Here is a 127,988-nt window from a genome sequence, read left to right on the forward strand (position 1 = left end):
AGGATTAGCTGAAGGCACTAGAGGAAATCCTCAAGATTGCTACTTAAATTTTTGATAACTCTCTGAACCTAAGGCACAGTAAGGGTTCGAAACGTCAGGATTTGTTGTTGTTGAAAGTTGTTTCAATTCATTAGACGCGATATAATCCACTTTCTTAGTTTTAAATTGTCCTTTCAGTGTTAACAGACAAACAGACAAGGTTGTCGTCACTATAGAGTTCACCAACTTAACGATGAGATCCAGAGACACATTCCTAAGATATCACAGGAGGGCCAGAGAACCTATCATCACCTACGGCTACTCCGTCATAGAATACCGTAAGTAATTTTTTACATGATTTTATCAAAGAATACGTAGTTTCTTCTATAAGGACGCAAAGTTGTGATAATATTCATATCTAAGCAAGGGAAAGATTCTAAAATTCGGATTTGGAAAAGTGGTTAAGGATAAGTGGAAAAGGGTGAAACAAACTTTGGTATCAAGTGAAACACACAGTTTTTCACTACACCAACGTGAAATATTTTCAACTGATTGCCTTAACATCTTCGCTGCGGCAATGAGGGCTATCGCGTTTAATTTCGCCGCTAGGGGCGCTAGTGTATTTGTATTTACTGTATACATGTACAGTACAGTAATGCATCAAGATACATGGTGTTAAATATAATTTCTTAAGAATAGTACATGCTACCCTGTGAGGGCATTACAATGTCTTACTTCTATACTTATACCTGTGTTATATTCTGTCCATCTTATGTTAATAATACTAATATTTAATATTTAATGATATTACTTGTACAATTTAATTACATACATTTAAATTTATTCTCATTTAGCACATCTAAAAGTATTTATCAAGTATATATAGTGTGAACGGAGTTCTTTCAAAATGTCAAATGTATAGTATTTATGGGGGTTACAAGCTTTTTTATCGCGTATTTTCACTCCTTATTCATAATTGTGGGAAATATTTTTTCTATTTTTGATTATTTATGGTAAACATAAGATATCGTTTAATAAATTTTAGTGGTTTTATAAACGTGCCAACTAAAATATATGCATAATTTCACAGGTTAAAAAAACGGCAAATATAGACGTTAAAATACTTTGCAGTTTATTAAACCTCTTCAAAAAAAATGTTTAATAAGCATAGCAGATTGTTGTTCTGGGCCACCATCTACGGTAGCGCCAACTGGTGAGCAAGAAAACGGGGGCTCTCATTAGTGTAACACGTAATTATATATTATTTGCATGAGGTCTTTCGATATCATCCGGCAGTGAACGTGTTAAGCAACTTACATACACATTGATGCGTATAGAGTACGTCTACGCTAACTCTGCATCGAATTTGATAGAACAAAGCTAAGGAACAAAATGTAGAAAAGTTAGTCAGTCGTTATATTTGACGTTTTTGATAATATTTCTACACTGTCTTAACAAATGCCATGCAGAATTAGCGTAGTCTGACTCTACAGGCAATTCGTGTGCATAAAAGTTACTCAAACGATTTTCGTAATGACCTTTTAACTTGTATGTAACATACATTTAATTTTTTTAGCGTCCCTTCTCCTGACTGTGACAATACCCCAAGTGAACGATCTTCTGTTTAAAAAGTCCGATAACTTCGCCTACGCTAACGCAATACCTAATGTCGACATGGACCCTAGATTGGGAGAGAGCTCAGGTAAGACCATCTCATAAAAAGAAGAATAATAAAAAACAAGTAAATTAAAGCTTGTGGTTGTTTTATGCGATGAACGCAGCGGTAAGCGCATTGTCATGTTCCCTACATTCCGTGATCGCATGCTCCCAACTATCGTCCAAAAGTAACTTGAATATCTTCGTTCAGGCATGAAATAGTAGATTGTGTCACAAGGGAGCCACATGGCATATTTACGGCGAGAGCGTATATTGAATCCTGGACGAATCGAGTACCCGGCTAAGTCTCACGAACTTCCCCTTCCCTGACATGTACCTACTTTTCTTCAAAATGTGATTGAAAAATTTTAGTTTTAATAATAGGATATATATGCCAATTTAACGTAGACCATCACTACTATCATGTCACACTTAAATGAGTTTTTAATATAGTTTTCATATATAAAAACTGTTGGGGGACTATTGCCTAGTGTGGAGCACATTATGCGTATTTTATAGTAATATTTTGAGTACCTTACTTTTTTAATTCGATTTTTAACACATTTGGGTAGTAGGGTTGAGCCTCTGCCTCCCGAACTAGGTCAAAGCCTGTGACTCGGGAGTCAGTGAATCCTCCTAGGTGTGACTTTGAACTAATTTATTATATGGTTTCAGATCCAGTGGTTCCAAACACTTTTGCCTTCATGAGGGCAAATTTAGCGACTTTTGCTACAGAAGCTCTTCTCACACAGTCTCAGTTCATTTCGACGGTGTTCATACAAAAAGTCATCTGCGATTTTGGCATAAAGATTGCATTGGCTTGACATTGTTTCATACAGTTTCAACAAGTTAATTGTGACGTGTATATAGCTTTTAAAACTTAAATATTTGTTTTAATTGTTACCTCGCTTATTAGTAGTTATTTAGACCGGAGTGAAGTTAGCAGCCTAAAGCTATCTGCCTAAAGTAACCGGACCAAATTAAGAAGTCAAAGACCGGAGTGAAGTTAGCAGCCTAAAGCTATCTGCCTAAAGTAACCGGACCAAATTAAGAAGTCAAGTTAGGATTTCAAGGTCAAATACGTATCATGATAGGAACATTATGAATTTCTGATGTCCTACCTACATATAGGAGCGATAACTTCACAAAATGACAGCCTTTCGAATATCCACAAAATTCAATATGAATCCGTCTAGATTAACTTAATGTTAGGTGTCACTAAAACCATCTTGATGCTAGTTTTAAACAAGGTAAGTTTCATTAGGATTGAAAGAAAATTACTAGGACAAAGTGATTGAAAACGCCTATCTTCCTAAATAAAAATGTTAATTTTCTGAAATTTTCACATGAGGCCGTCTAGATTACACTTTGTGTTAGGTATCATTAGAACCGTCTTGATGCTGCTTTTAAACAAGGTAAGTTTCATTAGGATTGAAAGAAAATTACTAGGCCAAAGTGACTGAAAATACCTATCTGCCTAAATAAAAATGTTAGTTTTCTGGAATTTGAAAGAGAAGCCGTCTAGATTACACTTTCTATTAGCACTTAGGTATCATTAGAACCGTCTTGATGCCAGTTTTTAACAAGATAAGTTTCATTAGAATTAAAAAAAAAACATGACTGGGCCGAGTGACTGAAAATAACGACATCGCTAAATTTTTAATATATATAAATTTTCTACCATTTTCACATTTTCATTTCAATTTTCATAGATTAGACTTGTGTTAGATATCATTCGAATGGTATTGAGGCGGATTTTTAACTGGATAAGTTTCATTAGGATTAAAAGAACGTGACTAGGCCAAAGTGACTGAAAACACCTATCTGCATAAATAAAAATGCAAATTTTCTGGAATTTACACGAGAAGCCGTCTAGATTACACTTTGTGTTATATATATTTTTTAATTTTTCTAGCCAGACTTTTATTTAGCAAACTACCCTATCTACATCATTATCTAAAGTACCTAATGTCGTGTATATGACCCATTAACATTTATTATGAAATACGAATTCCGCAAAAGTTACGGTTTCGTGAAAAGACATTGTTTGTCGCTTAAGTTTGAACGAAGAGAACTTACCGAAAATGGAGTCACGACAAACACGGTCATAATTTGGTCATAATCATAATGTTTGTCATATTGAAACTTAAATCAACATTGCAAATTGATGACTTTAAAATGTACATACTATAATAGAATATTTAACCTGGGCCCCTATTTAACCTTAAATCAGTGAGGAACGGTGTCCTGAATATTAATATGTATATACCATATCGTTGCTTATGCGGTAAGACTTCAGAGGCGTTACAAATGCAGTATTAAGTTCAATTGATCACAATGCTCTCAATGTTATCAATCGCCACAACGACATAATTAATAGTTTTTTTTTTCACATAACTGAGTTATGGTGACAGTGTCATGTCCTTACATTTATAACCTTAAAACAATAATATGTAAACCCCTAGTTAGTAATACTTTAGTGGCATATAGTCATTTAACGCATAAAAACCATCCAACAAATTACACATTATCATTCAACGAAGTACAATATTGAAATTAACTTGATAAACATAACATAACTAATTTTAATAGTTGGATCAACGTTTTATATTCTTATTTGCATAGATAATATTTGTTATTTCACGTATAATTAATTTAATATTGAAATTAAAAATAATTTAATACTAATTTGAAATACAATATTTAAATACTAATTACTAATTACACAATTAAAAAAAATTCAGGTCTTTACTACTAACCTAACCTAAATAACACCCTATACTAGAAATTCACCCCACGACCCCCCCGACGCAAAAGTACCCATGACACTCGCCGCGTTGCCACGTTGAACGGCTATGGATAATCTTTGCATCAGGAAGGTCCCTGAGCGAGGATCCAACCCTCTCTCTCGCATGCGTCTCCCCACTTCCTCGAAAAAGGCCATGGCCTCGGCACACCAGCACCCGGCGGTTTCTACAGCAAGCGGGACAAATAAATAGTTCGCAAGGACCTCATATTTCTCCCGCTTGCGAACCGCAGCCAACTCGGCCGCTGCCCCTGCCATCCTCACCGTACGGCCAATATGCGACGCCGCGAAAGTGCTGACACACGTTGCGTCCCACACTAAACATTTCCCCTTCTCCCAAGGAACCAACGTCAACCCATCAGGTCTCTTCCCATCAGAGCGACTGAGGCCCGGAGGTTCCAGCACGCACGGGACGTTTGCAGAAACTAGCGCTCTCCGCACGATATCATTAAGCGCGTGGTGCCGCGGAAACCTCCCTGCACACCGACCACAACTCAACGCGTGATGACCGCTGCTCTCCACCCTAGTACCGCAGATACAAGCGTGGGGTTCACACACTGCACAGCCCAGGCGAAGAGCAACTGCAATCCGCGTCGAGTCGTTGTCAAGCAGTGTACCCAAGTGCGGAGAGGGAAGCGCGTGAAGCCACGCTCCCGACTCCGGCTTCGACACTGCGAGCATCCTCGCCCTGTCTACACCCACCGCACACCCCACTAAGTTACCGAGCACCCGTTTAACCCCCACGTCATCCCACAGACGCTGACGATCCGGTCTCTCCGGCGCCGTTGCCTCAGGGTTGAGAGCCCGCCAAGCCTCCAAAGCTTCCGCGGCGAAAGGTATGGATACCTTGTCACCATCTGGAGATAAAATTTGAGTGACAAGGTCCACGACTCCCGCCGCCGACGCCAGAAATGCCGGCAAGCTAACGTCCCGTACGCGCCTCACGCCTAGCCCACCCGATCGAATGGGAAGGGAGGCCAGATCCCATTGATCCGCATTAAGGGAGACGTTCAACATTGACTCTACCGAATCCTTTAAAACGCTATCGAACGAGTCAATAAGCCTGGGGCATAGCCAGGCTGGCACAGTGCGCAAAAAGTAGGTGACTCTGGGAACGGCGAAACAGGACCTCAACAGAACCAGTGACACATGCGCAGAAATCTTCTTTAACTTATCCCCCGCGCTCAAAAGAAGCTGTCTTCTCACCTCGAAGGCCTCGGGGATAGCCTCCGAAAAAATGGGAGACCCCAAAAGATTAAAAGTCCGGGGTGACAACTCCTTGAGTCCAGGGAGCAAGTCGCTAAATAAACTGAAGGTAAGCTGAGACTCGACGCCACAGGGAAAAAACTCACATTTGCTAGAGTTTACCTCCAGCCCCAGGTCTCGAAATCGCGGAAGAAGGGCAAGCAAATCTTGTTGAACTTCCAGAGGCTTACCCCCGATAGTACCGTCATCCAAGTACCAGATGTTGAGTGGGGATTTCAGCCCGGAGACGGCTTTATGTATCGCGAGACTAAAAATCAGAGGGCCAAGAGGGTCCCCCTGCTGTGCCCCAACCTGCGAAAGAAGGAGGGATCCGTCATAAAAAAGATTAGAAGGAGAGGAATACACCTGGAAAAGAAAAGGGTAGAGAGATGGCACCTTCTCCCTTACTTCCGCCAACAAAACGTCGCGCTCGACGGAATTAAAGGCATTCTTAATGTCCAGCTTGACAACAATGCACCCCTCATTCCCTGGATCCGTAGTAAACGCCCTTGTTGCGTGGATAGCAGCCTCACAACCTAGCCTCGTACCAAATCCCAGCTGACAAGGACGAAGATAAGCGGCCATTTCTTCCCTGACTGACCTACACCCAATCTTAGCCGTTAGGCGACGAAACGTGCTACCTATTGCAATCGGCCTCAAACCGCCGTCTCTCTTCGAAAGCGCACACAAGGAGGCTCCATACACATAAGGGCAAACCGTAGCATTTAACCGACCAGCCAGCAAAAAACTGCACAGCTTTGCCAAGCTTTCCAGCAAGCGCAACCCGTTATCGCCCGCTGACACCGAGGTAAGCTCCTTTAAATGAGCCGGGCGGATACCGTCTAAGCCGGCAGCAGAACAACTGTTGAACGAGCTGAGAGCGAGGGCCACATCCTCCGGCTTAACCGTCAAAGGCGCGAATGAACCATCCGGGTCCTGTGGAAATATCAACGGCCGAGACGGGGCCGGATGCTTCAACCGCAAGGCGTTAAGAGTCTCTGGGGTCGAAGGAGCCACCCCATCATCAGACATCAACACTCGAACTGCGCCTTTGAGGTCACCCTCAAACACTTTAGACTCAATGGTCTTAACGACCGAGAAAGATCTAAAGGCTCTAGGCTCCGCATCATTGACCACAGCGCCATCAAAAGCCCCTGCCGAGTCAATATTGCGCTTGACCTTGGTGGTAAGGTTGCCCGAGGCCGCCGCCTCAGGCGCCCTTAAAGCGGAATATGCGAACGATAATAGGGCAAACCATTCGTTAGTTCCATTCACACTAATGCAAGAATCTATAAGATCGCATAACTTCCCCGCTGCCAGACTCCGAGCTCCCTTGGGGACATGACGCAAAACCCGGACTGATTGTTTTAGGGTAGCCAGGTCACTAAACCCTCCGGTTCTGGAGATGTCCGTCCGACTTGTCTCCGTTACCGACCGCGCCGGTTCTGAGGAACTTGTACGGGGTGAACCTTTGTGTTTATGCCCTATGTGCACTTTAAGCCCGTGCGGAGTGAAAGTTCTCGTTGAATTCGGGCAGTGGGGACACAAACATAACGGAGACGGATCACTCATAGCTGGTAATAAAAAATAAATACATTAACAAAAATTAACATAAAGAAAATTGTACTAATTTAACTATATATAAAATATATAATTATATAACCAAGTACCTACAAAGCATCGAAATTTCCACACGCAAAAACGTAAAAAATTAAAAAAAAAAAAAACACAAATATTTAACAATTTAAAAGTAAATATGTAAGTGTGTATTTAGTAGTATGTCAAAAAAGTGCAATTCGATATCAATAAATTAGAAAAAAAAAAATACAATAATGTCATTCATATTAAAAAAAAAACACACACACACACAATAAATTACCCTAATAATTGCACAACAAAAGAAAACATATCAAGGTGAATAATATGAAAATTCTAGCACAATTCCATTATGTCAAAAGTAACAAAAAAAAACATTCATACAAAAGAAAACCCGTTACAAGTAATTCATTAAATTAATATACACTATATATCAACATAAAAAAAAACCTACCAAAAAAAAAAAAGAACTAAAGAAGCAGTTGGCACAGCTCTCAAACGCCATCTATGATGCAATGTACAAAATTGCACGCTGGCGCATTGTACGTTGTGTCGTAGTTCCCGCTTACAACTCCAAGCCTTTCAACTATCGAGCCATAAGCTAGTTACACTGTGACTAAACAATATGTATTTAAATAAACACAAAAAGTCGAAGCTGTCGGGGATCGAACTCCGGACGCTGGTGATGCATGGCGCCAAAAGTGTAACTTAACCCTCTAGGCCAATTCACAGTTACATCATGTGTCGAAATTTATCAACATATACACTGCTGCAATCGTATAAAAAAACCCGTTAGCTCAAAGAATTGCCCAGAGCAAAGTTTGAATCCACCCTCTTGCAAAAATAATAAAACACCAGCAATCACAGGAATCAAATATTGAAGCTGCTTGTTTTTTTTTTTTTTTTTTGTTCATATTTCAGACACTTTGCACTGCACTATTACACCTCCTCGACTACTGGTTTCAATCGCCGTCTTTGTTGATCCAAACTCTAATCACTTTTAAAACGTTTTGCCACTACCGCTGTCAGAATTGTGCTCCACAGATCTTGATGCGACTTTATCCACTTATTTGCTCACCCTTTCTTGGAGATAATAATAACAGGTCTACACTTTGAACCGTTTTATCGACTTAGAAAGCCTATAGCTATGTAAGCAAAAGTTTACATTTTTAATCGTAAAAGTATCGCGGAGCCGATACGCAAGCGCAGACGGCAGCGCGTTGTTCCTTTGTGTTGTTGTTGTTGTTTTCTTTGTGTTAGGTATCATTAGAACCGTCTTGACAGTCGTTTTAAACAAGTTAAGTTTTTTACATTAAACATATTGTTATTGGTAAAGAGGTTTGTGCCAACAACACCCACAGCCGACAGAACAAGAAAATTGGAGGAAAAAACGTAAACGGGCATACTTTGAGGGAAGATTTAAAAAAAATTGTCCAGCAATAGAGTTAACTGTTTGTATTATGGGCGCGGATCGTTGACAACAGGTTTAACTAACTGGGTTCAGTGTGATACATGCAATATGTGGGTACATCAACAATGTGCCAAAGAAGTGGATAGATGTGTATCACCGGAATTACGTACCAAATACTTCGTTTGTTCACACTGCACTCGTAATGACCTCTCCGAGTATGTTGACAACGTGACCGAATCATTAGCCATGCCCAGGCTTAAAATACTTAAATGGGATCCATCGTGGAACACTCTCATTCTAAAAGTCGCTATCGTTTGTTTTTTAAAAGTTTACCTTGGAGCTAAATTAAAAGATATGTTTTTCTTAAGGATTGTACTATATGACTCGGCGAATTAGTCCCTTAGGCAAATATTTCCGTTTAAAGATTTTATTTCTCAAAAGAATAACAATTATTCACTTACATTAGAAAAAACACAACAATCAATTACAAAATTAAATTAGTGAGCAAAAATAGTAAATACATAAATAATGGTGCCGCGCTAGTAAGTAGAAGAAATACAATCTATAATAAAAGTGGTGTGTGTCAGGTAGAACAAAAACATGCAAAACAAGTTCAAGAAGTGTGGTTGCTATTGCTAGGAGCGTACCGCGCTGTGCGATGCAAGCGCACGTACGTAACTACGTACTCGCAGTAGATAAGACGAACAGAATTGCGCGGATGTAAAGAGCGTGGAATATTTCTCTTGTTTATTGCTACTACCTATATTTGATGTTTTGATTATTTGGTTTAATTTTGTTGTTGGATTTAACTAAGCTGGTGAGCACGGACGCTTAGTTATTAATTATTTTAGTTCTATTTGTAGTCATTTTGAAATTAATCTTGGTTTAAGTAATAATATATTCGTACGTACGAAACTTTTTTGGATTATTTTCTGTCATTGGTCAAATTATTTCTGGGTAGTTTTACTGGTTTAAGTATTAACTTGTTAATTTGTTTGGGCTTCATTTCATTTACTGCGTTGTGTAGATGAATTGATATTTAAATTCAATTATAATTGAGTAGTTCGTATTGATTTAGGTTAAGTTACAGTCGAATAGGTGCATATAAATTTGTCACGATTATTTAACTTTTATTTAGAAGTTGGTTGTTTTTAAAGCCCAGGGACTTTTCGAAATTACATTGTTGTATTTAGAGTGTTATCTATAGATTGCTTACTATTTTCATAAGATTAGTTTGGGTTAAGTTAGACTAGGTCATAATAATTATTAGGTCGTTGGGTTTCATTTTATTAACTAAGTAATGTTCGTTGATTTGTACTTTAAGGTTAAATTGTAATTGTATATTTTATATTTGTTTAGGTTGCGTTTTAATAGAGAAGGAACTTAAAAAAAATGAAGGTTTTCGTAACATACTTGATAATATATTCGTTGTGTTGATTTTATGTATTTTGTCGTAGTGTTTTTTAGATCAGACATTTTTGAAATCCCGTTGTTGCATTTAAGATGTTGGGTTGGATAGCTTAATAAGATTAATACTTAAGATTATTAGGTAGTTGGGTGCATTTCCTTAACTGCGTAATATATTTTGATTTGTAATTAAAGTTTAATTTGTTATTATCTAGTTTATAGTGGTTTAGTTTACGTTATGTCAGATTAGGTACATACTAATAATTTAGTTTTTATATATCTAGGGTTTATACCCTAATGGTAGCTATTATATTAACTGTCTCGATTATAAGCTTTTTTATAGTTTTTTGGAATTCATAGAATCGTTGAAATTACGTTGGGTGTTAAAGATATAGATCGCTGTATTATTATTAGAATTACCTACATTTAGTTTATCTTTCTGGTTGGGTTTAATCTCTCCACGTTAGGTTAGATTAGGTGCTCTTTTTTAGATACCTATACATAGAATAGGTATAGTTACCAACTAACCGTTAAGTATAAATTAATGGTTAGATAATTGTTAACATTTGATTAGGTAGGCTATACCAAATTATTGAGCAATTTTTTAGTTTGTTTACTTTGTTAAATTCTAAGGCGGAAAATGAAGCTTCGTGGAAAAATATTGATAAGAAATTTCAAACACCACTTGTTCACCTCGGAACGAGGCAGCTGAAAAATATAAACTGTTGTGTAATTACTTTAAGATTACAAATAACTTTAAACATCGATCAAGTTATACAATTTACGGAAAAAGCTGATCCTACTCCATCTTGACTCATCCAACGTAGTCTTGGTCGAACAGAGTCCCGATGATAACCCAATGGAAAATTTAGAAAGGTGTTATACGCGTACGTCTTCCCCGGTATACAGCCCCTGTAAGGAATTACTGGCGGAAGAAGTTCTGATGCACAGTCCGGCCCATGAGAACAATTTTTGAGTAGTCCCGAACTAAAAAAATCGCCGGGTGGTCAAAATAATGATGAGGTGCGAGACCATGCGTCATACGATTGGTAGTGCTACGAGATCGGATTCTCTAGAAGCAGGCGGGATATACGATATGTCACTTAACAGTTTTAACAACGTGGTGTTTCACTGCCTATAGAAAAATTACCGTGAAGTATTGTAAACATGGACATATCGGCCTCAAGTGCAAATAGCTCTAATGCGCAATTCTTTCCGATCGGTACAAAAAATGTGACAACTTGGAAAAACCCAAAATATGTATAATAAAAGAAGGCGCGGCAACAATAAGCAAAGATTTATGGGGAGAATTTTTTCCAAATGGCAAGCTGGTAACTACTGCTTATCCTTGCGTATTAAGGAAAATAATAGAAGGTAAAATTAATAATACTTACTTGCCAAATAATATTTAAGTATGTAAAATATTAAAAAAATACAAATATATATGGTAAAAGCGCATTGCAACCACAAAAAATGTAAAAAATAAAATCTACATCGATTATGGAAGTATTTTAACTGTTTTTAGTGAAAGCATAAACTTTTATCACGCAGGAAATTTAACTATGCACGTGAGAGGTGTACAGAGAACATTGGTAAAAAAAATGCTTAAAAAACCTCTCAGCTACAAGAAAACCGAAATTATAAAATTAAATAAAAAAGTACTCGACGAAACACATAACCTTCAAAGTGTTAAATCAGACTTCACTTTACGAAAAATAAGATCGGAGGCCATGGCCAAGAACGATAGGCACAGTAATGATATTTAAGATTTGATCCACTATCAGGAGAACCATTTTAATTTCGTAAAAGATGTTTCGTTATCTTTAAATATCAAAATATATAGTTCGGATCAAATACAGACTCTTAAACAAAAAGATCCAACGATATTGTATTTTGACGCCACAGGGAGCATTGCTAGAGAAGTAAAAGGTGACAAGAAGGCAACGAAGAGAATGTTACTGTATTTCGGTATTGCACAAATAAAAGCAACGCAGAGGTTATTTCCCATTTTCCACATGATATCATCTGTCCACGACATTCACACTATTTCTAAAATGTTGCATGATTTCAAAATATTGTGCATCACTGAAAACTGCTGGCCTGAGTTTACTGGTGTCGTGACAGACTTTAGCTTCGTTCTTATTTATGCCACTTGCCTGTCGTTACAGCGAGCTCTAATTGATTATTTAAATTATTGCTACCTACATTGGACCGATAGGGGTGAAAAATATTTTGAAATTATACCGCTATATTTATGCGTTGCGCGTCTTATTAAATGTATGTGTTCTGACGTAGATCGTACAATAAAAACTAATAACTGTCTCGTTAAAGAAATATTTGCCAAAATTTTTCTTATAACTGACTATGAAAAGATTTGAAGGTACATTCAAAGTATGTTTACATTACTTAATAATAAGTACGTTAACAGAGCAGTATTGAATGCAAAAATTAATCTTGCAAATTATTCAACTAAAGATAAAAATGACTTAGAGGAACTGCTAAAAGCTGACGAAAATCCTGTTAAAATTTGAATCCCTGTTGGTGCAACTAGCAATTATGACAAAAAAATATTTTACGCCTATTTTAAGAATATTTTAGAAAATATTGATAATAATTTAGAAGATGGCGACCAATCAGAAAATGATTTCTTTTGTGTGGAGTTAACCGAAATAATTTAAAAAAATCATATCCCATACCTCCCACTGTGGATTCATTTGTTGAAAATGATATAGTTAGTGATGCTTCAGTGGAGAACTACTTCGGCCAGCTGAAGCAGCACACTCTTAGGGCGCACGAAGCTCAAGTGTACGCAACTGATCCGGATTTTGCGCTCCGAGGTACTTCATAAAGAACATATTGTTATTGGTAATAAGAGAGGTTTGTGCCAACAACACCCACAGCAACACGACATCAACAGAACAAGAAAATTGGAGGAAAAAACGTAATCGGGCATTCAGCCACTTTGAGGGGAGATTAAAAAAAAATGTGTCCAGCAATACACGTACCCGCACCAGACAGCGAAGTAATAGTTAATTGTTTGTATTGTGGGCGCGAATCGTGGACAACAGGCTTGACTAACTGGGTTTAGTGTGATACATGCAATGTGTGGGTACATGAACAATGTGCCAAAGAAGTGGATGGATGTGTATCACACTGCACTTGTAATGACCTCTCCGAGTATGTTGACAACGTGACCGAATCATTAGCCATGCCCAGGCTTAAAATACTTAAAAGGGATCCATCGTGGAACACTCTCATTTTAAAAGTCGCTATCGTTTGTTTTTTAAAAGTTTGCTTTGGAGCTAAATTAAAAGAAATGTTTTCTTAAGGATTGCACTATATGACTCGGCGAATTAGTTCCTTTGGCAAATATTTCTCTTGTTTGATGCTTCTATATTTGATATTTTGATTATTTGGTTTAATTTTGTTGTTGGATTTAACTAAGCTGGTGAGCACGAACGCTTAGTTATTAATTATTTTAGTTCTATTTGTAGTCATTTTGAAATTAATCTTGGTTTAAGTAATAATATATTCGTACCTAACTTTTTTGAATTATTTTCCGTCATTACGTAGTAACTTACTTTATTTTGATTAGAGGTTAAAATTATTTCTGGGTAGTTTTACTGGTTTAGGTATTAACTTGTTAATTTGTTTGGGCTTCATTTCATTTACTGCGTTGTGTAGATTCATTTATATTTAAATAGGACCTCAGTAATAGGGTCCCGTTTGACTCTCTGGGTACGGACTTGTTACAGCTCAGCGTTTGTGTATACTTTTTTATACGAAGGCTTTTAAAATGCACCGCTACATATCCGCCAACAAAGTAACATCCGAGCTAACGAACCACGAAAAACACTTTTAATCCCTCACAAAATATATTCAAACCATGATTAACCTCACATTTTATTCACCCGCAATGTATTCATAGAATTCAGAAGTCAGGGGGAATATTGACTATCCATTTACAAAAACGCGTATTTCTCGGTAATACGTTTTGCAAATATCGTCCTCGGAGCTAATGAAAAAAAGTTCCTTTTTCCGTGAAATTTTTATGAGATACGAGTTTGGAAAGTTAAACGATGAAATTTTCAACAAATTCACGCGCATTTTCCGCCCTTTTGACGGGAAGGCTAACACACAGCTAATCTTCTGATATTGATACGCTCCTAGTATTTTTTTTTGTATGGAAATCTTTCGCTGTTTTTATTGAACACTTTTTAAATGTGAGTTTTATTGCACCATAAAAGTACAAACAAATGTTGTTTTGGTGACACATTGAAGTTACTTATTCTTTTTATCTAGTTTTCATCTGGTAAAAAAGAAGTACTTTGGTACTTTATAGTGATAAAATAAGATCAGTAAAATGGATCTTTACTCATATGACATGGACACAGATCTAGAATGATGCTTATACGCTTAAATTCTCCTTTGCACTTTGTCAACTTCAATCCCTTTTGCACACTTCATTTATCTGCACAGGCGTCGTTTAAATAATGTCATTCATCAGTTGTGACGTCGCTTAAAATGTTTGGTCAAGCCCGTCTAAGCATTTGCCCGACTTGGGCTTAAGAGCAAGTTATGGTTATTAAATTTGACGCGACGTGGTTCAGGATCCCGCGGGTCATTGCGTAGTAAACAGTTTGTAAACAATACCTCAAGTTCCGTACTTAACGTACGTACTTAATATCTTTTTGATACTTGACATCTTGCACAGCGAAAAAAAGTCATATTGAAAAGGTAAAAGATTGAGAACGATCACAGTAATTGAAACTACGCTACTTTTTTATACCATGACGGTGGCAAACAAGCGTGCGGATCCGCCGATGTTAGGCAGACACCGCAGCCTATGGGCGCTTGTAAATCTAATGCTTATGGGCTTACAAGTATTCATCCTTGGAAGCACTGGAAACCTTAGGTACTCACAACCAGAAACAGAGCACTACATACCTACTTAGTAAGAATGTAAACAGTACTATTATGGCTGTAGTTTTCTGAAAAGTGGAGGATTTGCCTAGTCGAGCTGCTGTAGAGTCGTGCAAGATGACATTGTTTTTTTCGTTGGACCTAGTTTAAGAACGTACTTATAGCATTCCTAAGAAGAAAACTATAGCATTACTACAACCATTTTCTCTGACGGTATAGAAAAAATGTTCCTGATGGTTAGTCAAAACTTGTTGCGCCAAAAAACAATCGTTAATAATACCTCTGCAGAAATGCAATGTTACGAGTAAACAAAACTAACTGCAAGAAAGGAATGAAACATCTACTATTACTCTTACTGCGAATTTGAACTTGTACTTATTAGGTAGAAATAAGATTCATTTTCAGTTATAAAGAAGTGTAAACAAACTTTTGAATTCAGTGTACTGTGGCCCCAGAATGCACTTCAGCACGCTCAATTGAAATGTGCTGCCAACTCTTGCCCTAGAGACCGGGTCATTTGAGGAGTTGCGCGCAGATTTTTATGCAGATTTTTTTTGGCGTTGAAATAAACATAATGTAGGTTTTTATACGTCAAACCTGCTCATGTTAGAACATAAATAATGAATGTACATGAACTAAACTTATAACTACTTTCATTTAAATTTGAATAAATGTCAAGTTATCGCAGAAAAACTATTAAAATCATAAAAACTTTAGAAATGCCGTGATGTACCGCTAGTCAGTTGACAGGGTGTGCACTGTGCAAGTTGAATGTAAGAACTTCGTACTTTGTCCGAATTTTATTGCTACGATATCACAAAGTAATACCAATCATGATACATTATCAATCATGTTCGATCATGTTCGATCACGTTCGATCACGTTAGAGTTAGACCAATGATTTTCACATAAGCCAGTAAGTTTATATTTTCATTCTTAAACAACTAAAAACTGATTTACCCAATTTAGCAGAAATATTTTCTGCTAAAATTGTAATGCGAAACCGTGTCCAGTATCGTAAGAGGGAGGAAGTTTTTGCCAACAGTATGACATAAATAACTATTATATATAAATGTGGAGTAACCAAATACTACTTACGATGATCAAACTCTCAAAGAGACTGAGAAAAACCTATATTTCTCCGCTGGAGTAGATTATAATACTGACAACGTCTTGCGAAGCTCCTTTATCTCACAGCTCCAACTTTTATTTGATCACTCTAAAACCCATTCGTTAATCAGTCTTGAGTCTATCCTCACCAAAGCAGGCATCGAAACCATCTAACCCTGTCCTATTCCATCTCTTCATTCAAAACCATAGAAAGAAAGGGAGAGTGTGCTTTTGAAATCGACTATAGAATTCCAGCGTTCACAGCTGCGAACGGGTCCCAGTAAATCATTTATAAAGACGTCGCCTGGAGAATTTTTCTTGTCTTAAGTAAATAAAAAACCAATCAGGGGCAAATCCAATTTTCATCTCGTCGACTGAATCAACCGGGAATCTGGATTCATTTTTTATCTTTTTAATTTTCACACTATTCCGTGCCGGCTGTAGATTGGGGATGTTCTGACAAGGACGGGAATTTAATATAGTAGTTTAAGAAAGATTTTTGTGCTTATTATGAGTTTATTGGCTGGAATTATTTAAATGACAACGTGTGTAGAATTTTACAGTTGACATTGTCTTTGAAGTAAAACATATAAAATGTAAATGTATGACACGTAGTGTTGAAATAATGTTAAAAACTCGTAGTATTTACTGATGATAGAACACAGTCACTGCTCGCTCCTGGACTTTCGCTGCAAAGCGGAAAAACGCGTATGTATCTAATGGTTACAATCGTAACTCGCGCTAGCAATGAATGCATGAAGTAAATTTAAATTGAAGTATCTATTAATTAATGGTGCGGTTCGACAATTTTTGGCCTAGCCTTAGACAGCCAATCAACGCTAGGATTCACGTTGAAAATATGAGTATGAAAATTTATTATAGCAGTCATACATTTTTGCGTTGACGTTCAATGTGCAATAACAAAGAACTGTTTTTCAAAGATGTTACTGTCTGACATAAAATGTACGAAATTGACTACTCATTTGACTTCGTTATGGGAAACAATATATAATAGGTCGGTTAAATTCAGACTGAAAATAGATACAATAGCGGACGATTCGCTCCAACGAGCCCGAGCCCGCTTCAGTCATTCGATATCGGGCGAATTATAATCTGTCAAAAGCATTCCATTTGTGTGAATTCGTTACTAATAATATTTTATACAATCGTAATATAATGGAGAGCTTTTCAGTCGAGTATCGTGTTAAAGCCACGAAGCTTGCTGAGTGGCCTTAGTGGGTACGAGATTGAAAAACTGAATTATATCACTATTCAAATTCAAAATCGTTTTAATTTAGGTAAAACCCATAATTACATATGTTACAAACCACAACAATAAAAATGAACATAGAGTACAAATTAAATTAAATACAAAATAATAAGAATAATAAACAATAATGAAGAAGATATAGTAATAATAAATTTAATAATCGAAATCATACAAAACTTTTTCTACAATTCAACAAAAATACTTTTAACTATAGTAGAATCATATAGGTATACAAACCAAACGTAAGATACGCGGGCAGCTGCGATACCTTCTTGCTTGTATGCGGCCCGCCCGGTTCGATCGGCTGGTCAACGACACCTTCTCGTAACTCATAAGGCCCTGGTACTTGCTCCTTGCAAAATTCAATTTTCCGACAGTTTTTTTTTCGATTTTGGCCCCAGTAGCTTATGGAGACTAACAAGCAACGCTAAGCGGTCTTCATAGCCCAAGGGTGTCACATGCGCGTTTCTGATTTATGAAGCAATTGTTTCTACTATACAACCTAAAATAAATAATTATGAAATATGCTATATATGAAATGACAACACCATTCATTTATATTAATAACGTACAGTAAGCTGCAGAGTGAAGTGACCCCCCCCCCCCCTTAATCGAAATTTGTTTGCAGGGGATCACTTAACTCTGCAACTTGCTATACATCCAAAGTATCCTCTAGTACTTAGATAGGTAGGTAGTTACCTTTTTACGGGCGAAGATCAAAGAATTGAAGAGATATTAAACAGCAGTATTAATACTACGAATATTCGTATTCTAAGTTGCGTTACGGAATTATTTCTTGGGGAAACAGCGTTAGTACAAAATACTATAAATATGTCTATTTTTTTATGAACCATCAGCGAGCCAATCTTACATTCCGGAGCTGAAAATGGCTTTGCAAAGGAATCCATTAGAGTTATTTATGTTGGGGGCTAAATATTTATCGATGCGGGTGGAGGCGCGACGTCCGGCGGAAATCGAACCGGACTTCATCAGCTTGCCTGGCTTTTTATGCCGACGTGGTAAAGAAGTACATTTTTCGAATTCAGATTTCAGGTTGCTAACTGCCTACTTTAGTGTACACGGAGACCCTGGTTACCTGTTTCTATATACTTCTACCTACTTGTAGACCAGAAGAATATGTTTTGTTGTTTCCTTTGCTTCCATGCACGCTACATGGGGCTATGTGCTTTAGCCATATTATAAAGATGTCTGCTGGATGAATTTAATCCTATAATTTTTCGTAGTTGGTGTCTAGATATCTTCAGTAATATTTTGGTGACCATGTGCGCTATTTTGATATCGTTGTTTAGAAGAAAGAATCTTTTACTTTTGTTTTCTTGAAAACGGCTAGGAGACGATGATGATGATGAGTATAGCCTAAGGGAAGTTCTTAGGTGTTTGAATCCCCTACTTTGGAATAGGCTTGTGAGAAAACAATTAGTACCTATATTAAATATTAACGGTTTCAGATAAAGTCGGTTGAAATGATAAAGGGTGGCCAATGCACTTATATTAAATTTCTATGAATATTTGACGTCAATAAATGACACTGCCTCACTTTATAGTTCTCCCTGTTCAAGTCGCGGCAAAGTTGGTTTAAGCAGACTCTAAAAAACATCTTCGAATTGCTAAATTTAATTCTACATATAACATCTAAATTAAACAAAAAAAAAATTAAATATGGTGTCCATTGCACAAATACCCACATCCTGAAATAAATCTAAATAAATGATTCCACAGCATTCTGGAGCGGTATTTCGATTTTAAAATCTGTTACGAATTTGATTTAGATATGATACGGTCACTCGCACTTATGGTGTACGCGAGTTGCACTACTAGTAGTATCAAAGGATCATAACCATATTAAATCTAATTGTAAAATCTGAATATCCCTCCTAGCATGACGATATCGGTTGCATTTCCATAATATCCGTTGTGTGCTGGGCCGGAAATGAAACGTATCCAGGGGTATTCAGAAACGGAAATTCAACGCAAATTCAATATGATATCAGTGCTTCGCGCTTGCACATAGGCTGTAGAAGAAATCAATAAGTTTTTGATATCATTTTGATAAGTCGATATTGAAAATATGACTTAAGAGGACTTGATAGTAATTAAGGCACGTATTTGTATCCTTTTATTCATAATATTATAGAAAAATAAGATAAGACTTCGCAATCTTACAAACCTCTGTTAAATAAATAAGCGCCAATCGCCATAAGGTACCTTTACCCGTGAAACGTCACATATTATGTTTAGGTACTTCAGTCCCTAACCTGTTTTTATCGTTCTTCAGAACGACGAAATGACGGAGTTCCGTGGCAAAAAGAAACATGAAAAACATACAACCGAATTGAGCAAGAGAGAACCTCCTTTTGGAATTATGAAGTCGGTTAAATAGGAATCATAATAATTAGGTAGGTATTAATTCAGGATTAAATAAATCCAATGACAGTTGACATCATTGCGATTTTGGTCGTTTATTTTTATTCTTGACAACCAATCTTGTACAGTCTAGACCTGCCGCAACAGCCAGGGCATGATACTAGTTTTATTTTACAGTGAGATAGTCTTTCACTTGCATTGTGTTAAATAGTGACACTTATCACGTAAAGCCAGCCAAAAAACGCCTGCGTTTATCTTTAATCAACATTTAATCAAAACCGGCCAGAGGAACACGCGAAGTCCATCTAATACAGTATGCCCAAAGCTCGGAATTTATAGCGAACATGCAGGCTATTTTTAACCAATCCCTCTGCCTTGTTAGCCTGTGAAATATGCGCGGGAGAAAATGGAAAGCGAGGAAGGAGATATAAATTTACGAGAATCCGTTTGTTTTCACTTTAAACTAAGAGACAAAGTCACTAGGAAAATATTCTGTGGTTTGGGAGGATTTTTAAGGTAGAACATCCAAGTTAATCATAAAAAAATAAAATCCTCATTTCATTATTTATAGGCATACACTTATCACATTATTAAACGATCTGACACACACAAAAGACTATTCTCAGAACCCGCTTCGTACGATTCCAGACGCAAAGGTTCACTGTTTAATTTAGGATTATTATTTTTTAGTTTTTTTTTATTTGGTCCAGCCACACCTTTATCTATGTAAATATATGTATTTATATTTTCACTACCTATATATTCAGACATCCGTTTTTTTTTTATTGTTAATATTTTAAGTTTGGTAGTTTACTAGGTTGGCAAATCAGGTTTTAGGTTACTTTCCGTTCGTGGTAGGTACCCCACATGGTATGTTTAAAGAAAAAAAAAACTTTGTACTACCCACTTTATGACGTCACAGTTTTGCTACCCCCACCATTTTCGCGCTTGTCATCTCATAGTTATATTTGTATTTTTCCATGTTATTTATCCATATCCGAAATGACATGAGCGAAAAAAGATATCTAGAAGACTTCTAAACAAAATACCGACTCACTATTATTCATAATTATCCTTGTGTAGATAGTTTGTTTAGTTTCAAATAAAACGATATAATGAACTCTCTACCGACTTTCTACTAATAGTTTTTGATAGGATCGGGAAAATGGCAAAAGGCTAACTTCGTAGGCTCGCCGGATGTGGGGCAATAACCGAGTTACCTTGCACTTGGGTGTTATTCCAGAGAATATACTAACCACACGACGCTCGCCTGAAGAACCCCCAGTACAGTATATTAAAGCTTAACTTCCAACTTCACGTTAAAATATAAAACCATTGACATAAATGTACATTTAAAAACGTTCGGATAATTGAGGGTTCGGATAAACGAAGTCAGCGTTCGGATGATTGAGGTTCGGATAATCGAGGCTCTACTGTATTAAGCAAAGCTAAGTTTCTGGCTTTAGGTCACCTCTTGAATCTAAATATCACTAAATTCTGCCTAGCCTGCTTTGCTAGTGACGAACCACCGCCACCGTCCAATAAGGGACGGGCCGGCACTTAACAAGTTTGCAACATGTCCTCGTTAATGTATTTCCTAGCTAATGCTATTGTCCATCGAATATTGTTGCACAAAGTACTTGAGTCGGTAGTATAACAATTTCTCGGGCGGCTCGTGACTGCTCCGAGCGTAATTGACAGACTCGAAAGGGAAAAGGGCAAGTTATGAGCTTAGCACGGGACGACACGATTCCCTTCCGCTGTTGGCGCCGTCTAACATAGATTTTAAAGATATTTTTAATGTAGTATGTATATTTTATTGTATCCAAAACGAGGGATCCAAATCAGACCTGGGTAAAACCATTACCTTATCTTATTACTATTTTTTTTCGGACTAACGTATTACACACAGATGACCTAAACTAATAAACAGGCCAATTCTAGTTTTAGTTACATATTCTGTTTCCAATATGATACTGATCTGTCAGTGCCAATACTGACATTTTTAGTTGAAGAAATGTCACTTTTGATACAGACAGATCAGTATCATTTCGGTAAACAGATTTAATGAGTAAGATTAGAATTGGCCTGAAAAACTGTCATAAAGATTTCTTGAGAGAGGAGAGACGTTTTTTCGGGGAGAGGTCTTAAAAGGAAGAAAAGGAAAAAACCCTTTAGAAAACTCATTCGTTCTTGTGCTTGTCATTATTGTATCGTGTTCCTTGCTAATTCAGGCAGTTACAATTTCATTAGATTCTCGGAGTAACCTGTCGTTAGTGACATAAAAAATCTTGCGATCATGCCGTCATATCACGTAATTTGCGTCACGTAATACTTTTTTACTATAAAACCTAAATAAGTATCTCAGTAGATAAAATATAGTACATATGACATAAACGCGCGACTATTTTTCGCCCATTTAGTCTTTTCTATGGGAGCGCGGTGGCAAGTGATTGGTTTTTTTTTATAGTGGACTACAGCGTATCGAAATGCATATTATACTTTTCATGTATGTGCTCCCAATACATGAAAAGTACTCAATTATAGTTGGTATACGAAATCTTAATACAACCATTACAGTCGACGTGTAGAAAAAATATATTAAGAATTTACCAATGTGCAGAAAAAATAAAAAAAACTATTAAAATCTGCAAAATGCCAAGTTTCTACCGTAAATTGTAACTAGAGTTTTTTAAACTAAATGAAACATTTCTTTAATGAGCGCCTTCAAAGGGTGGGCTGTCGGTTTTGCTCTCTTTGATTATTTTATGATAGAAACAAAGGCTAAGGAACAAACCTTCGATTGAGTAAAGATTAAATAATACTAGATAGGTCAGTATTGTTTCAGTTCACCAATGCTGGTCTGAATAAAGAGCTAAACGTGGTTCTTCAAACGACGTACCGAGGCATTGTGCAGGTAAGTGACCCCTATTAAATACTTGTTTGGCGCTTAATTGTCTAATGCCAGCTCAGTTATATGAGAACTCACGACCTTTGCTTTTTAGTTTTTTAATATATTTTGTAAAATATACTCCGGGTAGTTTTCTTCTCCTTCTATATCCTATCTTATGCGACGCTAAACGTCACACCCCGCTCAAATTTATACTGTCGTAAGTCTACTGAACTCACTTTAAGTTAGTCCAGATCCGGGCCACTTCGTGTTCCAGAGAAATCACGTGATCACTGATCACCCGTCATAGAAAACGAAGGGTTGGACGCCTCGCCCGGACCCGGGAAGTTATTGTAACGAGAGTCATCCTTTGACTGACAGAATTTTAGTCACTCACCTACTCAGCGTGGTCACGTGATGTTTTCTTTAGTCACTCGATAGCCGCGCGCCACGTACTTACTTGCTATCGTAACCGGTACTCTTGCACTGTTACGAGTATTGACCGAGAAAGAGAACCTTGAAAATGGAGACCGAGGCTATTCGAAACATGTCGCGCGGGTTCAACTCACGCGTTTTTAGTCAAACGCGTGAGTTGAACCTCCTATTTTATTATATAGATTGTTTCCACGCGACTATGCGCAAGCGTTGTACATCCCTGGTGCGCCGGATCCGCGCCAGTACCAACAGCATTCTGAGAATGATATCTGAACGGGTAGATTGTGTATATCTCAACCGCTGTTGTAGTTTGCACCTGAACCGGGATGTGAAATATCTACACTGACATCCTGACAACTGTATAGAATAGCGAAATTGTATGAAGTGACATTTTATCAAATTTGACATCTGTATTAATTAATACCTATATTGAATGAAACATTTTAAAATTAATTTTATTTGCATTTATTTTTATTTGATCGAATTTTGTTTTTATTGTATTTAGTTTGATTTAGTTTCACTTCTTTTCAATTTCAATTAATTTATTTATTCTTATTCATCATTAATTTATTGACATTTCCGTTATTGTGTATAGTTACTAACCATATATTTTAAGATATAAAATTTTTACTAACAATAATTGATCTCAATTGGTCTCTCAATAAATGAAATTGATTATGGTTCAACTCACGTTGTTGGCAAAAAAATAATTTTTGGTACGAGCTTTTGTTGCTGACTGTACTTTTCTTACCACGGACAACGTACTCATAGAGACAATTCTAAAAACCCCAAACACAATTAGGTTGCGTTGTTTCACCACATAGTTCCTATGGCCACATCCTGTCTCCATCATCCGATCAGCTCAATGGTACCATAATATTACGTTGTCACCCGACTATCATTTGTATGCTAATTTCCAGCTTAATCAGAAATCGGGGAGTGGGTCAAATTAGCTTCCAAGATTAGTATGTATGTCGTTATTTTGTTAGTATCAACAAAATAACGACATACATACTAACAGGGCAAGTTAAACAAAAGCTTGTAATTACTTAGCTTAATCTTTCGTACTATATTATATTATAAATGCATAAGCAACTTTATTACCTCTTCGTGCTTAAACCACAGACTGAAAATAGTTTGAGTCCCTAGGAGGACATAGGATAGTTTTTTTGATGGGAGTCATAATTCTAGTACAAAGTCGCAGGCATAAGCAAGATGTAAATGATTGTAACCCTAGTTCCTAATAATAACCTGACCTAGCCCTGGCGCGATAACGGTCCCGCAAAGGCCTGGTTTACAAAGTGCATGACTAGGGGATGATCGCCAGCGCTCCCCCTTCACACTTCCCTATAGTTTATGATTTATTAAAATTAAAGAATCAATAGTTGTCAACAAAAACCTGACCCAAGTTTTTCGGAACTTATATACGAAATATAGATCATTTCATTCACGAAGACGCGTGCCTTTAGTCGTATTGTGGTATTATTAAAGGTAAGATTTGACTAATCTGCGCGTCATAGTGGATGACACGTACTATACCCGGACTCAGAAATTTGACATATGCCCGGTTCACATCCAGTGGCATTCCAGTCCAGTGATCGAATCCAGCGTTGGAATGCTACTGGAATAATGTGAACCGGTACTGGAATATAATCGTCCCAGTAAGCACTCCAGTCCAGTGACTGGAATGATGGTGTACTTTTGATTCCAGCTCGCTCAATCCAGCTCCACTGAAATAAAGTAGACCATCAATCTAGTACTGGATTAAACGTTAAATAGTGAAAACGTCTCGTTTTTTGGTAACTGTCTCCATAAATTCATTGGATGATAAAAATTACTGCATTTAATGTAAACGATTCGATCCAGTTCAGTGCTGGATTCGATCACTGAACTGGAATACTACTGGAATAGACGCGAACGGCGCATAACATCAATATCTCAATCCATCTCAATCGAAATGAGGCTCATGCTCGTTGTCACAATTAAAGTCCATGCAGCAGAATTGAACCTTCAAGTCTAAGGAGAGACTTTGCCTCGTTATGTGTTGTTACGTATGTTTTACTGCTTGTACAATGGGCTGTCCTCTGAAGACTTATTTGACATGATGCCCACGGCTGCTTTCTAACACCGCACCACCCGCCGTCGGCAGGGTGTTCATCCTCACACCCTAGAACCTAAATGATCGCGCACTGTGCTGTTTAAGAGGAACGTCCTCCCGCGGACGTTTTGGCTATGGAATGAGCTACCTACCGAGGTTTTCCCGAGGGTCTACAGCATGAGGCTCTTCAAAAAAAGAGTGTACAGATTTTTAAAGGACCGGCAACGTGTATGTAACACCTCTGTGCATGTGACTGCTCGCCATCAAGCGGGCCGTATGCTTGTTTGACACCGTCATTGGTATTAAAAAAGCAGATAAACTGGTTAACTTTTTGCTCTGTTTTACCGATAGTCTTCTGTCCCTGCCTATTCTTTGTCCCGCTAAACGCGAAGCAATTACACGAGCAACTCTAAACCCGTACTTGAGACCTTTTTCTCGAACCCGACACGGGTCCATTACTAATTGGTGCCTTTGGGGATGTTTATCTAAAAGTGATTTCGTTCGGTTTGTTTTTAAGGTAGAAAGGATTATTTTGTTGTTATTTAAGTGAACAAATGTCTGTGTGTTAAAAACCCTTAGTAAGTAAATACTCGTATGTAAATAAAGGATTATTATGTAAGTATTAACATATAACTTAAAGTATTATGAAATTATTTAAATTTTACTTAACGGTAGGTATATAAATAAATATAGTATACTCTTCTCCATGACGTAATATTACTTGCTTCCATATATAATGCGGTGGTAGCCTAGCTGTAAGAGCGTGCAACTTTCAATCCGGAAGTCGCGGGTTCAAACCCCGGCTCGTACCAATGAGCTTTTCGAAACATATGTACGAAATATCATTTGATATATACGAGTAGCTTTTCGGTGAAGGAAAACATCGTGAGGAAACCGGACTAATCCCAATATGGTTTAGTTTATCCTTTGGGTTGGAAGGTTTCGCGCTTTCGTAAAAACTAGTGCCTACGCTAATTCTAAGAGTTAGTTGCCAGATGGATTCCGTGCAAGCTCCCATGAGCCATGGCAAAAATAGAGCCAGAGACAACGCCAGGAAGATGATAAAATAAGATAACTATTAAATAAAAAAAAACCCTCCGCTATAAGCCAACAAAATCCATTTTATGCCAAAAATGCCTTACATAATTTTGAAAAAGAGCAGATTTTCTTCAAACTGCTGCATCGATTTCTACGAAACTTGGCAAATAACTACCACAAGATAACTCGCTTTTACGTAAAGAAACAGCAGCGAAATCGGTCCATCCGTTAGAAACCCACTGCCACAGACAGACAGACAAACATTGGCGTCACATACATTACACCCCTGTCTTTGCGTCGGGGGTTAAAAACCACAGTTTCGGTATGATCAAAGTCTTTTACGTATTTTTCGTGCACCAAGAGTTTCAATAGTGCAAAATTCGCGATTCAGTAATCGTGTGTGTGTGTATACGTTCGAAACTCATATAGTATAAACAATGATCTGTGAGCTTCGAATGTTTCCATTTATCTCATATACGCACCCGACTGTCGAAATTGGCTCAATTAGCTTGAGCGTGAACATTTTTAAGCCGGTTGCCGGCGAAGCGCGAGTGAGGCCTGTCGGCGCCACGGATTGGGTTTAAAACGGGTTTAGGTTGCGCTTGATTGGTCGAGGTAATTTAGTAAAAAGTAAAAAAAAATGCAAACGCTGTAATAGACACTGCCTAAATAAAATTTGGTTTTACTCTCGCCGTAAGATGAATTTTGTTAAAAATGTTAACAAAAATACCGTTTTGAACCACGGGTCCAAAAAATCGTAAAAAAAAAAACAAATACTGATAAATACTTTCAATGAAAACTATAGCGAACATGATCTGTCCAGCCGTTTTTGAGTACAAAGTATTCTTAGTAAAAAGACGAACAAAGCGCTGCGAAGGTACCCCAATATGCTTGTAATGTACCTACATAATATGATACTTACTAACTGCCCCCGTTTAGCCTCGCTATTTTGACGGAATGGTAACTACAAAACCTTACACTGATTACGAAACCTTACTCTTGGCCGATTTTTTTGTCTAATGCCTCTGAGAATTAAAAAAGATATTTTGAATCTTAAACCTGTATCAGTCGACAAGCAGGTTTGAACTGCGATCTCACATAACCGAACTGCTATCAAAACAATGGGTTTAGTTAGGTTAGAACTGCGACCCTTACAGAAACGGAATGCTACTAGAACAGTGGGTTAGGTTAGGTTTAAACTGCAATCCTCACAGGACCTAACTGCTATCAGAAAAGTGGGTGAGGTTAGGTTTAAACTGCGATCCTCACAGAACCTAACTGCTATCAGAAAAGTGGGTTAGGTTAGGTTTGAACTGCGATCCTCACAGAACCGAACTGCTATCAGAAAAGTGGGTTAGGTTAGAACTGCGACTCTTACAGTAACGAAGTTCTACTACTATAAAAAGGTAAGGAAATGGATTAATGCCAGCCAAATGCCAGGCCACTTTACTTGGCAGCACCCGCTTACTCGCTTTGGTAAATACTGCTGTATTGGCACCTGTTCTCTTTGAAACAGAAGTTATTCCGCTTTCATCGCAAGTGAAGATCCTGGGGCTAACAATCGACAATGGGTTCACGTGAGAACCTCAGGTGTCCGACGTCAGTCGTAGAGTAATTTAACACGTTAAGAGCACTCAATCGTTTTAAACATTTTCTCCCGGTCAGCACAAAAACTCTCCTCGTCCAAGCTCTTGTTCTGCCTGTCCTTGATTATGCTGATGTTTGTTACACTAATCTCACTCAAGATTCTTTGAATAAATTTGACCGGCTCCTTAATAGCTGCATTCGGTTCGTGTTACGACTTCGTAAGTATGACCATATCTCCTCTTTCCGTAGAAAATTTAATTGGCTCCCTATTCGAGAGCGTAGGTCCCTTCGTATTATATGTACTCTCTACTCAATCGTGTATGACCCGTCCGCCCCAGATTATCTCCGTTCGAAATTTAAATTTGTTACCCCACGTCAAGGCACAGATCTTCGCTCTTCCCGTAGTCTTAAGCTCATTGTTCCCCAACACTGAACGGGTTTCATGTCCAATTCTTTCACTGTCCAGGCAATCAGACTTTGGAACGTTCTCCCACTCTCTATCAGACAAGCGCAGACCAAATTCACATTCAAGCACATGTTGCGCAAGTATTTCCTTGACAAACTTTCTTCTTCATCAACTTAATAATTCACACTTGGTATAATTATGTATGTATTAATATATGTATGTTTACTCGTATTAAGTATATGTGTAAGTTTATCAATATATAGTTTATATTCATATCTATAGTCTCGGTTACAAATTCAATAACCTACTTTAAAAGACACTGCACCTACTTAATCTTTCTGGTTTAACCCATTGGTTGACTGGTAGAGAATGCCTTAAGGCATTAAATCCGCCATTTGTACCTTCATGTATTGTGCAATAAAGATTAAATAAATAAATAAATAATAGGATAACGAGATGTTAAATGTTAGCATGACATTTTTTTATTCAAATTTGATTACTTTAGAGTTAACATTTGCTTTAGTAGGATAGCAAGATGTAAAATTTTGGTTATCATTTCACATTAAAATGCAGTGTTAATTTTGGTGATCATTCACTATTTTTAGTGATTTTTTTATGTTAAATTTTACTATATCTGGTGATTAATTAAGTAAGAAATGATTTTTTTATGTTAAATTTTACTATATCTGGTGATTAGTCAAATACCAGCCAAGAAAACGTTTTATATTCGTAGCAGTTACCTATATGGAATGAAGTATAGTATACATGTGGTGACCGCGATCTTAACTTAACTTACGAAATATAACTGCATTAGATACTCCTAGTCCGTGCCTATTAAATACATGCCAAATATAGGTAATCCATGATTCCAGGCCATAAAGCCTACTAATCCTAATCTGGACATTAAAAGAGCACAATTAAGCGCACAATTATACCCGCTGGGCCAATCATTTAGCAATTTAATTACAAAGCCGTTGGGATTTGGGAGCGATGAAATGTAGACATGACACTAGTTAAAAATATTAGTGAGTTTAAAATTGACTAGAGAAAATAATCGCTCTGAAAAAAATATGTTAACTTTTGAACCGTGGGTCCAAAAATATGAAAAAGTAAAAGTAAAGCTTAGTAAAGACTTAATGAAAAACTATAGCGAAAATGGCTGCGTAGATAAGATGCCAATCGTTAACGCTCCGGAGCGAACGAAACGCAACTGTCTGTGTCACACTTATATGGAAGAAACAGAGAGAGATAACTACGCTACGCTACGGAGCGTGAAGGATTGGCATCTTGTCTACACAACCTGATCGGTTAAGCCGTTTTTGAGGTTTTGCAAAAAGTATATTTCAACGGACGGGCAACTATGGAACCCTACACTAAGCATGGCCCGACATGCTCTTAACCGTTTTTTTTTTAACCTTTTATCTCAATTGTTCTGAAACCGTACGTACTTTTGTTGAAAATTTTGCTCGTCAGATAAAATTTAGTGTCACTTAAAATTTAGTTTGTTTACTCACAAGTGTGATGAAAAACATTGTCTGTGCCACGGGCCGTACAAAAATTACGATCTCGTGGTAATTAAGCCCTGGCCTTCGGCTTCGGGCATAATTAACACTTGTTCGTAAATTCTCATTTACCGGCGGGCGATAAATACACAATGTACTATTGTTTACGTGGATTCATACCTTCTCCATCATATTTTTCATAAATTACCTACCCACAGTTTACTCTTCTTTATTCTGGAATTGGGCGGGACATATTGCCAGGCAGAGTGATGGCAGGTGGACCAATGTTTACAGATTGGTGGCCACGGCGTCCGTTTGCTCGTCTGGTGAAAGACATTCGGACAATTAGCAGGGCACTTCTGGACGAGACTAGCCCAGCGGTGGCAGCATGGTTCCATTTTTATCACCTGTCACTATGCCCGTCACTTTCGGGCTTAAATACATACTTGTGAGAATGTGACAGGTATGGTGACAAATGAGCCGACCATCTTAACCCTACAGGACCGGGATGAGTGGCGTACACAAAGAGAAACCTGTGCTCAGCAGTGGGCAAGAGGAGGCTAAAATGATGTTGATGCATGGATTCTGAATATCAGTAAAGCCAACTAACATTTAGTTAGCTTATATAAAATATTCTAAATGATTTTTCAAGCATGCCACTCTGAATTGCAGGCGTACTCTTTGAAATCGATTTATTCCGTTCAGACTCGCTGATATTGTTATTATCCTACATTCCGACGTAATTTATGGATGACTGGCAGTGACGTATTTTTGGTACTTTATTTAAGTGATGATGAGAAAACGGTAGTTTTTCGAGTTCTGTAGTGAAAATTGGTATAACATTCGCATGAATGCTATGTTTAAAGGCCGGGGCCTTCGGGAAGTGTCGTGTGTGAAGTAAGTATATGTCTCATTGAGCGTAAGCGTTATCATGTTATTGAATTTTAATTTTTTGTAAAAATTTTAACAAGAAGCAATTTTCATATTTTTAGCTTTTGAGCAATAAATTTTACAAATTTTTATAGTGCTTTTTAGACTTATATTCGTGTTTTTTTATCTAACGACTGAATGTCAAATAATCAGGATTTGAATCGATGAAATCACTAGACAAAATCCTCATGATTGCTAATTAAATTTTTGACAGCCATATTGACATACAGTTGTGCGTTGTGCCCTTTGTATATTTAAATGGGGGCGTTCGAAGAAAGAACGGTAACCGGTATGATTACTGTTGTTACGACTTAGTGAGAACACGACCTAAGGAGAAGAAAAAGTCTTACTATAGACATAAATCTTTTCAAGAATAAATAGTAATACTTTTATTTATTCTTGAACAAGTACCATAGTAATTTGTAAAAGAATTGTCACCTATCAACTCAAATTTCAAGCCACTGTACAGTGAACTTTCAAAGAAAATGTTCATAAAATTATTACAAGTAATCCAGGAGAGAACATAAAAAATTCACCGATGAAAAATCGCAGTCATAGTACGACAAGCAGCCAACATCCGTCGCGGGCGTCTGGAGAAAATACAGTAGGCTAGCTACGAGAAATAGTCAGTTAAAATTTAAGGAACGTAAGGATATTGTATCCATGTCTGTTGAACGGACTATAGAACTAAGTGCAGTAGAATTGGAGCAATTTATTGTTGTCTGTGTGTATAGGCCGCCATTAAGTAATTTTGAAATATTTGAAAGTGTAATGGATTCTGTGCTACTTAAAATATCATCTTCTAGTAAGAAATTATTTATATGCGGCGACTTTAATGTAAATATTCTGGAAAATTCAACAATGTCTTGTAGATTGTTGAATCTATTCAAATCTGGTAATCTCAACCACATGTTTATGGAGCCTACTAGAGTGACTGCTACTAGTGCAACCTGTATAGATAATATTTTCACTGATATTGTTCCTATTACTAAAAAAGTTATCAGTAATTTAGAATCAGACCACTTAGGTCAATTAATGGTATTTGAGACATTAAGGAAAAATACTTTGAGAAAACAAATAACTTTTGTACCAGTAACCTCGGACCGCGTAGAAAGAATGAAGCAAAGTCTAGTTCAGGCGCTACCCTTTTTGTCTTCCGATATGGGTCCAAATAGTATGTATAATTCATTCTTTCACACTTTTATGGATCATTATAATGCGATATTTACTTCAAAATCGGTCGTAGTTAGTGGTGCATCAGTTTTTAGTGAGTGGGCTACTGCGGACTTACATCAACGAAGACGTGCACTGTATGCCTTGTATGAGGAACGGCGGTTTAACACGAGTGATGAATTTAAAGAACATGTCAAGCAATATTCGAAAAAGTTTAAAATAGATTGTCATATAGCTAAGCGAAATTATCTAAGTCAAAGAATAAAAAATAGTCCCAACATTATTAAAGCAACCTGGAAAGTAATCAATGTAGAGACTGGTCGCTCGAAACACAGAGTGAATGATTTTAAACTAAATATTGATAACAAAATTATAGATTCCAATTTAGAAGTAGCTACAGAATTTGAAAATTTTTTCACTGACGTACCAGTTTTCACAACTAAGGATTTAAATTCATCACCCTCATCCGCTGTTACTCTATTAAAAGATAACGCTCCAGAGTGTTGTGGAGATTTTCATTTTGAACGTGTTTGTACCTCCGATGTAGTAAAGGCGTTTAATTCGGTTAATGTCAAAAAAACGAATGACCTCTGGGGAGTCTCTGTCCATGCTGTCAAATCCTTAGTAGAAATTATAGCGCCTGACTTAGTAATTATATTTAACAACAGTGTTGATTGCGGCGAGTTTCCTGATTTAATGAAACATAGTAAAATAACTCCTTTATTTAAATCGGGTAGCAACTCTGACCCCACTAACTTTAGACCGATATCTGTGCTACCAACGTTCAGTAAGATTTTTGAAAAATTAATTCTTTCTCAATTAGTACGACATTTTAACGTCAATAATTTAATGCATAATAAGCAGTTTGGTTTTACACGGGCTCGCTCGACAACCGATGCTGGTGTTGAGCTAATTAAGCATATCTTCGATGCCTGGGAGGAGTCACGAGATGCTATAGGTATCTTCTGTGATTTGTCTAAGGCCTTCGACTGCGTTTGTCATGAAACATTAATCAGGAAACTACACTATTATGGAGTTAGAGGAGCGGCACTGGATTTACTTAAGTCCTACTTAAATGGTAGAATACAAAGGGTCGATGTGAATGGACAGCGATCACCGGGGTCATTGGTCTCTATGGGTGTACCACAGGGGTCAATATTGGGACCTTTCCTGTTCCTTATCTACATAAATGACTTGCCATTCCTTGTAAAGACCCACCATGATATAGTATTGTTTGCAGACGACACTTCACTTATTTTCAAAGTCAAACGACAGCAACAAGCTTACAATGATGTAAACGATGCTATTTCAAAAGTAGTAAATTGGTTCAATGTTAATAATTTATTGTTAAATGAGAATAAGACTAAATGTATTAAGTTTGTCACTAGTAATGTAAGGCATGTAAAAACAAGTGTCATTGTGAAGGATGAGGAATTGGAATTAGTTGATAGTACAGTTTTTCTTGGTATAACTTTAGATTCTAAACTCCAGTGGGGTCCCCATATTGCTACTCTTTCGAATAGACTGAGTTCTGCAGCTTTTGCAGTAAGCAAAATCCGTCAGTTAAGTGATGTCAAAACAGCTCGATTAGTATATTTTAGTTACTTCCATAGCATTATGTCATATGGTATTTTACTGTGGGGTGGTGCTTCAGATATAAATACCATTTTTGTTCTGCAGAAGAGGGCTATTCGAGCAATATATAAAATGAACCATAGAGACTCACTGAGAGATAAATTTAAGGAAATTGACATCATGACAGTGCACTGTCAATACATTTATGAGAATATTCTGTATGTGCATAAAAATATTGCCGATTTTAAGAAAAATTGTGACATTCATAATATTAATACTAGAAATAAACATAAGTTCGCCGTGCCCTTCACTCGGCTCCATAAAATTAAAAAATCATTCATGGGTAATTGTGTGAGATTTTATAATAAACTTCCAAACCATATTACTGAGTTACCAATTAATAAATTTAAGAATCATGTCAAGCGTAAACTTATTTCTAAAGCTTATTATACCACACAAGACTACATGAATGATAAAACAACGTGGGATTAATTGTGATTCGAAATGATTAATTATTTATTATATTTGAATAATGATGATGAAATGGATATTCCAATGCATGTATTTCCTTTGTTGTTTTTATTATATTTGTTTGACATTTAGAATTTATTCTAGAAACAATCTAGACTAGTATTTTTTATACATTTTTTTTTTGCATGACTATATTTTGTGAAAGTTTTAGTATTAAATTTGATCTATGAATTATATTCATTAGTATTATATATGGAATAATATTTACAACATCAATAAATTGCTCTGATAATTAGATTAAGATAATTATATGTAATACTGTCTTACTATTCATAAGTGCTTGTTGCTAGGCCTACATGAATAAAGTATATTTGAATTGAATTGAATTGAATTGAATTGAGTATCTTAACCTTAACTTAGCTTCAGAAATAGTAGGTTCTTGGAATGTTTTTTAATACCACGTTCGTAACAAACAAGCATCCGGCCCAGCTGATTGTAAGCGATCACCGCAGCCTATGGATGCCTGCAACTCCAGGGTTATATGTGCGTTACCGACCCGTTCAAAACCTGTACACTTCTTTTTTGAAGCTTATTCCACAGCTGGACCATCCACATATCCATCTACAATGAGGAAAAGTCTCTCTTTAGGTTTAAGTCTAAGCCTAAGTGTAACCTTGAAAAGTTCAATATCGCTTGGGAGTCTGCGATTAGAATTTGAACAGCCGAATGGAAGCCGTAAGTTAAGGAAGGCGTGGTGGCGTGGTGATATACCTTCTGAAACTGTAGCGTGTTATATGTGTGTATAAATAATACACTTGAACATTTATTGCAGACTTAAAGTCGTGTTACATTTGGACGAACATACAGAAGAATAAAAACCTATAAGATAACATGAAATACATAACAAAAACAATATTTATGTATTTTGAAACTTCTTCTTGACGTAGAGGACACTGTAATAGACTACTATGAGAAACTACTCTGAATTTTCGTACAACAACTGAAGAGTGTCTTTTGAAAAGGGCTGTTTTCTCTATGTAAATATCTTTTGTACACGAAACGCCGTATTTCATGAGCTACAAGTACGTTTAGTAATATTAGTAGGAATTCGTTACACAAGCACAATTCGCTTCTAACTTCTATATTTGTTTGTTACTGTTTACCTTCTCTTTGTGCTTCACGTTCGCGTTTTTTCCCTTGCCTACCAAATCCATATCGCCTGCTGTACGACAGGTACCACTGTGCACACGCTGTGAATTCGAGACATTCCCGCACGGCAGTCACGGCGTCTGGCGTACCCGCCCGTTTTTCACCCGCGACCGGCCATTTTTTGCCAGTTACGACTGACAAATGACAGTGTCAAAGGTGTGACGCTACTGTCAGAATCCGAGGCTGTTGATTTAAGAGATGAGTTTGGAGATAAATGGCTTTCTTAGACTAAAAGTATACTGTCACAAGGTTTTGTTTGATAAAAATGGCTTTGATAAAAAATCTCAATTACATTTACCTACCGATCATCTGTATAAATTCAACAAATTTTGCGGTTACTGCCACTGATGCCAAGTTTCACGAAACAATTCTATCTGACTTTCCAGGAGTTCCAATGAGTTCAGTTTATTTCTGATGATATTAACGAATATTAACCAATCCAACCAATATCATGGGGTATTTCGTAAATATGTTCCGGGCAACGCATTGGTACGATCCAGGCTTCGAACCCGTGATCTCCAGCTTAGAGGACCCAGAAGACTTAGGTATATACCGCTCTGATATCGATGCCCTCCCTCATATGTAGTAATTTTTTAGAATGAACAGTATCACAGTCGCGGTAAAGCTATGGAGTAAATAATTAATGAGTGAGTCGAATTTTATTATACTTAAGTGCCTGTTAAATCCCCATGCTAGCGGCACTTTCTTATGTTAAAAATACGAAGTATCCTTAAAACATAGGCTAATATACCCGTAAAAAAGTTTCGATAGTTTCTAATGATGGAAATGAGTTCACATATGCATTGAGGATCTATTCTAAAGTATTTGAGTATACCTAGTTCCGTAAAAACTTAGAGCGCATGTTAGCATTTGCCAATACAGACTAGGTAACTAAATAGCCGCTATAGTATCTCAAAGAGAATTGGTGCCGTTTCCATTCAGTTATTACGAGCGACAGGTATCGCAAGTTTGCGACTTCAGACGCATAATTAAATTAGCTGTTCGGGGCTCCTTGAAGACAAAGGGAGCTAAGTTATATTACTGAAGGTGGTCCTACACTGGCTGTTATAAAATGTTACATAACATTGTGTGACAGAGACAAAACACTATCAATACTTTCATGTTGTCCCTGTCACACAATATCATTTAACAACTAGTATGGGACCACTATGATTGTAATATAAGGAATAGGTATTCAGGACTAATTCTACATGGCCCAATAAAATATACCTATCTGATGTAGAGACAAAAGACCATTCGAAAGGATAGGTGGAGATCAGGCAGCCAAAAAGGCTTATTTGGGTCGACCAACTAGACGGCGTCCGTGGGTCATCCTAAATATTGCTGGGCGGATAGAGTGGAGGCAAATATCCTCTGGATTCCGCTATGGACCGAGTAAAGTGATATGCTCTTGTGTTGGACGCCAAGAGTCATTTCGCGCCAGCCAAGTAAGTAAGTAAGTATCTGATGTAGATATGGTTGACTTTTGACCATCCCTACAAGCAGGGTTTGCCTACCCTAGTGGCAGGGGTGGTCAAGAGAGGGTGAGGGGGAGGAGTTATGTTAACAGTGAAGCGCAAGCAAGGCCGTTTGGTAAGATAAGCAATCCCGGTTCCTACCAGGAAATGCTTCCTTTCCTAAGAAACAACAAATAATTTGTGGATGTAGTTGCTAATGTTGTGCTGTAAACCGTATCATTTCCCCCAGAGCACAGATTATACCTAGTATGAAGGTTAGCATAAATTGTAACACTATAAGTACATACTAAATGGGAATAAACGCGCAAAACTTAACGCAGATGGCGATAGAATCGTTAAAAAACATGTCTTTTGTTAACTCCAAAGAAACATAAAACTTAATTTTAAGACAGTTGAAAGACCATTTATATTATGTGGATTTTTGACCCCATTTGGGTGGTCGTAATTAATGTTGTTGTGTACGATCTTTGCATACGTTACAAGTACTAATTACATAGTAAGTTCCATCATTGGAACTTCACCGTGCACATTCAACTGTTCCGGAGTTCCGATTGTGTTTCTCTCTGTTACGTCCAGAGTTCGTAAAGTTTGTCTCTTTCGGTACCGAAGGATTTGGGCATGCACATGTGTGAGGGAAGGTCTCTATAGTTTTAAAACATCTTAGCATAATATAATTAGAAACGACGCTGTTACAACCGCTGCTAAAAGACTTAATTAAATACATAGAAAACGTACATTACTCAGGAACAAATATCTGTGCTCATCACACAAATACATGCCCTTACCGGGATTCGAACCCAGGACCATCGGCTTCATAGGCAGGGTCACTACCCACTAGGCCAGACCGGACATATATACAATAATTTACTGAATAATTTTACCTAGTTCCTATTTTAAAGTCTAATTAGGAAAATATGAAGCAACCAATTGTTTGTCGCGTTTTGGAGTTCTATTATGTCCGATGCAATAAAACTGGTTCAGAAGGGCTAAGATGGTCGGCTCTTTATAATTTGTCACCATGCCCGTCACGTTCTAACAAGATTGTAAGTGCGAAAGTGACGGGAACAGTGACAAGCGATAAAAATGGAACAATGCCGCCACTGCAGTTAGACTTACATCGACAAACGCCAAACGAAAAGTAAAAATTTATCGGGATGACAGATGATACGAAAAGTCACGTGACTATTTACATGCATATTTAAGTCTTTAATAGCGTTTTACATCAACCATTATCATCTTGGGTAGGCTCTTAGAGATGCATTGACCAGCGCCTTTGGCTTGCCTTGTGAATTACGAATAACGAACCCGATCTAACAACAAAATATCGAATATCAGATTGCGAGGCACTTACGTCAATTTCGCATGGAAACCAATGTAGTGAGTTGAGAACTGTCCAGCGAGTTCATCCTCAAAGTTTGGCACGATTGGGTCTTACTGCAGTTGGACTATTGTTTCACAGCTATGTAGCCCAGTGGGATTGCGCGGTAACAGCTGCAATGAGGTGAAGGTGTGATGATAATGTATGTTACATTGTAGTCGAACTGGTTTGCCCAGTATAAGCTCAGTCGATAATCATAGTTCAATGATAATTATTTCAGACCTTTATTGAACACCAATTTGCAATAGTAATTAACCTTGCCTACCTCTTAAATGTTTGATGTAATTAAATCAAAAAGATGTTCGACGGCTGCCATAATTTTTCTTTCATTTGAGAACTGAAATCCGACATTAAATTTTGGATAGGAATGTTATTTTTTTTTCGATAGGAATGAAAAGATCAATAAACACACAATAAATAACAAAGAGCACAAACACACAATAAAGAATATTATTATTATCAAACAATAACCTATAATTTTTTTAAAGGTTGCCATGGCGCTGTATCAATGATAAAAATGATTGATATGATTTTGCTTTAAAACAAGTTTTCTTTGTAGTCTTGTAATATTATACAAAAATCCATTACAGATACCTTAACTAGTTGTGTATTCGTTTTCTATTATTAAAAATAGAAACATCATTCTCATTCGCATATAAAATTCCACGATCTCTGAAGCCCCAACAGAACGGGCTAACATATTCATAACAATTTATAAGCATTCATAATGAGCGAATCGCTTACAGCAAGACGAATGTCCGGAACCATGCTAGGTCGTTAGTTACCAACGACCGTTTTATCAAGACCTTCAGCTTCGAGCAAGAAGTCCTTCTAGCGAAAGAACAAGAGGATAAGATAGGTCTACAAATAGTGGTGCATCTGGTAAGAATTGTGTTGTACATCATTTTGCAAGTTAAGGTTTTGAGTACAGTATGTATAGGGTATGGGGTTTCGTTTGCGAGATACCTACTATAAAATGCTGTATGATATTAGTAAAATTGCAAATTATTGCAACTAGGGAGTGGTTCAGTAAAAAAGTGGCAGTGAATTATCTAGTATAATTTTTTATTTTTTACTAATTATGAAGTAGATTATTTTTTTTCAGTAATCCGTAGATAAAATACTATATATTAACAATAAAATCATATTGAGAAATATCATATTGTTTGAGTTTTCTCATTTTTATTGCAATGTACTTCGTAACTTTTTGTACAACACAATTTGACAATCTTCACCTGCCGTTTTCCACATTTTCCACAATGCCACACTTGAATTTTAATTTTCACAACTAGTTGTATGCTTTTAGGAATATCATCTTACGAGTAAATTATACCAATAAACTGGAGTTCATCTTCGGTAGTCAGGAAGTCTCTCCAATCTAACATCTGACAGAGGTTTTTCTATGGGAGACAAATTTCTGGAAAAATCGCAAATACACAAAAATGAAAATTCCATGTAACTACTTCAAAGTGAAGTCAAATCAAAAATGTGCAATATTGAACATAAGACTATTTAATTGTGTATTAAAAAGCTTATCAAATTTAAAGAAACAACTATGTTTATGAGAAACACCTCATAAAATCTGACAGAAGACGCTGTTCAAAAAGTCTTAGGAGACATGTATTATAAAAGGCGAACACTTCAATTCGCCCCTTTACTTTAAATACGATTGTATTTAATTGTATAGAATAGTATGTACGGATTACTACAAAAATGCGCTACTTAATAATTATCACTAAGTAAATAAAATGAAAAATCCACATAATGTGCTCCTACTTTTTTTCTGAACTACTCCTTACATTGGGTCCTACGCCGCACGAAATCAATGTAGGATTCCTGGCAGTTTCGTCCTTCGGTTCGGCGACCGGGTTAGTGATGATACCTTATTAAGTTGAAGTTTTATTTAAAATATAGTTTTTAGGTCTCTATAGCCTAATAGATAATTTAATTTCCATTCCCTGGCGATCCGTTTTTTGTAAGAAAATAAATTACTTAAGATTTTATTTTGAATGTTTGTATGTTAATAGTCTGTATTCTATGACGATCGTGATGTAAGTTTTTATAATTTTGGGTCAGGCAATTTTGTATTTTAACTTATATCATGAAATAAAATAAGCTAATCTTCATATTTCATACATTTTTTTATTATTATTTAATTAGTTATCATTAATCCATTTAATAAAAAAAATATTAGACAACAAATAAAAGTTCAACATCTTATTATTGACCTTTATGTAATTTATATAACAACTGTCATAGTTTCCAAACAAATTTCAGTGTTAACAGAACATTTTGACCAGATAGTATAACAACGATATGGGTTATCATAACTTCACTACAACTCAATTACACACTTAGATGGTTGGTAGTTCTCAACTGTGCGTTTCTCCAAAAGCTTCCTGCCTCGCACAGCTAAACTGTGGAATGAACTATCGCCTGCAGTATTTCCGGACCGGCACAAACTTCAAACCTTCAAGAAAAGAGCGTACGCCTATCTCAAAGGTCAGCAACGTAATTGCGGTATATTACTTAGTGTTGCAGGTATCCATGGGCGACGATAATTGTTTACCATCATGCGATTTGTCTGCTAGTTTGCCTCCTATATCATAAAAAGCATTTTACTAGGTATGATTTTAAAGTACTAAGCCGCTAATGAGAGATTTTGCAAACTGACTACGCAACGAATCCTATCTCGGGTTAAAGATATTTTATTTATCTCAAAAGAAATATTACATTTCACTTAATGAGATAAGTTGATACATACAAAAAAATATATAGGGAGCGTTAATAGTGATGTAAATTACATATTGTTTTTATTTCTAGTAGGGAATAGTAATAACAAAATGAATACAATATCACCGCTGACATATCTAACTACTAATAGATCTATTCGGAATCCAGAAAGCTGCTTATTACACTAACAAATGATACTACTCATCTGTTTCATTGAGTTTCAGCTAGTTAAATTTAACCCATGTTTGGGCGCCAACATTATATAATATTGGCACCCAACGTGGGATAGATAAATTTTTATTTATTTATTTAATTCAAAGAAGAATACAGGAGTACTCATAGGCATTTATCTACCAAACTTCAGAGCAGTTTGTTGGCAGAAAACTGAATCTTCCCTCCAACTTACACACAAGCGGGATCTGTTATCGAAAACAGATAATTATATTATATTTAAATTAAATATTTACTCTGTCCATAAGTTATTTCTATACCCTCTTCTTATACACAATCTTTGACATATCATGATAGGATCTTACTTGCTCGGTAATATTATTTAAGATTATGGCACCAAGTATTTTCTAGTACGATTCCCATAAAAGTTAGACTTTTGGTCCTAATAGTTTTACGATGAGTTAGTAATTTGTTAACATATTATAGCTTTTAGAGTGTTTTTTTAAACCTCAGTCATATTTGAAGAGATGAATATAAAGGTTATTCAATTCAATTCAATTCAATATTTTTAATTCGAATAATACAATCCATATTAGTGTTAGTACATAGCATTATGACCTGAGCAATTTCTAATATGGACCTAATTTCAAAACCACAGAAAAAAACTTTTATACATTTTAGTTCATCAGATGTCGATGTTTTTATGGAAGAGCCAAATTATTTTCGTTATTTCGGGATAAGCCCCATAGTAAATATTGTTTATTTATTATATAGTTACCCCTCAAAATTTGGCTAAGAGTTAGAAAAAACCCCATATCCATGGCCAACGTGGGGTGGATAGTCACTAGAATTAACAATATTTTATAAATTATATTTATGTATCTATCATTCAAACATCTTCAGAATGACGCCATACGACGTGTGGATTAAAAAAAATAGAGTTACTTCATTACATTGCCACTCAACATAAAAGGATATGAAAGGGTAAAGCATATGAAATATGAGGAAAGGATATGAAAGTTACATCACTTTTTATGACTTTTTTGAAATTTTTATTGCACCAAGCTTTCCAGTAAAAGTAAATATCTATAAATATTTAACGTTTGGTCTGTTTGCTTAGAAATGCTAAGTAGACTTACCGTGGGAATGCTAATGCAGTGACTGGCTCAAATTAAGGAGAGCAAAAGAAACAAGATTAAAACAAGACAATGAATTAGAAACCTTAATAGTTACAGGATAGGGTGTGTTTTTAAGTGTAAGTGCTACTTGAATCTGTATAATGAATGCGGAATTAATGGAGTGTTTCCCATTTTTTATTTACCGCCCGGCGTTTGATTCGAAAGATTTGCGAGTAAATTTTGTCTTTGTTATTTTTTCATAGTTTGGCACGTTTTTGTTTTCATAAGACTTTAAGCCTTGGCTTACTACATTGGACGCGCTATTTTCTAAATAGAACTTAAAAAACAATTGATGTCAAAAAGTTAATTTTTTGTAGATCCTTGGGGGAAGCCTTTAAAAATGCTCTGACCGCAATAAAACAAAAATAATGATCAGAATGATCCAGAGACAACTTGTTTCCTATATTTCTTTATTGATAATAGTCAACAATAATAAAATTATAACATTTTAGTTATATTTGCGGTTAATGTAGGTAGCACAATACTATTCGAGTAATGCCGTATTTACATCATAAACATTTGTGTAATAATTTAAAGTAAAACCATATCTAAAAAGAACCGTAAGCAAAATATTTATGGAACAGAAACGACACAAACAGTTCTGAACTCGCTAACTTCAGAACTTCGCCATAGTTTTTATTAAGTTACTGTCAAACTCGCGGAATTTTTCAAAGTTGCCAGCTTCGGGCGTGTCTCTTTCACCTAGAAGTTCCTATTCAATTAGCACAACTTTAAATACAGTCCTTTAAAATACTCGGCCATTCTGGTATTAAGAAGTCCTACGTGGATTGAAAGTATTGTGAGTTAAGGCATTTTTATTTATAACAGAAACGCCCGAGTGCATAAGAATAAAATGACATAACTGTTACAAAAAGTCCAAGAAACTTAGACTGTTTAATTTTAAACTTATAAAGGCCAACAAAAATGACGTAAGCGGCGAGAATTCCCGGATAAGTTGCTCTCTTAAGCAGGATTAAGTCTTAAAAAGTTTCTGAATGCTTCAGACGGCGAAGGTAAAGTTTCTTTTCCCGGCTATTTCTTCAAAATATTAAACATTGGAATAGATGCATTTTAAAGGTAATATTTTTGCTTTGAAAGCATTTTTATAAACTGTCGGACGTGAAAACAGAGAGAAATGAAGTGCTGTCTTGATTATCTAAAACTCAGGACCAAATCTGAGAAAAATTATTCCAGAATTTCCCGGTTCCTGGAAAAAAAATCTTTACAATATAATTAAGGCTATTTCATAGGCTTCTTTAACTGTTTCTTCGCAGTCTAAGATTTAGATAGAGTATATCTATTACCGAGACATTAATTTTCAATTAAACTTCAACTGAATGCATCCAATCCCTAAATGCATGCCCAATCTAAAACAAGAATTGATATAAGAAACGCAACAGAAAACGAATGCCTTGCTGCAAGTGTAAAACTCTGTAAAACCTAGCAACACTAGCGCCAACGGAGCAAGAATTCTAAATTCAAATCAGTTCGTGAGCGGAATGCAGAGCGCGAGGACGTCTTTATTATTCCGTTACAACGTTCTTAAAGCTAAATATACCGAGGAAAACGAGAATTGTGGCCTGTTTGCATAATTTACCTGTGCAAACAATCTTGTGGAGATTTGATTAGGTTAATTTATAATAACATTTGCTTTGAGATGTTGTATGGTAGAAAGACTTTCTCGTAAAAGTAAGCATTACTATATTTCTTATTATAGCAAAACACATGTCTAATATTATCGTAAATAAGTTCGACTTAATAAAGCTGATGTTGTTTTTGTAACATAGGTAATTTTACAATGAGTTAAGTTCTAATAGTAAAATCTAATTGTTCAGGAAAGCATATTTACTATAGTTTACCTTGGTACTCAATGATAAAACGTGTTTTAGCTATTGCACTGAATCATCAATAACTCATCCAAAGGTGGCGGATTCTTTAAGAAGACACAGGATGCCCTTCTAAGTAACGTCTTATTAACAAATATATATTTTTTCATAGTAACAGAAGTCTATCCATATATTATATAATCTTTGTATTTTTTGTGCCAACCTTTATAATAGACCACTTTAGGACACTCACTCACTCATCACTTGAACTTGTTGATCACTTTAAGGACCTTGAGATTTAATTAATCAAATTCTATCAGTAAAAATACACGTATTTTGTTTCCAACCAACATCAGGTGGGATCGTGGTCAAACGCCTACCTATCCTCCATAAAAAAAACATTTAAAAATATGAACTAACCGAAGAGAACCTATTACCTATAAATTTCCTTACAAAAGAGCGTTCAAAGTTCCCCCGAGAATTTTCAAGCGATTAAAGACGAGCGTTTGATGTATTCATCCCACTGAAGAATGTCGAGGAATCCGGAGATAAAACGAGTCTCCCCAGGGAAAGAGTCTGTAAGTGAATCGCGGTCGACTTTGCACCGTAACCGCATTTTGAACCGACCGCATTCAACTTTGCCCCGCGTAACACTTTGATGTGTTTTATTTTGAACCTTGACTTGATTACAGGAAAGCGTCAATCGCTTGTTTATGCTTGAAAAGTTTGTTTTAGAATGTTACTAGATTTGTAGTCCGATAACGGAGGTTATGTGGTCGTTACCCGTTAATTTGACGATGAAAGTGACGTGATGCAATGAGGCGCTGTGCATTTAGGAGGAAGCAAACGAAAGGCCCACTTGACTCATTCAAGTGATAGATTATGACGAGATTGTTAAATTTTGTATCCTTTAATAAGTTAAGCTTCATTTGCATGGCGTGAGAAATTGCATAATTCAGTCGATCGACCAAATGCCGCAATGCAAAGAAAATCGCATGCTAGTTTTTAATCCGCTTACATGGGGCTTAAAAAGTAGGTAGACATATTATATTACTTAGTCAAGTCTAGATTTGTGACTTTGACTTAAGTAATTGGCGTTCCGGTCTATTGCCGTTGTAATTTAAATCTTCGCCAGACACACACGGCACAACAGTTATAAGACGAATGGAGCACGAAAACAGCGAGAATAAGAAGGTGTAACCTCAAAACACTGTACTGTCTCGAATACATGTCCATTTAGTCAGAAACACGTTCCTGCATTTTCTTAAAGAAACTGTCTAGTCACACGTTGGGCGCCAATTTTCACTGTCAATCGACAGCGCCACCTCTCGCCCAGTAGCGGAACGCAGAGCATCCGTGACTGAACTCCGCAATAAGTGGATATGTCACGTTTAACAGTAACAAAATACGCGTCGTAACTTTCCAATCCTACTAACTTACGTGCGTCTTAACAAAATAAACTTTAACTTAAGTAAAATAGAGTTGAATATCCTGGTTATGCTTGGGAAGAGTAGAGGTTGGAAAAATAAGTTGATACACAAATTCGTATTCAGTTGTAGTGCTAGGATGCCATTGAATGTATTTTGCGACGCTGGTGAAAAGCTTTGAGTAAATTTGGAGGTATTTGCGTCAGACATGGAATTCAATAAAGCTGTACCGGCTGACTGGGTTCTATGTTTTGGGAATGATGTTACTTAGAATTATTTATTTGCAAATTTTACTCATAGAAGGGGAAACCATATTCAATTTACTTTAATATAAAAAAGATCTGTCTGTCCGTCTGTCACCAGGCTGTATCTCTTGAACCATGATAGACAATTGAAATTTTCACTGAAAATTCTTCAGTCGCTATAACAACAAATACTAAAAAGTATGGAACACTCGGTGGGCGAGTCCGACTCGTAGTTGTCCGGTTTTTTATAATAGTAGACTAAATTTAATATGGTTCCCCTTCTATGTATTTCTATCGTAAACAATGGAGTGCTAAAACTCTTCATTTCACTTTTTCGAAAGTTTTAATTTGTCTGCCCACAAACAATAGTATCACTGCGTGCTTGGTGGTAGTTCATTGATTTAAGTCAATAAAAAAGTGATAAAAACGGAGAAAAGGATCGATTGGAAGCAATACTCTGTTCCGTAGTGTATCCTAATAGGACAGCCTTAATCTGAACAGATTGAAATCGAGGAGAATTGCAAATGGCAAAACGCCAACAGAAGTCTCGAACTTGTTTTAGGGTTATTCCAGGGTAAATGTACTAAGCAGTCAAATGTAAGAAATGTTGAAATTATTAGTTACTATGATGTTAGTGTGAGTGATCCCACAATGAAGCCACCTTCTTTTGATGAACTTGTTTCTAAAATAATTGGATGCGCTAAAACGTGTTTGATCTTGTTTTTCCTTTTCATAAAGTTGAGATACCTATATATTTTTTTGATATTACGGGGACATCTTACACAGACCAACCTAGCCCCAAACTAAGCGAAGCTTGTACAATGGGTACTAAGCAACGATATATAAGTACATACTTACATAGTTAAATACTTACTTATACATAGAAAACACCCATGACTCAAGAACAAAAATCAGTATTTATCACACAAATAAATGCCCTTATCGGGATTCGAACCCAGGACCTTCGGCTTCATAGGCAGGAGCACTAATCACTAGGCCAGACTGGTCGTCTGAAGAATGACCACTGTAAAAAAAATCATTTATTTATTTATTATAAACAACCCTTTTGCTTACGTGTGCGACCACGCTCGGGCTGATATCAATAACTTTCTTCAGTGTCACTTGCTTTGCTGAAAAAAGGGTATAGATATTTACGTTCACTATGTCGTTTATTTAACTCTCATAAAGAATTTTGATCATCCTGCTATTATAGCAGCATAAAAAAAAGATGGAAGATAATATTATAATTGTTACAATAAAACAAAACTAAAAACAACCCAGCAAAGGCAAATAATCACACTTTACTAATAAAAGTAATAAATCATGGCAACAGTCATTCACACATATCTGAACAAATCCGCTCCGTTAAAGTGCATCTTTAGATATTTTTGAGCACCTTGGCCGCTCTGATATATGTGATGGCGACTACTACTTTTTTTTTTTTTAATACTACGTCGGTGGAAAACAAGCATACGGCCCGCCTGATCGTAAGCAATCTCCGTAGCTTATGTACCCCTGCAACTCCAGAGGAATTACATGCGCGTTGCCGACCCTAAACCCGCCTCCCCTCGTTGAGCTCTGGCAACCTTACCTACTCACCGGCAGGAACACAACACTATGAGTAGGGTCTAGTGTTATTTGGCTGCGGTTTTCTGTAAGGTGGAGGTACAGTCAAGGTATTAAATAACGACACGGACAAAGTGCCAAAAATATGTACACACTACTTTAATGTATAGGCAATAAGGTCGTGTATACATATTTTTGGCACTTTGTCCGTATCGATATTTAATACCTCGACTGTACCTACTTCCCCAGTTGGGCTCTGCTCTAGATCTGGAATGACATCCACTGGCTGTGCCCTACCACACAAAGCGAGATGAAATTCACAATGCCCATACCTCTCTTTTGGACGTAGTTTAAGGACGTACCCGGGTCCGATAAGGACGTACCCGGGTACTTAACAAATACTGACCTTTATGCCTTCGCAAACTGGGCAATGGTACATGCACAGTCAGCATCAAAAGTAGCGGATGAAACAACGCGCCAAAAGTATCTGATAATCCGGATAACTTTTTCGAATGTAAATAAATTTCTAAAATTCGCGCTCAAAAGTATATATTTTACAGTCTTAGTTGTTCTATATTAAAGACTTGGTAAGCTTGTTAAGCTGTTACAGTTACAGTCAGTTACAGAATGGTTGATACTTATAAAACGTTATTTGATTTGCTACTTTTGATGCTGACTGTACTTACCTAACGACATATTTTCTGTTGGTAAATCAATATGAAGTTTAGTCTCAACGAGTTAATACATTGAACCTTTAGGTTGTGCCCGGTAAGATGGCGCCACTTTTTGATATTTAACAAATATACCACATATCAGTGAAAAAATAAGGATCAAAGTCAAGTTTTAACCGTGTGCCGAAAAAGATGGCTACAAAGTTGTCTTTGACAATACACCTCCATTTCAAATTCTCTTTGACTAGTGCTTAGATAATTTTGAATATTTCTCGCAACTTCTTCGACTTTAACAGGACCTCTACCTAACCAGAAATGCTATAAATACGAGTATCTTCCAGCCAATTTAGACGATAGGCCACGGCCGCTTCTTAATAAAAACGTAGTCTCCATTTTCCTCCCTGACATTGTTGTCATTGACATTATGGAAAAAAAAATTTGACTGATTTAATTTTTTTTATTTGTGTTAAAATTTGGAGCGATAACAGATTTAGAACAAATTTTTAAATGATCCTACCTCTTAAATGAATTAAAGATTCGAAAAAACTTCAAGCATAGGGGCATAGCTATGGTTGATAATTGATATACAACAAACTGTGTTAAAATCTTTTTAATAATGTTAATATCCAGACAGGAAAATAAGGAATACGTTTGTATGAAAAAGCGGTTTCGGGGCGTCCGTGGCCTATCCTCTTAAACAAAAAAAATAGATCCACAATAGGGTGTATTACTGCGATGTTTTGCCGCCAGAGTGTAGCACTAGTAACTTATACATACTGTGCCTTAAACTGTTTTTTGACAAGTTTTGACGGATAATAAAATATGACATTGATCAAGGCATCAAGGCGGTTTGTTTACAAAGGGCCTACCGGGAAACGTGAAAACCTAAATTTAGTTATTTGCCTCATCATCGCTCGAATATACAAGAGTGATAGAGAGGTGAGATAACGAAATTTCGATTTTCGTGTTTTGCGGTAGACTCTCAGATTGTGGTGGATTGTAGTAGTGGCGCCCCCTACGTAGAGTTTCGCGTAATATTTCCTGTAGGTAATGATGTTGTTTTGGATTCTCTTAGAAAAGTACCTTTAATAACAAAAGAAAATAATCCAAACTTTGTGTCCCTCAAAGTTCAATCCTCCCAACGTCGAATAAGATCGTATCTCATCTCATTCAAACGCCAGACAGAAAGGCTGGTATAAAAGGAATCCAGGCTTATATACAGACCTTTCAAATATATAGATCCCCATATTATATCCTCATGTATTATCGGACTGAAGAAGAAATTGACGATTCTTATTCTTAAGAAGTTTTCTATACGCATGCGTGAGCGATAAGCCACGCCTTGGAGTGAAAGGGATGAATATCATTTTCTGGGCTCTGAAAAGTTTAATCTGATTCATCTGAAGATTGATTTCAGATAAATTTGAGACGAGGTCTTTAAGGTCATCTGCAGATGTGGGATCCTTTTGATGTGTTGATAGGGTGATAATAGAACAGATTTTTTAAAGATGAGTATGAATGTATTGTTGTAGTAAGATTGCCTGAAATTTTAAGTTTGCGTTGTTTTGAAGGTGAAGGACTGCATTTGGGCTACATTCGGACAGATCTAACTCTGTATATGGCATTGGCAATAACAATGTGTAGCCATGTCATCATTAATATCGAACACATACATGTAACATCATTAATGTGATTTCACTTTCTATGAAAATGTGACGATTATGATGATTGATGACACTCCCTCACTTTTTAGGGTTCCGTAGTCAATCAATCAATCAATCAATCATTATTTATTTGCAGATAAAAAACATTAACATAATTTTTATCGAACACAAATACAATTTTTATCGAACACAAATACATTTTTAATCAAACATTACACCACTGGTAATGACAAAATTAATAATTAAGAATTATAGTCAACAAGGAACGGTTATAATTTCGCCATGTTTGTCTGACTGTCCATCCGCGGCTGTGCTTCGTGATAGTGCTAAAACGCTGCAATTTAGCATGGATACATAAATCATAACATATACATAACGTAAAATAAAAACTACAATTTTTTCCATAAATTTTTTTTTCGCTTTAAGCCAATGGTTTGGGGTATCGTTGGATAGGACTTTCATAACGAATAAGGTTCTCCAACCACACCATTTTTTGGAAAAGTGAAAATTAACGTAAATAATCGCTCCAAAAGAAAAAATATGTGTCGCCCCTCACCCTCTTTTTGAACCATGGGTCCAAAAAATATGAAAAATATCGTAAAACAAAAACTTAATAGATACTTATGTCGAAACTATAACGAACATGAACGGTCCAGCCGTTTTTGACTTATTGCAAAAAGTCTTTTCTTCTTAGTAAAAAGACGTAAGTACAAAGCGCTGCCCTTATGCTTGTAATGTACAGCCAACTGCAGAGAAAAGTGACTCCCTCTACATAGATATTTGTATGAAACAGTGCTAAGCGAATAGTGTTGTTGACTGTACATGATACTTACTAATAGACCCCGTTTAGCTTATTCCGACAGAATGTTAACTACAGAACCCTACATTGAGCATGGTGCGACATGCTTTTGGCCAATTTTTCTAGTCAAATCGGTGCTTAGACGGTTTTTTTCTCTTCTCTATAGACAAAGACATTTTCGTGGATATCATTGCAGTAATATTGCTTTATTTTTTTTTAACTACATCGGTGGCAACAAGCATACGGCCCGTCTGATGGTAAGCAGTCTCCGTAGCCTATGGATGCCTGCAACTCCAAAGGTACATGCACTTTGCCGACCCAAACTCCGCACCCTCGTTGAGCTCAGACAACCTTACTCACCGGCAGAAACACAACACTATGAGTAGGGTCTAGTGTTATTTGGCTGCGGTTTTCTGTAAGGTGGAGGTACTTCCCCAGTCGGGCTCTGCTCTAGATCTAGAATGACATCCGCTGTGCTGTGCCCTACCACACAAAGCGAGATGACATACATTTACCATGCCCATATCTCTCTTTTGGCCGTAGTTTAAAGACATACGACCCGGGTCCATTTATAAACTCACCTTAATATTAGAGGCCCATTTAAAAACGTTAGATTTCATAGTAATATACACAAAATGTGTATACATAAGAATGAGAATATTACATATTTTTGTTGCTGACAAGTTTTTGTTGCTGACGACCGGTCTGGCCTAGTGGGTAGTGACCCTGCCTATGAAGCTGATGGTCCCGGGTTCAAATCCTGGTAAGAGCATATATTTGTGTGATGAACACGGATATTTGTTTCTGAGTCATGGGTGTTTCTATGTATTTAAGTATTTATAATTATAATATATTATATATATCGTTGTCTAGGTACAGTCAGCGTCAAATACTTTGTAGCAACCAAAGTAGCCAAATAGTTCGGTACACCATATATTTAGTATGGTGTACCGAACTATTTGGCCACTTTGACTGCTACAAAGTATTTGACGCTGACTGTACCTACAACACAAGCTTTATTGAGCTTACTGTAGGACTTAGTCAATTTGTGTAATAATGTACTATAATATTTATTTATTATTATTTATTATTTACATATAATGTGAAGTACATAAATAAACAAATGAGGCAACACACATTTAATGTCACTACCGGTCTACGATGGAGCTTGTCTCGTGACAAGATAATTATAATTATCCATAATTTGTTTTCTTGTTATTAAAGAAGTAACTATGTTAGTGTTATTTTATCTGCTTATTACAATTACAGTCTCTGATAAATATGACTGATGTTTATTGAAAAGGTCAAGGTGAATTTGTTATTTTAAAAGTTATCAATGTTTACAAAAGTAATGTATCTGCGCAATGTAGTGTTCTGATTAAGGCTTCATTAAAACGAACTATAGGCTCTAATTTTTTAATACCTAATCTAATTCATTCTTTAAAAATTGGGCAAGAGCATGTCGAGCCATGCTGAGTGTAGGGTTCCGTAGTTACCATTCTGTCAGATTAGGCTAAACGGGGGCTATTAGTCTAGTCAGTATCATGTACTCGTACATTACAAGCAAAAGGCTTTCTAAGTCTTTTTACTAAGAAGAGAAGACTTTTTGCAATAACTCAAAAACGGCTGCATCGATTATATTCGCTATAGTTTTCGTTGATAATATTTATTAAGCTTTTTTTTAATTTTTTTCATATTTTTGAAACCATGGTTGAAAAGTTAGAGGGGCCCCGGGCACATATTTTTTCTTTCGGAGCATATACATTCCGAAAATAATAACTTTATCAAAAAAAATGTTGTTTTTCATTTTGAAAGACCTATATCCATCGATGTTGAATTAAAGCGAAATAAAATAAAAATAAAAAACTTTTGTATTCCTATACAAAAGCTTTTTTTATATTTACCGTCAAATGTTTTTAGGACATTTTTGGATGAGTTGATTTATGTATCCATCATCATCCAACGCCTCGGACAGACAAACAGACGGACATGACGAAACTTTAAGGGTTCCCAGTTGACTAAAGAACCTTAAAAATGATCTTTATTGAGTAGATCTAAATTAAGTAGAGAAGTGAAAACCAGGGTGTCAATCGTTAACGTTCCGTAGCGAACGAAACGCAAGTGTCACTGTCGCACTAATATGGAAGATTGATAGAGAGAGATGACTACGCTACGCTACGGAGCGTTAACGATTGGCACGTTGGCTGAGCACCCAGACGATGATATCCCTTAAAGGCGATCTTTTCCAGACAAATACTAAGGTTGCCGAAATTAAGGATACTTATTTCTATCTCGATTCTTAATTCTTTCCTGACCTTCCAATTTTATTGATTTTTGGATTTCACAAAACAACTAAAAGTCCAGTGTCGAATCTTGGCAGGGTCGCCATGTAACCATAGCTTTAGCGAAAGGAGAGCATTGGTGTATAAATGTATGTATATTTCTTATCAAATTAGGCATGATATTATGTGATTAGAGGTGCAACTTTTACTAATTATTCCAATGACCTTATTGCACTTACGTGTCAATTTTGTGGATAATGTGACCTCGGATTTCCTATGATATGAATCACCTTATTCAGGAGGTGGAGTCTAATTTAATTTAACAAGTTTTTATGATTTTGAATTGGTTTCGATTCGACCATGACGATCGTCTTGGTGAATGGCGCGCATTTCACTCGCGACTTTCGCTTTATTTCGCATGCACCAACCAGCGTGAGCGATCTTCAAAGTCGTATCACAATAAGATCAAAACCGTAACAAGTTGATACATCTGAATCAGCCTCCTGTTTCAAGTTAAAATCAATATATTCTTTATTCAAATAGGCCTAGCAAGCACTTTAAAACTATCAAGTTTTCGTACCTTCAACACCTACTGGTCAAAGGAGTTTGAATTGAGTCACCTACCTATCTAATATAATCCAACACAATGAGAACGAGCCTGAAAGTTAAAATTGATTATTTAAGTAATAAACAAATCTATATTTATTTATTATTTGTTTATTTAAACTTTATTGCATAAATTTACAAAAAAGAGTACAAATGGTGGACGCCTTGAAGCATTCTCTACCAGTCAACTATTGGGCTAAACAGAAACAGTTTGGTGCAGGATTGTAAAGAGTTGATATGGAAATACACACAAGTCAAAACTACTATGATGGTATACATACACAAATATATACTAAATCGATTTTTATTAATTTCAATGACTTACGAAGTACTGAAATATCCATGTAAGGGTCAAACACTTCTTATAAACAGGTCACTTCTGTGGACAATATAATAAAAGTTAACGACTCCGGTCTATAGATATCCTGTTTCTCTTATTTGAGTTTGTACTGAAAAAAATGTATCCGCATAAAAATCAGCTTTCATCAGATGTCTACAGATAAAACGCGAACGAGTTTGCAATAAAATGTGTATGACTCGTAAATATTTATAGAACTTCTAAAAGTAAGTCTACGACTCGAGTAACTCACGTAAAATTTGTAATGAAAATACAAAATGTCACCAAAGCCCGAGTATATCAGTTGATATTTACACTCTTTTTCATTACTTTTCAAAGACACTACTTCCTTCAGATGCAACATCAACTCATTACCCAAGATGCAAAGTTTCCGTTTTAATTAAAGATATTCAGTGAAAACCCGCCCCAAAGCCTTAACTCAGTGAATCGTGGTTGGCTTCTTTTTTTTCGACACTCATTCCCGCCTCTGCGACCCTCCCAAACAAACAACGAAGTACTACGAAAACAAAATCTAACACAAGTAAAAATGAACTTTTTTACATCTCGATAAGTTCCTTCTTTCCTTATCAAAAAATTTGCTTAAAGCTCTTTTGCTTCTGAGTGGGACCTTTCAGTTCATTTCGTGAAAGTGGAGACAGGCTGGCAAGTTAGTTGACCGCGAGCATTCGCGCGGGTAGCTGTGTTTGGGGAAAGCTCTCGCTTGTCGGTTAAAAATTACGGAAAACTTTTTCGTGAGTGTAATCTGAAGGTGAAAGTGAGAATTTTTGATTTTGCGAAGTGAATATTGAGTGTGTGCTTGTTTATAAGGGTGAGTTTTCATTATTTTATGAATCAAAGCTGGTAAAAATAAAAACATGCTATAAAACATGAGAATATTTAATTTTGTTAATAAAAGGCCGGTTTATTTCCGAATAAATAAGAATTAAAAACCCTGAACACGGACTTCTTTCTTTCTTTTCGAAGAGATTCCACTTAAAATCCACAACGTCTTATAAATAATAATATATCGTATGACTTGACTTTTTAATAGTTTCTTGCAAAGTTTTTACAAACCGGACCGGGATTATAAGAGCTCTGAACCCAGTTTTAACTTTCATTTGTCTACAATTGAATTGATGATGTAACTCAAGGACAGAAAAATTAATGTAGCAGTACAAAATAATTGTAACGCTCTTAATAAACTATATTAACGGCACCAATTATGGGACATTTGAGAGAAAATTTGGAGTATATTTAATATTTCACCGACATCTGTAAAATTTCTACAGCTTTATTGTTTTAAAAGTTGGATGTCCAATTCGTCCTTTATGATTTCTATGTATTTAATGAAAGCTACTGCAATTCGTTGCACTATTATTAACTAATTAAAAATATGGTTTTTTGCTCCGGTCATGGGATGTATATGGCGCCATTAATTTTCAAACTCGCAAATATCAATGAAAAATTGAACCTAAGCAGCTCTTTGGCTCTTGTTTATGGTAAAATATTGCGATTAAAAACTGATGGTAAATATTTGTTTTACAGGATTTGTCTATACCATCCTGTTATTGGTCCCTGTTCCATTATAGGGGTGTTTACTATAATCATATTTTTAATAAAGGACATTTTTTGAAGAACAGAAAAATCAATGTAGCAATTTCATTGTAACGCTCTTAGTAAACTACTCATATTAAAAAAAAGGCATTTTGGAGAACAGAAATATTAATGTCTCAATACAAAATCATAAAATAATGGTTATATATGCCCACTGCAAGGTGAACTGAATTCAACATTTCACTCTAAAGTACATTGAAATGCAGAACTAAATAAATCAATTATTTGTGCAACTTCGAAAACTTACTGCATCAAGTTCTAGCGTGTTGGTCTATGTGTAAAAGGTATTATGTGTTTTAGAAATTCACATTAGATACGTATTTCTGTGCTCAGGACAGAATTCTAACTTATTATTGTTAAGAGTTCCGACTTCTAGCTCCCTTGCCGTTTGCTTTGTTGGGAAGTTCGTACGAACTTGGATCAAAGACTTAATATAAACTTAGAATTTAAGTTAACATGAAATTTAAAATTCTTAAAATTGTTTTCATTCAGTGATAAAACAACGCAAACTAATTCTATTTGGGGTTATGAGAATGGTCTCCATAGTTGTCTGTGGAAAGAAAAGTACAGTCAGCAATACACCGTGTTTTTTTTTGATTTGCGTTAATTTCAAGGGTGCATTCCTGGGCTTAAATTAAATCTTTCGCAAAGACACCGGTATTCTAATTAACTCCATTTCGGAGATAATCAATATTTTATTTTTATCTTATAAAGCCCTTACGAGTGTGTACGCTTACCTTAGTACGGGTTAATACATTTGCTACTAAACGTAAGTACTATCTCGGACGATCGATGTTCGAAATGACATTGACATGTCACAGTTTTCAATTGTTTGATTGAGATAAATGTAATGCCCGTAACGCTATATGCAACATTTAATTACTTTTTATGACAAAATAATGTTTAAAAATTAAAAAAAAAAAATTTTTTTTTGGAAAGTTAACTATGTCATGTAGTTTCCTTAAACGTACTTACCAATACCCCGAAGTTAATCGAATTCAATAAAAACACGGTGTATAACCTTGTACCTAAATCACTAGTATCACTAGTATGGTTCACTATTTCTCTGAACTTGTGACAGTAATTAGTGTATTTGGTTGTCACCTGACGATAACATGGTGAGCAGTATGTACTTTGTGGTTGCCGTCAACAAATCGTTACCATACCGTTATGTTACTAGTGGCAAATCCTGTTGGTACATAGGATCTGAAACCAAATTAAAGGCAAATGTTTATAAATCTGTAACTTTATTTAACCGCTTGTCTGATTTAGTTAAAATTTGGTATAGTTACATAATGTTTTGGTAACTGAAGCTGATTTGTTGATACAGTGGGAATTCCTCGACCTAAAACTGCAACCACATAGAGTTGGAGCTGATTAAAAAACTCTGGAGAAATACATGTAGGCAAAGGGCACGTAATACGTTACAATGAAAGAAATGTTTGCATAACAGTATGAAAATATTTTGTTAATATTTACACGAAAATTGGGACTTGCGAACTATACGTTACATCGGCCAACAGGATGCCGAACTCATTGAGAAAATAATTCAAAAATTTATTGAATTTAAATAATAAAGAAATAATTTTTCTCAAACTTGCAATGAAACGTTAACATGACTTACTTCAAATTATGTCCGGAAATACTACTCGTACGTATGCGGTGCGATGTGTAGATGACATGTAAAGGAGTTTCATACAACCTTATTTACATACTTAGGCCTGTAAAGCAACCTTATTTTGTTTTTAAACATCAAATTGTGACACAAGGTCTTGGAATTCAACCATCAAGTAGATTCGTCATTTGTTTTTAGCTGTGTAAACCTACAAATAAAACAAATTTACAACATTTTTTTTTATTGCAAGTTTGAGAAAAGCATGATACAAATCATAGCGAGATATGGAGTGGCCGGCCGCATATCCCTCTCCGACCGAGAGTGTAACACATAGATCGCAAGTACCAATTTTTGTGTAAGTAGTAACAAAATGTAAAAGTGTAAAAGCGTTATTAAAAGACCACCAGTCGAGCCATAAGTCATCACGATATCTAATTCCAAATCATCTAGTCGCTGTCTGTTTTACTTGAAGGCGTAGTGAGTGAGGTGTAGGGCTAAGAATTGAGTCCCTCCCTTATCCCATATATCAGACCAACCACCAGCTTCAACACATTTGGCATCTGGCCGTTTTGTTGTGCGCCATTTTGTGAAATTTGCCTCGGCATCCCTAGTCTATTTACGAAGCTTGAGACATTAATTCCCACCTCATTTAGTACCAGTACAACTCTGTCTCTTAACTCATTTAGGAGGCTTCTGAATACTACTACCAATTCCATAACCAGCTTTGACTAGCTGTAGCAACTCGCTTAACAAGTCTCTTACTGCTTTCAGAAAGTCTCTTAGGAGATTTATCCTCAACTCGTTTAGCTGGGCCCCTACCGGTGCAAAGGATTTTGCTGCTGGGTTCCCAGTTGGTCCTGTAAGGCTGGGGAACTGTGGGGGAGGGGGATCAAGCGTTTCTGATCCCCCCCTCCATTATGAGGGTGCCTTGGCGATAAGCCGGGGCTGCCGGAGGGCGCCATGGTGGAATGTCATCGATCCCAGTGCGCCCTCATAAACGGCAAAGTGGGTGAAACGCCGGAGTGGGTTTAGTGGGTAGGGCCAAATTCTTCCCCCCTCTTGCCAGGAGAGGGGAAAGGAGCGGCGAGTCCCACACGCCGTGCGTAAATGCATTCCCACTCCGTCAAAAAAAAAAAAAAGGCTGGGGAACTGTGTGAAACAGCCAGAGAACCTACAGATCAAAAACAACACGCACAATGCCTTCATGGCGGTCTGCTTCTTTCGACGATCGTCAAAATAAACGGCTCATGCGAGTGAACGATGTCTTTTATACATGCAATTGTAAATAATTGTTTGAGTATTTGATAGATTTAAATACAATTATTCAATTCCTAATATATTATAAGATATAAAATAAGATTAAGAGAATATTAATTATATATGGTAGTTTTATAGTTGGAACTAAATATATTAGACGAGCTGAAAAAAGAAGTAAAAATAATATATATCTAGTTAGTGGCTATGGCGTCACTAGCCTTAGTGTTTTTTTTTTATTCCATGACGGTGGCAAACAAGCATACGGCCCGCCTGATGGTAAGTAGTTACCGTAGCCTATGGACGCCTGCAATTTCAGAGGTGTTACATGCGCGTTGCCGATCCTTTAAAATTTTAAATAAATACGAATATTAATAAATACGTAATATTATACTCGTAACATGAAAATTACTATGCTCCTAAAACCAGCAATATATAGAAAAAGCGGCCAAGTGCTAGTCGCTCATGAAGGGTTCCGTACCATTTATGACGTATTAAAAAAAACTACTTACTAGATCTCGTTCATACCAATTTTCGGTGGAAGTTTGCATGGTAATGTACATCATATATTTCTTTTAGTTTTATCGTTCTCTTATTTTAGAAGTTACAGGGGGGGGGACACATTTTACCACTTTGGAAGTGTCTCTCGCGCAAACTATTCAGTTTAGAAAAAAATGATAGAAACCTCAATATCATTTTTGAAGACCTATCCAGATACCCCACACGTATGGATTTGATGAATTTTTTATTTTTTTTATTTCAGTTCTAAATATGGGGAACCCCAAAATTTATTGTGTTTTTTTTTCTATTTTTTTGTGAAAATCTTAATGCAGTTCACAGAATACATCTACTTGCCAAGTTTCAACAGTATAGTTCAGGATTTGGGTCGGCTTGAGGGACAGGGGATGCGACCGATTATATGTATACTGTAAATGTATGTACACCTGAGAACGCAAAGTTTCCCAAGTGAGTAACCTGATTCTTACACACAATAAAAAACTTTGAACTTTGACCCTCAGTACTCAGTATAAGGTCTAACCTGGTCACCTTATCGATACCTCCTAAGTATACTGAGGCAAGTGCAAAATCAGGATTTTGAAGGAGAGCGGTTCAAAGGTAACTTACTTACCTATTTGTTAAAGTAATTCCTTAAAATTTCTGATTTGGTCTGGCGAAATCTCTTGGATTATGTCTGCATTAATGGAATTCCAAATTTTATCGCAGTTTATGATATACATAAGAGTATATTCTCTAGTATACGCGTATTTTAGCGGAACCAACAAGCACTTGCTCGAGTATATGTCAAACTTTTTCAATTGTTACGATAAAACTTGATTCAAAGTATAATTAAATTAATTAAAAAACATTTAAAATTTATTAAATAATTGTAATTTAAATTGTTATTATCAGTTTTTTTATAACGTCGACCCAGTGCGTTGTATGAGTATGCCACACTTATGTTGCCCTCCTCCGCGTTAAGTATACGGTATACCGTGTATGTGTACTGTGGTTTAAGTGACTTGCCATACTCACTGAAATACTGTCTTACTATTGATAAGTGCTTGTTGCTGGGCCTACATGAATAAAGTATATTTGAACTCTGAACTTTGCCTCAATATACGATGTTCGAGTATATAAAATGTTCATAGTTACATCCATATACGTCACTTTATTTCCAAAACTAATACGAGCATGAAATTTGAGTGGAAAGTAAATATTGATATTTTAATAATAAATATGTATAAACGCAAAATTGTAAAATTGCCACTTGCCTCAGTATACTTAGTAGGTATCTTTATTGACTTGCACGTTTACAAAACCTATTGATCACTAGTCTTAATTTGCCAAAACAACGGCCAAGCATACCTCGAATACACCTTAATTAAATAATACTCAACAAACTAATTTCAGCGGTATAATTTGAGAGTTAACACCCGGGAAGAGAGATGCAAACGCGGTGGGTAGTGGAAATGTAAACAGCAGGTCACCTGATTTGCATAAGAGATTTCAAATAATATTCCATTGTTTTATAAATTATACTCGTACCGAATTAGAAAGATCGTTTGACTATATTTTAATAAAAATTACTTTTATTTATTGCGTATTATGGTTTCTCAATATTTTTACATAAATACGCTTCAATCAACAGTTATTACGGCTTAAAATATTTTTCTTATCGATTTAAATCAACATAATAATTTTATTAAAACTTTAATGACGTGATCTTGCTTTTTATGTATTATTATGTATATAAGAAGGTCTTAACTATGCATATAAGGGGTCATTATCAAATTAAAATGAAGCTGGGCGGGACATGTTGCCAGGCAGAGTGCTAGCAGGTGGGCCAAAATGTTAACGGAATGATGGCCGCTTTCGACATTCGGAAGATTGCGGATCTCTTCTGGATGAGATTTGCTCAGGACCGGGATAAGTGGCGTACCCGAAGAGAGATCTATGCTCAGTAGTTGGTGATAAAACGATGATAAGGTGATGATGATGATAAGCAGGGCTCCATTTTTAATCACACGTATTTTTAGGACCAGTATCTCTATTTATCACCATTTTGAACTTATCGACTAAACTAATACATCTTCGTGTATGTTTTACCCAACTACGTCAATAAGTCTTCAGCTGCTCAAAATAAGCTTTGACTGACGGGTCATAAACATTCTGACAAACGTACATTTTATTACTTTCACTTTATAGAGGCCCAGCAAGAAAATTAGACATTAATTTTTTTTACGAGGTAAGACTCATACTTTAATGTGTTCACCCTGACATACTGTGTAACCAGCCCAACTGTGGTAAACCGCAGACAGCTCGAGTCTTCCCAACTTCACGGCTGGCAGGTGCGAACACTTTTAAAATATGCAAATCTGACCGAATCTGACGAATGCTAACTCTAGACAACTTGCCGAGCAAAAATAAAAAGTTACAAAGCTAATTGTAGATGGCGCCCTGCTGGATTTCATATGACAAGAGAATGTAGGAGATAAGATGGATAGACCATTCCATATATATATACACGGTGCTGACGAGGAACCCGAAAGATTTTAACCACGTACTTCTGAGGCCAAAAGACGGAAAAAAATGTTATATGAGTTTCACTAAATTTCGCCAAAAAAAAAATTTTTTTTTTTTTTGTTTCAAATGTTGAACGTATTTGTACATAAAAAGTTAATGTTATAGTAAAACTGGCACTGAAAAAAAAATTTACAATTTTTTTTACATTGGTATTAACTCTGAAACTAGGCGAAATCCAGAAAAGTTTATATGACATTTTAGTCTCTAAATGTGATCAGTAATACACTGTCAAAATCTTTTGGGTTCCTCGTGAGCACCGTGTATACAGTGCCGGCCAATAATATATCACACACAACAAACACGTTGTCGTTTTATACAAATGTATGATGAATATTACTAAAAAAGCTCTAGTAAAAAAATTAAGTTGACATACATAAAAACAAAAAAACCTCTATGAAAAAACCAATGAGACCAATTTTCTCATCGCTCGCACAAAGGAATACTTACTACACTGTCTATAGTAGTGAGGTGACCACAAATATAAGACAAAAGTTATACCGTAAAAACATGGAGGTGATATGACCTTTTTTTTTACTTTGAGATTTTTTGTAAAACGGTGGATTCCTTTGAGATACAGAGCAACGCGGAATAACAACTTCCTGTCATAAAAAAAACCATTATTAGGAATGTAATTTTGTCACTTGCCTTTATCATTACGAGACAGGCTAATATTTTTATTTTTATTTCATTTTCTACCATTTTAAGTAACGCATTGGTTTCCCAGAGTCTTCAAATTGCTTGTACACATGTGAACAAATTCCCACCTACATTTTTCTTCCCCAAAAGCTTTAGCAATGTTATGCTTAAACTATAAAACCCCTCACGTGCAGACAAACAGCGAAAGTTGGCATATTGTTTGCGGAGGTGAAAGACGTTTTATTAAACCCCGCACTCAATTTCATGGAAAAACTTAAAACGATATGACGCATAATGTTTCTGAGGATGGATGTGGCATTGTGTGGGTTTTTATTTCATTTAGGGCTCATTTAGACGACACGTGACACGCATACGAGTTTAGTTAGGTACATTGCGGACTATTGAGGTTACATCCAATTCGTCGACCGATTAAATACAGCAGTGTAATGTAACTCGCATGCTAGTCCTCGCACCGTCTAAATGAGCCCTTATTTATATGGAGCTTTTAACGTTCACAAACACACCCATGTCATAATTTTATTGTAAAGTTTTTAGTACTTTTAAAAACAAAGGACAGCCTAATTGGAATAGTTCGTCTGCGCGAAGTCTTTACCAACTTGACAGTGATTTTTTTTATGGCTGCGCTAGTTATACTTGCAGATTTAAACGTTTAACAGACGGGCGTACTGGATCGCGAACTTGGTCCTGTCATCTTATCTCTTTATTGCTTTTAATCATAGCTGCGTCCTTAATGGACGTACGGCGAACCACCTTCCAGTCGATAGAACAGGAATCGGACCGTACCAAGGTCGCGGTCCGGTACGCCCGCGCCCGTCTGTTCGTGCATTAGTGTAGACGTGTACTACGCAATATAGACGGTTATAAGATTTTGTAAGTAACGTAAGAGCTTTGATAGATAGGTATTAGGTACATACATAATTATGTCGATGGTTAGTTTTAAACATTGTTCAAGTTCACGAAAAATGGTAACAGGAATAAATGTCAAGTGTAATTTTTTTATGTTGGACTTAGATAATTTTAATACAAGTTGTAGCCATTATAGCTGACATTACTGCAAGGTAGGTTTCAGTATCCTTTCATCTCTCGATTACTGCAAAAGCAAAATTAATTCAATATTTGTACGTCTTATTGTTGACGAAGCAAATGTCTTTCCCAATTCCTTTCTGGCTATTTAGTACAAGAAACCTATTGAACCATTTAAAGCTCAATAAGTTATGCTAGATTGAAAATAAAAATATTCCATGCTCATGTGGTGTAAGAGCCACCCCACGCTAGCGTCTCCCAAGCGTCGGCGTCTAGTCAACTCAATGGCTGCTGCTCGATGCAACGTTAGCGCAACTGCGCAGCGACGCCATTTTCCATAGCGCTGACTAGACGCCGACGCTCAAAAGACGTAAGTGTGTGGTGGCTCTAAAAGTTCTACTTCAGGGTAAAATACTACCGCATTTGAAATTCTTCGCGCATCGCTATCGCAAAGATAGGAGTAACTTTTTGACGTCGTCATGGCAGAAGGTTCTTTGTAAGAGTACTCTTTTAACCAAAGTTATGGCTTCTGGATTAAATTTTCTTTTTCTTTAACACTTCGGGCGTGTGTTTGAACTTTGTTCATAAGATAAGTGAACTAGGTTTTATTAAAGGCTTTTCAAACGGTTTTGAATATAAGTTTTAATAATAACCAGATGAATAATGTGTTGTAATATAGGTATTGTGAAGGTCTTTTTGTAGATAACTGGCCTCATTTATAGATTTGAATTCAGAATTATCGCCCTGCTAAATGAATAAAGATTAGGAGTTGGCCAGATGGCAATGGGGAGGGGGGGGGGGGGGGGGGGGGGCAGGCAGGCATTATGGGTAGTTGATTTATAATCTTGATGTTATATCAGAAATCTACGTCTGTGTTTACATTCCCCACCGCGGATAGACCGTATCCCTCATTACAGTATGTAAGTGTGGCTGCGGGATTAGTGGCTGACTATAATTTTGTGGCCTGTTTACACATGGTTTACTTAGTGTTTATTTCGTAGGCGTCTAATATATAAAATGATATTTTTTACACAATTACTGCAAAATGTCTAAAGCCACTTCTGGCCAACTTTCGCTCAAAGGAAAGCTTAACGTGCGAGCTTGAGTACTCTTAGTTCACCTTTTAAGCAATTGAAAATCAACAAGTTTAGCAGTACAGCGCTTAAATCAGCATTTTACAAAAATATCAGTAAACAAAGCAAGTTATCTAACATTATAAATATAAATAGCAGATCCGTCCTAGTAATCAGGAATAATTATATGCTACTACCAACAGACATCCTTTTGTAATGATATTGTCTCAAATGGGGTGTAAACAGGGTTAATAGTCAACCCTCGAACACAGGATTCAAGGTGGTTTAATTTTACCCTTTTTGCGAAAATACCCGGCTAAATATGTACCTAGGTATGTTTACATACTTAAGACCTCTAGAGACGTCACCGATAATGATTAGTTCATGCAAATTGCGTTACATTGCGGGCCGCAATTTGCGGCATTTGGTCGATTGTTTGAATAGCGTAGTTGACTGCTTAGTCAAATCAGTTTCTTTTTACGAACAGTCAAAACGATTAGCTACTATGAAATCTCTATGAAATACAGAACAATGATGTTCAAGTCACCTACTCTTTATGATTCTTTCGGATTTATTAAATAGAAATTGGACCTTAAAATAACTGCGTTTCATTTCTAATATTTTTCTGGTGCTTAATTGTGTGAATGGTGTGAAATAATTTAGTAATTTGTATTGCAACGTTTAGTTTATTTAATAAATTGTTTACAAGTCAAATCACCTTTTTCGAACTGTAAATAAAAAGAAAACGATTATGGAAATTTATATGCCATATACTCAGCAGTGACATCTTGAAGACGAGAATCGGTTGAAAATTGCAACCTTTAGAAGAAAACCGCCGGACAGCCGGACAGACATACGAAAGTATTTTTACTGGAATTACTGAAACGGAGACCTCTGCTTTGGATCGGTCAATAAATGGTCTAAAGGTCTCACTAAAACGAATCACTAGCATAAAGGCAAGTCATCCTGTCTCATTTGCTCGTTTTGTATAACATCATTAGTATTAATTAACGTGTTATAAATGGCTTTTCATCCGTTCTTAAAACAACGGCTTTTGCCGATTCATTGTGTGGCGATTAATTATGTTTAGCACAAAACAAAAGACTGCATAGTAACAGCGGTAGGTTCGGGATAATATTTTTTCATAATAAATACGAATGTCCTGGGTTCGAAATCTGCTTGGTAAGGGCATTTATTTGTGTGTTCATCACGGATATTTATTCCCGAAAAAAATTCCCGTCCGGATTTTTTTATTGCAATTTAACCTCAGTAGGGTTTTTTTTTTATAATATTTTTTTTTTTTATTACGATCGTGGATCTCAATTTTCTTGATAGTAAGCGTAGGTAAATCGAGCTGCAGAATTACATGAACACCTTTATGACCCATGAATTATATAAAGTGCCCAAGCACTTTTCCAGTTAGATGTACATAGGTATGTATCTTAGGAAACTGTGGCTACAATTCTTACGACTAGCGGGCCTAAAGCTGGTAGTAGTCGGAATTTTATGTTATCGCGGCCATCACTTTCTACCATGTAAGTAGGAATGATGATGGCACGACAGACGATAACAGTTTAACCATCATATGAGTCATTTTCGTACAGGAACACAAGACTACATAACATTAGAGGTTTAGTAAGGTAGAAGGACATTCTGAGCGTTAGAATTATCACGTGGCCACGCATTGGGAAACTAAAGCCACTACAGGCTAGTATATGCATTAGGGCCAATCTAGAGCGGCTTAGAGAGCACTGATGACTAGTGACAGTTGTCACGTCCCTCAGGATGGATACGACAAACGAAAAGAAGAAGAACAATTACCTATCACTCGCAGCGAACCTATGTTTTATGCGAGCAAAATGCACTGCAAGTATTACCTTCTACTAAATATACCGTGGGCCAATTAAACCTGACAGATTTCCTTCGGTCATAAGGAGCAAAAAAAAGTTATATCAGTTTTTCCCAAATTCGCCAAGCAAATGTTATATTTTGGACCCGGGTATGTCCTTAAACTACGTCCACAAGAGAGGTATGGGCATTGTGAATGTCATCTCGCTCTGTGTGGTAGGGCACAGCACAGCGGATGTCATTCCAGATCTAGAGCAGAGCCCAACTGGGGAAGTACCTCCACCTTACAGAAAATCGCAGCCAAATAACACTAGACCCTACTCATAGTGTTGTGTTCCTGCCGGTGAGTAAGGTTGCCAGAGCTCAACGAGGGTGGGAGGGGTTAGGGTCGGCAACGCGCATGTAACTCCTCTGGAGTTGCAGGCGTACATAGGCTACGGATACTGCTTACCATCAGGCAGGCCGTATGCTTGTTTGCCACCGACGTAGTATAAAAAAAAAAATTTTTCATGCTAAAAAAAAAAAAATTGCGTTCTGCACAGGACACGTTATTTATTTTTACACCTTGGTTAAAAAAATCATTACAACGAATAAGTAACGTTATTTTATATTTACAGATAAAAATTGCGAGTTTACTTTAATATTTGTCAATATTTATTTCTCCACAAGTCACACAGTGGCAGCGTCACATCTAAAAAGGCATTTATCGCTAAGTTATATATAACAGCAACAAATTTCCACAAAAATTGTCATCATTTCTAAAACCAGACCGATGTCAGGAAACATTGTATGATATTTTAGTCAAGCGTTCAAGAATACAACTTCAAAATCTATCGGGTTTATTTGGCCCACCGTGTATAGGCCTCCAGTTTTCGTACCCCAAATTATCTCTCTTACCCTACTAGTTTTTACCTCCTACAAGACCTACGACGCTTATTAATTCAGCAGGCGCAATCTCACGGCATCTCAGACGGAGGTGTAACGCCGTAATCCAGGATAATTAGAGTGTGCAATATTAAGCTGTGCTGCTTCTGCCGTAGATTATATAATTCAACAGATACGCCAATGTATGAATTTGTTCTCGAATTGCGGTTAGTGTGCGATTATTCACGATCTGTAGTTCGTTTCGAGCGGTGTTAATCGTGATTGAAACTATCAGCACGTGTAATGAGTATTTAACATGGTTTGTTTGTTAAATGTGCTAAAAGACAGGCATAATCATGAATAAATTAGAACATTTGTTAGGTAGTTCGGCAACTTATAATCAACTACAGAAAGGGACAGATACTCTGTTTAAAATTGTAGTGTTTTAATGTTAACATTGCAAAAAATACGTAAGATAAATTCCCAAATGACGGTATAATTTTAAAAAATCTGTATAACCTGTAACCAAAGGGGTTAGAGCTGCATTGCCGGCCTTTAAGATGAGTGTACGCTCTTTTCTTGAATCGTATCGGTCCGGAAATAACGCGAATGACAAGTTCATTTCGCAGTTTAGCTATGCAAAGCAGGAAGTGCAAGTTGTAGTGAAATAATGTGTTTTAATTGAATTTATTTGTAAATGTTATTGTTTTTTAACGTGCTAAACTACAGACTTCAAACTAGGTGTGGTTAAAATCAGTCCCTGTAAAGCCTGCTTATTATGAAAGTACAACCGGTAAATAATTTGCCAGACTTTTATTTATTTATTTATGTAAACATACAGTCACTACAAGAAAGGCTCAAATATAAAGTATTTTAAACACTGTTTACAGTATGTGTGACCAACACCGTTCACCATACTTATTCATTACAATTATTTACATTATTCGTCGACTTACCTTGATACTTTGCAGTTAACTGAATCAGTTCAGAGTGCTTTATCTGCTTTAGTATTATTGAATCTGTGAATCTGGCTTATTCACTACTCTAGAGAATACCACCGCCTAAAGTCAAAACACAGTATGTCAATAAGAAAATTGTATGGAGATACGGCACTTTAGCTAGGGACAAAAACTGAATGCGGGAAAGATTGTAGCTAGAATAAAAGACATTAGTAATGTATGGTGCTTTAGGCTCCTATTTACAATGATTTAAGTGGGTTCAGAGGCGGAATTTGTGTTAGATATGCACACTTAGCGTTTTGTTTCGATTATACGGAAAATTAGTAGAAATTTATTTAAAAAAATTTGCACAATCATACAAGTACAAATAGCGGACTTAATGACAGAAGGTATTCTCTACCAGTCAACCATGGGCTAAACCGAAAGATTGAGTTTGGTGCAGGGTCAATCAGTTAGACTAAAATATTTTAAGTCAGTGTTACTTTATCATTTTTTAGGGTTCCGTACCAAAAACGTACAAAAAGAACCCTTATGGTGAGACTCTGTCCGTCAGTCTGTTTATCACATCGCTAAATATCTCGAGAACCACTTAAGCTATCGATTTGAAATTTGGATAGTTATGAACAACGCTAACCAAGACGCATTGAAAGTATTTTTTTTTTAATTATGGAAAATGCCCCATATGTAGAGGGGGCAATATTTCAAAGTCTAGTGACTAGGTGAAGTAGGGTATCATGTGAAAGAGCTCAAATTGTACATTCGAAAACATTTTTTTCTTTTCATAGAGAAAAAAAATTGATTTATGAAGGAAAATGTGAAAAAATATACCGTCCCCCCTCCTTATCTTTTTTATACTACGTCGGTGGCAAACAAGCATACGGCCTGCCTGATGGTAAGCAGTATCCGTAGCCTATGTACGCCTGCAACTCCAGAGGAGTTACATGCGCGTTGCCGACCCTAACCCCCTCCCACCCTCGTTCTCCGAAGTTTACAGACGAAAAATTGTGAATTTTTTACATAATATTAACATTAGTATATATTTTCCAGGAGAAATATATTCAGACCTTATCTTGGTAACTTTTCATTTTATTAACAAAAAACTTTTCCGAATTCAGTTTGTAATTTAACCAACTTTACGTGTGTATTTACACCTGATTTTTTTATGAGATTACATTAAATACACATTTTTTACAAATAAAAAGAGATATGATAGAGAATAATCCTCGAAAAACCAACATTCGTGCATTACATCGCGCAAATTGTCTTAGTCCTTTATGCTATGCTATAATAGTACATTACGATACAAGTGCGAAAAATAGGAAATTAGAAACGAGTGGCGATAAATTAAAACACGACCGAAGGGAGTGTTTTAAATCGACACGAGTTGCGAATTACCTATTCGCACATGTATCGTACAACGTTTTACAGTACATATGGCCCTTTAAATGTTTGACACAGTAACATAATATGCTACTTCTCGCACTAGTGCTATAAAGTAGCCCCATATGTACTGTAAAACAAGTTTCAAGCTATTTGCAATACTTACTTACAGACATGCGTTCTATTTTGCCACAACAATACTACAACAATAATTCAAAGTAACAAAGCTACATACCCACTCATTCTCACTTTTCAAGTGAATAATTTTATTAAAGATTGACTTTATCATCATAAGTAGTCAAATCATAAGAAATGTATGAAAAGTTTGACGGAGTTTAGGCTGACTCTAGCATTACAATCAAAATATCTGCACCGGCTTTGACAGGACAGTGTTTCAGTGTCATTATAAACTTCATCTTAAAGAAACATGTCGTTTGTTACACACTTCCACACTTTGTCATATACAGTCCATGCAGAGTTCACTTTACGCTATTCTAGAAAACAAGTTTCTAGCTATTTGCATTCTACCTATTCTGCGTTCTATTTTACCACAACAATACTACAACAACAATTCAAAGTAACAAAGCTACATACCCACACATTCTTACTATTCATGTGAATAAGTTTATTAAAGAGTGCCGTTGCTCAAGTTTAATACCATTAGTCGGTCGGCCGACGATAAACAAGCGTTGACAATGGCAAATCCACTCAGCTAAATTAACTTACTGGTCGGCTGACACTCACAATATACGTAGCGGATTTGTCTAATTTGTTAAAAAAAAATTAAAGAAATTAGTACTGACAACGGCGTTGGTGTTGTAACTCTAAGTCCATTAGGGTTAGCACGCATAAGTTTTTTGCAGAAATCGCGAAGCGTCTGGTTGACGTAACCGGTGGCCGAAGAGCTGGTTGCGAGTAGTTCGAAAAGTGGGATCTTGAGCGTTGCGAGGGTTTCAAGGCACTCGTGTCGTTTAAACTAATTTTGCTACCTAGTTAAATACAAAAAAATTAACCACGCGAGGAAAATACTACCTATAAAAATATACCAAATCATATACTAATGAACGCGATGAAAGAGATTAAAAATACTCGCGAGAGTGACTAGAATTAAGTGAGTTAACCCGTGAAATTAGCTCAAATAAATATTATTAAATATTTATCATTAACTGATATTTAATGATAACTTAAAAATAAATTCCACTCAACATTTTCAACTAATTTCTAATTTAATTTTTAATTAGAATTTTTCTTCGCCACCCTCGTGGATAAAATGCAACTTTCTCATCAGTGTTTGAAGAATAAAGATATCCTTTACGAGCTGGTGTATTAAAAATAAAACACGAATATAATTATAACGGTGTAACAGTAGGCGACATTTATTTGTATTTCGTTTGCGGGAATCCGATATATTCCCCCATGTGAGCATTGAGTCACTGAGTACTTGCAGACCAGCGCTGTGACGTATCTGTGGCTTTGTACTAATCTGACTATATAATATATGGGTTTTTATATAAGGGCTTATCTATACTGTAGAAGTTGAACGGGCAATACTTACAAGGATTAAGAGGGGGGCTAACCTTAAATTGTAGTTTTATCTTGTGTTTTTACATACGGAAACTCTTGGAGGATTGAACAACTGGAGACGCCTTGTCTGTTATTTTCTGTACAAACCAGACTGCCGATTTTTACGCAGGAGGGGCACGTCAAATTTATGGCTATTTGTACGTAACGTACAAATAGCCATGTCAGATAAACGTCAGTGCATACAATATATTGATCGAGATTTTCGAAAATCGTGAAACAATGTCGAATTTGATTTATTTTGTATATCGTGACTTACCATAGCAGTAAATTTTATATATAATATAGCTGAGGAATAATTATTATGACGAGCAAAATTTTAAACATAAGTATATTTCTAGAGCAACTGACGTACAAGGTAAAAACCCGCGCGCTGGCCATATTATCCATCGCGAGTATCGCGCGGCGCGCCGTATCTATTTACGCCCGCTCTAAACAAGCAATGGATTAGGTGATTAATAAGCTCTCGAAAACTGTTCTAACGATTTTAAATCTCAATATAATGCAGTTAAAGCATAATATCGAAAAATCGATATAGAAGCGATTTATATTTGAAAACTTTGTTTTAGCGTTTATCAAGTTCAGTATCTATTTTTAATTGGATTTTTATCAACCAAGCTTTTTTAAACGTTCCCAATCAAATATTGAATATCAATTCATAAAAAATCAACATTTTAGAATAGATACCTACTTTCTTTAGTATTTTTCAAATAACTTGGGTATGGTGACAGCCGTACTTTCAATATATTTTTAGCTTTCACCGTACCCAAGCTATGTTAACAAAATACTATCACCAGTGTGAGAAAAACGTATATAGTTCGTGTCATCCACGATGACGCGCAGATTTGTCAAATCTAACCTTTAATAATATGACATTATGAGTCTAAGCACGCGTCTTCGTGAATGACACGATCTATATTACATTATTTTTTAGCAAGCAGTAAGTTCTGCGAACGATGCTATTAAGCTTAGAATAAATTTAAAAGTAAACTTGAACTCACGGCCTCTGGATCGATACTCCAGCGCTCTGCCAACTGAGCAACCAAGACCTCTATATTTATTTAATGATATTCACATTAAATTTAAATTACATTGGCATCAACCCTTTGTGCCTGAATAAGGCCCCAGTTTAATTTTGTCAGTATTTTTGACGTCAACACAGCACTTCCTACGGCCGCTATCTAATTTCCTCTAATGTAACATAAACCTTTGTCCCTCCGCCATTTTACAGTACAAAAAGACTTATTTGACAAAAGAACGCAATTCACATACGGTGTTTTTGGTGACGCGGAACACCGCATTACGGTAAACGAGGTTAAATGTAGCGGTTATTTTTAAATTTAAGGGCGAAATAGAATTTTGCGGTGTTGAACCTTATTCACCCCGGGTAGTTTTTGCATAGTAATATAGTCATAAATATATTTTTGCAGCAGATTTGCGAGTTGAGAAAACTAGAAAAAAAATTGAAAAGTTCTCGGTAATTTCAAATAAAATCACAGGAGACTATTACGAATCCCATACCTAAATAGGATGTGGGAATTTTGCAGTTTTGGAAAAATTTACGACGGAACTTTAACGCACGGAAAATTAACACACCGAGAAAAGTAAGGACTATTGATTAACTAGGAGTGTGTTTTTCGTGTTTGTTAAAGGTGCAATGCGTTTAGAGACCGGAGTTTTTGAAAAGATTTATTTTATTTTGCTTTATTTTTTAAATCACAATACGGCACCCAAAAAAATAATTAGCAATCTTGAGAACTTTCTTGAGGGACCCTATCGGTTCAAATCCTGAGTTTTTGACATTCGCTCTATATAAAAATAATACAATAACATAAGTCTAAATTGCACTTTAAAAAAAAATTAACAATTTTTGCACAGAAGCTTAAAATTTGAAAATTTGTTCTACAAATCGGCAATATAATGTTCGAGGGAATTTATCGATTACTTTTTTAAACGTCCAAAAAAATATAATTCATAAACATGATATCCACGCCCCTGGGCACGTCCATCTCGCACTCGCTTAAGCTCAGTGAGAGTGATAGAAGAACACGAACTTACTAAGACTTAAATGTAATATTCCACGAATGTTCATAAAATTTGTCTGGAATGTTGTTCATATGACCTCGTACGTTAGATCTGTGTTTAGAGCAAACAAACAATTAGTAATTATTTAGACACGTAGTTATATCACACCGCGAATATTTAATGAGTTATCAGTGGAAGACGAATGTGCTAGTAAAAACATCTTTAAATCAAAAATTAAGAAGTTGCTAATAGGTACAACGCATGACTGAATAAATAAATAGGATAGGTAAATATACTACAACTACTTATACTGTGTTAATATGATAAAAATATGTATTAACCTTAGTATTATAAGTTAATCATATAATTTAGATTAAGGTACTAACGTTGAAAATGAGTGCCTCATTTCGCCGTTAAACGCAAGTTTGGCGAACCTAACACAAGTTTAAAATGTACCATACTATTTGTGATAATAAAAAAAAAAAGAATTATTTTTATGCTAGCATCTGAGGTACCTATTATGTGGTTGAAGATTCATATATCTTATACCTTTAAACGAGCAATTCTTGTATATTTATATATATATTTCGGGGATCTCGGATACGGCTCTAACGATTGCGATGAAATTTTCTATATGGAGGTTTTCGGGGGCGATAATCGATCTAGCTAGGTCTTATCTCAAGGAAAACGCGCATTTCTAAGTTTTTATATGTTTTCCAGATATTTAACCATTAAATAAGGATCGGCTGGTTTTTTGTAGCGGTCAATAGTGACAAAATATTCTTAACATAAAGAACCATGAAATCATAGGATTGTTTAGGGTTCCATAGTCCACTAGGAACCCAAGTTTCGCCATGTCCGCCCGTCTGTCCGTCCGTTGCTCCGTGTTCGTTATTGCTAGAAAGCTGGGAAATAATTAATTAATGTTTAAACAGGCACCCGGTATAAAGGCCGGTTACACTTACCCCGCCGCTGCACTTATCCGTATTGACCTTATGTGATACATTAGTATTACGAGTATCTAAAATCTAGATAGTCGCCCTTGTGTTAGTGATATTCACTATTCAGTGGTTGCGTTACGGTATTAAACTGGTGTCGTGTCCCCCGGGCCCCATCCATAGTAATTTACTAGTGCCGCCTGATGGATGAGTCGAGAAAGTTCACATTTTTCTACTGCAGCATTTAATTTACCTAGTATCTATAGTTAAAAAAAATATTTTTATTTATTTATTTATTTTATTTCCACACATACAATTATCATTACAGGCTGAACCCAATGCGATAATGTAGCAACAAATTAAATATACAAACAGACAAAATACAAGTACCTATATCTAACAACAATTTTTTTTTACCTACATATAGTAAACACCCCTATAATGGAACAGGCACCAGTAATGGGATGGTACAGACAAATCCTGTAAGATAAGTAATTATCATCAGTTTTTAAACTCTGGCAATATTTTACCATAAACAGAAGCCATGGAGCTGCTTAAGTTTAATGTTTCATAGATTTTTCTTTAATTTAAAATGCATGGCGCCATACATCCCATGACTGGAGCAAAAAAAAACATAGTTTTAATTTGTTCATAATATTGAAACCACTTGCAGTAAATACATTGAAAACATAAAGGACGAATAGAACATTCAACTTTTAACGCATAAAGTGGTAGAAATTTTACAGATGCCGAGAAAATATCAAAATACTCGAAATTTTCTCTTAAATGTTCCATTACTGGTGCCGTTAACATACTACCTATTATAAAAAACATTAGGTATTATTAAAAGAAGGACAGCACCAAAACTAACGGATCAGACTACGCGTCAAAAATATCTACCATTATCTAATATGTAGAACAATCAGACTGTGACAGATACGTTTTCATTTCAAATGCTCTGAAAGAGGGTTAATACTGTGCTAAAAAGTATGCAGAAAGTGATACGTTTCTGCACTAGGCCATTTTTTATTATTAAAGGCAATTAAAATTTGATTTGAAATGAATTTGTTATACAATGTCCATTATAGTTTTTAACTCTCCATTCCATAAATCACGATAATTTTATCTAAATTGTTAATTGAAAGTAACGGCAAGAAATACTTAGTCATGTTTTTTAAATACACATGTATTTTACTTTTATAGTATTCGAAATGAAAAGTAGAGTGTTTAACTCAGATGAAAGACACCATTTCAGTCTCGATCTATTGGCACTCGAACTCAGTGAGATAGAAATGAGTACCTTTCATTCCGTTGGTTAACAGCCTACTATTGAAGGCGAACTGTAGAAATATATCTCTTTTTGAAAAGTATTCCATGATGATAGATACTTTTGGTGCGTTGTTTCATCCGCTATTAATGCTGACTGTACGACAACAGGTCCTCCAGCGCCATCTGTTGATTGTTGGAATATTTAGTAAAATAAAATGACGTCACACCGCCATTTTGAAAGCACCCTTATCTGCGATAGAGATACATTCCGGCAGTCGCGACGTTTTGGCGCCGCGAGGGCAATGACCCGACAGCTACTACTGCTTTTATGGAGTGGAAACTTAGTTTTGGCACTATATAGCTAAGGGCCTACCGCGAACTACGTACGTATTTGTAAATTCGTACGTAAGTGTGTCAGGGTGGCAACACGTCGAACGTGGTTCGCGGTAGGCCCTCTGATAAGTGGACATTGTAGTTTTCGGCCGCTTGCAACTGTAGGTACGTGCTAATGTCAACAACTGACAATTAGAAAAAAAATACAGGTCGATTGACAAGAGCTGGCACGAATGGAATGAATGAATGAATGATGCTTTTATTCGAAATACACATACACATCAATATAAAAAATTACATAACATTTTGGAGAACAAATTTAATTTTTTATCACCCTAACTAACCGTTATGTGTCACACTTGAGTGAAATACGATTTTTCAAAAGTAAACACTCTGATGACATTCAATTTGACATTTATCTACAGATATATTAAAGATTATCGGTATTTAACGGAGTATTGTAATTATAGGGTACACGTAAATCGTAAATAAATTTATAAAAAAATTTACCACAGCAAAAAAAAACGTTAATAATCACTAATACCGGTAGGAAACAGTTGCTATTAATTTACTGGATAAGCAGTGTAGATCCTGCTCCTGTCTCCTGAATCACCCTGTGTTGTGTTAATTAGTATAATTTTTTTTTACTAACACGGTAAAGTAATGAATTGTATAGATATCATAGACAAAATAAAAAGTTACCGGCCCAGATCAAAGAACACAAAAAATATAGTTTCCATAATTCTATTTTTATACGGACCCCGTATTACGGATTAATATTTTCAATATATTAAAACAGCTGGTATGAAGAGTGGCACTGATTTACACACCTAATGTTATGTTAGAGTCTTAATTACACATCATTATCAGTTAATTATACATTCTGGCGCAATAGATACATAATTAATTTGATATTTGGTTACGGAAAGCAGGCCAAGGCACGCGATCCAATAAATCAATTTCGAGCAATGGACTAGGTACATGTATTCAAAATATTTTTTCCTATCTGATGGTGGGTTATTATTGATCTATAAAGTGCGCAGAAAGTGATACGTTTCTGCTCTAGTGCAGAAAAGCGGTATACTTCTGTGTGTTCCCGTGTCATGAGCAACTAGTTGGAAACTGACACTAGTTGAGTAGTGTGACAATATTTAATGTAACACCTTGTACCTACGTATTCTTGCAAATAAACGCTTCTATTCTATTCTATTCTATTCCAACAAATGGAAAATATTACCCTATTTTCCCACCTGGAACAATTGGTAATTGTTCTACTTTTACTAATCCCGCGTTGGATCTTTTTTTATCAAAAATGCTGTAAGATTTTTTTTAAATAAATTATTTATGATTGCTTTTCTATATATAAAATAAATTATTTAATATTTTACGGGATGGATATTTTTTCGCGATTTTGAGGTACCTAGGTCCCATTGTAAAAGTTGCTTATAATGACCTATAGGTATATTCAACCCGTAAATTATTGCAGGTGACTTCATAAACATCTTGTATTTACATCGATTTCATTCGGCGGGTACCAAAATGAATACAAAAAAAAAAAAATTATGAAGCCTTAAACGTGCGTGAATTAGCAAAGACAGAATATTATACAGATATACTTAAATGATTTTTACGATAATAATTGGGTTGCAGCCTGACTCTTAGGTAGAATCTAACAATCAAACTAACTAAAATTATCGTTACTTAGGAAAATACTACTATACTGGATCTTGAGGCGTATTCTGATTGTAGTATCAGGTATTGATCTGGATTTGTCTTGTCATGGATATGTTCTGTCAGGGTCAGAAGTAACATAATATTCTCATGTACTGAAAGTAGGTCGTTATTGTTCTAAGAAGTGTGCAGAAAATGATACGTTTTTGCACTAGTGCATTATATTTTCTTAATACTTTTTTGTAAATATTACCATAAGCAATTAAAGTTTGGTATTAAATTGATTTGTTGTACAATTTCCATCCTGATATTAACTCCACATTCCATAAATAACGATACTTTTACCAGAATTGCTAGTTGAAAGTACCCTCAAGGAATACTATAAAAGTGTATGCTTCTAAGTAAGTAAGTAAATATTCTTTACAGTACATATGGTGCTACTTTACCGCACTAGTGCGAAAATTAGCGTATTACGTAACTATGTCGAACAATTAAAGGGCCATATGTACTGTAAATCGTTGTTCGATACATTTGCGAATAGGTAATTCGCAACTCGTGTCGATTTAAAACACTCCCTGGTCGTGATTTAATTTATCGCCACTCGTTTTGAATTTCCTATTTTTCGCACTTGTATCGTAATGTACTATTATTGCACCGCAAAGAAAACAAATTTAAAAACAGATTTACAATGTAAAGAAATCTTCTCCTGTTTTTTTTTAATACATATTATTATTAATATTTTCCTCGTATTCGAAACAAAAAGTAGAGTGTTTAACGCGGGTGAAAGGCATCATTTCATTCCTTGGTTTTTCATTCATTCTTTTAAAATTAAATGGCTTCAGTCCTTTGGGACAATTTCGCCAGTGACAAGGAATAGGAGCTTTAAATACGACTAAAATTGTACGGTGAGTACAACAGAGTGTACGGTGATTTTATCAGCTCTTGTAAAGTGATAGCTGAAGTTTACATGTAGCTCGTGGACTACCGGCCATTGACTCCAAAATGGTGGTAAATCGCGTTTCAAGATTAATTGTCCATGCACTGCACACTACTACATTAGTTTTAATGTATAATAACAAAAAACTATCAAAAATACACTTAAACAATATTAATTTATTTTGTAGCTATCAAAATTACACTTTAAACAATATTGATATGTCGCTCGAACCGCAAGACCATCCCTTGGTTAACAATCTACTATTATTCAACCAAAAACGTCAATTTTGACTCTGACAGATCATACCATAACAATTTCAGATCAAATTCGTAACCTGTTGTTACAATCAGAATTTGCCTCCTTATCTTTTAGATTACCCAAGTCTAAACCAAACAATAGGGTAGAAAAACACTTGTATTGCATTAACAAGTAACGTAACTTGCAGATACACCCACTTCCGGTGCAGAACGAGCTTTGTCTACCAACCGCTGTTTACTTCCGGTTTCGAGGAATACTTTTAAAGACCAACCACTCCATTTTGATCTTTACCACGCTAAAAATAAGCATTAAAATTGTGTGAGTGGGAAAGTCGGTTGAGAATTATCATTTCTACATTTCCTCACTTTTTCTGTTGGAAACAAGTTTACATTTAATGAGCTATTCGTATTAAAAGGCATTTTCGTGTTACGACATCTTATAGATTTTTTTACAGTACATATGGTGCTACTTTCCCGCACGTGCGGGAATGAGCACTTTCCGTGCATATGTTGAAACTTTAAAGAGCTATGTACTGTAAAACATTGTACGATACACGTGCGAATAGACAATTCGCAAATGGTGTCGATTGAAAACACTCCCTTCGGTCGTGTTTTGATTTATCATCACTTGTTGCGAATTTCCTATTTTCTGCACTTGTATCTTAAATAACTATTATGGGGTTCCGTGTTTGAAATGTAGAAAACGGTTTTTCAGAAAAGGAGACTCCAAAAATATAATTATAATATTTAGATATGACGTCGACGTCCACGATATATTCCAGAAACGACAACTGACTGCAGTTTCAAAGTTTAGCGTACAAGAAAGTATCTGTCCCAATTCTCCCGGGATACGGGCGCAGACAGACTGGCGCCCGCCGCGCTGGCGTCGGAGGGACCGAAATGTTATTGCTGGGGGATATCTTGTTCGCTTGCTTATCGATTTGCAGTTCAATGCTAACGCCTTTTCAAAATACCGGATGATTAACTGAATGCAGTTTCAAATAATTCTAAAGTATAAGAAAGTATCTGTTCCAAATGTTCCAATTCTCCCGGGATACGGACGCAGACAGACTGGCGCCCGCCGCGCTGGCGTCAGAGTGACTGAAATGTTATTGTTGTGGGATATGTCTTGTTCACTTGCTTATTGATTTGCAGTTCAATTCCATGACGTTTTTCAAAATACACATCACATCAGTCACATCTAGTCGCCGCTATAGATACATTAAGACAAAAATTGCCCTTACCAGAATTCGAACTCAGATACATAGGATTCATAAGCATGGTCACTACACGGTAGCATAGTGTAGTAACCTATACAGTGTATTTAAATGTTACAACCTACCACCACACTATCCAAGACCTTGTGCTCGATTCAGATTTAACAATTGGATACGGTTTTGATACGACCTTCACGCTCGATAATTTTGGTGATTGGCGCGCATCTTTGACAACCTATCTGGCCTAGTGAGTAGTGACCGTGCCTATGAAGCCGATGGTCCCGAGTTTAAATCCTGCAAAAATATTTTTGTTCCTGAGTCATGGGTGTTTTCTGTGAATATATAAACAATTATCCTTATATATATATCGTTGCCTAAGTACCTACAACACAAGCCTTATTGAGTTTACTGTGATTGACTTAGTCGATTTGTGTAACAATGTCCCATAATATTTATTTATTTATTTATCTCGTCCACGACTTTCACTTAATTCCGCATGCAATAAACAAAAACGCAAGCGATTTTCAAGCTCGATTCAAAATCATAACGAGTAGTTAAGCCTGAATTGGACTCATTGTTTCTTTAACAAAAAAGAAGCTTCAGAGAGGAAATTAAGCGTATCTCGGTCCTGGAGATAACGCTAATGCCAAGCAAATTAAACTCTTCGTACTTATTTAAAGCGCGAATAGCTCGAGGCGGGGGATGGTGCATATTATGCAGTGGTGCTAACTTAGACTGTTATTACTAAGTATTAGCCATTTTCCTGGCATGGTACCTAGGGTATTGCTAAGGAAAATCATTCATATGAAACTATAAAAGCTTTAAATTAATGGAAGCTAATTTATATCGAAATAACCTAAGTACTACTTGAGATTTTTTTATTAATTTCAACTTGATACCTTAACACGAGATGTTTTAACGCCCAGGCAGACAAGCAGACGGACGAATGTGATCCTTTAAGAATTTAAGGATATTATAGTTTTACCTTTCGTTTGACATTGAAAAGATTTATTATAATAAGCAATAGTAATTGCTAACCATCGGGCGATTCGTCTGCTAGTCTGCCGCTTATACCATTAAAATTGACATCTTAACTAGGTACGCCACAATAAGGCTACGATGTTGTAGACATCTCAGGTTCCGAATGCTCTAAAGAATAACAATGAGTCAGGAACGGTCTGTGAGCTGTGTAAACTCCCATATAAAATGACCCGTTTCATTTGGTTTAGATTGTAATAATTAGTTGTGAAAATTCATCTAAATAAGTGACCTGCGCCTACAGACATGAATCAGTTGGCTTGTAATTAACGCTAAAGACAAATATGAGTTCGAGTTAATTGCGAGTCGACACGCAAACTGAACGGTGGGACGGCTGCAGTAACATTATAACAAAGGCGACGATTTAAGGTAAGTTCGTGTTGTTTCCTCACTCTCACCCAGCGTAAGCATGAGAGAGATGGAAGTGCCAGGGAGCGCAGATGTCATTTTATTAAAAAAATATTTGTGTTTTAAAAATAATAAAGTGATTCCTGAGTGCCCTCAAGCATATAAATGTATATTGCTCATTATTATGAACAATTTTCATATGTTTATTTAGCTTCTGTGCAAAATTTATTATAATTTTTTAAAGTGCATTTTAGACTTTATGTTCGTGATTTTTTCTATCGAAAGTCAAAATCTCAAGATTCAAATCACTGAAGTCCCTAAAGAAAGGCCTCAAGATTTCTAATTAAATTTATGGTAGCCATATTGTGATCCAAAAAACGCTACGACTTTTTCAATCAGAACCTTAACTTCAAATTGAATTTTGATTGAGAAACGAACGAGTGTGTTTCCAAAATGTATGCGGGGACTATTGGCAAGGTGCGAAGTCGGTGGAAGGTGAAGTGGCGCTGATTGTCACAGACACGCGTAGTCTTATGGAATATCAAATATGGAATGTCAAAAAGCCGTTGGAATTAATTTTACTCCTTAAGATTTAACGTAGAAAAGCCGACAGAATGAAGGCTGCACCAGTCGTGCACCTAGCGAATAGCTCACTCTCTTGTGAGATGAAGCTGAGCTGTGAGGAGTAGGACGTCTCCATATCTAAGCGTAGGTGTAAATTGGTGATCAGATGATGACGACATGTAACTAGGCCTTATTAATAACTTAAGTATTATTAAGAGTAAGTAGGTACTAAATCCCTCACCTTTACGAAATACCAATCGTAGTATTAAGCGTACGCATTAAACGCAGGGATCCCCAGATATACCTATCTTTATGTGGCTTGCCAATTCTTTTTACATTAATATAATATATAATTATTACATAATTATTAAGCCAAAACCATCCTGAGAGCAAAAGCAATGTACGATTCGTCAGCTTAAATGGCTATGAACATTGACTTTAGTACTGTAAGTTTGCGGGGTCATATCCCTATACAGCGTTTCCATTTAGACTTCTTTGCTTAATAAAATTCATTTTTGTATAGATAAATTTAAATAATCACTTAAGAAAACGGCGTAAACACGGCCGATACAACCCCGCGGGGCGATTACAATCTTTAACGAAAGCTTTCGCGCCAAATATCTTTTAGAGCCGCGGGCAATCTTTGGTCGTTAGCCACTCCTACTTGCGTCGGTGATAAGGCCCAAGGCATGAGCGCCATACGTGAAATAAAAATAAATTGTTAAGTGTCTGTACGGGCGTCATGTCTGTACCTAGATGCATCAATATGAGTGTAAAAGGTACGGTTCAGATTCAGACTGCAGCAGTGCAGCGCAACATTACTGCCGACTGCGTTGCTGCCGTAAACGTCAAAAATCCGAGCAGCAACGTCGATTCTGACTTTTACGACAGTAATTCAGTCGGCAATAATGACACTGTAATTAGTTAGTTATATGCTGGGCATTTTCCGCAAATCGACAACCATTGTGCCTATTTTTCGTGGACGCTCTATAGTAACGCTGGCGACTAATAGTGTCAGTAAAAGTGACGTTTTGAATAAAACATAGTTTTCTTGATGCATCTCTTTACTTATCATGGTAGGTAAACTTTCGTACTTACACCGTCGATGATGCCGGCGGTCAATGCCACTGTACTAGCGGGACAGCCATGACAGCCAGCAACAATTTGCATGTTGGTTACGCGGCCTGGTATCCTGACTTTAGTAGGGTCATATCCGCTATCGCTCATGCCTAAGGCCGCGCCGTTAACCCGCTGATAGCGGTTCCGGCGCGGCTACCCTTTAACGAGCCGCGCTATCATTTGAATTCATTTATAAGCTCTCAACAATGCCCGTGATTACAGGTCGGCTTGATTAAGTGAATTGATTGCACTTTACACCTGTTTGGATTACCTAAGGAGAAGTTTGACTTACGGAAGTGGATTTTGGAGACCTTACGGGCAATGAGAATGGGGCCAGTACAGCGGTGTCACGCACACGAAGTCTAACGCAACTAGTTGCAACCAATCGCGCGCATGATGCGAACTCATCAACCAATCGCGTTGTGGCGTTAGACTGCACGATTGGCTCGAATCCGTGAGTGATACCACTGGACTGGCACCATTCTTAGTGCCCGTAAGGCTCGTCCTTAGATATATATGTCAATGATTTCATTATTATAATTTTTTATATAGAATAACTCGATTGTAATGATTTGTATAAGCTGATTTAGTTACATTACAGCTAACATGATTTTCAATCTTCGGGTAATTCATAGTAAAAGGACTGGACAAGTTCGTAGTACGAGTCAAAGCTTGTACTACGGGCACTAGGCGACAATATACATATTAATATAGATACATTTCGTGATAAATACATATTAAATGCACCTACCGGGATTCAAACTGGGGACCACCAGCTTCATAGACACTCTGCCAACTCGGTTAGGAGTCCGTCTAGGTTAAATAAAATAAATAAACAAAATGTGCTGATTGTAAGCGCCATGTTTTATGAATTACGATACATTTCCAAAATTAACCGTTAGTAAACTTTACAAATTTAAGATATTGTGGTTGGGTACGCTGTACTTGACTGTAGCAACGAACTAGAATGACTATAGAAGTTTTCAATTTTTACTGAAGACTTGTGGCGCCCGTAAAAATATTGTTAATTGTACCTATTGTTTGGCAGCGCCATCTCTCTGGCTAGCCCGGAATCACCTGAGTTAATTCGGTTAGCAGATCGAACCACACGTTGTCTTAGAGATGGCCAGGAGGCGCCACAAGCCCTCAGTAAAAATTGCATATAGTGCAGGGAATACAGTTAATTTTATTATGTTTGAAAATGGAACGAAACAAAACAAGCAAAACAAATTTAAATGCAACAATAATACAATTTAAAACAACTCGTGATTTTTACGATGATGCAATAAATGATGATTGATTGATTGATAAATTTCATTGAAGTCCTATAACAGGTAGGAACTTACAAGGTGTTGCGAATGCAACTTATTATTATATAAAAATCAATGCAGTAGCTAAACGCAGCCGTCGGGCTCGGCTAGTATTCGGAGGCTTTTCAAAAGCACCAATAGGAGCGCTCCACATATTTTCTAACGCGGCCAATTAAAGGCACCTAAATTAAAACCACCTTTTGAACTGATCAAATATGAAAAATCACTCTTTCATCATCCTCCATACTATCAACACCTACTTTCTACATTGAACCGTTTTGACAAGAACCCTTGTAAACCAGTACCCTTTGGAAGATTATACTTCGCTTCATTATAAATCGAAGTTTTATTTAAGTCGTCGAGATCTTGACCTGCACGGCGGCTACACAAGGCTATTATTAAATTTAATGATTTCTTAAATTGTCTTCATTTGTAACTTATAATTATATGGAACTAATAAAGCTTTATATTCGTTTATTTATAGATAAATAAATAAATCGTGGTGTTTTTCTAAATAAAACTGTGTGTGAGCGGCTTTGCATCTGCATTCGAATATAGGCCTCCATTTATCCAGGCTTGTCGAACTACTAACATCCGCAAATCTGCATCAAATTTCTGCACCGGTTTAAAACATTAAAAACCGGTTTCTTCCTATATGGGTGTTTTTGTTTACGCTACCACAGACCATAATTATTTAGAATAAAATTACATAACACCACCAGCACCAGAAGGAAATAATTATTTAAAATAAAATTCTTAAAACGTTCGCATTCTTATGAACGTTCAGAGCAAAATAAACCGGTTTTTACCGCTATATTAAAAAAAACGGATCCAAGCCTTGCTTAAAAAAAGGGGCAAATTATCCATTAAGGGTTGGAAACAGGCATCTGTCGCGTAAACGGAGGACGCTGGTTCGATTCCAGGCCTGGGCACTGAAGACCTTTGTAATTTTTCCCCTTTTATGCGACATTTATTTCGTTTATATATTCTGATTTGAAATCAGATTCCCTTTCGGAGCGTAGATTCGGATCCTACCGGCTGTGCCATATAAAGTATTAGGAATTATACAATGAATATGAATGCACGTCAGCTGATTATAGACTGATTTATTATTTTCTTGCATGTCGCTACAACCTACCCTACATCTTAAAGTACCCACATATAAATACTGACAGCTAAGTTTTATGAATAAGGGGGATAGTCAATTAAAATCACCAAATCATTATTTCTTCTTGTTGCAGCCCCAGACCCGATGCTGACGTGACCACAAGCACCATGCACCAATGCTCGCTCTTCATACTCACGCTTCTCTGTGTTTCAGTCAAAGGTCAGTTGCTCAACTAATCACTACCAAGGTCAATGTGAGGAAAACCGGTTTTAAAAATAGCGGTATATACCGGTTTCTTTTAGTTTTACTCCGAACTTTAATAAGAACGCGAACGTTTTAAAAACTTGATTGTAACCTCAATTAACCGGTTTATTCGACGAGCAACGAGATGGCCGCCCGGCCTGGTGGTGTGCCGCGTAAACAAAGACACCGAAATAGTACGAAACCGGATTTTATTTTTCTTACCGGTTCAACAGAAATGAACTTTATGGAAATGTTCCCTTAATAACCAATATAAAAATAACGGTTTTACGAACGAAACCCAAATTAAAAGGTTTTGCGCCAAGCACATGATAGCGGTTTAGAAATTTAACCGGTTTCCGTGCCTTGGTTGAGAAGACCTCCATACGGCAAGTACTCTCATATTTGCATTATGTACGTTACTCGGACACAGTAAGGAAGGAAGTGCTTCGTTTCTTAGGCTCTACTGACGTTCCGTAAGTGGAGTATGTGCATAAACGCAAGAGTAAGAAGTGCCGAAAGAGCGGTCTTACCTGCTAGACGGTCTTCTCCACATTGATTTTACTTTATTGATTTTATCTTCCCGAATTAGGAAACTTTTTAACATTTAAAGTTTCAGAAATCCAGAAGCTTTGTTGAACAATCAATTCAGCATTAAGAGTCCTTATTCCTACAGACGAGCGTATTTTGTAAAATGCTTCCTTTTTCATTCAAGATTACGACGTAACTATTAGTATTTATTCAAAAACTGGTAACGTACTTAAATAATCGTTTCCTAAACTAGCGGCTCCAACAGTTCAAATTTTCATTTTCTCTTTTAAACCTCTTTTTTAATGAGGTTTTTTGGGAGTCTTTTCCAAATTTTGCAGTGAGATGTGGCGTTTCGGTTCTCAATTTTGCTATAAACAAGAATCATTTGGTACATAAATGATTACAATTTGATTCAACATATCTCGTACGAGGGGCTGGAATGATTAACAATCGAAGATTCATTGTAAAAAACTGATAAAATACCTTCCGAGTTTTCTTCATTTTTTTGGCGAAAACAGGGTTTTATTATATTTTATTTCCGCAAATTGTACGCATATTTTGCTTTAAAAATAATATTATAGCAAACTGTAACTTTATGTTAAACTATAAAAAAAAAATCGTAACTATGGGACCTACATTACCGTAAATTTATATTTTTTTAAAACAAGTATAAATCACGCAGCAGCGACGCCCCGCTCTCAGTCCGCGCGGAGCGCGCTTAGAGGACGGACCTGTGCTCGATTGTCAGGCATTCGTTGCGATCGTAATCAGCTACGGAGTTCCGAGAAGTGCTATATACTGCGATTAGAAAATCTTAATAAAAGTTCATTATTTACAGTATGCCTAACAGACTCGCTTATTGATGGATTTTCAGTGTTACTTTTTTTTTAATACTAAGTCGGTGGCAAACAAGCATACGGCCCGCATATGTACGCCTGCAACTCCAGAGGAGTTACATGCGCGTTGCCGACCCTAACCCCCTCCCACCCCTCGTTGAGCTCTGGCAACCTTACTCACCGGCAGGAACACAACACTATGAGTAAGGTCTAGTGTTATTTGGCTGCGATTTTCTGAAAAACGCATTTTCACTTGAAATTACGTTAGGGTTTGCATTATTATTTTTGACCCGGATGAAGTCCAAGTTCTCATGATGGAGTCAGGAGTTGGTCACCAGAACTCCTAATCTACTAATTATAATCCCATCGTGTTTGGGCTCAAAAGATTTGCCCTGACGAACACCATCGATCTAGATGAGGTCCAGGGTCTCATGATGGAGTCAGGAGTTGGTCACTAGAACTCCTAATCTACTCATTATAATTCCATCGTGTTTGGGCTCAACAGAGTTGCCCTGATGAGCACCTTCAATCTAGATGAGGTCCAGGGTCTCATGATGGAGTCAGGAGCTGGTCACCAGAACTCCTAATCTACTCATCATAACTCCATCGTGTTTGGGTTCAATCGAGTTGCCCTGACGAGCACCATCAATCTAGATGAGGTCCAGGGTCTCATGATGGAGTCAGGAGCTGGTCACCAGAACTCCTAATCTACTCATCATAACTCCATCGTGTTTGGGCTCAATAGATTTGCCCTGATGAACACCATCGATCTAGATGAGGCCCAGGGTCTCATGATGGAGTCAGGAGTTGGTCACCAGAACTCCTAAACTACTCATCATAACCTCATCGTGTTCGGGCTCAATAGATTTGCTCTGACGAGCATCATCAATCTAGATAAAGTCCAGGGTCTCATGATGGAGTCAGGAGTTGGTCACTAGAACTCCTAATCTACTCATTATAATTCCAACGTGTTTGGGCTCAAAAGATTTGCCCTGATGAGCACCATCGATCTAGATGAGGTCCAGGGTCTCATGATGGAGTCAGGAGTTGGTCACCAGAACTCCTACTCTACTCATCATAACTCCATCGTGTTTGGGCTCAATAGAGTTGCCCTGACGAGCACCTTCAATCTAGATGAGGTCCAGGGTCTCATGATGGAGTCAGGAGCTGGTCACCAGAACTCCTAATCTACTCATCATAACTCCATCGTGTTTGGGTTCAATAGAGTTGCCCTGACGAGCACCATCAATCTAGATGAGGTCCAGGGTCTCATGATGGAGTCAGGAGCTGGTTACCAGAACTCCTAATCTACTCATCATAACTCCATCGTGTTTGGGCTCAATAGATTTGCCCTGATGAACACCATCGATCTAGATGAGGCCCAGGGTCTCATGATGGAGTCAGGAGTTGGTCACCAGAACTCCTAATCTGCTCATCATAACCTCATCGTGTTCGGGCTCAATAGATTTGCCCTGACGAGCATCATCAATCTAGATAAAGTCCAGGGTCTCATGATAGAGTCAGGAGTTGGTCACTAGAACTCCTAATCTACTCATTATAATTCCAACGTGTTTGGGCTCAAAAGATTTGCCCTGACGAGCACCATCGATCTAGATGAGGTCCAGGGTCTCATGATGGAGTCAGGAGTTGATCACCAGAACTCCTAGTCTATTCATCATAACTCCATCGTGTTTGGGCTCAAAAGATTTGCCCTGACGAGTACCATCGATCTAGATTAAGTCGAGGGTCTCATGATGGACTCAGTAGTTGGTCACCAGAACTCCTAATCTATTCATCATAATGGTAATTTGATGGTGCTTGTCGGAGTAAATCTATTGAACCCAAACACGATGGAGTTATGATAAATAGATTACGAGTTCTGGTGACCAACTCCTGACTCCATCATGAGACCCTGGACTTCATCTAGATCGATGGTACTCGTCAGGGCAAATCTTTTGAGCCCAAACACGATGGAATTATAATGAGTAGATTATGAGTTCTAGTGACCAGGTCCTGACTCCATCATGAGACCCTGAACATCATCTAGATTGATGGTGCTCGTGAGGGCAAATCTATTGAGCCCAAACACGATGGAGTTATGATGAGTAGATTAGGAATTATGGTGACCAACTCCTGACTCCATCATGAGACCCTGGACTTCATCTAGATCGATGGTACTCGTCAGGGCAAATCTTTTGAGCCCAAACACGATGGAATTATAATGAGTAGATTAGGAGTTCTGGTGACCAACTCCTGACTCCATCATGAGACCCTGGACCTCATCTAGATCGATGGTGCTCGTCAGGGCAAATCTTTTGAGCCCAAACACGTTGGAATTATAATGAGTAGATTAGGAGTTCTAGTGACCAACTCCTGACTCCATCATGAGACCCTGGACTTTATCTAGATTGATGATGCTCGTCAGGGCAAATCTATTGAGCCCGAACACGATGAGGTTATGATGAGTAGATTAGGAGTTCTGGTGACCAACTCCTGACTCCATCATGAGACCCTGGGCCTCATCTAGATCGATGGTGTTCATCAGGGCAAATCTATTGAGCCCAAACACGATGGAGTTATGATGAGTAGAGTAGGAGTTCTAGTGACCAACTCCTGACTCCATCATGAGACCCTGAACATCATCTAGATTGATGGTGCTCGTGAGGGCAAATCTATTGAGCCCAAACACGATGGAGTTATGATGAGTAGATTAGGAATTATGGTGACCAACTCCTGACTCCATCATGAGACCCTGGACTTCATCTAGATTGATGGTGCTCATCAGGGTAAATCTATTAAGCCCAAACTCGATGGAGTTATGATGAGTAGATTAGGAGTTCTGGGGAGTTCTGGTGACCAACTCCTGACTCCGTCATGAGACCCTGGACCTCATCTAGATCGATGGTGTTCGTCAGGGCAAATCTTTTGAGCCCAAGCACGATGGAATTATAATGAGTAGATTAGGAGTTCTGGTGACCAACTCCTGACTCCATCATAAGAACCTGGATGGACTTCATTCGGGTCAAAAATAATAATACAAACCCTAACGTGATTTCAAATAACACTGAAACTCTATAGCACTAATGTGCGCAAACGATTGGCATCTTGACTACGCAGCATGGGTGCGTAGCCACCATGCCAATCGATACGACAACGAAACACTATCTGTCTCTCTCTCGTACTAATATACACAAACGATTGGCATCTTGGCTGGGCAGCATGGGTGCGTAGCCAACATGCCAAACGTTTACGCTACGACAAGGAAACACTATCTGTCTCTCTATCGCACTAATATGCGCAATTGATTGGCTTCTTGGCTAGGTATCATGGGTGCGTAGCCAACATGCCAATCGTTTACGATACGACAACGAAACACTACTCTCTCTCTATCGCACTAATATACGCAAACGATTGGTATTTTGGCTAGGCACTAAGCAAGTGTGTGGCCAACATGCCAATCGTTTACGATACGACAACGAAACACTATCTGTCTCTCTATCGCACTAATATACTTTATTTATACCTGCAGTCATTTAGTAACTTCTTCATTTTCCATTGGTGTGAAAGAGACAGAATAAAGAGCAAGGGTTATAGTACACTCTGTAGTCTGTACACTTAGTAGTAGTGTACATAAAAAAAAAAACTACTGTGCATATACAATAAAATAAAGAGTGCCCATATGATATCATATGACACTAAAATTAATGTTGCTTGAAATTATATTGAAAACTATCAAGATTATTCTAGTCTGCATTGAAACGCGCGTCGCGTTGCCGGCGCTCGCGTACCGAGCGCCAACGCCATCTATCGAGCGTTATTTCGTGAAATCGGAGAACGCTCCAAGGATTAAGGGCTCTTAAATTCAGTTTCAATGTGTCTTACTTCACTTAATCTCGTAGCTTAAGAGTCCCCGGCAAGCTCGGCCGAATTTCACCTTCCCATACAAACGGAGTTTCGTTCTCATTTTAAAACTACGTGTTGGATTGTAATGAAATTTTGCACATAAAATGACATCAGGTAAATGTAGTGCAGAAATTAGTTTATGTTATTCTTATTAGTTTATCTTATAAAACAAACGAAATAGAGAAAAAACAAGTCTCTTCTTCTTCCTCGCGTTGTCCCGGCATTTGCCACGGCTCATGGGAGCCTGGGGTCCGCTTGACAACTAATCCCAAGATTTGGCGTAGGCACTAGTTTTTACGAAAGCGACTGCCATCAGACCTTCCAACCCAGAGGATAAACTAGGCCTTGTTGGGATTAGTCCGGTTTCCTCACGATGTTTTCCTTCACCGAAAAGCGACTGGTAAATATCAAATGATATTTCGTACATAAGTTCCGAAAAACTCATTGGTACGAGCCGGGGTTTGAACCCGCGACCTCCGGATTGCAAGTCGCACGCTCTTACCGCTAGGCCACCAGCGCTTATAGAGCGAAAACAAGTATTGTATGAAAATCTTAAATTCGCTGTATTGTTTTATCTGAAACTACATAAACTACTCGTAATTACAGCCCTAGATGTACTCCTATCCTATTGAGATTACAAAGTTTCAGAGCAATCCAGCTAGTCGTTTTAAAATGAGAGCGTAACTATGTTTCTATGGAGCACCGAGCTTGTTGGGGACCCTTAAACATGAATTTTCTTGATGATTGAATTTAAGGTTTTAAATTTGATTGAATTTAAGGTTTTAGTCTGTAAATGGAATTTAAAAAAAAGGAAAATATTGTACCCAATGCATACAAATAATGAATAGCTATTCTCCATTTTGTAATTGCCTAACGTGTTTATTATGTATTTATTTAAACTTTATTGCACTATAAAAATAAGTACAAATGGTAGACTTAACGCCTTAAGGCATTCTCTACCAGTCAATCATAGGGCAAAACAGAAATTCTTGAATGTAGTTGCAGTGAGAAAAATAATTGAGAAAACATGACATCTATAAGCAATTTTGAATAACTATTTACAATATATATTGTTTATTTATTTTCTGCTTTTTGTCTCCTTACAGATATATCCGGAAGCTGGGAGGAATGGTGGACATACGATGGAATCTCTGGTAAGCAATTTTTCTATATTTCTCAGTCATCTTCCTAAAACCTTCTACTTATTTAATAGTTTTGTAATTACAATTCTGAGCTATCAAACGACGCTATCATATCAATTCTCATTCATTCCCCTAATCACGTTCACTCGAAAAACTACCCGGCACGGTAATGACACGGGGTAATGACGAAGATACCATCTTAATGACGACCCGTATCATTTGTATCGGCTAGTGTCCGACCCGGGTGACATTTATCTACAGTCAAAGGACATTGGAATCTGATGACATGGTAATGACTATGTTGCGAGATTAACCTACCCAAACAGAATTATTTTAGGATATATTTACACAGTCAGAAATGTTTGTGGTTGGAATATTTTTATCATTACGGACGTATTTTTTAAGAACTCGCGTCGTAAGTACAAAGAGAGTTGTTCGTAGCTAAATAAACTGATCTAAGGCCGACATATTAAATAAAAACCGGCCAAGAGCATGCGAACCATGCTCAGTGTAGGGTTCCGTAATTACCCTTATAGAATTAAACATTAAATAAAAACCGGCCAAGAGCATGCGAGCCATGGCCAGTGTAGGGATCCATAGTTACCTTTTTGTCACAATACGTATTAGTAGGTATAGTAGCCTTTCACCCGAGATAAACACTACTATTCATATCGAATACGAGAAAACCAAATAATACATGGCAAATTTGCATAATCAGTAATTAACGTAATAGACCATTGGACATATTTTTTTAAATCAGGGTTTTTATTTAACTAAGCAGGGAAGACTTTTTCCGATAACTAAAAAACGGTTTAACCGATCATGTTCACTATAGTTTTTATTGAAAGTATCGATCATATTTTTTTAAGCCATGGGTCAAAAAATAAAGTATGACGAATATGTTTTGTCTTTCGGAGCAGTTATATCTGAAAACATTTATTTTATCAAAAAATGGTTATTGGAGAACAGTATTATATGAAATACCTATCCAAGAATACCCCACCATAGGATTAAAGCGTATCTTTTTTTGTAGGGGAGGTACCCCAATTTCTTTTTGTAATTTTTATTTTACCACTTTGTCGCCATGATTGATTTATGTATTAATGCCAAATTGCAGCTTTATAGCACTAACGATCACGGAACAAAGACACGCATGAACAGACAGACGGACATGGCAAAACTATGCTTGTGGATAAAGTTATGGATATTTTTTTTTTGCAATAATTAAATTATGTACTGTTAGGTAGTTTGGCATTTTAATTAAGTTAAACGTACACCATTAAAATTTAATACATTTTATTTACATACCGTTATGATCAAAATTATTTATACTCTTACAACTGAACTGACTCATAAATAATACATGATCGTAGCGATTGTAAAACAATTTTTTGTTGAGTGCATTTTCAGATACATGTCCCGAAATATTTTTAAAACACATTTCTGGCAGCTCTGTTATTATTTAAGGCTTCAACATTGAATATTAAAATATGAAACACTGTGAATGATACTAAAAATTTGATTATAAACACCAAAACTCAGCACGTATAATTACTACTAGCCTAATGACACTGTATCTCCAATCTACATTTAATAAAACTTCTTCTAATTCATATTATAATAAGACTATTTTCCTTATAAACACATGCTTTTATCACCTTTGGGTTTTACAAAGTAAAATAATTACCATGGTGCATATTTTATTTGACCTACAAAAATGTCCTAATGTAACGGTAATGACGGGACCCCGGTAATGACACAGACACCCTACTAACATTACGTCCGTTTCAATGCACAGCGATGGCCGAATTTTGCGGTCCCAGATTCCTATTGAATTGGATAGTGCATTACGTGGGCTTGGATGGCCATTCTGTTTGAGTAGCGTGGGCAATTTTGGTACGTCATCGTTTTAAATATGCCCATTCGCGGAATTCGTTTAAATGTTAATTCAGTTGTAAAACGTAGGGTTAGTGGAATCAGAATGTAGTAAATAAATAAGACTGACAGTCTTCATACTACGCCGCAAAAATATTCGATGTTGCAGATGTGTTTGCTATTATTTTTACATTTTATTAATTTGCATATGGAAACTGCCACCCTAATGCTATTTATAATTTCAGAATGTAAATTTGACTTGACTGGCCGCAATTATAAACACAAAAGTATTAAAGCAAGCATTTTCTGAGCCCTTCATTTCCTGAGCCTCAAAAAGGTTTAAATTTTTAAAATTTGACGATGACATTGATTGAGAATAAATCTTAAATAATTTTATCATGCTTATATAATATTATATTTTTGCGCATAAATATGACAAAGGCCATGAAAGTCGCATTTTACGTTTATAAGTCATAAAAGTAGTAGGTTACAGACTGTATACCTATAAAGCCACAATTTAAAAAATATAAAAAGGCACGCGAGTACGGTCAGTGGGCGACACTCCTCCTTTCGGCTTTCCCCGGATCCGTTCGGCTTAGCATTGCTCCGAGCAATTATAAGGGTTAGCACAGCTTGACGTCCCTACTGATAAGATAATGACTTGAATTTTGACAACCCTAAATGGCCGAAGTGCCATACAGTAAAAAGGGACAGCATAATTCGTCCCTGAATCACTGTCAAACTTCGGTTTCGTATTTGTAGGAAGTACTTATAATTTCTGTAAGGTAGTACTATTATTTATTCTGTGGTACAGCGTTATTAATTATTATGGAGGGTATTCGTTAACGGCATCCTAGCCTAGTCGGTTAGTGACCCTGCTTACGAAGCAAGATGTCCCGGGTTCGAATCCTGGTATGGACATTTATTTGTATGTTTATCACAGATATTTGTTCCTGAGTTATGGATGTTCTCTATGTACCTATTGAAGTAGGTATCTGTACGTATATATTATATATATATATATATATATATAATATATCGTCCCCACCCCACAAGTCTTATTGAGCTTACTGTGGGACTAGGTAGATTTATTTATTTATTTTTATTTATTTATTTGACACATTTATTTACACGGCATTACAGCCCACACCAATACACCGAGAAACGAAATTTTAACAAATGAATAAAATAAGAATACATGAAACAAAACATAAAAAGCTTAGATATGGAAACACAATAAATAAAAAAACACATATAAGTACTAGCTAGCCTATTATCCATCATCTCACAATACTTCAAGCATTCACGGTACACACATGCCTATTCAGACGCAAACGAATCACACTGGGGTGCGGCCATCTGGAGCTCATTGAGCATCGTCAGTGCGCGGAGCAGCGGTGAGTTCCTGCGCGACACCGTGCGCGCGGCCGGGACCGCCAGCAGAGGGCGCGCTCGAGGCCTCAAGTTTATTCTCGGGACTTCCGGGACATAAAGCCTCAAGACTCGACCCACGAGTTCCGGGCAGTCAGACTCCCCTCGCAGCATACGACACACCGCTATTGACAAATTATTGTTAAGCTTTACCTCCAGAGAGTTATATCCGAGAACTCCAAGTACAAATTTTGTTGGATACAAAAACGGATAAAACCCGTATCTTTTTTTAGATATCAATCTCAAGAACGCTTTCTTGACTCTCTTTAGAAGTAAGGCATATGTCGATTCGTGTGGGTGCCATACGATTGAGGAAGACTCTAGTTTGCTTCTGACCAATGCATTAAAAACAAGCGTTATGGCCCCGATATCCCGAAAATCCTTCGTATTACGACACACAAAGCCCCATCTCGGAAAACAGTTTTGTACGAGCGTTTGAATATGTTCATGGAAGGTGAGGCGAGCATCAAATATCACTCCGAGATCTTTTAAGGAGAACTTTCTATCAATAATATCATTTCCCACCCTATAATGAGCAAAAATAGGGTTAGCAGCACGACTAAACGTGCATACACAGCATTTGTCAACATTGAAATTAAGTTTATTAACAACGCTCCATCGCATTACGGCGTCAATATCCTGCTGAAGAGAGGTGCAGTCTATGCTTTGCTTCACTCCAAAGACCAATTTCAGGTCATCAGCATAAAGTAAGCACTTTGCATTCTTAACCTCTGCCTCTAAGTTATTGACCATCAAGCCAAACAAGAGAGGACCCAATATGGACCCCTGACTGAAGCCTGATCTAGTGTGATATGGAGCTGAGACAAAGCACCCATGACGGACGTACTGCTGTCGATCGCGCAGGTAACTTGCAAATAAGTTAATTAACTTTGGTGAAAACCCTAAAGCATCAAGTTTTCTCAGCAAAACGTCGTTATCCACGCGATTGAAAGCCTTTTTGAAGTCAAAATACAGCACGTCCACCTGGATGCCTTTGTCAAGGTGCTCGGAGATGATGTCCGTCAAGATCAGCAGATTAGTATTGACAGAGCGATTTGCTCGAAAGCCATGCTGCGAATCACATAAAAATGTCTTTAATTGCCCTGATATCAACTTATGCAGGATTGAGTCAAAGAGCTTTGCTAGGGTAGGGTAGGCTATCGGCTTGTAATTTTCGACGTTTCTGATGTCATTGGGGTTTAGAATAGGCCTAACCCGCGATATTTTTCCACTGGGTTGGATATGTACCAGTAGAAAGTGCCAGGTTTAACAAAAAGTGTAGAATATGTATTATATTTGATTTATTTATTTATTCGTCTTGAATATTTACTAGCCTTTGGTGGAATAGATTTGTGTCGATGCGGGAGTTCGGTTGGAAATGATTATGAAGAATATGGAACTGTTCAGCTTTGTATGCTTGTGCTGAAAATCGTTGTTATTTGACGGACAACGGTTATTTTCCTCTCGTAAATAGAGCCGGTGTGGATAAAAGCTGGAACAATACGTACCTATTGTTTTAGTTTTCGTTTTGGTTGATATATAACACAACACTGCCAGGCTATACAAGGAGTAACTAAAATAGTGGGGGTCCGTTCAAGGACATATTTGGTATCGTGTCCTGATTAGGAAAGGGTAAAGATTTTTTTTAAGACTTCTTGACGACGTAAAAAATAAACTTTTTTTTCTATTGGCCGGGTCGTCCGAGTCGCCCAACCCTCCATACAAAGACCAAAAATTTTCCGAGACAAATTTTTTTTATTATTTTTTCTTAATTACAACACGATACCAATCCCCACTAAGTAGGTACTTTTGTTCCAGCCCGTATAGTAGGTATCATGTGCATTTGTTCGGTTGCACCAATCATCATCAACTGAATTAAAATTGCTCAGTTAAAAAAAATCCAGATACTTCTTCATTTATACTCCGCCTCTTTCTCATTCATGAAATGTTCATATTATTAGTATACGTGATGGCTTCTTATTAGCACACTTTAATTATATTTCAAGCGTACGCGTCATTTCATATCTGTGATAACGCCAAGAAGTTAAAGAATCTACACATTATTAGTACATTACGATACAAGTGCGAAAAATAGGAAATTCGAAACGAGTGGCGATAAATTAAAACACGACCGAAGGGAGTGTTAAATCGACACGAGTTGCGAATTACCTATTCGCACATGTATCGTACAACGTTTTACAGTACATATGGCTCTTTAAATGTTCGACACAGTAACGTAATATGCTAATTTTCGCACTAGTGCAGTAAAGTAGCACCATATGTACTGTAAAACTTATTTAAACATCGTTGTCAATCGATACCTTTCAAACTTTACCGCAAACTATAAACTTTTCTATTCAACTGATACTTATCTGGAGATCGCTTTGCGTGCGTTTCGTAATGGCTGATAAGACAACTATAGGGGCCTAAGATACATTGATTGAGTAAGATGTGTAAAATCTAAGACAATTTCGTGCTTCGAATTTGACTATTTACCTGTCAAATTCGAAGCACGAAATTGTCTTAGATTTAGCGGTAACTCTGATTATGAAACTTGACGTTTGACAATTCAGTGAACGCCAAAATGGCGTAGTACAGCGCCATCTGTTTTGGATTTCAAACTAAGCATAACGTTGTAATCTTAGACTTTATCTCTCTATTACGATAAATTTTCTTTGATAGGGGCAAATAATAGGGATACACTTTTGTTTCTGAATTAAGTTATTTAAGACTGAATGATTTAAATATTTTTTTCCTGCTTAACGAATATGAGTATAAAACCATCATAATGCGTAATGTAGCTTCTTTTGATTTTTTTTTGAATAGATTATTATTTTTATTTTGTGTCTACGGTATCGCTACTCCTCTTTTTGAAGTCTCTTGTTAAATATTTTTGTTAACTTTACATATCTTTATCACTCTACTATATTTTATCACTGCTTACGGCTCACTGCTCAGGGGTGATTCAACAGGATGCAAAATCAGTCCTGAAAATGCATAAATGGGTGAATCTACTTTTTTTGTTTTGTTATCCTGTCCCGTTGTCCAAGGGACAACAGTGGCACAGTTTGTTTGAAGAGACGTTGTATGCCATTCTATTAACATGCTTAGTAGGGGGCCCATTATGGACATTGGTTATAACAACCACAAAAACGCAAAACAGTTTAATACATTTAAGTACCATAAAATCAGTATTTCAATGAACTGTTGTCCCCTGGACAACTAATCGTAACCATGGCAACGAGTGACGCTAAAAAGTAGATTCTCCCAAATGCGCAATACTTACGTTCACTTACCGGTGTACAAACCAGCGGGCTAAGCACGGTCGCAGTTATGCCTGTCACGTTCTAATAAGTATGTAAATGCTAAAGTGACAGGTGATAAAAAGGCAATCATGCTGACACCACAGGACCGTAGTACTGTAAAATATGAAACTTTAAGATCTTTTTATTGATTTATTTCTACTCATCCGTTCCTCAGGTCCTGGCTTCTGGGGTCTGATCAACCCGCAGTGGAGCATGTGCAATAAGGGCCGGCGGCAGAGCCCCGTCAACATAGAACCCGACAAGCTGCTGTTCGACCCCTGGCTCAGGGACATACAGTTCGACAAGCATAAGGTATGTTAATATATCGCGACGTATTCGATCAAGTTTTATATTTACTCACACTTTTCGATTATAACATCATAGATAAGTGGCTTTGGGAGCTGGAGCTTGCGATAAGCTTAAATACACTTACTTCGTTGAGTCATTATCACCGTGGACTCAAATAATTTCCAGCGACAAATTGACAGAACTAAAGCGCCAGTAGGGATCGGCTCAGATTTCAGTCATTTGAACATTTTCAAATAAAAATAAAATACCAAAAACAATTACGAGAATTGGTTGATTAATGCGAATTTTGCCTAAGCTGAAACGCAGACCTGCGCTTTCGCTAGTTCTACTAAGCCCTGAAAAACGTATATATTTTAGAATAATGAATTCTAGTATGTTATACAAACTCACGCGTATTTGGCAGCTGTTCATCGGTGGAGGCCAGAGTTGTAAGCCAGCAAAACAAAATCAATTAGTGTGCAATTTCCGCTGCTAGTTTAGTTAGCAGGCTAGTTCTTAATAAAAATCAAAAGAATTTCGCCTGGGCGAGGCATGGGTACAATACCTACCTATGCTAGGCTATGTTACCACATGGTTGCAAACGATGCACAAAAACCCAATACACTACTGGTTTTAGAAATAAGCGCTCAGAAAACAAATTTTAGAGCATTTCAACCCAGCCTTTAACGGAATTTTTATTAACGCCGAACATGAATAGAATTCCCAAAAGCAAGTTTAAACGTAAATTTACTTTAACACCAGAGGGAACTTTCAAAAAACTGCAGCTAAATAAATCAAAAGCATTCCGATTCGGCTATTCTGACTGAATCGAAAGAAAGTAAGTCCCTATGTGATTCGTATGGGATTGCTGCTTTTTCATTAAACTTTACACGTACACGATATAAAGTGCATACGGGCACTAAATGTGAGGCTGTTTATTTATTTGAACCATTAACGGCACGTGGATTTTACGATATGCCGTTAAATAACGTTTTTTATTTCATTGGAATGGAATATTCCACGTAACTAGTATAGTAAACTGAAACACTTAGGCTCGATGAAACCAAACCAAAGTAAACATTTCTTATTTTTAGTTGTCGTTTTACTGTATGAATTTAAATATTTCAGCTTTTTGAATTAATAAGACTAGTGAGGAAAGTAAGCGCGGTGAGTTTGTACTTTTGTCTCAAGCGACACCGCTTGGCGAGACGGCACAATTGTTCCTTGGGTCATACTATGTAAGTAAGCTTAAGCTGATCTAATGCCCTAGCCACATATGCCACAAGATTTACTTTTGGCTACCCACCAAAAAAGGAGGGGAAAAGTAGCTCTGGCAGTCAAATTCACAGCTCATACAGCTCGATATATTTCTGCACTTACTTCCCCACTAGAAATAAAATGAACTACCGAAACCAAATAAATTAGCTCTGACACTATGCCTAAATCTCACTCACAAGAACGAAATTGCCAATAAAAAATGCAAGGAGCACTGCGCCGCCAATCTAGCTCTAACAAAACACTAACCACAAACACATACGGTATACCAGACTTTACCGTTATTACTTTAAAGCCCATAATCGCTTGCAATGTCTGGCTAATGAATATTGTAACGGCTCAGTTCATGCAGAATTATTCATTTAGAGTGAATTACGGAGGTAATGCTATGGAAATGTATGCGTGCGATAGGCTATCGGGCTGGATATCGAAGGCGTTTTTGCAACATACACTGGATTAGCACAGCTTACGATGTATTCTCGAACGGGTTTTGCATACAGTAAATGGGATGACTTTAGAAAAGACGGGGAACGGCTTTGACAGTTATTAGGGCAACGAAAAATTATTACAAATTCTGATAAAAAAATCAATGTCGGTAAGTCATACGTTCGCGTGTCAAGGTCAACGAAGAAGTCCGCTGCTTTAGACAAATGTAAATCTGTGGCCCTAGTGAAAAAGGGTACAAGTCTCTGGCAGCGCAGGTGTAAAGGGGTGTAAGTTCCACGTAACACTTATGCCCTTATACACCTAAACTGCCAGAGACTTGTACCCTTTTTCACTAGGGCCACAGAAATGTAAACTGTATTATTTCCCCCACAAAGGCTTTGCCTAGTGTGGGGTTCAGCTTAAATGTAAAACTGTAATCTATTTTTGAAATTATAAAATGTGTTACGTATAGTTTAAAAAGTAAAATCTGCATTTAATCTATTCTACCTACTGTTTTACCTCTAATCGTTTTTAATCTGTGGTACGCGTAGCTAATGTTGGATGCAGGTAATCCGTGAAAAGCGGGGATTACTGCCGCGGCCGATTGGTCCTATCGCTTTATGTTACCACGACTCAATTAACCAACCAAATCTGAACCTTATTGCAACTGAATAAGGTGTACTAATGATCAGTTGGCTGTTTGTACCGCAGCTAGATTTGTCAGCTCTATTCAAATTTATCTATTTGTGTCCAAATGAGGATTTTAACGAAAGGATTCAGCGTGGATACTATTCTGTTGGGCTAATTATGCGTAAATCTCGGCTTGCATGTTATTTGGCGCTCTAATTTACCCATTTTACCATCACACCATATGACCACACGTTACTTAATGTTTTTTGGAACGATTTTACATAATACGTTAGCTGTTCTTTTCACCAATAAGAATTTTCAATTCAGCAATTGTTTTTGGTCCTCCTATGAGGTCCTACGAATGCTAAGTTCCTCGTAGCCCATCGGGGGCAAAAAAGTCCAACCGTGGCACCCACGCACGAGGTCAAAGGCCGTACTACAGGAGTCCTAAGACTAAAGGCTGACGAGAATAAAATGTTATACATACTCCAATGTCTGTCTTAGAGATATGTAAGTATGTTTGTTAATTTTTCCATTGTGTGTAGCACTCTAGAGACCAAACGCTTCGGCAGATTTGAAGACATTTATGTCAATCATTTTTTCATTAGTCTGCAAGTATAAATTTTCAGCCCTTAAGCCCCATTTAGACGGATCAAGATCTTACATGCAATTTTCGTTACATTCCGGTATTTGGTCAAGCGACGGAATTCATAACACGCTGTACGCTGTAGTTAGTATTGTATCGAATATTGAATACAAGCTCACGCTGTGTGGGGCTTTATTGACTAGGATAGCGATGACGTTACTCGTATTTATAGATCATAAAGCCACGGGCGGTGGATCCTATCAATCAATGGTCGCACCTTGATTAAATCCAGAAAGTTGCTTTGAGTGGGGATGACGTATTGCTCGTTGACACGCGAACGATGACTTACCGCGATAGATAAGGTGTGCATAACAGCACGCTATTTAAAACCGTGTAGGCTGTGGTATCAAAGATAATTTGAAACAGAGGTGTATTGTCAAAAGAAAACTTTTAAGCGACGTGAATTTACTGCCATCTTTCGACACATCATTAAAACTTTTAGAACGCCGTTTGACTTTGATCCGTATTCTTGCACTGATATGTGTTCAATTTGTTAAATATCAAAAAGTGGCGCCAATTTACCGGGCACTACCTAAAAGTTATGGCACCGTCGCTCGAAACGATGCTGCTCTACCTGTGGCCTTTTTGATATTTAACAAATTGAACACATATCAGTGAAAGAATAAGAATCAAAGTAAAATGGTGTTCTAAAAGTTTTAATTATATCTCGAAAGATGGCAGTGAATTTACGTCACTACAAAGTTTTCTTTGACAACACACCTCCATTTAAAATTCTCTTTGGTGGTACATAGCTTGTTCTGCACGTAACAGGTATGAAGTCAGCGCGTATACGAGTAGCGCTATTCTTTCTTTGGGCAAACGATACTTCTACTCATTCAGTTTAAAAATGAAAACTATCTAGAGGAAATAAGTTCTTGGCAAAAAAAATTGATACAAGCTTTTATTCCTGACGTTTTCTTATTACAGGCAACTAACACAATTAGGGTGGGTTGTTTCATCTTAGAGTTCCTAAGACCAACTGTTTCATTCATCAGATCAGCTCGATGGTAGCATAATATTGCATTGTCTCCCTATTTCGGGAAGTGGGTAAAATTTAGCTTCCGAGATTTGACCCACACTAACAATTCTAACAAACCAGTAAATCAACATACTAACAGGGCAATTTAAATAAATGCTTGTAAAAATGGAATAAATTTCACGAATGGACTGCAATCTCTACTTTTTTGATGTTTAATGACATAATTAAATAGCAACATACAAAACTGACCTCCAATTGAAAATTGATTAACATACGCCTTAATAAGTATTGAGTAAACTGACTATCACAATACCGACAAATGGAATTCGGTTCGGGACCCTTATAGGGTGTCGTGTCTGTTATTTTCGCAATGGTAAAAAAATATATATATTAAACTACTTTTTCGGCGTCATGGTTATCCTACCCTTGCAAAATTTTATACCATTGATCACGAAATTGACAAATAACAGAACATTGAAACAGACGGACAGAACTTTGCTGCTTTGCTGCTTATGGATTAACATATATATATATATAGTCCTCCTCATCGATTTCGATGACGGCGACCTCAGTAATTACGGATTACGCCGATTATGGGCCCTAATGTGGCTGGCCAGGCCGAACTTGGTCTTAAAGACTCTTTTGCAGGTGTTACAATATAGTTGACCAGACGCGTTGTATGTATACGTGTAAGAGGGCTTTGGTCTCTCTTTACGTTGTTGGCGTTTGGTATCTAAGGCATTGAGGCGATTTTCCTCAAACGATTTGATGTGGTTAAAAATGGTGGACCGCCAAGATGCTCTGTCTGCAGCAAGCTCCTCCCAGCGCTCAGGGTTGATGTTGCAAGCATTCAGGTGTCGTTTGAGCACGTCCTTGTAACGCAGATGCTGACCGCCGTGCTTGCGTTTGCCTTCCACCAATTCAGAGTAGAATACGGTTTTGGGCAACCGGCGGTCATCCATACGGAGGACAGTCCACACCACCTTAGCTGTCGCTGCATGGATTAACAATATTGCCTGCGTAACACAGAACACAACAAATAACATGTAATATAACTTTCGATGCAAATTGTGGTTTCCTAATCTATATCCGCATTGGCCTATTTCTGTCCACTGCTTTGTTTGCGATGCCAATAGCCTAGATATCATTCATAACAGAACCAAATTAAAGTTACTCGTGATAGTGGCTTTTAAAATTCAACGCGGTTTTAATGGGAATTTGAATTAGTTTTCGAGCTGATTACATTTAGGGGCTTATTTTAATCTAGTGTGATTAATGTTTGGGACGGGCTCTTCAACAGCGATAGTGATTTTCAGCGCTAACGACTTTGTGCATTGTTTTTGGACAAAATTATAACTGAAAAGCCACTTACAACATAATATGTTTATAAATAATTACGCGTTACAGACCGTGATAGAAGTGACAAGGCTTGTGTAGTACATGTACTAAAGTCAAAAAGACACAATTCCCTCCGCTGTAGGTACTAGACCGATTACTTGTCACTTTGCCTGTCATTTTCACACTTACAGTATACTTGTTAGAACGTGACAGGCATAGTGACAAGTGATAAAAATGCAACCGTGCTACAGCCGTTAACACACCAGAGACAGAAACGGAGTTGATAGCAGTCGCCGTGGCCGAATCGGCCGTGGAGTTATTATTAACATTAAGTTAGGTTAAATGTTTATATCCGAATAAAAACTACATACCTAAATAAAAATAAATCAACCAGTTTCTAGCGAAACTGCAATGCTCCTAGTTGAAACTAGTATTACCTAAAATTATTTTTGTGTAGTAGTGATAACTAGTTATCATCAAGGCACTTTGTGAAAACTAGTTTTGACTAAAATATCTCAGTTCAAATTAGGTTTGACCGAGGCTTTTCGGAAAGCAGTTTTAACTATCAAAAACGCGTTTAGGCGATAAAGAAAACTAGTTTTTACAGTAGGTAGCAATGGTAGCATATTACGTTAAATGAGCGGCTGCGCTGCACCTCGAGTTGTGTACATTCTGTTACTAGCAGCGCCATCTGTTGACGTGTATTGGTAGTAGTGTAACAATCTTTTAATATTAAATTATTACTTGTTCCATCAGGTCAGCGGAGTTCTCCAAAACACTGGGCAGTCCCTCGTGTTCCGAGTGGAGAAGGACTCAAAGCACCAGGTCAACATCAGCGGGGGGCCGCTCTCCTACCGATACCAGTTCGAAGAGATATACTTCCACTATGGGCTGGAGGATAACCGAGGCTCAGAGCACCAAATCGATCACCATACGTTTCCTGGAGAGGTAGATATACCGAAACCGTGTAAACCGTACATTATTATTTTATTTTTCCGAGAACAACAACAGTTGTAACACGGGTATTATATTTAACTCAACCAAACAATTGGAAACTTTGACATATGAACATCGGTCATCTGAGATGGTACTTGCGTTTAGTAGCAAATGTATTAACTCTTACTAAAATGTATACCCGTCCCACTGCGATCTTCTGCAAGGCGTAAGTTCAATTTCATCATTTACCAGTATACTTATATATAAAAATGATCACCCTTTCACTAGTTGAAGACTCAATTTATTATTATCTAAGCGATTAAAGTGTTTTTAACCATCCTCAAAATAATGTTTTTGAAAACATATGTTGTTATATATGAAATAATTTTAGAATAACTTTTGGTTATAAAATTTTACAAAACTCCATTTTTTTTTAACATTGACTAACTCTGAGAGCCTGTTAGGCGTCTGATTAAATACTCAACTAAAGTAACAGTCAGCACTTCGGCTAAGCTACAAAGACGTTTAAAATATTCTAAAAGAATTTCCCAATGAATTCCCTAATAAGATTATTGGACCTTAAAATCGTTAAAGCCAACTTTTAGCAAATTAACACGTCCAAGTTTCACCCCATCCCCGTTATCGCTATCCGTTTGTTCAACTTCTGGACCCTCGGTTCCAACTTTTGTGCTAATTGCAAATGAAAGAGTTTTATTTTTAAGTGCCTTGATTGTGAATTTTTAAATGCGAGTTTTCAATGATAGGAATTGTTCTTTGAAAAGATACATGCGAGTTTTTGTTGTTTAGTTGAAAATATGGTTTTGTAGTACTGTTTTACAACAAAAATCTAATAACCGATTGCCAGAAAGAGCGTAGGATAATAAACAATACTTGAGGCATAATACTTCGAGGTTTACAATATAAAATACGATGAAGACGACAACGATTCTACATTTAAACCATTGACTTATAATTATATTACTTCGTAAAGACGGGCCTGGCCTTTCGGTATTACGAAGCCAGTTCGTTGGTGCACAAATCGCGTTTGCATATGTTGGCTCGGAATTATATGAACGGGCTTTTCTTATTGAAATCTTAGATTTTAACGATTTTGTAACGAAAATAAGTCCCCTTTGATTTTGCACAGTAGTAGGTAGTAGATGTATTATGGATGGCTTTATCTACGTGACAAATTGTATTATTACTCCATTAAAGGTCTGTCACCTTACATTATCTCGCTATCATGTAGAAAAATGTTTGTTTGGTTTGAAATTACTGTTTGGTTTCTAAATAAATTAAAAAAAAAAAAAAAAAAATACGATCATCATACCCAAAGGATGAAAAAAGCTTTTAACTCTAACCTCTAACTGAAACTAAATACTCTAACCTAAAACCATGTTGAACATATTAATAAAGACCGCTAGCTTAACCTTAAATGAGTTCTTTAGCTGTACATTTCATGACAATTTTAATAACGTTCCCCGTTTTCTTCATACAGATTCAGCTATACGGTTTCAACAAGGAGTTGTATCACAACATGTCCGAGGCGCAACACAAGTCGCAGGGCATCGTGGGCATCTCGCTCATGGTTCAAGTAAGACACTTTTTTTATGTAATCAATGTTGCCAACAAATTTTTAGAAATGCATTAAAAAGTTGCCTTCTGAAAAATTCGCTTAAGTTGTTACATCAGTTATCATACAGATAACAAAGGTGAGGTGCTAAAAATCTAATCATCCAAGTTCATTTTACTGTAATTTTTATTTATTTATTCCTATATTCCATTTCTAATTTTGTGTTATTGCCTCTTCATTTTTACAAACATTATGCGATATCGGTAGTCGGCATCGTTTGTAAAAATTAAATGTCAAAACACAAAATTTTAAATAAAAAATAGGAATAAATTAGAAATATTTTACAGTCTAAGTACCCCTACAACAATTAAGTAGGGATGTGTAAGGAAGGAGTAAAACTTTTAATGTCTAATACCTGTACCTGCCTACCCTTATGTCAGAGACATTAAATAATAGCCTGTTTCATGGATAAGTAACTTGTTTACTTGTGTAAAAGATTAGTGAATTAGTAACATGAATTAGTATACATTAAATGTATCGATTATATCATGAGGAATCTAAATAACCTCCTAAGATCCAGCCATACAAGGAAAAAATCCAAAATTTGTTAGTGTAACACAGTTAATTTTATTTTGTTTGATAATTGAATGAAACAAAACAAATTCAACTCTGTTCCTATTGAAAATGATTTAAATTTCATCAAACTTAATACGTCTCGTATCATCGTGAGCCTCACGATGATGAAACGTACTTTGTATATTTCAATTGCTTGATTAGAATTTTAATTATATTGATTAGGGAAACAAACAGCACAATATAATTCTTATAGCCTAAGAAAGTTATTTGCCAAAACACTTTCCACTGGAAGTTAATACACAATTTTGCTCTGAGAATAGAACCTGCGATTAGATATGAAATATAAAGTGTACATAGGTGTAACACAATTAAAAGAAAATACATAACAAAGAAGAAATAAGTTCAAAGAAGAAGAAATGTACAAATATGCGTAGACTGTAAGTTCCAAATGATAATAATAGTTCCAAGAATTTAGGTCCGAGATTAACTTTCAGTATATGAGCCCCCACTTTACAGGCTAAAGCAGATAGTTGTCCAAAGTCTGAGAACTATTTTCATAGTTGCATATTTGTTCCAGATCGGCGAACCGACTAATAAAGAGCTCAGGTTAATAACTAGTGCTTTCAACAGAGTTAATTATAGAGGTAAGCATCTCAACTTAAGTTTAAGCTCTCAAGTATCTAAAATTACTGTACATACCAATAAGTGTCTAAATTTAATTAACAAAACCCTTGTACAAGAATTATGATATAAGTAAAATTAAATAAAAAAAGTGCATAAAGTCGAATGTCATGATTTTCTTTATTTTCGTAAAGCATAAAGCTTCCTCCGTCTTTTTCCATACTTTTGCCTCACAAATGTTTCGATTTTGTGGTTGGCCCTAACTTGAGACTTTATGCATTCAAATTTACATTCTGAGGTGTGTATCAGTAGATACTAATCCAGTAACATTGTAGACTTTTTGTAATGGGGTTAGTTTGCATCAAATCCGGTAGTTCTGATTTTTTCAGACTTGTTTATGATGTTGGCCCAATGAATGATCCAAGGTTGTGACCTCGAGCTTGTCAAAAATCGGTAAAGCTGCGAAATTTTTTTTTTTTTTAGATTTGGGCGATTATAACCCTAAAGAATTAGTTTTTGATAGTACCTTCTCAAAAAGTTTTTAAATAAACCAAATTTTCTACAATAAGAAACTAGGATTGTCTCTTTAAACCTAATAGTTTCTGAGATAAAGCCTTTGAAAGTTCATAATTTCCTCAGGTCCAATCTATGCTATATTTCTTCCTGCTCCTAGCAACTACGGCAAGTTATATATCATTTTCATATAATTAAGAGACGACCATATGAAATTCGAGGAGAGACTTAATAAGAACAGGGCAAGTTAATAAATAAATTTTCAAATTTCCACCTAATGGTGATTTCTTGACCTTATCACAAAAGCATAAAGTCCATCAATGTTCGGTTTTTTTTATTAGACTGTACCTTAACAAATTTTAACTTCACAGGTAGCTCGTTTTCTATCAAGCATCTGCCGCTGAGCTCGTTGCTTCCCAACACTCAGCAGTATCTTACGTACGAAGGGTCGACCACGCACCCCGGCTGCTGGGAGACCGCCGTGTGGATCATCTTTAACAAGCCTATTTATATCTCCAAGCAAGAGGTAATTTCTAATCTCTAGTATCCATTGAGCATCACCAATCACCACTACTAATTATTTACCATACACTTGTACCTTTACTGCTCAATTTGAATCACTCACGCTTGATACAAAATAATGACAGATCTTCAACAAAACCCAAAATTAGAAGTAGAAGCAATAAAATTAAGCATTATCTCTTACATGATAGCGTGGTAACAATTGTTGTTCAAACAGATGTACGCACTCCGCCGCCTGATGCAAGGCTCGGACATATCTCCAAAAGCCCCCCTCGGGAACAACGCGCGACCAACCCAGCCCCTCCACCACCGCACGGTCCGGACTAACATCAACTTCAACAAGCAAGGGTCTCAGGTAATATAGATATTCCAGGTTAATTTTCCGTCAGATCCTGTCAGACGCCTTTTATGTCCTCAAAGGTGCGGCGAAATGCGCGTACTAATAACTTTGCACCACCACTCCTCACATGACAAGGATTTTAGATAATATAGCAGTTCCATATCCAAAAATGTACGCTCTCTACTCGCTGTCAGGCTCGGATATGTCTCCAAAAGTTTCCCCGCGACCAACCCAGCCTCTCCACCACCGCACCGTCAGAACTAATATCAACTTCAATAAGCAATGCTGGTAAATTGTATTTTAACATTAGCCAAAAGATATCTTCACCAGGCTTTTACATTAACAGGATGATTACGTACTTTTACAACTCCAAAAGTAGCCCTTCTGTAAGTGATTTTTAATTTCCACTCGGAAGTGACAGTCCAGGTAGCATGGACAAGCAAATATCTTGGCAGTAAAGGGGAAAAAGCTGCATGTTGTTGTCGCAATTGAATATTAGTAAAAACCTAGTCACCTCGCCAGGGATTTTTTAACCAGTAGTCATTGATCAAGATACATTTCTTAGTTCGTGGGTTCGTTCCAATCTCCAATAGTACAGCTTTTAGCATCTCGTTGTACCATATATTATCCTTAAATCAATCATATCCGGTATGAGCTAGACGCATTGAAGATTTAATAACACATAAAATAATTCATCTATGAATAGTGAAATGAGCCAAAGACTACAACAAGAAAACTGCTAAAAGCAATTCCCTGCGGTATCAACATCTTTCTGCGAACAATAAAAACGAGATATCAACCGCAACTGCATTGAGCAATAAAACGGGCAGTGAATAGCAAAAACAGCACGGTTTATCAAACGCAAATGAGCGGTTTAGAACGTGTGAACAAGAACTAGACAGAGATTGTGCTGCACTTGAAACAATAGTTACATGGAGTCGGCATTTAAAAATATTTTCTTCATACTTTATTTAGAGTATTAAATTTACGATAATGACGATAACTTATAACATGCATTTAAAAGTTAGTACCAACGTTTGTAAATGTAAATTGTAGTCAGTTTCATTGGTCTTCCAAAAAACTATTTTAAGTATAACTTGATTTTAATTTTGAAATGGAATAGAAGATTAAGTAATGAATGTGTATCATGGTCTTTTTTTTCTTCTAATAAATCACTATATAAAATGTCAAATAATAACGAGGAAACATATCAAATTATTTTTATTAAATAGTCACACTAATTCACTTCAATAAGTCACACTTTTTTAAGTGGTCGTAGAAAAAGAAAAAGTTACTGAGGCTGGAAACTATTTTCAGTCTATGATTTATCAAGTGGAAATCCGTGGTCTCTGTCTACCCCTCCGGGAAATAGGCGTGATTATACGTATACATGTATGTATTTTATAATTTAGCCTGTAGAATGAGCAAATTTATGTTTTTATTGTTATTTAATTATTTCAAAATAAAATTTCTTTCAAATAATTCGCATACCTCGACAGACGTCTCAAGTCTGGGTTTCTATTACAGTTTATTTACTGCTTCTAGTTCCAAGACAGTCCTTAGATAAGTTCAGTCGCCTGTGTTTCAGACAAGATGCTTCGCCGTGTTATTCCCTAAAGTAAGACTGGAATTAGATAAAAGGAATTAACAAAATTTTATCAACGTTACTTTTACAACTGAATGAACAAGCTTCTTTAACTTTTGTATTTTACTGAGAAGGGCATGTTAAGTCAAGTAATAATAAGTACATTATAAATAATAATACTATGGAAATACGTGACTATGAAAGATTGTTGAAATGTGACCGTAAATAAAATTATAAACTCTATGGTTTTAGAACCCCATATACTAATACCCTACCTCAGTATATAAGTGCACCTAGACAGAATACAATCCATCAGGTATAATATCTATAAAGCTATAACTTAAAGGGGTTTTATTATCAAACTGAGCTTGTATCGTCGTTTCATGGCGAGCGCAAGCGCGAGCATGTAAATATTTTAAATATTTTGGCACTACTTCTAGGCGATATTGAATAGATACAAAAATACAAAATACTTTATTTCATAAAATGCACAATGTTTATGATCTAACGGTGATGCCTCCCGGTAAGCCAATTGTTGCCTGTGTTGAGAGACACCATAGATAAAACTACATGAACCGTTTTTTCATAGATTAAGTTCATTGTGCTAAGTAGTCAAATTCAATTACATATCTCAAAAAAAATATAAGTATAGAGGGACTCAATTTTACAAATCTATTTCTTGAAAAATATAATTGAGAAAAAAATATAAGTTAGGTTATAAAACATTCAACTACCTCTTTGTACGGGAAATGCAAAAAAAAAATACACAGTTTATTATTGTTATTGTCTAAGTGTTCTTAATAAATTAATAATTAAAATTACTTGTAATTGTGCTGTCGTAAATTGTGAATTTATGAAATAAACAAACAAACGTTAAATGATCATGTAGATCATATCATTTTCAAAGTTAAAGCCACAAACACTAATGTCCTAACTCACTATCCAAGTGCACCTAGATACAATACAAAACTCAAGATAATATCGGCATCTCTTGGCCGGAGGCCTGTTTCAATAGCGCACGGCGGTGTACAACCGAACTCTAATAACAGTCTGTGCGACGGCGCTGTTACTCAAAGGTTTACTGTCAATTTGCACATTGTATTTTAATGTAAGATCCAAACTCAGAAATATGACGAAACCAAGTATGACGGGCCACCCATGGATTTCAAAGACCTCATTAGCGACGCTATCGACTACTTACGGAATGCTAAATTTAAGCTTTGATTTGCATGTAAATACTTAAAACACAGTGTAAACTTGCCATACGATAAATAAATACTCAGAAATGCGAAAAATTCTATAAAAAATATCTCTTCATCATTTTCTTTTTAGAGACACATGAACATAAGTTATAAAGTAATCTCAAGGCTCGTTTTATGGGAATTGCTAAATAAAAAACCTTTTTTTTAGCATTAGCATTTAATTTATTTGTTAATTAGCTATCCAATACTTTACTTGGACATTGTGAAACAGGCTCTTAGACACACACTAGGCTTGTTTACATAGCGCACAATCGAACTCTAGTAACAGCCTACTAAGCGATGCTATAACTCAAAGGGGCGTGCGTTACTGTCAAATTGAGCGTATCGCAGCTTACACTGCGAGCACACTGTAGAAAATATATTAACCTTTAGTTACATGCCTGAACCTTAGTTTTGGCCTAGTTTACCCCTCTGGGTTGGAAGGTCAGATGGCAGTCGCTTTCGTAAAAACTAGTGCCTACACCAAATCTTGGGATTAGTTGTCAAGCGGACCCCAGGCTCCCATGAGCCGTGGCAAAATGCGGGGACAACGCGAGGAAGAAGAAGAGTTACATGTATGAACTGCCTGCTGAACAATGTTTTTAACATAACTCCTAAATAAGTCTTACGACAAACAACCTCATATCACAAAAAATTACAAAACTATACAGGTGACATTCGGATGTCAACTGCAGCTGCATGACTGTTGCGGCATCATTGTTGCTGCCGCTGTATCTGTCAATTTTCTTGACAAAATAAGTTAAGGAATGAACGTCATAAACACGACATTAATGCGACGGTGAACGTCACATCACAAAGAAATTCACAGATACAGCAGCAGCAACCACGACACCGCAACAGCAATGCAGCTGCAGTTGTCCTCGGAACGTTACCTTTATTGATGGACTTTTCGTTCGTATCATCATCAAATCATTCATACGAACGAACAGCCTAACAAAACTATTAAAGTTCCGTTTCAGCCATTTTTGCAACGAAACCCTAAAAAGCACAAACTATCAAGGTTAAAGCCCTATAGCCAATAAGCTAAAGCTATTCCAGCCCTCAAGCCACAACCGCAGCACTGCAGAATTAATTAACATCGGGTGTAAATTATATTTACGCCGTGACTCGAACAAGCTCGTCTTAGCCGGGGATCCCCCGCGATTTATAGGCGGAAGTCCGGTGCACTACATCTGTAGATTGGGCCCGTATAGTCTGCATCTATCATGGCATAGACTACAGTGTAAGGGAAACAATATGGCTGCTTGTGTTTGGTAACTATAGTTTGGCAAGCCAGCTTTGTCGGTAGAACAATTTAAGGAAATTGACATCATGACAGTGCACTGTCAATACATTTATGAGAATATTCTGTATGTGCATAAAAATATTGCCGATTTTAAGAAAAATTGTGACATTCATAATATGAATACTAGAAATAAACATAAGTTCGCCGTGCCCTTCACTCGGCTCCATAAAATTAAAAAATCATTCATGGGTAATTGTGTGAGATTTTATAATAAACTTCCAAACCATATTACTGAGTTTCCAATTAATAAATTTAAGAATCATGTAAAGCGTAAACTTATTTCTAAAGCTTATTATACCACACAAGACTACATGAATGATAAAACAACGTGGGATTAATTGTGATTCGAAATGATTAATTATTTATTATATTTGAATAATGATGATGAAATGGATATTCCAATGCATGTATTTCCTTTGTTGTTTTTATTATATTTGTTTGACCTTTTAGAATTTATTCTAGAAACAATCTAGACTAGTATTTTTTATACATTTTTTTTTGTATGACTATATTTTGTGAAAGTTTTAGTATTAAATTTGATCTATGAATTATATTCATTAGTATTATATATGAAATAATATTTACAACATCAATAAATTGCTCTGATAATTAGATTAAGATAATTATATGTAATACTGTCTTACTATTCATAAGTGCTTGTTGCTAGGCCTACATGAATAAAGTATATTTGAATTGAATTGAATTGAATTGAATTGAACAAGGTGTCGAATTGGAGAATGTTAAATTTCGAGTCTTTTTCTACTGGCAAAGTTGACTTGCCAGAGAAAAGTTTATCGATACATGACGGTAGGAATTGTTTATAAAATATTTCCGACATTAAAAAAAAAAAAATTACTTAAGAGGGAAGAATAGCTTTGCGATCTTAGCGAAATAACGGTACTTTTTCTATGAAATTCCATTTCGGGAGAAATCGTTTTCCTCTAACTAAATCTTAACAAATCACTTTGATTTTGATGTCGATCGCTTGAGCATAATAATTATATTCTTGGTTTCTAGGTTACGCTTTAAAAAAAATTGCAAATTTCGAAAAAAAAAAGGAATACCTATAAACCTAGTTTTTCATTGTAATTAACATACTAAAAGATCATGGAGAATGGAAAATGTTTAGAAGTGGAAAAACGTTTTCTCTTTTTGTATGTCTGTTTTGGTTTATTTCTTGCTTAAAGTTATTTGCATTATGGGTGCCTTTCTTAGTTTAGAAACAGAGACTATCAGAGACTAACTTTAATCTTGCATTTAACTGCCTGAAGTAATATTGAACATAGATGTAAGATTTTATAGTTACGCGAAACACATAATTATTCTCTAAGTAAGACATATATTAGAAAAAGGGTAATATAACGCGTCGAATCACGCTGCAACCACTTCTTACCCTCAAATATTGCAATAGATAATACCAAATTGCTTGCGGCTATTCTATCAGCCAATATATATTGGTTAAACCAGGTTCCACACTTAATTGAACGATTCAAACTATTCCCAACAAAACCACTCAAAAATCCTTTGTCCATCATACTAGAAACAGTAAAAACGACCTAAGCGCAAGTTGAATAAAGTTTAAATTAGATTAAGCAGAGATGTGAGATAGGGTTTTGCAGGTAGAATGTGGTAGGAGAGAATGCATATGACGTCATTTAAACGTGCGACTTGGTAACCGTCGCATTGCGCATATGCGCAATTTATTATCGAACTAGCAACACATGGCTTCACTTACCGTAATGACTAGAATAGTTAGTTTTATCTCTTAAATTAATTTTACTTCTTTCTTATCTAATCAAAAATTTTGTTGTTTAATTTACAGAGGCTCAATTTTAAGTTGCTTCAAGTTTAAATGTTATTATTTTTCCTCTTTTATTTTATTTTATTTTAAACAGATACAGGCCAGTAATATACACGGATAAGATTCTAAAATGATAAATTTAGCCTACATGCTAACACAATTCCCACTAGGAGTTATTGTGGGACGTACCATACTACAAGCCACATCATGCCCTCATCATGTCCTTGGGGTTGATTAAGGTTGTAAAACTTAACGTGCAGATGTCGCTAGTGGCGTTGTCACAGTTGCAATGGCTAAATTTGCGTTGAATAATGGATGATCAGCTAGCGGAATTGGTAATACGTTGGACCGGCAATCCAAAGATGTGGGTTCGGGCCCACGTTGACCAGAGTTGATCATCGTTAATTTTTTTCATTATGATTGACATCTGCAAATACAATGTATGAGTATGAACTTCAAGTTTCTCCCTACTGGATATTCATATCAGTTTATGTTAACTGTTCTTTTTTTTCACAGATAAACAGCAACTGTCCCGACATGTACCGGAATATGCATTATACAGGTATTTTCTATATGCTTTTTTTATACCTACCTTCATCAAAATTTAAAAGGACATGAACAATGCACGAAGCATGACAGACGTCTAGAAAACTTCAAATCTATGCCATGAAATATTTATACAGGGTATTTTTTTTACAACCCTACGCCAATTTAATTTTGCGAGGTGAATACTACATAGGTCTATACTACGCAACTTTTACTATGAGGTCAACCCTAAAATCGTGAAAAAAAAAAACTGTTACATACATTTTGGCAGATCAGCAGTGACAGCATGGTTCCACTTTCATCACTTGTAACTATGCCTATCACTTTTGCACTTACAAACTTGTTAGAACGTGACAGGCATAATTTTTAAACAGAAACAATTTTTTTTTCCGCATTTTCGAAGTTGTTTTATTGTAAAAATTGCTCAGTATGACCTATAAGTAAACATACACATCGCAAAATAGGGGTAAGGGTTGAACACACCCTTTATTTACCAATTTCAATCCACACTCGTATTAAGCATGACATTTTATTACCCACGTTTTCAACAATTTGTGAATGATTGCCATAAAACTACTATTGATATCTTTCATGTGTAAAAGCACGAAGCATGTTGAAAGTTCTCAAACTTTACATAGAGATACAAAAACAAAATAGGGTCTCAGGAGGGAGACTATCACGTCGGCCACGAAACGCTCCGAGCGTGCACGCGCGACGCTAAAGGTAGCGATCGGATTCAGCGTGCAAGAGCATTACTGCTGCAGTATTGCTGGGGCAGACTGAATCCAATTCAATTCAATTTAATTTCTTTATTGTTGGTTATATGTAGGCAATACAGTTTTTCTAGAATGGTTGTCTATTATTACCTGCCTTTATGGCGTACAATATTCTTAAACTACATGCATTATAAATGAAATTAACATAATTAATGAACATAAAATAATCAAACCTAATAATAACATACAATAATTATTATTCCAAACGTCACCTTAACGCTAATCACCATACAAAGGAGTGCTTAGCAACTGCCATCGTTAACGTTCCGTAGCATAGCGTAGTCATCTCTCTCTAGTCAGACCAAGGTAAGTCTACAACAGTTTTGTTAGCACACGAAGAGCAAGTGTTATTTATACGTCATAATTTCATAGAAGTTTGATTTTTAAAATAACACTGGCATTGCGTGTGCTATCAAAATCGTTGCAGACTTGTCTTGGTCTGACTCTATCACTCTTCCATATTAGAGTGCGACAGTAACAGTTGCGTTTCGTTCACTACGGAGCGTAAACTATTGGCATGATCGCTACGCACCCGGTTAAAACAAACATGGCGGCATTTGCGTCAAGCGTGCACGCTCGGAGCGTCCGTAACGAATTTGGTTGCCAGAGCTCAACGAGGGGGGTGGGGTTAGGGTCGGCAACGCGCATGTAACTCCTCTGGAGTTGCAGGTGTACATAGGCTACGGAGACTGCTTACCATCAGGCAGGCCGTATGCTTGTTTGCCACCGACGTAGTATTAAAAAAAAAAAAAAAAAACGATTAGGTAATGGGCACAACATAATAATAGTTGATATAAATATGTTTTTAATAATCTAAATGTTACATGTTTTCAGCACGATATTCACGCAAGAATCGTACCAAAAAAAGTATTGCATGCAAACCCAAGCATGTGCAAAAAAAGTGTCACAAAAAAGTAGGTATAGCTGGTTCGCACTTTGACTTTTTATCTTAATACAGTGTGTAAATTCAATACGAGCAAATATTTAAACGGTTTTTTGAGATAAATTTTGCTTAGAAATACAATTAAAATATTAATCATACAAAATAATTCAGCCCACAATGTAAAGCAACACACAAGTTACGAGCATTTTAAAGTAACTGGCAATGCATGTTGGCAGTAACTATAAAAAGCTCGTATCTCGTAATGTCATGTTATGACTCCTTAATTCATTATTACATGGATTCATTCTATAGCTGGTTTATCGCCCGTATTAGATTTACATACTGTATGTTAATTAAATATTTTATGTATTTGTTTATTTACTTATTCTATTCAGTCATGATCTATTAGTTGCACGAATAGTGTATTAATTTTGCTTTGTGGTTACCTAATGTTATGTTAATAATAACTACTCACATGTAGCAACTTAAATAATTTCTAAAGTGTGGAGTACTGGTAAGTATTTATAGCTATTTATTATAACTAACTACACTAAAAAAGACCAGTAAACAAATTGCAGTACAGCTGTACGGTCAGCAGCAGAAATTGCTAAGCTCAGCTAATTACTAAACACAACTTTATATAAGAATAGTAAGAAGGGTTTTAGGTTAACTATTATAGGCCGCGGACTGGACGCAAGAGGCGCGCGGCGCGGCGAGCGGGGCGGCGGGCGGCGCGGCAAGCGGCCGCCGCTGTCGTCCAAAACAGCCCTCAGATTCATTCTGTATACATTTTGATCGTGCCGGTCGGAGCTGGGTGCCGCGAGCGGTGGTTCACGTGGCACGATAAAATTGAATGAGACTGTTTTGGACGACAGCGGCGCCACTTTTACTTGTTACTTCTGTTGATGACTGTACTTTGAATATTATTCAGCATATAAAAACAATTGAAATAGAAGCATCGAAGCTAGTGCGAAGTCATTACTCACGTAAGCGATTTCTAATTTGAAGATGTTTTAAGCTACCGCCGCCATACAATCGAAGTTACGCTCGAAGCATCTATTTTCTTTGTATAACAATTTTTACGAACAGTCGCTGACTGTACTTTTCTTTTCACAGGCAACTAATACTCATCGAGACAATTCAAAAAAACCCAAACATGATTAGGTTGCGTTGTTTCATCACAGAGTTCCTATGGCTACCTCCTGTCTCCATCATCAGCTCGATGGTACCATAATATTACATTGTCACCCGACAAACATATGTATGCAATATTTCACCTTAATTGAAAACCGGGAAGTGGGTTAAATTTAGCTTCCCAGATTTGACCTACATTAACTAACAAACAAACTTACATACTAACAGGGCAAGTTAAATAAAAGCTTGTAATGACATTTTAACTTAAATTGTATGGGAGCGATTCAATTGTTTGGCGGCGGGTTCATTCGACTCGCAACAAATCGTTAAGATTCAAACGAATCGAATCAGAATCAGAATCGACGTCTCTGACGTTCAACGTCCATGTTATTAAAATGTGTTAATTTTCCAGCAACACAATGGCCTCGTGAACATAACCTTCGGTACAGGAGCGCGGAAGACTTAGCCATGCTGCAGCCCAATTAGATCCTTACCTCATTCTAATAGAGTTTATCTTTAATTGAACCAAAAGGCACCAGTAGGGCTAAGATGGTCGGCTCTTTATCATTTGTCACCATGCCTGTTACGTTCTAACAAGTGTGTAAGCGCGAAAGTGACGGGCATAGTGACAAGTGATAAAAATGAAACCATGATGCCACCGCAGTAGGGCTAAGATGGTCGGCTCTTTATCATTTGTCACCATGCCTGTCACGTTCTAACAAGTATGTAAGCGCGAAAATGACGGGCATATTGACAAGTGATAAAAATGGAACCACACTGTCACTGCAGTAGGGCTAAGATGGTCGGCTCTTTTTCATTTGTCAGCATGCCTGTCACTTTCTAACAAGTATGTAAGTGCGAATGTGACGGGCATAGTGACAAGCGATAAAAATGGAACCATGCTGCCACTGCTGGTCGGTAATAACCCTCTATAAAAAGTCATAATTACATATGTCACAATTACACAGTCGCCATCAGATACATCGGAGCGGCCGAGGTGCTCAAAAATATCTAAACACGCACTCTAAGGCCTTGACAATAGAAGCGTGTTCAGATATTTGTAAGCATCTGGTCCGCTCCGATATATCTGATGGCGAATGTACGAGTATGTAGGTACGTCATTGCTTTTTTTAAAGCTGTAAATAGGAATATTTTATAGAATTTAGATTCCATTTGTAACTTTTTTCAATACCTACATATAAAAAAATATTCAAATATAATTTATTAGGTCTGAGGTAAACTATATGCCATCTGAAACACAATGCCAGTAGGTGAATTCTGCTTAAACCGTCACTGGTAACAGCTGAAGTTAACCTTTTATCGCATACGAAGCCATATATGGCGGATATGATATTCAATTCTATTGACAGTTGTCAATATAGTATTATATGGCTTCGTAACTTTAAAAGTTATTAAAGGTCAAATTTCAAAAAAAAAAATTACGTGCGGTAAGGGGTTAATAGTCTCCTAGCAGTGAATACTAGTAGGTTTTTAAAACCGGTTATTCCTAAGTTGTTATATTATTGTTATGTGCTATTATTGTAATATGTCAATTGTGTAGACAATATCTTCCTGGATAACAAACTAAGCAATATGAAAGTGTAACAATGCTTTTAACTATGGTTAGTACGCTGGATCACAGATAAAACTTTGGAGCAATAGACTCACTTTACACGTTTTATATTTTATTTTATTATCTTTATTGGGGAAAAAACAGACATAGGCAGATGATATAAAAAAGGATATTGGTTTTTACATTACAAGTGTAACCTGAGACAACTCCCACTAAGATTTATGAACGAATAATATTCAAGTGGCACTGTCCTCGGATTGAGGTTTAAAATGTGAGATAAAATAGGTACTAAACTAATATGGGTACACTGATGATAATAATAGTAGTTACAGTACTGACAAGATTCAATAATATAACAATCAAAAAGCGAAACAAGGGACTACAATTTATGATGCCCTTAAAGTTAATAAGTTGTAATTGGAACGTCATTAATAATTTGATCCTTAAAACACGGTTGACAAACTGTTTGTTTTGTGTAAGTAATTAATACTACTCTTACTATTCATAGTTCGTTTCAATTGCATATTCCATCATTTGACAATCTAAAAAATGACAGCTAGTCGCTCTTTTATGTAAATGAAATGAAATCGTCAAATATTCACGGTGCAAGCTGCCTTAAATCCGTCACAATTTCATGCGAGAATTAATGCATTTTAGACATTTTATTTCCCACGTAAAATCAAGTGTAAAGTGAGCCTACTGTTCTGAATGTTACTTGCGTAAATGTAGTTGTAGAAGTATGCCATAATCTTATAAGTATAAGTATGTATGTATTACCTAACTGTATATATGTATAGGTGTTATATAGGCTAATTATACATGGAAGTATCGGATTTCGTCCACAATTTAATTGTATTTATCCAAAACATAAGTATACAGGAATATTATACCACATATATGGGTAAGCTTTGGCAAAACTGTAATTATGATAATGCTTCAAAAGATATAACGCCAGTAGGCGTAAATGTAAATTTAAAAATTTTGACACCAGACAATCGAATTGTAATATACTGCTAAAAATACTTTAGTCGTGTAAGTAATATATCTCAATTTTGTAGAGATATGCGTAGATGTGTCTTAAGGGAGCAAATTATACATTCATGCGAAAATATTAGAATATAAACGTAAACTGTGCTTCTAATAGTGGTATCTGTCATCAAATTTAATGACTTATTATAATTTCCTTAGTTTATTTTATCCAGAACCCTCGCCATTTAAATAAAAATCATAGTTTCAGTACGATGTGTTATTCAGACTATTATTCTCCATATTGCCTCGGGTGGCAAAGCAATGTTTTATATATTCGCGTGCGGCGCACATCCACGAGACGGCAAGTTTTCGAAGTTAAAAATGGCGGCCGCCGCATACGTGGTTATCGAAGAGCGTCCATTTCCAGGCATCTTGCCGCACGAGGGGATATATAAATCAGTGTTATATTTTGCTAAACTATCTCATTTACTAAGTATAGGCATTAAGCAATAGGTATGGTAAAATAGAAAAAAAAATAGACATAAAAAAGCTTATGATTAGGTAACTACTGTTAATGGTATAATGATAGAAACACTATTTTTACGAATATAGGTATGCGAAATTTATAAATTAAGTGTAGAAATATAACCTTACTCATGCTAACTGCTGACTTTACATATAGAAAAAATGTTGCTTTATTTGTAACATATATGATGAGTAACGGAATATAGTTCACATGTTGTAAATTGTTGATGAGCAAACTGTATGAAATAATGTTGTTAATAATAAATTGATATTAATTTTAAATCAATAGTTTCATACAATATTTCATTGCGCCTTTTTGTTGCTAATCATCTGATCTCATATTGACTGTCATAAAATGATTTGATAGTATTTTATTATGCTGTCCCGATCATACAATGTTATATAACAGCTAATTTGGAAGCACCACGATTAACACCGTACATTATAATATTAAAAACTTGATCAATGCAACATACAGGCATGCAAATTTATAACACCAAACCTCAAATAGACATACCTACATGGTGCCGCGTGTATGTCGGATCAAATGAAAGCCAATGATATATAAACTTAATAATATCAAATATCATTGGTATGAACTATATAAACGGATCATATCGGGATATAATGAATTTAAAATCATCCTGTTACGCGTTTATATCTTTTGTACCACATTTTTGTCTACTGAGATAATTACCAATTCATTATTTAGGTTTTAAAGTAAAAAAAGTATTATTTTAGATGACTCGTAGAAAAGATATTTTATACAATAGTGATATCATCAAGTTTTTTTAATTTTGTACCTTACTTAGGCAACTGAGCAAGCTTCGTTTCCTAAACACGGTACCCGACTGAAAAGCTCTCTCAATTGTACAAAAATACTATTATTTTATCACTGGACTGTATTTGAACTGTACTGAAAGCGACCGTGTATATTATGCAGAAGATTGTCAAACTAAAATCATAGTTTTTTTCACCAAGGTGGTGGTGGACAGAACTCAGCCTTAACATCTGTTGCCTATTTAAAACGTGGTTTTAAATAAGTAATAAATAATACCCGACATCTTTAATTGTTTAAATGGATAGAAAGTGAAGTGTAAAAATGATCTTTTTTATTATTTACACCTACAAAAATTTTAAACAATTAAGTACTAAAGATTTTGAAATGCTGTTTTATACATATATCATAGAAATTTCATGTTTGTGTTTATGTGACTGTTTGCTTTTAATGGCATATTCTTCTTCTTTTTCCTCGCGTTATCCCGGCATTTTGCCACGGCTCATGGGAGCCTGGGCTCCGCTTGACAACTAATCCCAAAATTTGGCGTAGGCACTAGTTTTTACGAAAGCGACTGCCATCTGACCGTCCAACCCAGAGGGTAAACTAGGCCTTGTTTGGATTAGTCGGGTTTCCTCACAATGTTTTCCTTCACCGAAAAGCGACTGGTAAACATCAAATCATATTTCGTACATAAGTTCTCTAAACTCATTGGTACGAGCCTTGATTTTAACCCGCGACTTCCGGATTGCAAGTCGCACGCTCTTAACCTTTTGAACGCCACGCCGATCGCACGCGGCGCGTAATCGTGGACCTTGTCGGTACTCATGAAGGTTGATATTGGGCTGTAGCCGCGCGCGTCATATGACGTCTTTGGCGGTCAAAAGGTTAATGTTAGGCCACCAGCGCTTTTTTCTTTAATGGCATATTGTTAAGCATAATATATCTATTTTGTTCCATATTGTTATTTATACACCATTTCATCGTAAATATGTTCCAACAAACCAAAGCATTTAATACGTTTGCATTTTAACAAATAGTTTAAATTATTTGTTTATAAATATACTCTTACAAACTAATGCTATTAAGTATCTATGTTATTTTTAAATGTTAAGATTTTATATAGATGTTCTTAAAAAGCTCATGTATTGTATAAATACTGTAAAAACTGTATCCTTTGTGTATACTATTGTAGATCTAGGCTTGTGTTGTCTTAAATCAGATAAAAATATTAAACAATTATAGAAACTATACGAATTTTATTTTATGATGACTGGTCTGTGGCGGAATCATAGTCACATTTTTATCATTTGTCACTATGCCCGTCACTTTCGCACTTACATACTTGTTAGAACGTGACAAGTATGGTGACAAATGATAAAAAACCGACCATCTTAGCCCTACTGGTTTAGAGTAGTGACCGTACATATGAAGCCGATGGTTCTGGATTCGAATCCTGGTAGGGGCATGTAATTTGTGTGATGAGCACAGATTGACTAAGCCTCACAATAAGCTCAAGAAGGCTTGTGTTGTGGGTACTCAGACAAATATATATTATATATAAATACATAGAAATTACCCGTGACTCATGTTCATAACACAAATAAATGGCCTTACCTCAAATAAATGCTCGTAGCTTACCAGTTCACCTGATGATATCGGAGCTACGAGCGTAGCAGATAACACAAGAAAAACCGTATGTAGCGAAAAGCGTGTACGAGCGGAGAACCCACCTAGCAGGTCGCTAGCAGTGAATGTGTTAACATTTAAATTTAGCGAATGTTTTAATGGTGATAGATGGTTTGGTGCAAATTATCCCTTAGGGCCACTTGCATCAACTACACTTTGACAGACTGATCAACGTCACTAAGTAGTGACGAATGAAACTTCCCATACAATTAAATTTAGCGGTCGTTTTAAGAGTCCTCATCAAGGTCAGCCGAATTTCACCTTCCCATACAAACGGAATTTCGTTCTCATAAATAGAGCAAAAACAAGTTTAGTATGAATAATTTAAATTCGCTGTAATTTTTAAACTATGGTATCTGAAGCTATATAAACGAATTACAGGACTAGATATACCTTATCCTATTGTAAGTACAAAGTTTCAGATCAATCTAGCTAGTCGTTTCAAAATGAGAGCGTAACTACGTTTGTATGGAAAACCGAGCTCGCTGGGACCCTTAAAAATACCACCTTAAACAAAAAATACTGTATGCATAATTCCCTATCAGAAACACATCATTGCACATTTACATACTCCTCGGCTGCGACATTTTTAAAACTTATTACATCCACTGGAAAGCTAAAACCGGAAACTCAGCCGGCGGAAGTGGCCGGCGGCCATGTTGTCTGCGGCTGAACTTCCGGTTCCGCTGTCGGTTGTCTTCCTGCTGAAGTTGTGTAACACTTTAACATGTTTTTAAACATGGCGGCGTGCACGGGAAGTGCATTAGCGTTTGGAAGTGCCTGATGCTATACATCATAATATGGGCACTGTCACAATATAAAGACTTTAGAGCCTCTTTTTATAACACGTCCGTATACGTAGTATATAAAAAAGCATCCATAGTACAAGCTTTGTTTGGGGCTAGGTCGATCTGTGTAAGATTCTTCTTCTTCCTCGCGTTGTCCCGACATTTTGCCACGGCTCATGGGAGCCTGGGCTGCGCTTGGCAACTAATACCGAGAATTGGCGTAGGCAATAGTTTTTACGAAAGCGACTCCCATCTGACTTTTCAAGCCAGAGGGTAAACTAGGCCTTATTGGGATTAGTCCGCTTTCCTCACAATGTTTTCCTTCACCGAAAAGCGACCGGTGAATATCAAATGATATTTCGTACATAAGTTCCGATCCGAAAAACTCATTGCTATGAGCCGGGGTTTGAACCCGCGACCTCAGTATTGCAAGTCGCACGCTCTTACCGCTAGGCCACCAGCGCTTCCGATCTGTGTAACATTGTGCCAAAAATATTATTTTTTATTTACCCGCAGAATATCGTAAGATCGTAACGCTAACTTTATTCACCGTACATTACTCGCTAACAAGGTTGTTCGAACAATGAGTGCTGCATTATGCTGTCAATGAAGGGTAACTTAGTTGCGACCGGGCCCGACCGTCAGCAGAACTGCGGTAATTTCACGAAATAAAATTGACGAGCTTATACCGGGTGTTTCCTGTAACACGAGCAAATAATTAAACCATATATTGTACTCCTAAAACGATATAACTTTTCATTAACAACTATTAAAAATTATGAAATCTTTAGATTTTCACTTTATCATATAAATTTAATATTATTTTCAATGTGCGCTGACAGTGTGTTTGACGTTGCTTGTCACGCTTTAAACATAACAAAATTCGCAATACATTGCGTCTTAGAATTAACTTCAATGTGTAATAAAAATCAAAACGTAAGTTATTTTATGGGCCTTGTTGCCTGAATCAAATTTTAAATAAATATATAAAATAAAATTTTGAATTGCACGAACACGCCGCCATAAAGCCGCTCCCATGAAATCAAAGATATGCTTACATTTTATAACGACATATTGAAATTACATGAAACTTGGCATGAATATTAACATAAATCCATGTCTGATACTATACTCGTATAGGTAGTTTTCGTTGTTCAAAATTGTTATACAAAGAAAATTGAGTAAATAAACCTATGACGTTTGCTGACGCTACATTGTGCTAAAACACCCATCAGGGGCATCCGGGCAAAACAAAGTTAGTGCCAAATATTTTGCTAAAAGTATTTTTAATCGAATTATTGCCGGGTTTTATGGCAGTTTTATTATAAATACGATATGAGCGAACATGTAATATGTTTGTAAAATAGTATTGCAGCATTTTAATCTGATTTTGTTTAATCATAAAAAATGCTAAAATATTTTTTTTAAAGTCTTTTTACATATGTCAAATTTTGTCCCAGTTCGTATACTAATGATAGGTGACATTTATAAATAAAATTAAACTAATTCAATTTTATTTCTTACAAGGAAGGGTACCCATCTGTCCGGTTTAATTTATATGTATATATGTTATAGAGTAGTCTAAAATAAAGGACACGTTTTTTTTTTAGCTGCCCAAACTCAACCTATTGAGAGACATTGTCCTTTAGAAAGTGACGATCAAGCAACTTGCAAGTTAATGGCTTGTTTGAGTATAATTTTGTTTGAGAGCAGAAAAAAATAATGAGCTCGTGTTACTTATGTTATATCTGCTTAAACTCAAGTTTTTCAAAAAAAATCTTTAGTGATAAGATATTATAAAACTTCGAAAGTCAATTTTTTTAGGAAAAAATGAGTGTCTGCCGATATAACAAAACACGTGCTCATTAATTTTTCCTGCTCTCAAACATATACTCATACCAGCTATTGACTCGCAAGTTGCTTGAGCATCACTTTCTATATAAGTTAGAAAACTTAGTATTTTTTTAGTACTGTGGAGGACAATTTCTCCCAATAGGTTGAGTTTTAATGTCACGATGGTGCGCAGTGTTTGGGTCGGCAACGCGCATGTAACTCCTCTGGAGTTCCAGGCGTATATAGGCTACGGATACTTTTTACCATCAGGCGGACTTTATGCAACTCTCAACTCCGTAGCCTATGAACGCCTGCAACTCCAGAGGAGTCACATGAGCGTTGCCGACCCTAACACTCCACACCCTCGTTGAGCTCTGGCAAACTCACCGGCAGGAAAACAACACTATGGGGTCTAGTGTTATTTAGCTGCTGTTTTCTGTAAGGTGGAGGTACTTCACCAGTAGGGCTCTGTTCTAGATCTGGAATGACATCCGCTGTGCTGTGCCCTACCACACAAAGTGACATTCACAGAAGATGACATTCACAGTGCCCATACCTCTCTTTTGGACGTCGTATGCTAGGCGATGATATAAATACGTACTTATATAGATAAATTCATACTTATCTACATAGAATACACCCATGACTCAAGAACAAATATCTGTGTTCATCACACAAATAAATGCCCTTACCGGGATTCGGACCCGGGACCTGGGAACACTAGGCTAGACCAGTCGTCAAATTCTAACAATACTGTAGAACTGAACAAAATATACACGTAGTATTTTCTGTGTACTGTGTACTTTTGGTGCACCTAAATACTAGATAATGTCTACTTTATAAGAGCCAGAGATTACAATCTAATATTTATTTGTTCAAGACTGTTAATTTTAATACAATGAAATAATTTGTAAAACAACATCTTGAGCAGAACCGTTCATATTCAGTGTCCTTATTGTAAACATTGGATATAATCCAGTACCCCTAGTGTAAATTTATTCGATAGCGTCACGTGGCGTACGCGTTTGCGTTAAGTCTAATTTTGTACGGGATTTAGAAACAGCGCGCCAAGCGGGACGTTTTGGAAGCTCAAAATCCCATACAAAATAAGACTTAACACAAACGGGTTTTTTGTTAGATTTTGATAAAATGTGACTGGTTTGAAGAACTTCCCATCTAGGTTGGAATGAATCCAAATCAAAACTTGTCCCGAAAAATATATCTCAGTTTCCGTTCAATTACGAAAAGGTTCGTAACTCAGAGGGTAAAATTGACAAAAATAATATCGATATCGATGAACGATATATAAAGAACAGACGCATTCCAGGTAGATTTTCGTACATTGCCCCGCCTGTTGCTATCTCTATTGCACGCGCATATTTATATTGCTGTCAAACTCGCACAGTGACATTGACAACCGGCATCATGGGTGGTACAGCATAATTATGCGCGTGGATTCACTAAATCATGGCCGAAAATTATTTTGCAGAATGTCATTTACCAACCAATTTTTCGCATAATTTCATTTCGCCGAATCATCAAATAGCAACTCAACATAATAATTCGTATTATTTCCCAACCTAACCGTTAGCAACTGTATATTTAGACAACAACTTAAATATACACTTTTAAAAACGCATTGTTTTAGGTAGCAGAATGACTTTGTAAGTCTAATACGAAACATAAAAAGTTTATTTTTGTAGTCTAACATCGTACGATGCAAAAAAGTCAGTTCTGGCTGTTAGTTCACGAAATTCGGTCACTAAAACTTCGACGAAAAGGCAAGTCTAACATCGTACGATGCAAAAAAGTCAGTTCTGGCTGTTAGTTCACGAAATTCGGTCACTAGAACTTCGGCGAAAAGGCAATACACCATGCGCGTGCAATAGAGAAGGACCAATATTTTAGTCACATGTTGTTTTAGTTACTTAAAATTTAACTAAACTACACTTTAAACTAGTTAAACTAAATTGCTTACAACTAATAAATAACAAAGTTCCGTGCCGCCTATGGTCGTAAAACACGCGGAGCGGAGCATGTGTTAAATGGTATTTTAATTATAATGTAACCCTAAATTGCCCTCGAA

At 36.5% G+C, this 127,988-nt stretch overlaps 2 protein-coding genes across 4 annotated transcripts in view; both read left to right on the forward strand.

Moving 5' to 3' along the window:
• Positions 1-2,520, forward strand: part of LOC133525277 (fibrohexamerin-like) — a 5,017-nt gene extending 2,497 nt beyond the window's left edge. Inside the window, exons 3-5 of the mRNA XM_061861567.1 lie at positions 178-317; positions 1,556-1,681; positions 2,311-2,520. Coding sequence (XP_061717551.1) covers positions 178-317; positions 1,556-1,681; positions 2,311-2,459 — 415 coding nt within the window. The 3' untranslated portion in view covers positions 2,460-2,520. The remainder of the gene's footprint in view (positions 1-177; positions 318-1,555; positions 1,682-2,310) is intronic.
• A 51,003-nt stretch (positions 2,521-53,523) lies between these two features.
• On the forward strand, positions 53,524-120,858 carry LOC133525065 (carbonic anhydrase-related protein 10-like). 3 transcript variants are annotated; one of them, XM_061861289.1, is made up of 11 exons: positions 53,524-54,292; positions 84,683-84,768; positions 91,166-91,213; positions 97,988-98,124; positions 104,151-104,342; positions 105,829-105,924; positions 107,057-107,123; positions 107,985-108,139; positions 108,353-108,490; positions 114,925-114,970; positions 116,565-116,698. In XM_061861289.1, exons 2-11 carry the CDS (start codon positions 84,717-84,719, stop codon positions 116,681-116,683), a joined length of 1,050 nt encoding a protein of 349 aa, XP_061717273.1. In that variant the 5' UTR covers positions 53,524-54,292; positions 84,683-84,716; the 3' UTR covers positions 116,684-116,698. The 3 variants fall into 3 exon arrangements, with proteins under 3 accessions (XP_061717273.1, XP_061717275.1, XP_061717274.1); XM_061861291.1 differs by lacking the exon at positions 116,565-116,698 and adding an exon at positions 118,160-120,858 and having other exon boundaries at positions 53,532-54,292; XM_061861290.1 differs by lacking the exon at positions 53,524-54,292 and having other exon boundaries at positions 83,898-84,768.
• Positions 120,859-127,988: the final 7,130 nt, after the last annotated feature.

Source organism: Cydia pomonella, chromosome 14 (assembly GCF_033807575.1).
Source record: "Cydia pomonella isolate Wapato2018A chromosome 14, ilCydPomo1, whole genome shotgun sequence".
Taxonomy (NCBI): Eukaryota; Metazoa; Arthropoda; class Insecta; order Lepidoptera; family Tortricidae; genus Cydia; species Cydia pomonella.

Coding starts and splice junctions, on each gene's coding strand:
- LOC133525065 (XM_061861289.1), top strand. CDS start 84,717: ATGCACCAATGCTCGCTCTTCATACTCACGCTTCTCTGTGTTTCAGTC. Junction 84,769..91,165: donor TCTCTGTGTTTCAGTCAAAG/GTCAGTTGCTCA, acceptor GTCTCCTTACAG/ATATATCCGGAAGCTGGGAG. Junction 91,214..97,987: donor GACATACGATGGAATCTCTG/GTAAGCAATTTT, acceptor TCCGTTCCTCAG/GTCCTGGCTTCTGGGGTCTG.